The sequence below is a fragment of the Amblyomma americanum genome, chromosome 2, assembly GCF_052857255.1.
Source record: "Amblyomma americanum isolate KBUSLIRL-KWMA chromosome 2, ASM5285725v1, whole genome shotgun sequence".
Classification (NCBI taxonomy): domain Eukaryota; kingdom Metazoa; phylum Arthropoda; class Arachnida; order Ixodida; family Ixodidae; genus Amblyomma; species Amblyomma americanum.
The window spans coordinates 32,126,793-32,269,758 of NC_135498.1; the positions used below are offsets into that span (position 1 = coordinate 32,126,793).

The 142,966-nt window shown below is 45.5% G+C and overlaps 6 protein-coding genes across 15 annotated transcripts in view; 5 read left to right on the forward strand and 1 right to left on the reverse strand.

The window, feature by feature from the left end:
* Sarm (sterile alpha and armadillo motif) overlaps positions 1–12,630 on the forward strand; it is a 172,285-nt gene extending 159,655 nt beyond the window's left edge. For all 8 annotated transcript variants that reach the window (XM_077653743.1, XM_077653739.1, XM_077653738.1 and 5 more), the window contains exons 4-11: positions 1–117; positions 238–414; positions 980–1,340; positions 7,992–8,091; positions 8,639–8,828; positions 9,709–9,830; positions 10,744–11,068; positions 11,354–12,630. The exon at positions 1–117 is cut by the window's left edge and continues 1,272 nt beyond it. In XM_077653743.1, coding sequence (XP_077509869.1) covers positions 1–117; positions 238–414; positions 980–1,340; positions 7,992–8,091; positions 8,639–8,828; positions 9,709–9,830; positions 10,744–11,029 — 1,353 coding nt within the window. In that variant the 3' untranslated portion in view covers positions 11,030–11,068; positions 11,354–12,630. The remainder of the gene's footprint in view (positions 118–237; positions 415–979; positions 1,341–7,991; positions 8,092–8,638; positions 8,829–9,708; positions 9,831–10,743; positions 11,069–11,353) is intronic.
* Positions 12,631–13,557: 927 nt separating this feature from the next.
* On the reverse strand, positions 13,558–17,791 carry LOC144120926 (dCTP pyrophosphatase 1-like). Its single transcript, XM_077653745.1, has 4 exons — positions 17,514–17,791; positions 17,243–17,353; positions 16,186–16,220; positions 13,558–13,929 (listed from the first exon to the last, which is right to left on the reverse strand). The coding sequence occupies exons 1-4, from the start codon at positions 17,672–17,674 to the stop codon at positions 13,715–13,717; spliced, it is 522 nt and encodes a 173-aa protein (XP_077509871.1). The 5' UTR covers positions 17,675–17,791; the 3' UTR covers positions 13,558–13,714.
* Positions 17,792–20,578: 2,787 nt separating this feature from the next.
* On the forward strand, positions 20,579–65,691 carry LOC144120927 (snRNA-activating protein complex subunit 1-like). 3 transcript variants are annotated; one of them, XM_077653746.1, is made up of 8 exons: positions 20,581–20,921; positions 20,998–21,028; positions 27,673–27,801; positions 33,953–34,093; positions 37,553–37,660; positions 45,811–45,920; positions 56,984–57,032; positions 64,888–65,691. In XM_077653746.1, exons 1-8 carry the CDS (start codon positions 20,773–20,775, stop codon positions 65,041–65,043), a joined length of 873 nt encoding a protein of 290 aa, XP_077509872.1. In that variant the 5' UTR covers positions 20,581–20,772; the 3' UTR covers positions 65,044–65,691. The 3 variants fall into 3 exon arrangements, with proteins under 3 accessions (XP_077509873.1, XP_077509872.1, XP_077509874.1); XM_077653747.1 differs by lacking the exon at positions 27,673–27,801 and having other exon boundaries at positions 20,579–20,921; XM_077653748.1 differs by lacking the exons at positions 20,581–20,921; positions 20,998–21,028; positions 27,673–27,801 and adding an exon at positions 31,767–33,182.
* Positions 65,692–71,512: 5,821 nt separating this feature from the next.
* ND-23 (NADH dehydrogenase (ubiquinone) 23 kDa subunit) lies at positions 71,513–89,186 on the forward strand. Its single transcript, XM_077653749.1, has 5 exons — positions 71,513–71,609; positions 72,017–72,169; positions 74,097–74,269; positions 78,569–78,697; positions 88,910–89,186. Exons 1-5 carry the CDS (start codon positions 71,525–71,527, stop codon positions 89,039–89,041), a joined length of 672 nt encoding a protein of 223 aa, XP_077509875.1. The 5' UTR covers positions 71,513–71,524; the 3' UTR covers positions 89,042–89,186.
* Positions 89,187–94,041: 4,855 nt separating this feature from the next.
* On the forward strand, positions 94,042–108,163 carry LOC144118442 (mite group 2 allergen-like Ixo r 2). Its single transcript, XM_077651378.1, has 4 exons — positions 94,042–94,444; positions 104,221–104,325; positions 107,542–107,714; positions 107,978–108,163. Exons 1-4 carry the CDS (start codon positions 94,366–94,368, stop codon positions 108,056–108,058), a joined length of 438 nt encoding a protein of 145 aa, XP_077507504.1. The 5' UTR covers positions 94,042–94,365; the 3' UTR covers positions 108,059–108,163.
* Positions 108,164–119,080: 10,917 nt separating this feature from the next.
* Positions 119,081–123,278, forward strand: LOC144118443 (mite group 2 allergen-like Ixo r 2). The gene is made up of 4 exons (XM_077651380.1): positions 119,081–119,239; positions 119,930–120,034; positions 121,861–122,033; positions 122,999–123,278. Exons 2-4 carry the CDS (start codon positions 119,959–119,961, stop codon positions 123,077–123,079), a joined length of 330 nt encoding a protein of 109 aa, XP_077507506.1. The 5' UTR covers positions 119,081–119,239; positions 119,930–119,958; the 3' UTR covers positions 123,080–123,278.
* The last annotated feature ends 19,688 nt before the right edge of the window (positions 123,279–142,966 follow it).

Sequence of the window (142,966 nt, forward strand, 5' to 3'; positions counted from 1 at the left end):
GACTGGCTGCTCCGCTTCGTTCCCGTGCTGGATAGCAACAGGGAAGAGGCCCGCAGCCTGGCTGCCTTCCACTTCGCCATGGAGGCCGGCATCAAGAAACGCCAAGGGAACACGTCGGTAAGTGAGCACTCGAATACGTAGTGCTTTCTTATCGCATGCGTTGTCGTCCCTTGAACCAAGAATATGACGGCAGCGTTTCGAATGCCCTTCAGCAAGCACTGCGTTTCGTCACTGCAGGTGTTCGCAGAGATCGGAGCTTTGGAGGCCTTGCGCAAAGTCGCCAGCTCTCCAAATGCCATCGCGTCCAAGTTCGCGGCCCAAGCGCTACAGCTGATTGGCGAAGAGGTGCCCCACAAGCTGTCCCAGCAGGTTCCTCTCTGGACTGTGGAGGACGTGAAGGAGTGGGTCAAGCAGGTGGGAACACTGATTCGGCATTTACTGTGCATAATCGCATGTGGCCGACTCTTCGGCTTCTGAGTGATAGAGAAGGTAACTTGAAAGCGTTATGCAGATCATAATTATCGCGCCGCTCCTACGATTCATCTTTGATAGTTATCAGATTTAACAGCATATCTGACTGGCAGCTTCGCAATATGTGGATTTAGGGACGCCTGCGGCCTGAGAAGGGCCCTCCCTGTTGGATGCGATTGTGGCGCCCATTTCATTTCTGCGCACCCAATCGATGCGATGAGCAGACTTGTGAATGCAACGGTTTATGTCGTTCAGGCATGTGAACATTGCGTTTCTTAAGTGGCAACAGACAAGACTATCACTGGCTATAAGTTCGGGACAGGTGCCTGCTTGCCATGATTTTGCGCGTCGTGTTTGCATGCTTGTTTCGCGTAGGAGTTAGCCGGCAGTGTAGCGTTCAATTTAAGTCGCTGTCAAAGTTTCCGTCAAGATGTCATGTAGCAGTGCGGAGGTCCCCAGGTATGCGGTGAACATAATTTTCTTGTCTCCGCGCCGTGCCGGATCGCAGATCGGTTTCACCAACTACGCTTCGGAGTTCGTCAACAGTCGAGTGGACGGCGACCTGCTGCTGCAGCTGGATGAGCCCATGTTGAAGGAGGACATAGGCATCAAGAACGGCATCCTGCGGCGCCGGTTCCTACGCGAGCTGTCCCAACTCAAGCGCATGGCCGACTATTCGTCGGTGGACACCACCAACGTGAACCAGATCCTGCAGAGCCTCGGCACCGACTTCAGCCAGTACACGTACCGCATGCTGCAGAGCGGCGTCGACAAGGACTCGCTCAAGCTGCTCAACGACGACCAGCTCTTCAAGGAGTGCGGCATCGACAACTCCATCCACCGGTTACGCATAGGACAGGCCATCCGCTGTGAGTAGCATTCGCCGTTCTGTTCTACCATTGTGAAATGATTGCCTTTTGCGGGACGCCACTGCGCGTGCGCAGAACGCCGTGTGGGCCGTCAGATGGCGCCACGTTCCCGTCAGCTGCGTGCGCGCCTGTCGCGTCAGGACCAATCAGCGCGCATGTTGTAGTACCCCGCGGAAGCGGATCACGATCGCGGATCGCACTATGCTATAACTCTCTATTCAAGCCGCGGATTTCAGACCGCCTGTCGCCGTGGCATGAATGTAAGAAAATTGTGCAGAGCACAGCCACCTTACCCGATTATTGATGCGTAAAAGTAACTCGGAAAACTTTCTTTTATACTCTCCTTACGTGCATGTAATGCCCATCGCCTGACTGGTTTATATTGCATGCCAGGTGAAGTGCCCAACATATGCTTCTTATCGCTAAGTCTCCCGATCTTATCGCCCATCGCAACTTCTATCCGTCGTTGCCGCGTCGAGGGGCATTCGTTTCTTACCATGCATGCGTTGCGGAAAGCCCGACTTGTCATTCTTGGCAAGAGAGCTCCGTGCTTATTCTCTCTCTCTCTCTCTCTGGCGGGCAGCGCCTTCTTTTTCAACGCGGTTTCGAAAACGAGGAAGTCCTCTAAAACGCGGGAGGGAAAGGACAGGTGTGCGACATTGAATTTACTACCGCGTTTCAAGGACAACGGCAGGGAACTAGTCTGCACCGATTCGTCCATTTGTACGCTTGTCGAGCTGCTGAACTGAGCAATCCGAAAGTGCACACTTTAACGAATTTTCGTCTGGCACGCTAAGTTTACTACTTTCTACTTTGTGTCGAAATATTGCTAAGTACTCGAATTATCGTTGCTTTGGCGCCAAGGAGGTCGCGTGCGTAAATTTTCGGTCAGAACTAAGGGCTATCTTAAAGGTAATTATTTCATGACATGTATTAAACCTCCAACTTATTTTTAATACCGAAATTCTCATTTAGGTCTTTCGATAACCGACCTGGTCCTTGTCACTAATAAACTGCTGAACGAATCCATGAAACAAAAATATTTACAGCAGTTCTTTGCTACCCTTTAAGCCTACAAATATAGGTCTGACATTGAAAGGCGTTCGATGGCGGATTACCGCCTGCGTGCCATCTCTTTACCACCTCTCATTGCAGAATAGCACCCTCTTCACAGAACTAGGGCTTTGGTTCAATTAGAGCGACCTGTGCCCGTCCTCATGACAAATTGTCCGCTGGCAACGGGAGAGGAGAGGATGACGTCAGGCCCCTTGGCATTCGCGCCACTGGAGCAGCCGGGTAGACAGGCACCAGCTGTATAGCGCGAAGCAGTTCGCGGCCGACTCGAAAAAGAAACTCGGCTGGTTATAAATAGCAACGCAAGAATAAAAAAAATTAATCTTAGCGCTGAAAAGATAGCACCGGGCCAGCGAGGAAAGCAACCTACCGATTCAATCTGCGTTCTTGGCACTGACGGCCACCTGTGCCGTGCTTGCGTAAGACCACGCGCACGTGGTGACGCTACTTACTGTACGCGAAATCACTCTCGCCAGATATCATTGCAGATAATCGGTGTGCAGTTCTTTATTTATTCATTTTTTACGAAGTTACGAAAGACCGAGTGACATTGAGCCATGCGCTCTGTCTGCTCAGTTCAGTTGTAGCAAGCTGTGTATGACTCACTCTGTTCAGATGCTAGTCTGTGAAGCAAGTGGCTCAGTCTAATGTTAGCAACCGGCAAATGTGCGTCAGTGATGAGCTCTATGCTCATACCTGCCCTAAACGTCGGCAGTGGCAGCTCAGTGACAGGAATACCATTCGTTTCCGTCAAATGGCGACATATACGAACTGACATTGCGTCTAAAGGAGCACAGGTTTATAAATTCTAGAATAGCAGAGCACGCTCACTGGGTTCGTTCACAGCTCTAGTCCGACTTGCGAATCCCCCTATACGGTGCACGTAAACGCATCTAGTTGTCACGCTGTGACGTGTATGCAGTTCGCTCGCTGGACTGGTGTGCTCTGTCGTAGACAGACTGCGCTGAGTTGCTACCCATTTTGCTTCGTCTTGGACTGCTCTCAACACGAAAACTGATTTTTCACACAGCACATGGGCGCGTTTTCCATTCCGCCTCCATCGAAATGTAGGATGGGGATACGACAGCACTGGAATGAGGCCGTTGCGCTGCAGAGAACGCAATTCTCCGGCTGGTAATTCAATTACTTAGCTATAGTCGTTGCTTCGTTATATCCGTTATTTCGTTATAACGAGGTTCTACTGTATACGGTGATGACGCTCGCTTATACCCTCGGTAGCCCGTTGCATGCCGAGATGTCTACAACTCGAACGGAGCCGCTCCCATTGAACGAAAACCCCGGTGACAGAATGCTGCAAACGTTTCTCACTTTATCGTCAAGAACGAGCCTCTGCAGCTCTCGCCCCCGAACTGTCGCTCGCAACACCTCGTTGTGCTCTAGTGTAGAGAGCGGCACGGTATATACACGGGGCGCCTAGTGCGGTAAACAAGGCCGCTCTTGAAAACAGGCGCGGCGTGGCCGCCACCGCCTTGCCAGCCAGCCAAGGAGAAGCAGCAACAGCAGCGACGGTGGCAGCAGCCCGCGCTCCGCACTCTATTTGGACCGAGGTCCGCGGCGGTGGGCCCGCGGGCCTCATTCGAAGTGCGCGGGCTGAGGCCCCGTCCCAGCTGGCTGCCCCGCGGGCTTCCACGAGTGGCGCGGGATTCCCCGGCTAAAAATTGCCACGTGGCGCTTATCTCCGGGGCTAAATTTGGCTCTGGGCCACTGCTCCGTCATGTCTCCGCGCATACCGAGCCCTCGCTCCGGGTCTCTGCGCGAATGGCGCGCGCGCTATTTCGGGATGCGAGTGCGCGGTGCTTACCGATTGGGGCATTTTGCGGAACCGCTGCACTACGGCCAACCTGTGCCTCCTCCCTGCCTGTCCCGCGGTCTGGACTTGCCGTGGCTGCTCCCGCCACGCCAAGGTGCTGCCACGAACATTTTCTCCCGACTGATGATGGCAAGGCCGCATATGTTCGGCGCTGTGACTATGGGGAATTAGTGCTGAAGTTTGCGGTGCCGATTGCAGCGCCATAACACACTGCCTAGCGAGAAGAGCAAGCAGTTTTGGATAGTACTCTTAGTACTTTTCCGCGCCACCTTCAGGCGCTTATTGGCGTGAGCCTCCGCGCTCTGTCGAGGGCGCACGTGCCGTGCGTCAGCTATCTGGGCTACGCCGATAGAAGCTAGGCAATGAATGCTGTCAGCCAAACGCGGGTATCTAATCGCGCAGAATGTGTTCTCGCGCTTGCAGCGGCCCAAGCGGCTGACAAAAGCAGTTTTGAGTCACCGAATGGAACAATTGCAGTGCCACCTTGGCAGCGCAGGTTCCCCATGGCTGGGTAACGGAGGGTGCTGTCAGGATGTTCTTTGATCGCATCAGTTGCAAAACTTGCCGTGTATTCAAAACTAGTCTTGATTTGGGCTTGTTGGTCAGAATGCGCAATATTAAGAAGCAGCGCGAATAGACAAGGACGAACACGAGGCCAGCGCCAGTCCTGTTGTCTTGTATTCGTCCTTGTATAATCTCGCTGCTTCTTATTATTGTGTGTTCAGAAAACGGCACCCAGGCAGGGTTTCAGCGGGCTGGGCTCAATATACTTTCCGCGTTTTTAACGCGATATAGCGTTCAAGATTCCGTTGTCCAGAAACTTCGGTATCGGCGAAGTGAGCGAAAAATCACGAGCATGGCTGTGGCAGGTGGTGCCCAGAGAGCAACCTAGGTGGCAGGTGGGCTACCTAGCTAGTCACGTGAACTTGCGGCGTCATCACAACCTGTCCACCAGATAGTGAGCAAACTGCCCACCGTGGCAAGTGGCAGTTAAATTAATGACTGGTCGCCGCTGGGAGCACCTGCCATCGCAGGGCAGTGGCGCATCGCTTAACTCCTGCACCACTGCGCCAGGAGGGATATGGGACTCCAAGGGATCTGTGTAGAGAATGACCTTCTGCATATGTGAATTAACCCACTACGTTACCGCGTCATACCCTTGAGGCGGAGCTTAAGTGTGCCCTCCAATTTTTTTTCTTGTCCTTGCGTACAGGAGTTGCTGAATACTGAATGAAAAAAAAAAGTCGTTTAGAAGCAAAAGGTCAATTCCGCATGGTAGTCCACAGTATCAAGAACCCTGCATAATAGTAAGACGTTAAGGCTTCCTATACATTTACCCGTTTGTTGTTAAGGAAGATGACTGCTTTTGCGTCGTGATAAAGGCATGAAGTGAGCCACGATCGTGCGTGACAGCTACTCTAGCAATAAAGTTTTAAAAAAATGCGGGACGAGCCTAAACACTCGCGTGTACAGGATACGTGCGCCGATGTAGCGTTGCGCGGCGCATATGTGGTCGGCTGGCGTTCCGCGCACCATTTGAACGAAGAAAGGGTTTGAAACATAAGTGCCGTCAAAATTAACATAAAACCAATGCTCTGGAAGTATAAAGAAAGAATAACTGGGCGACCCTGTTATCTGGGCACAGTTTGCGATGTCTCCGCGGGAGCGCCCGTCGTGCGAGCGGCCTTCGCTGTTTTATGGGCTCGTAAAAGGCGCCTCTAAAGAACGTGCGGGCGGCGTGCACGGGCGTGTTCCCCTCCGTGTACGCAGGTGCAAAACAATGCTTTCTTTCATTTGCGTTTTCCTTTCTCAGTTTAGTTTTTTTTTTTTATTTAACCGAGCGCATTCCTTTTCGGCTACGACACGCGGGGAAGTCCGTTGACTTCGCTCGGGGGGAAAACGAGGCGGAGATAGCGCGTCTGTCTACGCGCCTAACGATGACGTCACCGCCGTGAGAACGTGCCCGAGTCACGTGCGTGGTGGCGCTGAACGCCGCGAGGGGCACGTAGACGCGGCTTAAATTATGCGGTCACCTGTCCCCTCGCCGATGGAAGACCCGACAAGGCGTAAATTAGTCGGGGTTTGCGAAACGTGCATTCCGGCGCCCTGGCGGAAGTACATACGTGAACGGGTCCTTCTCCCGCGGTGAAACCAAGCACGTCTTGCGCTGTCGGGCCGCTACCACCATAGAGTTTCCACCATAGAGTTTCTTACTAACTAGAGGGAAAGCTGGCGCCCCGCCTATCAGAGTTTGCATGGAGCTTCGTCGAGACTACCTGTACCACCATGGGCGCTCTAAGCATCATGGGGCGGAGAGCTACCGACTGCAGAACTACAACATTTGGCCAAAAAATAATGAAAAAACAAACATTGTTCGATAATCAAGAATGTCCTATCATTCAATATCATGTCTATAAATTGCAACAATGAGCAGAAAAACATGTGCATGCAAATTTTGCTCAAAATAAGCAATGGCTTGCTCTCCTATTGGCCAAGCATTGCAGACTACAAAATCAAATATTTTGTGCTTAACAGGCGCACTTTTAAAAAGAAATATGTTCTTGAAAAAAATGTTGTCGCTTCAACAATTTGAAATGTTTTTCCACAGTATTTAGGAAAACAAAAATCTTTTATTGGCGTCGTGTGCTGTTGTGTTCTCGCTACTATAGCATTTGCACACTACTTTTACGCCAAAGTCGTCTGCGCGCGTCGTGCACACGGAATTGAACGTCTCAGTAACGCCACTCTGTGTTCCTGAAAAAAACCTACTGTCCTGCACCAAGTAGCTCATCGCCCCCAAGATGCTTTGCGCGCCCATGGAGGTTCAGGTGCAGCGCCGTCAGCTTTCCCTCTAGTTAATAGTAAGAAACTCTATGGCTACCACCGCGTGATGAGACCGCGGCCAGGATTTATCAGTATGTGGGAGAAGACAGAACTGTTGAAAACGTCAAGAAGCATCGTATACAGCAGACAGGTGCAAATTGTTTACGCGGTTGCACTGATAGCAGTGCTTGTGTTGTTATTTGGTGGTGATAATGGTGTGCCCGATGCCGATGGAAGGGTGCACGTGTGGCGAAGATAACGTAGGTGGGAGCTGTCCGTAGAGAAGTGCGACAAATGACACGCGCATCGCAGCAGTGCACTTGAAGGCCTTATCGCATTCATTACGTTAACTAGAGTGAAATCCCGTGAATCAGAACTCGCTTAATGCGAACCTCCGGTTCATTCGAACTGACGCTGTAGCCGCCGTGGTGGCTCGATGGTTATGGTGCTCGGCTGCTGAACCGAAAAACGCGGGTTCGATCCTGGCCGCGACGGACACATATCGATGGAGACGAAATGCTAGAGACCTGTGTACTGTGCGACGTCAGTGCATGTTGAAGAGCCCAAAGTGGTTGAAATTATCCGGATCTCTCCACTACGGTGTCCTTCATAGCTCGAGTCTCTTTGGGGCATTAAAGTCCATAAACTCAAACCAAACCAAATCGACCTGATGCTTTTAATTCAAGTTCCACAAGTTATCGATTCTCTTCGAGATCGAATTATTTGGTCCACTGCACAAATCACGGGGCACTGTGCAGGAATAATGAAATATCCTGGAATCTCTATAGTGTTGTTGTGCTCAATTTGAAACGCCGCTTGCTTCTGCTGGTCAAATATCTCTTTTTTTTTTTTCCACCTTTTTTTTCTTTCATGGTAATCTGACACTGGGACTGAGGCATGCATTGTTCTGTCTATATTTCCAGGTTTGAACCAGAGCGCGGACGAAGTGGACGAAATCGAACGGAACAAGAGCCTGGACGTGTTTGTCAGCTACCGACGCTCCAACGGATCTCAGCTTGCTAGGTGAGCGTGCGTGCTTTAGGATGAAATGACTAATTGCCCATTGGTATTCTGTTCTGAAAATGCCCCAGTGTTCGCCGACCCAATTGTTTCAGCTGAGAAACCATAAAAAAAAAAGGCTTGCATGATGTCGCGTGTAGTTTAAGACCAGTTGTACAAAGACATGGGCGAGTATGTGGAGGTAAACATAGCAGTGAGCAAATGAGTCCAGTAGGCGGACCATATTATGATGCTCGTGTGGCAAAGCTGGCACAGAACAGGGCTAACTGGAGGTAAATATAATAGCACTTTGTCCTGCAGTGGATGTTTGAGGTCGTGCGGGCAGCTTAAGTCCTCCCCACCTAAAGGCTGTAAACACAAATTTTATTGTATATCACTTTTTGTCTGCTCTTCTGTTCAGTACCTTTCCCTTCTTAGTGGGAAAAGTGATCATGATGGTGTCTATGACAGTAATTTTGGGCCATAATTTTTGCATTCAATTTCGTGGAACCACATATGCCATGTTGAGTGCCTGCGGCTGAACTGTGAATTTTTTTTCCCCCTCCTTTAGTCTCTTGAAGGTCCACCTGCAACTCCGAGGCTTCTCAGTATTCATCGACGTGGAACGCCTGGAGGCGGGGAAATTCGACAACAACCTGCTCAACAGCATACGGCAGGCCAAGCATTTTTTACTCGTCCTCACACCCAATGCCCTCGACCGATGCATGGGTGACACCGATCGCAAGGACTGGGTGCACAGGGTGAGTGGTGCAGTTCTATGTTGTTCATCAGATTCATTGTGTGATCACTTACTTGCAATTCTGCGCAACGAATGCATAAGTTCTGTAATGGTAATTTAACCATATTTTTTTTATTTACCTAAGCACACTAGACTATTATTTTCCTAATAAACCTCAAAACTGGCTTGGACAGTTGACCAAACACCCCCGAAGATTAGAGAACGTGGTCACGATTACAAATTCTACCACTGTACATGTTGCAAGAAGACCCCAGATTCTTGTGCTCTGCCCTTGGCAGTGGTGCCCATTAGGCTAATCGCTTAGCTAGCTACTCATGGCATCGATGCGCGTGCCATGACATCAGTAATAACTGCGTGTTGCATCAGCTGCAACAGCTAGTCGCCTGGGCAGTCTCAATGAGTATACTGTCACAGCCAGGGTGGTGGGTAAGACTGTATGTAGTAAATGTGAAAAATTGGAAGGAAAGATACTAGGGAAGACAGGAACTGGGCAGTACAAGATTTCCCACTAGAAATGGCCTAGGACATATCTCTACCTCTTTGAAGATGGTGTCTAGTGAGGGGAGGCTATGGATCATACTTCTGTGGTAACTGTACAACCACACCTGGTCTGGCGTTCGTTGAGAGCTCTGGCTTTGTTTCTTTTTTTTGTTTTTTCAAAGTTAAATTGCCTGTACTACACACACAGGAAACAATTTTTCATTCATGCATGAGCAGCTTTATCCAATATCCTAACAAAATATTGTGTCCAAGTCTTTTCTCTTGGGCTGATAGTGGTCGTGTTATTGTTGTCCATTATACTTTAGCTGTCAAAAGTTTGATGGCTAGCTTAAACGAAACCATGTGATATTAAGCCCAAGTTTTGTTTTTCCCTTGAATAGGAGATCGTGGAAGCTCTCCAGAGCCAGTGCAACATCATTCCAATCCTGGACAACTTTCAGTGGCCAGAGTCAGAAGTGCTCCCTGAAGACATGAGGGCGGTTTGCTACTTCAACGGTGTGCGGTAAGTGCAGACTTCTGCTTCCCTCTTTTTAGGCACCTTCAGATCCTCTAGATATATTGTTCGAATCTGTAGCTTCCATCGATATACTTTTTCATTTTGGTTCCCACAATATATACATCGCGTCTTTAAACCTTTCCTTAAATTACATGCCTCACCCATACAGATACTTACTTCACAACTCTAATGCCACAATACCTAGACAAGTACAGACATAGCGTTATTGAGGGGCTGACTTATAAGGTTTGCTGAACTTCTGCTTTGCCAATTTTTACAAGTGCAACTCAACGTAGACCGAACCTTGTGAAAAGGACAAGCTCGGCTGGGCTCCATGTAATGCGCATAAAGTTGACTGGACCAAAGTGTCAGTTAGAATAAACCGGAAGTTCAAACTGAAAACATTGGACTCTTTTGCTCCATATTGATATTCTGCTATATGCCCTTAAGACTCCATAAACTGTGTCGTGAAGGCAAAGCTTTTCGCCACTATCCATGAGATTGTCATGGGACTATGACTAATGAGGGCACCACCAAGAAGTACAAGAACTATAGGCCTCTGAGGGGTTTAAAACTAGGCCAGGAAATGCAGAGAAAGAGCGGCCACAGCCGGGGCAGGGCTAGTCTTGGGAGGTAACAAGCCGATATCTTGTACTCGGCTTCACGCAGACTGATATATTTCAATGCTGCCTACCCTACCATATTTAGCAAGGCACAAAACCACACTCTGGTTTCCCATAGATGCACAGTGATGGAAGCATGAATGTGCCTCACTGATGCAGATCCTCAGGGCACTTTCCACAACTTGGTGCATAACACCACCTTATTAGGCACTCAGGAGTACCTAACAGGGCAACCTGAAGCCAACGAAGTACTTCATAGAGCGTTTAAGTGTAATCTTGCACTTCTTTTCATGCAGATGGATCCACGACTACCAGGACGCGTGTGTGGACAAGCTGGAACGGTTCATGCGGGGCGAGATGAATGTGCGCAGTGACGGTCCGCTGGGCCGCTATGTGGGCATGGGACCTGGTACGCCGGGCACCCCGAGCACGATGGCAAGCTGCCGGGCAGCGGTCTATCAGCGCAGCGCCAGCAACGACAGCGCCAAGGGCAGCACCTGCTCTGACCGAGAGTCCAGCAACGGCCGGGCGGCCCCCACAGAGCAGCCACAGCCGCAGCTCCCTGCGCAGCCACACTGCTGACCCCGCAGCACCACTGCCCAGAGGGTCCTCCTAAGCATGGTAAGTGGCACTTCGTGAATAGTGCAGTGACTGAGCGAATGTGCCAAGACTCGGCAAAAAGGCGACACTCTGCCCAGAGGCAACTGCAATATGAAATGTTAATCTGTACGCCACCCATGTGCAGTCTGTTGAAATTTTGTAGGCCTCTGTCATTTTATGTTCCCATTGAGCTCCTGGTACTTCTCGAGGCCCCAGAAGCAGATGAAATCTTATTGGATCACTGTGCAGGCTTCCGATACATCACACTGCTTGTCATTAATGACGTGACCTTCACCTGTTTTGCAGGACCCACGCCATAAAACCATGACAGTGCTGTCTGCTACGTCAACTTCCACAATGGATTCCATCACTGAAGCAGGGTTCCGTAGCCAATGCAAAGAGGAGACAAGTGTCCCATCTGGAGAACCTGTGCCTGTCTCTGTTATGAATGGGACAGTCGCTTCACAGGATCTACCGCTAAAACTCCTCAATAATATCAATGCAACAAGCCATGGCGTCTCCCTCATGGTTTCAAGGAAATGGTTCAGAAACCGTATCTTGCGGGAGCAACAATATGGACTTGGACTGTCTCGCTAAGAATGTCATTTGTGAGACACATTTAGGTAGATTAAGTTAAGCAAATGGATTAAGGCAACTTTTCCATGAGAAGTATTCATCACCCATTGTTGCGACTACAATGCAAGTTGTTGCCCCAGGTACGGGTTGCGAAGTGACAGATTTGTGCAATATTGAGGTTTTATGTGTGTCTTGCAGCCTTTGGTGCTGATAGGCTCTGATGCAACGAGTGCTCCTTGAATCTGCTGTTATGACTGTGTTCCAGCTAAGAGAGCCACAGATTGTATTAGAACCAGTAAGATACTACTTAGCGTGCCTGATAATGTTTGAGAGCTGGCACTTGGAGAGAAGGGGTGAACATAAAGTGCCTCGCATAGGCTGTGAAGTGTTAATCTAAGTCGTTGTATGTAACTGTATGCTATCACAAGAAGCCAGACTTTTTTCAGCATTGGAAATAGAAAGCTGCAGTTTTAATGCTGGCTTTTGGAACTGGATAATGGCTGTGTTCTCTGTCCAGTGCACCTTGTTACGCTCTCAGTTTAACCAAGTGCTTGCAATGAGCTCTGTTCTTCACTAGGTTCTGTTGCCCCAGGATGCATAGAACAGGCTCAGTGAGAGTATGTGAGAAAGAAGGTTGTGGCTGTTCTGTTTGGAGCTAGGCACTGTCACTATTTTTCTTGGTAATGTTCCCACACGGTGCTACAGGAGGAAAACGAGACACCCGATATTTGTTGATGTTTGATAGTCATTGTAAATTATTTCTCCCGCGGTGCTGGCACCTAGGGATATTTAGTATTTTTAAGTCACCTGTTTGTGTTGCGTTATCTTTATTATTTTTTCGTCTTCCATCTCCTTTACACCCTACTCAAGTGCTTGCCTACTACATTATTTGAGCACTGTCGAGAAAAAAAAAAAGAAACAAATACCATTTCATTGTTGTACATATTGCAGAATGTGTTCTCAGATGCCGCTATGTAAAAGTTGAATAAACTGTTTTATATCGTAAATATACTTTGTAGTGTTATGTTCTGTTTTTACCATGCCTACACTGAATTTCAAGCCGCCTTGTTGTGTATTCAACCTGGTTGATATAGAGTTTATTTTGGCTTATTTTGGCTCTAGAACTATATGCAAAAGACAAAGCCTTCTTTTAAGTAGGGCACTATGCAACCCAAGCAAATGCAAAGAAAATAGAAACATTTCTTGCAGACATTAAGCAGAGGAATGACGTTTGGATACAACTTTCATAGATGTAATCTGTCAGCTGTTATAATCCAGTAAGTGGCTACTATTCCTTGGTACTGCACTGCTTTGCCTTGGAATGCAAGTTTCCATAAGGCTTAAATGTGGAAATACTTGCATGCACACACAGATGCAGGTAAACTGAGTGCACACTACTACTAGTCGAATCCTATTTACAGCCATCCAACAAGCTAGGAGGCATGCAACGATGCACCCTCTGGAGAAATAAGTTATGAGGTTCTTCCTGAAAATGCCGAACCTTGCTGTGTAGACAAAGCAGTGCCATATTTCTAGTTTTTGAAAGGACAGTTGTAACGAAGCAGCAGGTTCAGATTACTTCTTCCCAGAGGTTTAACATTTCAGGCCAATCGAATAGGCCTATGTGGTTGAAACAAATTGGCACCCCTCCAGTGTAGTGTCACTTCAGCGCAAAAAAGCTTCAGAAAGGAAAATTCTTTAAAAAGTTTGCACAAGCTGTAATAGTCATTGCCTGGTCTCTGAACAATACACACAATTTAAAATCCATCACAATGCAAAAAAGTTATCTGAAATGTGCTAAAGAGAATATTTGCATTCAATTACAACTGCAGTTTCTTTGTTCCATAGAAAAGATGGCTAGAGCTGGCTGCATATAGTAGCACAAATACCTTTATCAGTTGCAAGTCATTTCTGTGGGAGAAGAGTTTCAAATGTGGCAAAGCAAAGTTTTTTTAATGACGACTTACAGCACCTGTGGTAAATAGGTATCTGAGGTATCTACTTTAATTACATAAGATTTCATAGCACTGCTGTGAAACTGTTTGCACTTGTATTCTGAAGTTAGGCCACAGAAGAACCTATTGGGAAGCTTTATACCAACTGCTGACTGTCACCATCACTGTAGGCAGTGTACTTGTCGCTCTTTCCATATACTTTCGATGCTGGGTACTTCTGCCTATTGAGCTCGATCTTGCGAAGCACTGCTGCAGGCAGGTCAACTTGACAGCGGTCAGCCAGACGAATGAGGTAAACCAAGACATCACTCAATTCTTCACCTAAGTGGGTTCTTTCCTCTGGTGTCCAGTCTGCAATATACAAAGAAAATGCGCTCGCTAATCTGCACTGAGCGTCAGATGGTGTTGACATTCATTTTTAAAATGCTCTGAAGCCATGCAAAACAATCCCAGTTAACACGCTTAAAAAACAAAACAAGCACGCAAAACCTGAGAAGTCTCGGCGAACTCCCCTTTCAGGAAATTGCTCAGCCTTCTCTTAGCATGATGTCAGATGTCATAAATGACTAATACCCCTGTCACACGGGACTTCTTCTCGGCCTTTGCCGTAAAGTTGTCTTATTGCACTAAAGGAGGAAAACCGAAAAGGAGCAGCGACGCTGCTACACGGCAAATCCAAAGGAGCTAGAACGCGGCCTCCGTGAATGCCAAAAGTCACCGCTGTGTGTGCAGCGGCGCTAGTAACATTATGAAATTAAAGCAGACGGTAGCACTTCAGCTAAGAGTGTTTTCGTTTATGTTGGAAAAAGTAGCTATCACGATAATAAACTAGCGTTCTGATGGTGAGAAACGGATATTTTGAAACAAAGTTTTTTTTTTTTCATCGTTCTTGGTCCGACCACGGTAGGCGCACTTTTCCGTTCGGCTCCTCGTCGTGTTCGAGAAGCGTGCTTTGTTGCTTGTGTCTTTGTGCACACAAGCAAACTCAAAACATGCACACAGCAAAGAGCAAACGAAGAAAAAACAGCAAAGCGAGATGCGCAAGCACGTGTGTGTCGATGCGGCTGCTGAAAAGCGTTCAAGTCCTTTCTTAGCAGTGTGGATGTCTTTAGTCATAGCCTTCTCTACGGTTAAGTGCACTGTAATGCAAAATTAACCATTAAATAAGATAAATTAGATATTTTTTTACGGTTTCAAAACTAAAAATTGCGTCAATTTTTTATTCTTTGAGCTCGCTAGCTGGCGCTGCCGTCTGGGTTGCTCCTTTAAGCAACTTTAAGGCCGCTGACGGCCGCCTTTATTGCTACGGACCTTTATCACAAAGGTCTCGACGCTTTGCCATGTAGATGCGCATCACGCGCCTTTGGGGCAAAGGACCTTAATTTCTAAGGCCTTACAAGTGCCCGTGTGACAGGGGTATTAAAGCTACTTGCCTTTCAAGGTCAGTTTAAAGTGGAATCAGAAACTAGCCCATCGGAGCCAGACTAACATAACCATAAAGTAGATGTTTCTAGCTGTCCCAGTTTTTGCCGCTTGTCATGATATACAATGTGTAATTAGAGATACATGTAAATGATGTATGCAATAACGTGAAAATGCATATAAATTGTTACAGTTTCTGTGAAATTTAAATGATTCATACCCAGCATGTAAGACAGTGAAGCATTGTACACGCTGCTATTAAAACAACCAAGCCAAGTATTTTCCATTGGTAATATGTCAAGGAAGCTATGATGACTTGAGTCGAACCAAGCAAAACACATACTGTGACAATGACACAACAAAGGTGATAAGAAAAGGCAGTATAAAACAGCATGTGCAAGCGACACCACAAGGCAGCCTGTAAACAGACCAGCAAGCTCTCAGACGTTTAACACAGAACAATATTTGTTGCATGAATTCATTATTGGCTCAAATGAACGTTCACAGATGACATTAGTCCTCCGTACAAATAAACTGCTCATAATAAGTGTTTGTCAATACATATGGACATAAAAAGAGCCATAGCCAGAACTGCCAAACCAATCCAATCTAACCCTATCCAACTCAACCTTTTTTAAACATATGACATATCTAAAGGGAATGTCTATCTGTTGTCACAACTGGCGTCACCACATACCTACTAGTGAAAAATGATCCATATTATGCGAATGCCTACAGCAGGTAAACTGAAATGGTTCCATCTGTTAGAAAACAGGCTTTTACAGCATACTTTCTCCATGATAAAAAGTATCAGGATGGGCTAGGGATGTTTTTATCAAGACTTACTATAGATAATACCGTATGTTTGTTTACTTGAAGCTGGGCAGGCAGGCAGGTATGATCATAAAATACCTTACTGGCCACCCATTAAGAGGTAACCCTGTGAAATATCAGTGCAAAAAAGTGTATGGTAATGGTGTGGCTAGTTGGTGGGGGATCACAGCAAGGTTTACACAGCGCAAGAGGACGAAGACAAAAGTGCTTACCCTGGGTCTCTCTCTTGTGCCTTGGTCCTCCCACACTGTCTAACCCTCACAGTTTAAAAGCTGTAGCAGTAGGCTGTAGAAGTTTCTATACCTTCCTTCAGCCGTTGTGCAACAGTTCGCGTTCGGCTAATATGCTTACCTGGAAGGCCATCTTTGACTTCACCTTTCCACTGGCTAAACGGAAAGCAAACACACCATTGTTTAATATGCAGAACAGGCAGTAGAACTCTTAAGGTGCTAACAGCTGTTTTATAAGTTCCATGGCAACTTTTCCATTGAAGGAAGCACTGTCCAGTAAACAGACTTGCACTCAAATGACTGCTTGTAACACAAAACTACAGCATTTCATTCATCTTTGCATCAGCCACACCATTCAAGGGCTTGTGAAAATTCTCTGTTATGCTGAGATGCGGCACTGCTCTAACCTATTCTCCAGATTGTTTCAAATGATTGCCTCAGGAACTTTTTCTTAAAGCATCGACACAAACGTCTTGACACATACACATCACATCAAACAGATCAAATATAGCAAACAGACCACAATTCACATACAAACAGTCAACTCTTAAGCTCAAAGAGGACCAAAAATATGTTCAAATTATGTCAATTTTGAATTAAGAAAGCCCTTTTACTATGCTGTGTTGACAGGACAACAGCAAGAGTTTGAGTTTTCAGATTAAGGACTTATTAAGACTGGATTTTCAGATTAAAGAAATTTGAATCATTGAGAGTCCTCTGCATGAAGCTAAAAGACATTAAGCCATTGTTGCAAAAAATAGCTGGATGATTAAAAAGGAGATATACAATTAAAACCCATGGATACATAAGAACAAATTTCAGTAATCAGGTGCGGGTCAGCTTAGTCACACCTAAAGTCCAGCATAAAAGGTTTAGGGTCAGGCACCACTTTTTTGAAGGCTATTCAAATTCATATTGCACTTTGACTACTGCCGCATATGTTGCCATCTGAAGTAAATATTTCATGGCTGTGTGGTGTGGCAGGGCAAGGGGGCGCAAATTCTTTAGGCTCTAGCTAGCTGTGTTCCCTTTTTCTACCGAACAATTTCATTCAAGTGAAAAAATAAAAAATGCGGCTCACAGATAGCAGTTTCTGCAACCCATTATTTCATCCTGTTGTGTTTTTGTAATACGCCACTAGTGTCACAAGTAACAAGTAAAAACATTCAGACACCTACAAGCATTCGGAGACTTCCCCTACTTCAGCGACCATAGCAAGAAGGATGTTCCTTGGCGTGTGGTATTGTTCCCAGTTTCTCTCTTCAGCAAAATCGGCTTGGATCTGGCGTCTGGTTGGGATAAAAAAAAAAACGAAGAAGAAGAAAGAAGGAGACAAAAATCTCAATCGAGTCATTTGGCGATTCACTGACGGCACAAGCCTACAAGCATGTAAAAAGAAAAAAGAAAATGAATGAAAGCTGAGGTTAAGTTGAAGTATGTGGTACTAACAGTGTCTCCAGGCTTAAGTTGGAGCTGAACTTAAACTTGTCGGGCTGTGAGGGTGATGTGTCCTCAGCTGCAGTTCCGTTGCTATGAGCACTTTGAGACATTTTGCGCGTTATGTTTCTACTTAAGGCAAAACTTCTCAGCAGTACTAAGCGAGCACTCATTAATATCTCGGGACAGACTATTCACGTGAACCGCTAGAAAGCGACTGGCAAGAAGATAAGCACGAACTCAAGCATGTGCGAATTGTTTTGAACGATTTTGAAACAATCAGCGCTCAAAAGGTTGATGATGATACTAAAAACTCTCAAGACTTATAAAGCAATAAAAATACTGATCAATGCTATAAAAACAAAATTGTAACTTTGCAATAAATTGTGGGATTTTTGTTTTGTAGATATTGACTATAAATATTTCAAATTCAATCAAAACGCAGCCAATGCCTCCTGAAGAACATGCCTGAAGCGTCTCCTCGATTTCAATGGGCCCCGAGATCGCCTCGAATTTGCGCAGACTGGCCACGAGGAGGCGCTAAAAGATGAGCCTTAATTTCGGTTTCAATGGCTGGGAGACTGTGATGCGCGGCTCCCGATTATGCTGTTTCATCCTTTTTTTTCAGGCTTTGAGCAACAACTTTTATTTTGTTAATGACAAAAAACGTGTTTTTGAATGTCTAAGAGTGCAGCAAACGCTTAAGAAGTCTGAGCTGACTTCCACATAATACTGAGAATCATTAGTTTCGATTTCGAAATTTGAAAGCGTGCTGTGCACGCCGTTCTATCATGCCGTTAGGACTTTTTGTCTGCCGCATAATCAGTAACTTTTGGATGGTTTGCAACAAAAGGAACATGTTCGAAACATCCATATTGCAACAAGTGCTTGAAGTGGCTAGAAAGGCCGCAAAATAAGTATTTACACTGCATGATGGATGTTTGTATATGTACTGATGCCAATAGCAAGAAATCAATATATAATTCGGACAAGCAAAAAGGGAAAATAATCCATGAGATTGAATAAGGACAGGAGGAAGCCCGGAATTACCTGAGCTCTCAACTTTAGACAGGTGACCCGTAGGAAAGGAGGGCTGCATGGCGCTCAATGGATGGAAGCCGGAGACGTCGTGGTAACCTATCTGGGGAGTCGCTGGCCCGCAGGGGGCACATCCCTCATATCTATAATGTCCTTAGAACTTTGCGAAGCGCGCATTTGTTACAATCTTGCTGCGCATCATTGAGGGAGATGTTTCGAAAGGGGTGAAGCAGGTCTTGAAATACCCAGCCTGCGCTGTTTCTGGTCATTTTTCCGACGAGCTTTCACCGAACGGTACCTCCTTGAATTACGTTGACAAATTTCAAATAAACCCATGCCCCTCTTCTCTATTCTTTCCGAAAGAAACACAACTCACTAGGTTTCTGTTTTGTGCACACGCGCACAGTGACTTTGGGAGTAACACAGCAAGCCTGACTGGCCGGATTTCTCCAAATGGCAAGCGCGTGCGTTGATGAAATGACAACTGGAACAAGGGGAGTACAGACATGGCGAGCGACTTGTGAATATTTAAAGAAAAATGCGCTTGAAGACACACACGCGTTCGCACTTACAAGGAAAAATGGCATGCGCCGGTGCGATGAAGGCTGCGGAAATCGTTTTTCATATACGTACGTACTGCAGTTTCAAGAATTTTCGGAAAAGAGCTTGTTGTACCTCTTCGCAACTGCGTTCTTGTCTGTTATGTCAAGTGCATGGTTTGTTAGCAACGGTTTGATTAACTTCTTGCAGATAATATGCAGTAGTGCTTCCCTGTGGCCACTATCCTTGTTATCACAGATCAGGGCAGGAAAACCCGCGATTTTATTCACACTATAGTTGTAGAGCAAGCATGTGTCCAGTGGCCTTTGAAGATGCGTTCGGTCTTTGAGCATGATATCGACGAACTTCTTGAGGCCATGTAACACTCTTCAGAGCGCTGACGTCGGGTAAAAGAGTCCACTCCTGTCTTGGTGGGCATGCAGTCAAACTGTCTACAATAGCATTTCCTTGGCTGGCAAGCTACAAACTGCAGAATAATTTGATGTTGTGTTTGACTGCCAGTTCTTTCTTCTAATTACCTTGAGCAGTCTTTCCCGGAGTTTTAAGTCGGCAGGAATTTCATGGAACGAATCGCCGGGCTTCTTGATTCGCTGACTGGACATGCAAAACGGAACGCAATGGCATTGCATTTTCGCTCGCTACTCCCTCCACCAACTGCAGTCATCGACGCGTCACTTGTTAAATGGGAACACTAAACACACCACACAAATAATATAAGAAACAGCGCACCAGAAGGCACACTTTTTGCTGCAACGGCAGCCACAAGAAAATTCTGTGCTGTCTGCGTGTCGTCTGCTAGGATGGATGAATGGGTACGGCTGAACCCTTAAAATCGGGCGGTGGCTCAAGCCACCTAGCCATGCCTTGTGAAATTTTACTCCTGTCTTGCTTTTAGCCACCAATCGTATAACCTTCGCTTGGTTACTTCTAACCTCTTAAAATCCATTTTCCCTTCACTATCCCTAAACCCCAATGCCTTGGATAAGTCAGCCCCGCTGCTTTCGACTGTAGGGTGAAGCCCTTTACAGAAAAGTATCAAGTGTTCAGCCGTTTCCTCCTCCTCTCCGCACGCAACGCACAACGTGTCTATCTCGTGGTACCTGACTCTATACGTCTTAGTCCGCAAAACTCCAGTCCTGGCCTCAAACAACAAAGAGCTTCCCCTGCAATTATCATAGATATTTTCTTTGACAATTTCCTGTTTAAAGGTCCGGTATGTTCCCAGTCCCGATTTCGTCAGCATCCCTGTTTTCCGTAGAGCTCTCTCCGTTTCTTAACCGATAATTGCTGATTTGCCCCATTACTGCTGTCCAGATATTTGCTTGTCAATTTTCTAGTTCGCTTTCTCGATTTCGTGTCAACATTCTTTATACACAGGTGTCTGAAAACTTTCCTAGCCCACTGCTTTTCCACCATTTTTCTCAATCGTTCCTCAAATGCTAGAGGATCATTTGACAGCGCCGCCATACGGCGGATGCGCGCTCTACGGCGGGCAGAAAAACCCCCGACGCTTCAGGCATGTTCTTCAGGAGGCATTGTCAAGAATTGTCAAGGCGGATTTATTGAATTGTCCCTAGCCCTGGCTGTGCTTTCAGCGCGTTTCTGCTGGACCTTCGAATGTTCATTTTAACACAGAAGGCGACGCAGACGTAGGATCTGAGGTTCCGCAAGTATGGCAGAAATAATGTCTGGCATCAAATACGCTGCTGGTTTTCAGACTGATATGACCCGACTTTTAGAGAAATTCATGGCAACAAAAAGTACCCGTTTCACGGAATTCTCCAAACTTTGGAGCGAGATGGAATTCTCACTGATTTTCTGGTAAGTTTGCATTTTCGGCGACAGACAAGTTTCCTAGAGAAGGCAATTTCTTTTAACGCTTTTTTTTTTATTTCAGCGGAAGGAAAGATCCTCGCGAAAACAGACTGGTGAGTACTTGACATGCATGTCCTCGTGCACTGTGCGCGTGCTTTGTTCGCTCCTGTCGTAGCGTACTCCTGCAATGCCTTTTCAGTTTCACACGTCGCTCAGGCGATGACCCGAAGACGTCCTTATCCGAACTTGGGTTTGCTTGTTCTTGTGGTTCTCATAGCAGGCTGGTTGATTGCGAGCACCAACAATTGTCGAACATCCTACAAACGAGCCAGTAAACGTCAGACATAACTGCACCAGCGAACGCACAAGACACCAGGAGAAGAACACAGGACAACGCTACATATGTGTTTTTTTTAGTGTGAGCAGCCGTCGGACGTTGGGTCCGTGCTGCCTTGGAGAGCACGGCAGTTTCCGGACGAAGTTTCCGGACGAAGGAAGGAAAGTACTGCTTTGAGCATTGGTCCCATGAGGTTCACCAAGGAAATCTTAGAAGCAGAGCAAAAAGACGATGAGTCATTGAAGGCGTGCTGGGTGAAAGTAGGGAAGGTGTTCCATGGCAAGCATGGCACTTCACACTCGTATTCTGTTAATAAGGGTTTTCCTTACCACCTCTATCATCTCGCCTGTGGCAGAGAGGTTCGACAGGTAGTACTTCCCAAGTCTTGCCGATCACAGGTGCTAAGGCTTGCCCACGACAGCCTGTTGGTGGGGCATCAGGGCATTAAGAAGACTACAGATCGAGTTCTGGAAGAGTTCTACTGGCCGGGAGTGCAGGTGGATATTAAGAGGTGTGCCAGGTTGTGCGACTCCTGTTGATGGACGTGCCCGGAAGGCAAAGTAGGTAAAGCTCCGTTGGGACGCATGCCTCGTATCGACACTCCATTTGATCGGGTCACTGTCGACATTGGCGGTCCGCTGTTGCCCACATCGGTGAAAGGGAATACATATATTCTCACTCTCGTCGATTTTGCCACGTGGTATCTTGACTCCGTGGCTCTGCGAAAGATAGATTCAGCAAATGTGGCAGAAGGTTTGGTCGAGATGTTTTCACGAATAGGTTTTCCGAGAGAGATCCTCTGTGATCAGGGCTTTTGTTTCACCTCCGAGATGATGAGAGAGCTCAATGATCTCTTGGCGGTGAAACATCTCAGCATGACCCCTTACCATCCAATGTGCAATGGGATGGTGGAGAAATTTAACGGCATACTCAAGCAGATGCTACGGAAGCTCAGTCAGGAGTAGCCCAATACTTGGGATCATTATATCGCTCCGCTTCTGTTCGCATACAGAAAGGTACTGCTGGCGAGTCTGGGGTTTTCCCCATTTGAGGTGATATTTGGACGTCACGTGCGAGAACCGCTCACAGTCCTCAGAAAGCTCTGGACAAGGGAGGAGCTGGGAGAAAACACGAAGATGACATATGGCTACGTTCTCGATCTAAGAGAACATGTCAAGCAAACTGTGCGAGCGGCACATCAAAATTTGTTGCGTGCCCAACATTCTCAGAAGAGATATTATGGTAGGAGCAGCAAGAAGCGGCAGTTAGGTGTTGGAGATCGTGCTCTCATTCTTTTGCCGAGTAGCCACAATAAACTCCTGATGCAGCGGAAAGGTCCATTCGTGGTTTCTGGCAAAAAGGACGACGTGGATTATTGGATCGATTTGGGCCACACTAAGAAGTTGTTCCACATCAATACGCTCAAACGGTACGAAGAGCGTGCGTCCCAAGAGACCGTGCAGGCGTCATCTTTTGTCGTACTTGAAGGAGGTGACAGGCTCGGAAAACGGTGTTGACTGCATGAGTCGTTTGTAAATTACCGGAGGGTTATGCCCAACATACAGTGCTGCTGTCCGGTGTTCGCAGTTGTTACCTGTGCAAATAAAGCCTGGTAATGTTTGTACGTTAGTTTTTTTCCGTCGTTCTCCGGTTATGCGTTGTTCAGTGTGTACATATTCACCTTTATGGTACAGACGTGTTTAAAGTTTGCGTCTGATGTTTTGTATGGTTTTTATTTCCCTTTTTTTTCTAGATGTATAATGTTTGACCTTATGTTTCCTCTGTGCGCGTTTCCATGTGCCTCCATGTGTCACTGTGTAAAATGCCTTCGGTGACTTCGGCAGCGTTTACCACATGAACAAAAGTGTTGTGTGCACCAACGGCTGGTTTTTCTATGTGAAAAATTTTTTCGGAGGGGGCCCATATGTGAGGTGCACAAAAGATCGTCGGAGGATTTGTGAAAGTGGTGCATCCACAGTGGTGCGTTGGACAGCGGAGCGCTGCGCGTGTGCGCGTGCGAGAGGTGTGTGCAAGGCGACAGCGACAAAGAGCGGGGTGAGCACGAGGAGCGGAGAGCTGACATGTAAAAAAATCTAGGTGTTAAGGGTGACAGCGCGGCGGAGTTCGTGTCATTCAAGCGTGGAGGTAGCAGCCGTCGGACGTTGGGTCCGTGCTGCCATGCCCCCCCTTGGATCACCGACGCAAGCCTACTGCGTTCCTTGCAAGCGTGGAGGTGGCAGTCGATGGACTGAGGGTCCGTGCTGCTTAAAGGCACCCTTGCATAGCCTGCTTTAAGCATCTGGCATTTCGTGGCACCGTCGACGGGACCTGGCTACGTTTGTCCTGCTGCTGCCAAGTTCTTAGGGTTCTTGACGGGAGACCGCTGGTGTCTCCCTTTGTTCCTCTCCGCTCCTAATACTACCTGGCTCCCTTCCGTCACTTCCTTCGACGCAGCGCAGAGACGCGTTGCACAACAACCACCCGCGTCCACCCTGTCTGCAAGGCATCCCCGCTCCACCTGGGACGCTTCACCTGGGAGGCTCAGTACCTAATGAACTCTTTCCTTTTATTCTGTAGTGTTGTATGCGTGTTGTGTGTGTTGCTTGGTGTTTACCTTTCTTATTGGCCCCTTTTCCTTTAAATTATAAATACGGCTTCATTTTGTTTTGCTTGATCTCTTTGTTCTCTTGTTCAATCCTGCACGCGATGGCATGCCCCTTCGGAAAGTCAGGGACGCGCTACCAATTCGCGACACTGATACGCATGCGTCTTCTGGTGACCTAGGTTGGCCTTTTCTCGATTAAACTTCAGTTGTTAGTCCAGCGTTGTCCTGTGTTCTTCTCCTGGTGTCTCATGCTTTCGCTGGTTATGTTATGTCTGAAATACACCAACTAGCCCACATGGTTACCCTGTTATAGTAAACGTCGGTACAGGCACGCTTAGGGTATGAGGCACAACTAAAGGAAAAGTTTTCAAATCAGCAATTTTGGTTTTATGTTACCTCATGAAGCATGACTCCATAGAGTGTCGGGATTCTGACCGACTCCCGTAGTCCGCACCAGAGCGCCAGCAATGCGGGACTCCCATGGATAAGTATTAGGTAGCGTCTGTTCTGCCGGCAACCGCAAGAAAATTTCCGTTCTCTGATTAGCTACAGGAAACCAAGCGAAACTTTGCCATGAAAACTGATTTTCGTGCTTTCACAGTCTTTCAGGGAAGAAAGTGCTCCTGGCATTACGTGCTGTACTGCAGTTATAAATTTTTATCAATAGAAACTTGATTGTGTCTTGGGCCGCGAGCCCCTGCAAGCAGCAACACAAACCAAATAATGCCCAGGAGTCGTGGCGTGGCATTTCAGCGCATTGAACATCGAAGTGAGTTCAGTTTACTGGGAGCCGCTGCGGTGGCTGAGTGGTTATGGCGCTCGGCTGCTGAACCGAAAGACGTGGGATCGATCCCGGCCGCGGCGGTTGAATTTCGATGGAGGCGAAATTCTAGAGGCCCGTGTACTGTGCGATGTCAGTGCACGTTAAAGAACCCCAGGTGTCGGAAATTTCTGGAGCCCTTCAATGCGGCGTCCCTCATAGCCTGAGTCACGTTGGGACATTAAAACCCCGATAAACCAGTCAGTTTACCGGAATGGAGAAAATAAAGAACAAAAGTACTAAACGAGGAAGAGTAACAATATGAATTGTTAGAGGGCTCAGTTTGTGAGCTCAAGACATGTATCCACGCTCGACATGGCTGACCACTACATAGCTTAGCTGAACTTTATGTTGCACCTAGTGCAAACTGTTGTTCATTGTGACCGTTTTCAGCGATGTCGAGGTGCACGGATCTTTTAAGCTTAGCGCGCGGGAAGTTGTTAATAGCCAAGAATGGCCACAAGAAATAACAGCGGGACTACTTTAAGCTGCTGTTGATTGCTGGCAAGGGTTGGGTCTTTTTGGTGCTCACCAGCAGTAGTGAAATTGAACTGTGCTGGGAGAATCGTGGCTATGAAAAGAGCGTGAAAATCGTTCTCACGAAGATCTAAGTAGCTGATCAGGGGAGAGTGCTGAAAGAATTGCAGCCAGGAAATTCTCCTGGCTGCTGGTAGAATAGATACTGCCTAAATTTTAACTTTGGTCACTGACCTGGCTCATGAAGCTACATCCCAAAGTATTTAGTTTGTTTCCAGTGGCTGCCATCTCGTGTTGGAGTGCCTGTTAACACGGCTGCAGATCTTCTTGTCCAAGAAATTGTGTCTTGTCCAAGAAATTGTGTCTTATCAAACTTCAGTGCTTGCACCGAAGGACAAGAGCTTCGCAAAACAGCTAGAGGTGCACCAACTTTCTTCTCTTCGGCCGCCTCTGCACCTCTCTTGCTTTACACGAGGAATGTTGTGCATAAACTTCACCTGTGTGTCTGTACACAAACTTCACCTGTGCACCGGTATGGCTGTGCAAGATTTGCTATACCACCTCATCTATGTGTGCCGACCGTGCTGTTGTAGGTGCTTTAAGCCATTTCTTTTTAGTATGTCCATGTATTTGTGACCAGCGTGAGACACTCCTGTGCAACCTGAGATGACTATACACTCCATTGGATAAAGCCTTTTGCATCATCTGCTCTGAAGGCTCACGAACTGATTGGCAAACAGGGATTTCTAGTGGATACTGGCATTATGGGATGGTGGTAGAGATGTATTCTCTCAGTTAAGTTACTCGGGTGGAGTGGTTGCCAACAGACCATTGTAATGGTGATCCCACCTGCACATAAACACCACCACTACCACAATGTTTCCTCCCTGTGTGGAGTACAGGCTAACCAAAATATATTTTTCAGTTATTTATTTCCAAGAACTACATGAAAATTGCTAGTAATGTTGACAGTGGTTATGAACCATTGAAATGCGGAAATAAAGTTTTGGCATTTATGCAGGTTTATGTATGAGGCATAACCTAATGTTATGAATAGTGAGGATTTAGCCTTCGGAAAACTAAGCGAACTAAAAGAAAAATTATGTGGGTTACTTCAGTACACCTTTTCCAACAATGCTGTAATGTCAAGAATTTAGTAGCAATTTGATTTCTTAATTTATCGCATGCACCTGTATGTGAGAAATTGGTGCACAAAAATTGGTGGGAGTGCATTATCTCTGCCTGAAGGGTATGACACAGTAGCATTGATGGTACAAGAAGTACAGGTTTAAGCAAAAGGAATGTGTGTATTTTGGTATCACAATGGAGAATTTGGGTGTAAAGCAAGCAGTATATTAGATGTTAAACCATCTCCTATGGGCATAGTACAACATGTCAAAAAACATGCCCGAAAAAAGAGTGGATGGCTTTGTTATTCCAAAAGGCACACATCATCCCCTGAGCACAGAGGTGCAAACTGTATATGGTTTTACTGCGTTCGCTGTTTTTCATCTATTCCTATTGTACAACAACACTGCATTTTCTGAAAAATAAAATGAAGCAAACGAAGTGAAAAAAAAAATTGAAACATACAACAGGCATGATTGAAATTGTGAAACTCTCATCTTGTTGTTTTCTGCCTTGTTATGTGATGGCATCACCAACAAGCCGCACTGCATGCTCTGGCCATTGCTTGAGCATTGTAAGTCCTGCCGTGCACAGCAGTATACTTGGCTGCCTTCATGCTTGTAAGCCGGAGTCTGAGGAACAGTTTTTTACCTTGACTTATAAGGATACAAAGTTAATGAAGTCCCTTTTAGAATGTGGTTGGCATACTGCACAGATCAGCATCAGTGACAAAAAAAAAGTGTTTGCATAGATCAAGGGTGTGGTATACGTTTGTACCTTTAGAAACTCCATATAGGCTAGAAGGCACCAAAAAAAAAAAAGCAGAATGAGCTGCTCACAATGAGAACATACTAAAGCTTTGTGTTTGGAATGGCAATTTTAACATCCCGAAAATGCACCAGGAAGGTCTTCTGGTGTGCGCCTTAATTAGTATGTTCAAAAGACTAGATGAGTCTGCAGAATGGTACCAACCCTAGGCTTGCTGAGGATGAGTTCATGATGTATGTGGTAGAGATGCAAACGTTGGTAAATAGAGCACGTTATTCCATTCTAAGTGTAGTTACGCCTTCCCTACTAGAAATGAAGAAATATTGTTTGTCCATGAGAAAGCGAACAAACTTCAACTATAATCATGCATTACGATAACAGGCAATTTCAATTAGGCTGTGCTTGAAAATTGTTAGAACGCATTAGCATGCTCAGTTTACTTTTGTGTGCACCTGTACATAATAGCTTTAGATGTGCACTGTGGATGTGATGGGGGCTAACATGATTGCTTCTAACATTGTTTCACAGGTGCTCATTTCTCATTGTCTTGCTTTGTGGCTTGATGCATCCCACTTTTTTAATTGTGTTTCTGTGCCTAACTGTTTCTGTGCTTCTTATGCAGTTTTTTGAGGAGATAACGAGGTCCATATTGAAGTTGTGGAATCCTGTCTCTGATTACCAAGAAAAGGTTTTTGCACAGTACATGCTGTACGCAGTGTACGTCATGCAACCGCACACCCCCAAAATTAAGGTTGGTTGCTATACTGGCTCATTGTTGCGCTGCTAGCCCATTATAAGTTTCACACCAGAAAATGTCTGTATCGAGGGTAAGATTCTCTGCGGTATACGAAGGACATCATGTATATAGAATAGACCGATGCTGCCGTTTATATATAGGAGTATTTGGATATTCAGTCATTGTCATGTATAGTTTCAGTGAGAATGTTCTGTATAAGGCTTTCCTGACTTCCATAAAAAGAACCCACAAATGTGTCATACATATACTGTATTACTTGAATAATGATTGCAGAATATACCCGGTGCTCTAATCCGATAGAACACTGGAGCAAAGTTGCACGTACCACTGGAAAAATGCCCTCCAACCAATTGTATTTACATAGTTTCCTGACATCATGGTTAAGTGTCCACCGCTATGCTTATACCCCTGCCACACGGCATTCCTCAAAGGCTTTTCCAGCAAAGGCACCTCTTTTCACCAAAGGACCGAAAGTTCAAAGGAGCAGCGACGCAGCTACACAGTACTGCTCAAAGGTGAAGCAGTTGTTGAGGCTTATCACCCGCTGCCTTGCTTGAGGTGGCTGAAGTGAGTATCTTAAAATTAAAATGGGGAATTCTGTCATTGGGTGAGCTCTGACAATTTTTTATTCTAATTGCTTCTTTAAAGCAACCGCTGCAGCTACGCTCATCAGCAGCAGCAGATTTTGTTTATTGCCTAGGCCACCAGGGGCACTCGGTGTTGCTGCAACACTTACTGTCTTGACATCTGGGCATAAAATATAAACACCCATATAAATAGTGTAAGGTGGGGTTTATTCTGAGAATCTTCCTAACGGGAGCAGGGCCAACAGCGGGTCAGCTAGCCCAGCCGAGAGCTTGGGCCAGGCGATGACCATGCAGCTCGCGCATATGCTCGTCGTCTTCTTTACAATAGCAAAGCCGGACACACTTTTTGTATTTTTTAAAGATCTTTTCAAACATTGTTGGAAGTATTTCTTTGGATGATGTTTTTGCCATTCACTCAACCAAGGCTGGAATGAGATGCAAAGCTGCCATCACTTTTGTGCACATTGTGTGTTGGATGCAGTTTTCTCTGCATGTTAAGCAGCATTGATCGCAATAGTGTCTGGTCCACCTTGTTGCTGCCATCAGGAGACTGTGGACATTCACTGAGTGATGTTCATGCCTTTCACCAGTGATTCAGGTTGGCGCACACCGAAGAACAGTTGTGAACGCCTTTTGGAGATGTTTTGTGTGCTACATGTGAACTTTTAGATGTGGTAAACTGCACCAGTCGTTGGTTGCACAGTGTCTTTGGAACTAATTCCGAAGGCGGGCGCACCATGAGCAGGTGTGGAGTGCTCATGGATGGAGTTCCTTCTTCATTCTCCTTCAATACAATTGGTTGGTGTACCTTCTTAGAAAGGGCACCTGCTACTTTTGTCATGATTTGTGCCTTACTGTAGGTACAGTAACAGGGTGCCTAGTGACCTTGGAAGCCTGGAATTGTCAGGGAAGTTTTATGCAGCTGGAGAAATTGGGGAATTGTCAGGGATAACATCAGAAAATTTGGCCAAGTCAAGGAAAACTACTGAAATTAACATGATGATCTGCAGTGAACTGTATCAGTACAGCAAGTGCTCAGCGCACGGTTGTGCACATTGGCATGACCTTTTTGCTTCATGCAGTTATAAGGCATGACGTGTTCACCAGGATTGATTTTATGTCTTTTTTTCTTGTCCACGAAGCAAGCACTGTTTATAATAGCTTATGCTGATTGCTGCACTCCTTACTAGGGTCGTCCTGGTGCTGATCAAGATCAGTTGCATACAAAACTATTTTCCATGTAAAAAGTCGGAACCAGTAGTGAACAGAATTAGTTTTCACTTTTCCATTCTTAATGAACATCATATGCTAAGGAGTAAAATAAGGTAGCCATCCTGAATAAAGGGACACTGAGGAAAGCTCTATTCAATTTTTGGTTCTTAATAAAAATCAATTCCATAGCTCATTCTTGCTATGATGATGCTATTTCTGGCAGAAAAATATTCATTGATTGCTGAGACAATTGGAACATTTTTTTTTCCCCGGCTCAGTTCAGATTTGTCACCAAAGAGGTCCCTGTGATCACCATTTGAAAGGAAATGGCGAGGTAGCCAAGCCTTAGGGGTCCGCACGCTAAAAACTACAGTGTCCACTCACGTTATGAACCCATTGTCTTTCCAGAAAAGTTGACATCAATCTTGGGCGAAGGTTCAATATACGGGGGGAAAATGTTTCAACAGATTTTTTTTTTTGCGAGAGTTGTTTTATTTATGCCTGCCCCTTCCACCCATCCATCCATCTGACAAAAGCACGTGGTTAGCCGTGTTCGTACGTTGTTTGCTTGGGACAGTGTTTGGTGTATCACTGCATGATCCGACGATTTTTTGATAGTCGCTGGCGCCGGCCAGTTGCTGTGAGATAAAGGAAGCATGCAGAACACCAACCCTGAAGGTCAGGCAAACGTTTTTTACGGGTGGTTTGGTTGAAGAAACTGGCAGGACAGTTGCAAGTGTGTAATGCGAATATTGAAGCGTTCGCTGTGGTGTGAGATGGGTTAGCTGGCCAAACCACTTAAAGGTCTTAAGATCCTTTTTCCTCCATAGCATTTCAGTGATGCTCGAGCACTCGCTGACTCTCTAAGCGTATGCTGGCGTAGCTGGGCGAACAGCAGCCTGCCAGGCAAGCCATTGCCGCTGGTACCCGTGTGAAGAGTGCACAGTGTCATGGTGCTCTGCCAAATTCACCAAGCGCGCCACTCTTACAGGAGCTCTCGCCAAAAGATAAGCACGCCGTGGTGTTATCGGCATGTTGCTGAGGTCGGCACTGCGGATGGTGTAAAAATTAGGAACACGTTAAGGAAAGCTAACTCTAAAAAATAAACAAAAAATGAGTGGCTAGGCTAAAGTGTGTTAGGTGTGCTCACTTCGATTTTCACTTCAGTTTTCACTTCAGTTTGGGTTCGAGGCTCGGTTTTCAAGGTCAAGCAGGCTTCAGACAGAGGTGGGCGAAATCGGTGACTGGGGGCTTTAGCTAGTTCACTATAACTGGAAGGGACATAAGCTCCGCCTTAAGTGCATGATGCTGTAGCGTTAATGTGGCAATACCCATATACGCAGAATTGGTCATTCTTTACATTCATAGATTGCTGGGACCTCATATCACTCCTGGCAGTGTGATGCAATGGTTAAGCTGTGCCACTGCCCTGTGATGGCAGCTGCCGCCACCGGTGGGGCTTGCAAGACCCCGCTTGTTCTTCCCGAGCAACCTCTTGTGACCAGTCAATTGAACTGCCACGATGGGCAGTTGGCTTACAATCGGATGGGTTGGTTGTGATGACGTTCACATGACCTAGGTGGCCCACCTAGGTTGTTTCAAGGTCAAGGAGGTTTTAGACAAAGACTGATGAAATTGCTGAGTACTAAAAGTAAATTCTCAAAGACAAAATTGTGAAGTGGATTGAGTATGCAAGTGGGTCCATTACGCGAGTAAGTTCGGTACCTTGACGCATTGCAGCTTGCTTGCAAAAACGGCCAGCGGCGGTGACACTTATGTTTAATATACAATGCTTTCTAGCTTACAAAAACCTGTTTTCAATGTAATTAGTGTCTTTGCTAGGCATGTGTGAACAGTGGTTTTTTGGTTTGAAACAAATAGTAATTTCCTTCAAATAATTTCCAAGTGAATATTTCAAAAACTGCTGACACACAAAAAAAGCTGAGCGCCACAACAGGCATTTTCAAAATAATGTATTTTTTTTTAACACACAAGGCTCTTGCATTGTAAAAAGAATGCATTGATGCTTTATTACGCTTATTGAATGTGTACATGTATCAAAATCAACATTTGAGCTAGTTGGTATAGCATAATGGAAAAAATATAAAGCGCACTCAGGACAACAGCCCAGGAAGACCAAACAACACAAGTGCTTACTCGGAACTTGGTGTTTATTCAAAAAATGCAGAAAAAGAGAGCCTTTGCTTGATCAAACCAAACTCTTGTTTCGACACCCTAATCAGCTAACTAGAGAGGTTTCAGATGCCTATCACATCCGTAAGAATGAGCATACTTGTGTTGCCGACCCCATGGTGGTTCTGCATGAAAAGGAGTTTTCTTATCTTGACACGCCTGCGTGAAGGCTTTTTTGTTTGCGGTTTTTCTCTTTTTCTGCGTTTTTTGAATAAACGCCCAATTGTGAGTAAGCGCTTGTGTTGTTTGGTCTTCCTTGTTCGTTGTTCTGAGTGCGCTTTATATTTTTTCTTGTACGTGTACCTGTGGGGTGTGAGACTTTGTGAGGCCTTCAGCTGTTGTTTTTAGTTGCAATTGCATCATTGCGCTACTGTTTTTAAGCAGTGACTCCATGACACCTGCTAGACATATGGATGGATGGAAGACAGGACTATCCCCTTTGAAATGGGGTGGGTGGCTGTAGCCACCATGCCTGGCTTTTTCTCTTTATATTTCTTTAACGGTGATATAAATTGTTCTATAGCTTCAACATTTTCTTTAATATATTTTTAATCTTGCACTTCAAACCTTATGTCGCCTCTGCTTTTGAGCCACCAATTTTCCAGTCGCTTTTTGCTAGCTTCCAGTGCAGATTCATTCACATGACAATTGATATCTTTAAACCCTAGGACCCCAGAGAGTGTGACTGTGCCCGCATGGACATCCAAACGAATACCATCAAATTCAAGTATAAAGTGTTCAACTGTTTCTACAGATTTATCACATGCTGCACATGTGTCATCGTCTTGGTTATATTTCTTTTTATAGCTGCGCATTCCCTTATCTAGCTTCAAAGAGCAGGGCACCGCCTCTTGTTGGTGTGTCTTATACAACGGTGCTGCTTATATATGGAAAAAGCGATTGCCACTGCATTCCATCTTATGCTATGCCTGCTGAAGAGTAAATGGATGCATAAAAGAACCACAAATGGAGCTACTTTTATATTATCTTATTGGTAGAATTACAATCTTGCTACAACTGGACTGAATGTGGTGGCGGCGCTGCCACTCCATACAGTTCAGCCATATTTTCAATAGTTTCGATTTCGATGTCACATCTGCTTGGCTTTGCACGCGTCATACGTTGTCCTTGTGTAGCGTAATGCTACCTGTGAGGCGAAGGAGCAATATACTAAATTCGCGTGGCGTGCCAGTGAACATTCGCTGAAGCATGGGAATTTCGCAGCATGGATGTTAGTTCGACATGAGCGACAAAATTATATGGGACTGACACAATGCTGCAGGAGTGCTCTGGTCGATGAGGCCAACAAAAAGGGCAGACGATGTGAAGGAGGCATGCAGGCCAGAGTTCGAGAGTGATCTGCGCATGGCAGCTGCCACTAGCGTATGTTGTCGTTGCTTTTTGTTTGGCGTTTTTATAACGTTTGGCAAATGAGCAGGTGTGTCTTTCATACCGATACGACTTACTGCCATTTACAGGGATGTGTGACTTATAGGTTAAAAACATGGTAGTAGTCCTCAGTGTCCCTTTAATGAGCTGGAAGGTAAAAAGCAGCAGTTGCTTCGTAAGTGACAGCTTGAAGTTGGTCTTTCAGGAAAAAGTAAGCTCTGTAAAACAGTAAATCTTTTCAATTCAGCATTTACAGTTGCATAAATAGTGTACAGTTTTAGTAAATAGGTTTCTTGCTGTCAATGGTTCATCCAATCTCATCTCTTGCCGTCAACCAGTAAGTTTTTCTCCCTCTTTTGTGATCAGTGTATTTTGCCTGAAGTGGTCAGGAAAAACATTAAAAAGTTTGGTACCTCCAAAAAAGCTCGCTAGGTTCTCAGAGTGAAGCTGAAAAAAATTTTTCTTGCAATCATTCTTGCATTGTTTGCTTGTATTTTGCCTCTTTTTGCTTTTTTTATCTGTTGTTTGCTTGATCACTTTATTTGTCCAGTTGCTGTTCCTATTTGTGCACATGTATATTTTTTGCTAGTCTGGGTAGATTTCTGAGATCACCCAGTAGCAACGGATTTTCGATTTTTTTTTTTTTGTTCGCAAAGGGTAGGCCTTTGTTAGTTGCCGAGTAAGTGGCTAAAACCTGTGCTGCGATTTGCAACCAAACAAAGGAAGTGCATGCGGGAGTAACTGTTGGGTACAAAATGTTCTAGATCAGACTGCAACAGTCGGACTTGAAGCATATAGAAGAGCTACAGCAGCTTGCAACCAAGTACCAGCACCTGGATGTTTGCTATTGCATCCACAGAATGCACCTGGAGGACTGCTTTCATTTTGTTGCCTCCTTGAAACAGGTTTGTGGAATTCGTTGTTGCAGCTTTCATAGTAAGCGCGGGTCCCTCCAGTGTGGAAGGGAATAACCAATGTGCACAAAAAGACAAATGTTTTTGGTTATTGCTTTACTGAAGTTGAAAATGCCGTTTAGTTATAATACGCCAGGAGGAAAACTAGTTTGGAAACAAGAAAAAGTGTGCTTGTCACACAAAATTGTGGTATAATCACTGAATGTTCATATTCATATTGGAGCGACCTGTCCAACACAAGCACTCGGAGTGGATTTTTTAATTTTCATGTGGATGTGACCATGAAAATGTAGCTGCCTTTTTGCACCATCTTTTAGTGACGTCGCCATGCTGACTCAGTGATTATGGTGCTCGGCTGCTGAGCCAAAAGATGTGGGTTTGATCCCAGCTGCGGCAGCTCAGCTTCGATGGAGGCGAACTTCTGGAGGCCCGTTTACTGGGCGATGTCAGTGCACATTAAAGAACCCCGGGTGGTTAGATTTTTCAGTGCCCTTTATTTTACTGCAGCGTCCCTCATAGTCCGAGTCACATTGAGACGTTAAGACCCTATAAACCAAACCATAAACCATCTTTTAATGATGTGTGCGTTGACATTTTAAAACACTGGCCTGATGTGGGGTCCGTCGTATCTTATTGGAGAAAAGTGACGATAGTAATAAAAAGACTTCTGTGATATGAACTTTTTTAATTAATCTCGGTGACTCTTTTGACGCCTGAGTATTCAGACAAAATCTGAAGGACTGAACTAACTAGCTAGTCATTTTGGCACTGTGAGACAGTGGTACTGACAAATGCCGCATGTCGTCCTATGGCAATACTCTCAAGCCCACTTATAACGAACCTGTAGTGACCCGCGTGGCTGGCATTGCGTGTGATGCCAGAAAGGACGAAGTGTTCCCAGCACGCGCCGGAAAGAACGCTCGGGACCTTGGCCAGGGCCGGACGCCCCCGCTGCCGCTTCGCTGCTGCCTCCTCTCCTGCAGCCCTCAATAAATGTGGCCACGGTTGCCTTCCTGGGCGACCTTCACATTGTGGTGACCCATCGAGCCCACCTTCTCCCGCAGCTGCATTCCTGGATGGCGGGCTGGCAGGACCCACCCTTCGACCCGCTGCTTCCGGCATTCCGACCTCGGGGCGTCGGAGGTTGGTTCGCTCAGTTCGAAGCTGCGCTGTACCTGAACGGCATCACCATCCAGTTGTTCAAACACGCAGTTCTCTGTGATATTCTTCCGTCCGACCTGCTGCGCTGACTCGCCTACCTCGCAATGTGGAGGTCGCCCAGGAAGGTGACCGCGGCCACATTTATTGAGGACTGCCGGAGAGGAGGCAGCAGCGGAGCAATGTCAGCGGCGTCCGGCCCTGGCCAAGGTCCCGAGCGTTCTTTCCAGTGTGTGCTGAGGACACTTCGTCCTTTTCGGCATCACGTGCACTGCCAGCCGCGCGGGTCACTACAAACCTGACGGTGAACCGAACAGTGTTCATTGTACCCCAAGTTCATAGTAAATGGACTTACCATATTACAGCCAAGAAAACTAAGTGACAAAAGTGGCATTTATTTCTTGAAAAAGTGAGTTTTGTGCACCTTCTTCAAAGCTGACCCTACCTCGGTGCTTTCCAGGCTCTGCAAAGTCATGTTCTCCTCACCAAGACCTTTGCTAATAACAGTCTGCTTTAGGAACTCATTATAACAAATAACTAATTGCATGTGAAGTGTTCACGGTAGCTGGCGGCATTTTGGCTACCTTATTACTGGCGGTCGGGGAATGCTGATGCTTTGCATAGAATAGCTTCGTTTGTGCTCGTGTCTGTGATTTTGGTGTCCGCTTCAACAAAGCCATCTTATGAGATATCCGACTAGTTGGGCATCAAAGTCGCGTTGAAGGAAATTCATGTGCGTCTGATCTCTTGGGCTTTTGACGGTGTCATCTGTCATTCCTGGCCTCATGCAGCGACAGAGGTAGCGTAGTGTACGTTGCCACAGAGTGTATCAGCAGATGCACTGTTTTTTGTCTGTGCGCTGTCTGCACACAGCAGTAAAGGTCGACAGCCAACTGGGTAGGAGTCTCATATCATGTGACCAGCTGTTCTAGCAAGGCACTCCAACTTTTCAAATTGCTCCTGTTGATAGATCCCTGACCGTGCGCAGTGTAGATTTGCTTTTAATTAAAATTTTTTTTTATTAAAGCTCTCACAGCTGTTAAATCTTCAGGGAACATGTCTTTTTGTGTGCTGACTCTAAATGTGTTATTTAATTTCAGGTACTACAATTTGTTGAGTACTTTCCTTGAGTATTTTGTGAAGACGTTTTAAGAAAATTTGCTGAAATGTATGTATGTAACGGGCTCTTGTGACATAAAGGAATGCAATAGGAGTAAAATTGTCTTTCTGCCTATCATAAAAGTTGAGTTATAGGGTGTCGAAGTTGCCGTTTCAAAAATGCAAAGAAAAGTTTGTATCTGAAGTGGCAGCTTCAATACCCTATAACTCAAGTTTTATGATAGGCAGGATGATAATTTTACCCTTATTGCATATCCTGATGTCAAGGAATCCAATGGCATGTAGTTTAGCAAGTTCTCTCTGCAGAAAACTTTCTTGAAAGCTCTTCACAAAAAACTTGCATAACAGGATAAGGGGTCTAAGAATTGTTTTACATGAAATTCAGTGACATATTTATAATTGGCATGCAAAAATACAAGTTCCCTGAAGATCTCATAATTGTGTCTACCTCAGTAAAAAATTTTTTTCAGGACCAAGCTCTCCCCTTAAATAGCTTTCACTTGTCCAATTATCACTGGCACAACTGCGAAATGCAAACAAGATAAGAGTGCATGCTAGACTGACTTGCCTGGTTGAAAGATGAATGAGGTCGGAAGTAAGTGTGAGTGGCATAAATAATCGCACACATGCTTACTAATGTGTGCCTTTGCATGCCAGTGTGAATAGTTCTGCTACTGAACGTGAGGTCACAGCACCTAGTTTTGGCATTGCCAGTCACATTTTGAGTCCGGAGTACAAAAATGCCTGTGTGCAGTGCGCTTTCTATGCATGCTGAAGTAAGTCAGTAGGTCAGAATTTATCTGGACTCGACATGACATTCCTCATAACCTACATCCTACACAAAAAATTGACAGTGGTTTAGCTCTGGTTAAACCTGGTGTGACGCGATAGCTACAGCTGGCAGAGTGGAACTTGGTCACGTGACCAACCACATGATCAGCCACGGCGGCGCGCTGCCGGCAGCTGCTCCGCATTACGTGACAGTGTGGCGGCGCAGCCACAGGGTGGTGCCGCCACCACAGGGTTGTGCGCCACCACGCTGAAGGCTTGAAATGCTACCGTAATGTAGCTGTCGCTACAAGACGACGGTATCGATAACTTCTCAAGAGCTTATTTGCTGTGTTTGCTGTTCTGCTTACAGTGTTCTTAACCAACTTTTATGGTGTATTGCAGAGGACTCCCCTCAATTCCACTGATAAAGAGGAGGATGATGACTCTGCCCTATTGAAGCATGAAGTGTTTTCAAATGTGGGTCGGACGTGTAAAGGTGGTTCGCTCCAGGTATGCAACAGAGTGTGATAAAAGCTTTTTCACAGTATGGGACGAATAACTGACTGCTGTACTAGAGTGCCAAGTCTGAAAGCAGAAACTTGTGAGCAGTGTGTGTGCATGTCAGTAGCCTTACTAGGTGGTTAAGGACAGCACCGGATGCAGCACAAGTGGAGGGGTGCGTGAGCAGTGACTGTGGTGGGGATGATGTGGTTCTTGAAGAACTTCATTAACACGGAATGAGCTCACAGTTTCAATTCTGAAACTCTCAGCGTTTTATGACTAGTTTTTTGGGAGTGCTCACTCTCTCTAAATACCTAGGCTATGAAGACACCTCCAGGCGACAAGCGCCAGATTTGAGAAGAGGCCAACCATTGGGCAACATTGGACTTTGTTATGTTCATATTTCAGTGGGATTTTATCTTCTGACAACCTTTCACTAGAGCTGCAATTATTCCAGGCGATATGGCTCTCATTGGCATCAAAAATGGGGGTGGAGCTCTATTTGAAGCATACCAATATCTTGGCTTCTACAGTCAAGTGCCATGGAAATATCAGTGTTATAACCGATAATTGTAACATATTTACTCACGTAATGAACTCACTGACATAATGAACCCGCCTCCCACTTTTTTCGGTCAGAATTTACTTTTTTTTTTTTCAGCCTTTAGCCATTTGTAGCTGGTTCCTCAGTTTTGGCGCCGTCCGCAGCGCAGACCTTGGCAGCGCGTCAAGCAAGCAGCATGTCCGGGCACTTTCAGTCAATCCAACTCAATGCCATAGCCACAATGCACATTGTAACTGCTGTGTTAATCTCATTCGTTCCAGGCCAGTGCCTGTTATAAATGGGCACAGCTGTCTGGTGTTGCTGCGTTTGCACTTTTCCATTCATTTCAGTTGTGTAACACGTTGACCCCGGCAGTCTGCCATTTGCTTAAAAAATGGAGTTGTATACATCGTGCAGGGTTAGTGCTGGCTTTGTGTTCACTACAGGCAGAAATGTCGACGATGCTTCAGCCAGCTTAGGGGCCGATCAAAACTGGCCTGGCCGAGTCTGATTAATTGCTTTTGAGCAAGGCAAGCACAAGTGTGCTAGAAAGCGTGACTGAACTGGCTGACATAAATGAAAAACAGATTCATTTTGATGTAGAGGAGATGTAATAAAGCTTTTAAGCTTAGTGAAGAAATGTGAAGAGCCACACATCAGCACATCAGCACATTTGAGCTACTGTGCTCAAATTTATAGGCAGTGTATGTATGGGCTGTACAACTAAACATCGAACGACTTATTTAACAAAGGTGTCTCCTCTTCAATTATACAGCGTAAAACTTAGAACTGAAGACATCTCACCTAGGCCGGACAATGTGCCAAGAATTACAATCTTAATGGTGTAGTGCCTTTTTGCATTGCACGGAAACTTTTCTTGTGTTGTTTGCCAACCTAAGAGATTTGGAAACTAAAAAGCTACATGCTCCAGCGTGCTAAACCACCGCTTAATTGCTCCAGAGTGCTCGTTGCTATCATCTCGTTGCTATCATCATTACCAAACCGACAGAAATTAAACAGCAATGGACACGCCGGTGCTTGTTGGCAGAAATGAACGGCCCCGACTTTTCGGATGAGTGTGCTGCTGCAGTTTTGCCACTTCTCTGTTCCCAACTGGCTGATGTGGTGTGTTGCACATCACCACCTCGAACTTTCGTTTATGCGGGACTGCTTTTTAAAAACTCTTCGCTGTTGAGAGGGGACAAATGCATTGAACTCTATGGAAGTTTGCCAGGGGCGCTAGAATTTTTCTTTGCCGCGAGAATTTCGTTCTTGAGGGGTTCAACTGTGTACGAAAATCGTATTATCCAAAAACAGGCTCCAAAAGATCGCGAATAATACATACTCGGCACGGAACTTGCTTTTATTTTAAAGTACTTTGAAATAATCCGTGACTTTGCGCTGTGTTTTTTGTTTTTCGATGTCCTGCACCAAGATTTTTTGGAACTCATAGAAACGAGTAGCAGTTTCATCACTGCACTCCGCACGTGCGACAAAGCCACGAAGCACGTCCAAAGCTTCGAGTGCACCTTCAGTAGTTAATGTCCGACGATCACCACTGTAATCTCTGGCGTCTTGGTTGTCATCGTCGTCGTTGCTCTCCTCTTCAGTGGTAACATCTGCTATGTCTTGGGCAGTGAATAATTCGCATGTCGCCAGTTGGTCATTCGCCGATACAAACTTTTCCGGAGACACGTCGACGTTGAGGTCACCCCAGTCCGGGATGTCAATCTCTGCGCCGTCATCTTCATTTTCCACCATATTGCTAGAAGCACGAAAAAAGCCGCAGTTCTTTAAGCAGTTGGCGAAGGTTTCTGGTTTGATGCGATCCCATGGCATCGCCGGAAAGTGGATGGTATTAAGAAGCTCTGCCTTCAATCTGGCATCTTTGTGGTCTATCTTGGCCAGAATGCATCAGATCAACAAGCTCCTGAAGTGAAATTTGACATCTTTTAGGATGCCTACTTCTAGGGGCTGCAAGTGATTGGTGCAGTTGGGTGGCAGGAAGGTTACCTTCACGTTTTGCAGCCACGAAGTATCAACAGGGTGCGCGGCACAATTGTCGTGAAAGAGAGGAATTTTACGGTTCTTGGCACGCATCCTGGCATGTAAAAGAATGAGGAACTCTGAAAAAGTCTCGGGTCATCCATGCCTTCCTATCTGCTTTGTAAACGACAGGAAGGCGTGGGTTACGCGAGAAGCAGCGCGGCTTCCAGAACTCTCTAATGAGCTTAATGCTTTTGATTCCCGTCAGCGTTGCAGCACAACAATACGGTGGCGCTTTCTTTGCTTTTTTCTTTCCTCCTTGACATGTCTCACCTTTCATGCTGAGAGTTTTCTCGGGATGAAGGTTGTTGACCAATCTAGCTTCATCTGTGTTGAATACATCCCTTGGCTGGTACTGCGAAATCACTGCCGGCAGAGTTGAAAGCCAGTTGGAAACCTGATCTCGGTTGGCAGACTTCGCTTCGCCATTAACGATCTTATACAACAGGCCATGCTATGTTTTGAAACGGTGGAGCCACTTGCCCGAAGCTTTGAAATCGTCGATGACCAATGAGAGCCCAGTCTCCTCTGCTTTCTCGCAAACAGCAGCCCTGTCCACGTTCACGTCCTTTGCCCTTACTTCTCTGAAGCATGCCAGTAGGATCTCTTCCATCTTCCCATGCTAGGCGCCCCTTGTTTGTTACACGCCGATGCCAAAGATTTGTATGTTCGTCCAAATTTCCTCTCACTTAACGACGATAGTGTTCAATGTGAAGACAGGCAAGCAAAGTTCACTTGCCCAGTCCATGCGTTTCTTCTGCGGATTTTCGTCGACTTTTGAAAGGATGTCGAGTTTTTCTTTCAGCAATAACGCTTTTCACTTCCTAGACGTGGTGAAACGCACGGTTGAAACGCGTCACCAAACCAGAAGAACCGACAAGCATGAACAAGTGTAAGGAAAAACCAAATATGGCAACGAGAAATGGCAAGCACAAAGCCGACAAAGCCTACACCGCATCGTCAACGCATACGCCAATCACTGCTTCTTGGTCGTGGATTTTAATGCGGCTACTATGTCCTAGGATAGATAGCGCTAAAAAGTTTGGTGTGCAAGCCTGCAAACACTACTCCCAGAGGCCGCCACACTGCTGCGGGCGCTGTGCTGGGGCACGGCCGGACTCTAACATACAAAGCGCGCGTCGCTGCCTCTTCAGTCCGACTGTACCTGGGGTTTCGATTGACGCTATGTTTTGAGTAGCGGTTCTCTTGTGTTGGGGGTGTGAGGGGGGGGTCAGAGCTTGTTTGCAAAAAATTGGCTCTTGTGTCATCATCATCATTGAAGCAAATCTATCCAAGGTCATGGGAAACGTTGATAATCAGCCACGAGTGCTTCGAGAGCTATGACTATTGCAGCTACTGTCGGATCCCGCTAGGACTCCTTCACTGCCCCTTGGCACGAAAATCGAAACCACGTGAGATTTTCAGACGTTTCCGCGATCGCATTATCCAAACCCATGTGAAAATATAATTGTGTTAGCCGTACGAAAATGCATTACCTCTATAGGACGCCGGCTGGGAATGAAAAAAGTGTTATGCCGAAAAAGCATTAAGCGGAATCGTGCCAACGAGATTTCACTGTATTGTTTCTCTCTCTAAATTTAGCGTACTCGGCCTTCTTTGTGCGGGCCTTTGCTCTCTCTAGTACACCCCAGCTTTCCATGGTCAAAATAAATTTACTATGTGAAAATTGGCAGCCAGGCATGTGGCACCATCTGTTGTGTGTTTAAAGTGATGTTGATGAACCGCCATCTTAGGAAGCGAATGGGTATAAGAGTTTAAGTAGCCTTTTTGATGCCTGATTTGGCTCGAGGGATGCTGAGGACGAGGCCCACGCTTCGATGTGGAAGTAACGCTCCTTAAGGCTTGTGTTAAGAACAGACTTTTATATGTACATTATATACATATTTACAGATGTAAGAGAGTGCCGAGGCGCGTCTGAACAACAGTAGGGAAGGACACGTACAGAGCCCACACATCGCATACCACACGAGTCCACCCGCGTGCCTTTTATATCGGCGGCCAAATCCCATAAATTTCTATGGAGTCCCTAAGCTGGCAGGCTGGCCATGTGCACAACACGTGATGGAATCTTCCATTGTGCGCTCCGATGGCTAGTTCACATTGAAGTACGTTTGACGTGGCACATTAAGTGACGAATGCTGTGACGCCAACGAGCGCTCACTGCGTTGTGTGAACGGCTCGAACGGCGCATGGCGTCTCATTCTGCCTCGCAGGTCCGGTCATAACATGCCTTACTATAATTTCCAAACCAGTTATGGATATTTTTTCACTTAGCCAAACTGCATATCATGTATGTGCTGTAAACAGATTCCACATTATTTTTGTACCTGTGAGATTTAATCATGTGTTAGTTGTTTTCACCTCAACGTTGCAGTAGCCTTGTTAACATGAGCCCAACGGTAGAGAACAGAGTCTGGTCGCACCAGATATCTGGCTGACTCAGCCAGACTCGGCCGCATTTATGGGAACCTGTTCCTATCTGGCCGAAATCGCCGCTACACCTATACTCCATTTCATACATCAGGAGCAACATTGTCAAAGCTAGAGTACTTGTTTGCACTGCCTGCATCTGCGACCAAAAAGTAGTGCATTCCTTGCGGTGAGCGAAACATAGTAAATGCTTTGCCTGCAGGCTTACCTCATGACACATTTGTCAAGAGCTTGATTAAATGTGCTCTTATTGCTGACAACACGCTGTCGCTTTCTCGTGCCTTAGACCACTTGGCCACAGAACAAGTGCGGAGTGACGCGCCTCCCTTTATTTTTCCGTGCGGACTACTTCTGTACCTTTCACAGCATTGCACCTGATGTATGAAACGGAGTATAGCAAAGAGCGAGGAAGCCATGCACAGACACCAGAGAAAAAGGAGGTGGCATGCCCAGATGAACAGTTCTCTGCTCTTTGTGCAGCACCAGCCGATCAGAGAGGAGGCACTGGCTCGACGTGGTAGCGTATAGACCAACAGTGATCTGTGAGGTATCAAGATGCGGCGGCACAGCTGTTGCCGCCTGGAACGACTGGGGGAAAACTTGGGGGGAGTAGTCTTAGCGCCCATAGGTATATATGCAAGCAAAAGCTTTCAAAGCAGTTTTCCGATTTTGCAGTGCACCTATGATGTTGCCCCTTCGCGAAGAACAACCATGTGCATCCTTGAACAGGTTCTGATAACATGAAGCTTCATTTTGAAGGTGATGTATCTTTAAAACATCACGTTCAGCACGTGTTGAGGGTGATTCCTGGCTGGGAGTATGAACGGAAACATGGCTCTTTGAAACATGTAAGCAAAACTTTCAGAAATATTTTTCTCTTTTCACAGAGTACTCATGAAGGCGGCTGTTAACAGTTGGCGAGCACTTTGAAGAAGAATGCGACAGAGTATGCTATGTCATTTTGAAGCAATCTTTGTAAAACTCCCATGATAAATGTGTGTTGTGAAACTGGACATACCCCAAAAGGTGCTCTATCCGCTGGGTGTTTCCCTGAATCGCGCAAGCTTTTCATGCAGTCCGCTATGCTGCCGCAGGAGCTGCATTTGCTCTCTAATACAGTAGTTAAAACTAGATAGCCTAGACAGCATTGCCTGGAAAAGCAGTTCTAAAACACCATGGCAAGCGCTCGAAGGAGAACAACGCGCACTGTAGCAGACAGCGTCGCAAGACACACTGACCTACTCTGGCTCCAGTGTCCGCCAACACCACCTATGTGTGTAATCACGGTGTTTGTTGCCAGCTGCTGTGCGTGGTTCGTTTATTGTGCTGTTTGAGGACTATCTTAAGTGTGAACCTATCTAGGGTTTCTAATTTGAGCGGCAATACTTAAGAGGAAACGTAGCCCACGAGGCAGCTTGTCGGACTACACGAGAAGCTTGCACGATTCGGGTATACACCCAGTGGATAAGCGCCTTTTGGGGATGTCCGGCTTCACAACACACACTTACTTATCATGTCATTTTACAAAGACCGCTTTGAAATGACGTTGCATACTTTGTCACACTCTTCTTCAAAGCACTCACCAACCATTAACAAACAGCCGCCTACATGAGTACTCAGTGAAACGAGAGAAATATTTCTGAAAGTTTTGCTTATGTGGGGCTGCGCTACTGTTCTGTACCCCAAGCCGGGAGTCATTTCCATGCGTAGGTGTTTTAAATAAACATGGCCTTCGAAATAACGTTCCATACTTTCAGAACCTGTTCTAGGATGAATTTCGTTCTTCACGAAAGGACGACATCATAAGTACTCTGAGAAATCAGAAAACCACTTTGAAAACTTTTGCTTCCACATAGTCTTATGGGTGCTAAGCCTACTTTTCACGTAAAACCCTAGTCGGAACCGCCTGCAGCGAACTCCCCGGCTTTGTAAACAACGGTGTTGGTCTATACATGCTCCTTCCAAACGTGTCGTGCAGAGTCAATCTAACTCCCGCAGTTGCGCTGACCCAGCCTAATCCGACGGTCGCTTAGCCGAACCCCCTAATGTATGCATGAGCCCGACAGCTGGTTTTCAGCCCGACAGGTATACTCGGCCCAGTTTTGTTTGGTTCATGTAAACGCCCGGACTGTAATACCTGTTTGCAGCTGCGGAAGGAACCCAAGAGATGTGGGTTCGATCCCGGCTGTGGCAGTCGAATTTTTATGGAGGTGAAATTCTAGAGTCCCATGTACTCTGCGATGTCAGTGCACATTAAAGAACCCCAGGTGGTCAAAATTTCCGGGGCCCTTCACTAAGGCCTCCCTCATAGCCTGAGTCGCTTTGTCGCTTTGGGTCATTAAACCCTCACGAACTATTAACAATGCAATACTTGTGTCACTAGAAGATTGAATGTTATTCGAATCAAATGGCATTCGATGCATTGAATGTTATTAGGTCTCTATCGGTGCTACACAGTAAAAAATGTAATTTGCAAATAATAGCTATGACGATGTGTGAATGAAAATTTAGTGCAATTAAGAGACAGCAGTGTGCATAGAAGGTGTTTGAAATTGTTGTGTAGTATTTTTTAAGTGGGCAGAAACATTTCTGCACAGCATTACATGTGTCAGGTGGCCATGCTACAGCATTTCAGCCATCAAAAGCCAAGTGAAGTATGAAGTCAACCACAAGTCTTATACACGTAAACGAACATTACGGCTGACACTGCGGAGCACAGAGATGTGCGGAGCGTGTAGTCGACGTCCGAAAGGTGAAGTGCTCGAATAACCTTTAAGTATTTCCGAGCTAAACTGTAGTGGAAAGCCAACCAACAAAAACTCGGAGCCCGAAATGGTCGAAGGTTGCGGCCAGAACCAGGTTTGAGGCTCATTGCAAACGTCATTCGAACCTAATGACATTAAACGTTACTGTCTAGCAGCTGATTAATGGCCCTGCATGCTAATGCCAATCATCTGAATGACATTAAATTTACTAATGTGACAGTGGTATAATTTTTTCACTATCACTTGGCAAGTTGAAAAAAGAAGTGTGAAACACCAGCGAAAAATAGCATATTTCTGTACTTGGCTGTTCATATAGTTTCAGTAACTGCATTCCGCTACTATCTTCTGTACAGCAACTGGCGGTGATGCACAAGGAGTATGTGTCGATGAAGCATACAGCTCAGTCTTCTGATGGGGGAGATCGTGCCGTGGTGCAAGAGAACATTGCTGAAGAACTTATCAAGTGAGTTCGGCATTTGTTCATGTCAGGAAGTTCATAAATGGATTTGCATTTATTCTGTGAGAATGTGTAGTGTCTGATCACTTGAAGCCATCTTTCACAAGTTAAAGGTTTATCAGTTTAGTTCTTGATAAGCAGTCATACATTTTAAAGATTATTTGGGGGAGTTGGGCAGAGTAGAGACTGATAATGTCTAAGCTCAATTTCCAGTGGCGTCTGGCAGTTTTCAGCAGCGGCCTTGTCTGTTTGTACGATTAACTGGGTCAAATTATGATGTCCATCTTATCTGTTACTGCTTGGAAACGAGAAATATGATGTGGCATCCTGCTTCGTACCTTATGGGTCAAACTCAATATATTTAAATAGGCATTGATAAATCGCGCTTGAGGGAGGTGGTATCAGGGGTGTCACAGGGAAATATTTTGGGGCCTGTTCTTTTCCTGTTTTACATTAGCAAACATAGTACAAATAAATACAACTTGCAAATTGGGCATTGGATTCGCACAGAATGCGTTGTCTGCCAGAGGAGGCTGCGCAGGGCGCAGTTTGTTAGCTACGCAGGTGATTGCTCTGCATTTTTTGCAGGAAAAAATCTGCTGCAGATTACTGTCGAGGCAGATGCGTTTTGTGTTGTTTCTTGCGTTTGGAACATTGGCCAAGGTGCATGGATCCATTATGCTTGGCCCATACAACGTTCTGATTGAAAAATTTGTTAAAACACCTGACATGTCCTGGAACCAGCACATTCAATCATTATTGGTTAAGTTAAGCAAAACAGTGGGCATAATGAATTGGCACCGAAAGACTCTGCTGGCGACGGTTAGGAGATTGTTTTATGATGCCCATTTCAATTCTTTCTTGTGCTACCCTGTGCTGGTTTGGGCTAATACTACAGCCGAGAACCTACACAAACTCGCTGTACAGCTCCGGCTGCGAGCAGCTGCCGCGGAGGCTAAGCACATGCACAGGAGCTTCCGGGTGCCGCCCATAGATTGTGCCCGAGGCCGCGAGTCATCATCATCGTCATTGACAACTTTTTTTCTCCGTCGCAAACTCTCGCTGTCCATATCGGCATCAGTATCACCAGCTCCAGCTTACTGTGGCTGTCAAAGGCATGGGAGTTGTGGTAGCATGTTGGTTCACCGTAGTTGTTGCTTCCGTGTGCTACCGCCAAGCGTTGCAATTTTAGCACGATGGGCAAGCACTGTAATAGCTACATGGCTGGGAGTTTGCTCTCGAACATGGCAAGCGTGCGGCGTGCAGGAAATTCGACGTGGCCCAGAGGTGTGTCCGACGATGGTGCAACCAAAAGGATGCATTGAGGAACACAAGCTGCAAAAAGTGGGCTTTCCGAAGCAAGCCGTTCAAGTTTTCCAAACTGGAAGAAGAGCTGCTGTGCTATGTGATGGAAGTGTGAACAACGGCTGTGCTTTGACGGCGGACTTGCTGTGAGACTTATTGTGGGATGAGCGTGCACCAGAGCACAGCACCAGCTCGGAGTCGGAGGACTCCGTGAGTGAAGACTGGACGTAGAATAAATGGGCCACACCCTGAAATCGGTCCTTGAATCTTGAAAAAAAAAAAACGGCCCTTACACGCATTTATACGGTAGTTTAGTTTTTGGCATCATTCCACGACCCACTCGGCATAGGCAGACATACCTGCCAACTCTCCCGATACAATTGGGAGAGTAGGCAAGCATTGGGAGACTCCAGATTTTTCACTGCACCTTCCGATTGTACGATCACTAGCTTAAATCTCCTGCGCCGTCATGGTGCTCTCAAAGCCCAAAAAGAAATATTTGCAGAAGTTTTTGAGATCATATACTTCTGACTTTCCCTATTTTGTGACATCAAGAAAAGGCGAATGTTTTGCATTTTGCACGTGTGGATGCGACGTCTGTGTGTGTCACGGCGGCAAAGGTGACTTGAAACATCACGTTTCCACAGCGAAGCATGTGAGCAACGTTTGCGCTACCGAGCAGCAAGGGCACATAGCAAACTTTATGCAAAAGGGCTGCGACAAAAGTGTGATATGTGCGGAGTGCCTTTTTGGAGGGTTCCTAATCGAACATAACCTGCCGCTAAGTGTCAGCGACCATGTTGGGCCTTTTTTACGAAAAATGTTTCCGCGGTGTGCGGAAGCAAAGCGGTACGGATGGCATGCAAACGCTCAAAGGCAACTACAATCATGTTCGAAATGGCCTCAGAGGTGCAGAGCACGATGTTAAACGCCCTTAAACACCGTGCTTTTGCTGTTGCTGTGGGCGGTAGCATTGACAGTGCTGCACAGATCTACGCGATTGCGGTGACCTACTACGTCGAAGAATGCTCAAAGATCAAAAGTAGGCTTATGAGCCTTCAAGAACTTCATGGGGAGGCAACTGGACAAAAAATAGGTAACCTTGTGTTGGATGCATTGAAAAAAGTTGACGTGCTCGTATCCAACTGCATTGTGTTTTGCACCGACAATGCAAACGTTATGTTAGAAAAAAAAAAAACGGCATCGCCGTAGTCTTAAAGGAAGCTCAAGAAAACTTAGTTGTTGTTGGCTGCCCGTGTCATCTGAATAATCTGGCTGCTTAGAAAGGAGCCGCATGCTTGCCAGCGAAGTTCGACACCGTCAGAACTACTATGATGAATTTTTGAAGCTCGCAAAATCTGCCACCGCAAAAATCTTTGCGAAAGGATTCTTCTGGAACTACATGAAACATTAATGCTGCCTACCCCCCTCCGCCTTTTTCATGTTCTGAATAAAATCTCATTTTTGATCTTGCTGGGTTGGCAGGTATGGGCAGGACACCTAGTGGGTTGATTTTTAGGCCTTTTCCAGTCCTCAGGTTCTTTGGGAGCCTCTCGTTGATGTTCCTATAACCAGCCTTCACCGTGCAGATTTTCCGCTGGTCCAAGGGTTCGAACACCTATATATCATTTGGCAGCAGGAAACGGAAGTTTAGTGATGCTGGAACTGGCACTGCAGCTGTGGGCAGTGAAGTTTTCTATGAGGATGCTGACATTGCGATCTTGGCCTACCAGATCGTCGTTCCAAGACTTATGCCACTTGGCATAAATTTGCAGTTCAGCCACGCTTTTTGTTGGGACCTGTTGGTCACCGGAACTGAAAGAGTGTTCTGCAAGCATTGCAGAGACTCGCTTTTTCCAGAAAAGATCACGAGTGGTTGAAGCTTCATCGATCTTTGCATGTTGGGGATAAGACTGATAATTTAGCATTGAGAATTTTTTCACTTTGGGACTTGTTGTCACGACATGCCAGTGTCTTGTTCGAAAGCACCTGCCAAAATAAAAGTTTTGTCTGTGTTGAAAACATCACTGGGTTGGTACGTTGCTGTGATGTCGCCTGAAGTTCAGTCCACTTGTTTACAGTGTCGTCGTCCATTGCATGGCTCCCATGAGTTGCCTTGCCAATGATTTTGTGGTGCTCTTTAAAGTGCTGCAGCCAACTGGAGCCACCGTGACTATTTGGTTTATTCAGAACAAAAGCAAAGTCGTTTGCTTTGTGCTCAATCATGGGGTCGGTAACGGAAAGGTTTCCCGATTGAATGTCGAGGAAACATTTCGGCACAGCTGTCTCAACATGTTTGTACGCAGCTGTGCGTACACGTCTGGCACCGCGAGCGCTGGGTCTCTTCTCTGCTCTAGCCCAAATGTCAACCATGTTCTTCAAAATGGTGCTAAGCTTGTTTCTCGGAATCTTTTAAGCTGCGCCGACTTATGATTTCTTCTCGCCTTGTTTAATTCACTTGATAATATTCAGTTTCATGGCAAAGGGGAGGCTGTAGTGTTTCGCGGCTGCCATCGTGCACACATGAAAACCATATGAAATTGCCGATGGCAGGACGACAGTGTACTACCGGCGGCAAAATAAGTCTGGGCATGCGACAGGCGGCTAGAATCAGATAAAACTGCATCGCCGCACCGTCTGACGTTGCACCTCTGGGGTCGAAACATTGCAGCGTGCATGCGCGTCCTTTCATGCTCGCAGCCATATCTTCTTTCTCGCTTGCAGCGGATTGTCTGATTACATCCACCTTTTGCCTTTGGGCGTCACTTTCTTCATTCACTACGTCACGCCGCAATTCGGCGGCCGCCCACCGAACTGCGAGGGTCATGATGCAGTTTTATCTGATTGGTTCTGGCCGCCTGTTGCATGCCTGGACTTATTTTGCCACCGGTTATATGTGCAAACTGCATGACAACATGGGCACAATTAGCACAATGCACTAAGAAATGCACATTCTGGTCGGCGCACCATTGGTCGGTGAACTCACTAGGGCTCGCTCAGGCTCACATTAAGATCATGATCTGAGTGGTGAGTGAGTCGGGACTCTCATTAAGATCATAATCTAAGTCGTGAGTTCGAGCTCACATTCAGATCGTGATTTGAGTCATGAGTGAGTCCGGGCTCAGCCTCAAATCATGGTCTATGTTTTCGTGACGACGGCGTGCGCTTCATTTTTTTTTCCTTTCTGCTGGCAGTGGAGGGGAAGAATGGTTGCCATGACCAAGCACGCCTGAAGGCGAGGCAGCTTGGTGAAGAGGATTCTGCGGAAGCGAGGAAGGCGGCGCTTTGTCTTTACCCCGTTGGTAGTTTATGCAGGTGCGGTAATGAGCCGCGCTGGATTTGTCAGAAGCTTTGGCAGTTTAACCATGTCCCTGCGCGAGGGGCGGGAATTCTTTGTCACGCGTCTCGGTCAGCTCTGGGGCGTGCCACTCAGGCACTTTGGTGAGTCCATGTGTTTCTCGAGTCGAAATGAGTGAGTGAGCCCAAATGAGTCATGAGGTGAGATGAGTGAGTGAGCCCAAATGAGTCGGTAAGTCCAGATGATTCGAAATGAGCGAGCGAGTCCAAATAAGTAATGAGTCGAAGTGAATGAGTGAGCCCAAATGAGTTGAATAAGTTAACGGTGTGAAGGAGACACTCTAGAGCTCCATCCGCTCGAGCGCTGGTGGCACAAGCCGAAGCCAAGTAGTTTTTCCAGTCACTGGGTTGTTACTGCTGTCAACAACCTCACCCGATATGCTTATCTTCCTTCCGGCTCTGCTTCAAAAATCACCCATTTCTTCTCGCGCCATGCTTCTCCGACATAGAGTGAGTCGAAGTGAGTCGTGAGTTGGAGTGAGTCCGCACTGTGGGAGTCCGAATTTGAGTGGGCGCTCGTTATTTTGCTGAGGTATGCGGCTCATGCGACATAGCACTGTAGCACCCGCAGGTCCTTGTGAGAAAGGAAACCTGTGTATATGTGCTGAAGGAAAGCCAGCTTCAGGTCCTGAGTTGACAATTGTTCTCCGTAGTTCGATCGAGCCTGCGGTAAAGCTAACCCCAGGTGAAGTGTTGAGGGAAAGCCAGCCTTTGAGTTACCCGGTGTTGCCCAAAGTTCAATGTATCGCAGTGATGGAAATTCTGCACCAATTGCATCAAACTGTGCCATTGCATTAAACCTGCTACATGCTGCTACTAATTGGTGATTTTCGGTGAAATTGCGCCAGAGTACAATTCCAGCTACCAAGAGCTATGGCAAATGTGAAAAGGCTGAGGCTACCACTTAATGTGCAGAGGCATGACTGGTTCTGTCTCCCGATGTTTGACGAGAAGGATGGCCGGAGAAATTCAACACCGTCCTGTTTTGCTTCTAGCCTTTTGCACTTCTGGTTCAGTGGCACAGCTAACAGTGTCCCTAATAAACATGGCGAATGCACACGCAAAGAAACAATTACTTTCAAGAGGCTAAAGTAGGGCAAAATTTGTGGCCTGTTAGAGTTATTGGGCTTTTGTACAGCACCGTCATGTGTCCAGTAAGGTTAGTGTGCAACCACGAGAAAGGCTTCAGACGCGCTCCAGGTGATACTGTATTTACTCAATTCTAGGCCGACCCCCGAAATTCATTAAGTCAGAAAATAAAAAAAGTTTACTCGAATGTAAGCCGAATGAAAGAAAGGCATTGTCTAGGACATGCATTTTATTAAGCTTGCGACGCTTGTCGCAGCACGTCAAATGCTCACTCATTGTCTTCGTCAATATCGCGGACATCGCTGTCCTCTTTGTCGCTGGCTTCCTCCCACAGCACACTGTCTTCACTTCCATCCACCGCGTTCGAGACGCTGCACCTGTGGAAGGCCTGCACAATCAGTTTGGCTGGAATTTCCTCCCATGCCGCGGCAACCCAGTTCACCACTTGGCTTGATGCGCCCAGTTGGTGTGAGCTGATGGTCCTGAAGTGTCAGCCAGTCGTTGTAGTGCTTCCACAGCCTATATTTAAAGGGCTTGTTGATTGCAACGTTGAGTGGTCGTAGCTGGCTCGTTATTCCTGCAGGTATCACCGCAATGTCTGTACTGCTTTTCGAAAGCACTGACCTTACGGCATCTGTCAAGTGGCTGCGGTAGGAGTCGAGAACTAGGAGTGACTCTTTGAAGAACCGGGCCCCGGCACGATGTTTCCAAACAGTCTTCACCCAACCTTTGACTAGGGCATTCTCTTGTGCATGCACAGTGACATTTTTTACTGAAAACTGGATGGAAGCGTTTTCCGCTTAAAAATGAGATAGGGCGGCAGTTTTCGCCCATCGGCTATACAACATAACTTCATCGTAAGACGTTGCTTCTCATACCCAGCAGTTCTTGCTTTCATTGGTTTTGCGCCCTTCTCATTGACTGTGTACGCCACAGGCATGTCGAAATACACTGTGGTCTGATCGGGTTTACTAATTTGGCTCAGACTGTACTGCTTCTCCAGCTGCTGCTTGATCATAAAGCATTGAAATGCCACCAGCTTCTCCTCAAAATCAGGTGGTAGGTTTTGGCGTACGGAAGTCCGCTATCGCAGGCTGAACCTGAAGCGCCTCATGAAACGAGTGACTCAGCCCCTGCTGGCTTTAAATTGGGTCCGTGGGACGCCTCTGATGTTAGCGACCTCCTTCGCCTTTGCCTGTATTATCTCTGTTGTCACGGGCATCCCACCTTCCCTTTGCTTCCTGATAAAGTTGGCAACATCTTTTTCCACCTCGTGGTGTCGCCTGCTCTTGGATCCAATGAAGGCCATTCGCTTTGCAGCGCAGTTGAAGAGCTCATTCCACTGCTTCCGCCACCAGTGCACATTCTTCTCGACCACGCCGAAAACTACTTTCCACTCAAAAGCCGCGGTGTAATGGCATTGCTTGGTAAGCCCCATTGTGCCGCATACACGGGCGTTTCTCTAAGTCACGTGGCGACAAACACAAGCAAGTACGGGATGGCGAGACCTTTGTTCACAATGTTCGAACAAGCCAGCGCCCACAAGCAAAATGGAGCCTGCAAACCTGCAAGCTGTGGCCGCGAGATGCCGTTACGTGTCTAGCGGTTGCGGGCAAACCACATCCTTGAAACTAAGCCGACCCCCGACGTAAATACGGTATCTTGATTCCACGGACCTCATTCAAGCTCTAAGGTGCCTCGAACGATGCATTGAGGCACCCTATCTTGCTCGCTCTCGCAGTGCCATCGACATCCGAGCTTCCGGTTTGTGCTTACCGTAAAACCACGTTAATTCGAACTTTAAGCATAGAAATTTGGCTTGTATATATAAGAGCTGTAATTAAATTAAGCGACTTCCATTGATGGGGTGGCATTCTTCGTAGATTGGCATGTTTTACGACACTCTCTGTGCATAATCTCGAGCTTGTGTCATTGCTGGACATTGCCCGCCACACCAGCTTGAATAATAGTTTTGACATGAGCAAGTCTGAACAGAGTCTCTTGACTCACACAGCAAAGTTCATGGGAAGCACACGGGAACATTAAACCTATCAGCAGAGGACATTAGTTGTGCTCCTTGAGAGAGGACTGCACATTTGTAATAAAATTCTCAGTCACAAGAGGCGCGGCCGTAGTACACTGCAAGAAACCTGTGCTATGCCGTAAATGGCTATGGCGTGGTCGTTCTTCTGCAGCAGCGTCATAACAAGGGGTGTGCAAATAGTAATTTTTCTGAACTGAATCGAATACAAATTGTGTAACTTTGCTGCCTTATCGAATACAGATAGTTAACAAAAAAACCGAATCGAATATTTTTACGAACATTTGCCATGTGTGGAATATTAAACGAGCAATCATGCAAAACAGCAAAGAGCTGTACTCAGTTTCACACTTGGCGTGCAATATTATGAAAGCTGCGCAAGTAGTGTACCCGCAAAAACATATCACTTCAGCACGAATCGCGCATACTTCTCGAAACCTTGGTGAATGTTTTCTCAAAAACACTGAGCGGTATAAACAGCATGCTCGGCATGGCAAATAATAGACGAGGCAGTCAGGTGTTCATTTATCGAGTTTTGACAGGAGCGCAAACCGGCTGGATGCCCTTTGGGCAGGCATCTATGGTAGAAACAAGGAACTAACTTTTGCCAAGATGATTCTCTTTTTTGCACGGCGGGGTTTTTGCTCAACAAGCCAAGTAATGCTCTCGCATTAAATCTCTACAAAGGTCATAGTGTGCGATGTATACTGTTTATTCGAACCCCAATTCACACTTCTTGCTGGCCAAAATGTGCTGACTGCAAATATAAGATGCATACCGTCTCCCGCCCCGCCCCATGTTTATATAGTTCCCCTCAAGATGGCATGAGGGCGCGTGCACAGCTAAAGGCAATAAATGCGCAACGATACAATCTCGAAGCTAGCAGTCAGAGGCAAATAAAGACAGGCGATAAAACGGCGCCCTCGCGTGCGGCCCAGCTGACTAGCAGTAAACCGAACAGCAAACGGTTCGGTAGTTGCAGATTCCGGCATGGATGCAACTGTTCGTCCGGGAAAGCGACCGCTAGCACGAGCGAAGTGGATCAAAGGCACACAGTTTGTCCTCTCACCACTGGTACCTTTCGCAGCCGTGCACTCTTGCTTAGCCTTTTTTGAGCGCACCCGCATGCATGCTGGTAGTCCGGCGCAACAGGCAGCATAAAATGTGAGAGTAAGTTTTTTTTTTTATCAAGCCGAGTTATAAATTAAGTGTGCACAAATTACGCAAGTAAATACGGTAAGTTTGACTGTCACAAGTGAGGTCCTCTTTTAGGAGACCTGTAGGAATGTGCCTTTCTTCACTGTTTTTTCTTTTCCGCCCTCTAACAGCCCGCAAAGGCTTGCAGTATTGTAAATAAAAAAATAGGTTGGGACGCCATACCAGTGAGGTTACTATCATTAGATAAAAATATCTCATTCCAAAATGTTTCGTTCGATATGCAGCTCCTTTTTATTATTCGTATTTGAATATGATTATGTTCGACTCGATTTGCAATGTGTTTTACCATCTTTTTTTTTCTGAGATATTTGATTTGCTGTAACCTATCTCTCTTCTGTTTTGTTATTGAATGAAGTAAACTCTACTACTTGCTATCTGAATTGGATTTGCAGACAAGCTATTGATACGTGCACCTCTACTGTTAATCCTTATTTTTAACATCCTTACCTGAGAGGGGCATCGATAGAAGGCATTATGTCCTGACATAAAACGCGTCTGTGTTACTCGGGGAATTTCACAAGAGAGAGAGAGAGAGAAAAACTTTATTTGGTCCATTAAGGGTTTAGTGTTCGGCCTTCGTCTTCACCGCTGCAGACTTTTGACCTTCAAAGCAGGGTTGGGCCCCTAGTCCAGGGCTCCACTGAGTCGCGCTGCTTCGCTTGCGTGCTGCACCATTGCCCTTTGGGCGGCGAGCTCGCAGCTGGTGAGCCGGCTCTCCCACTGCTTCGCACTCGGGGTTTTGTGTTGGTGGAACGTGTAGTTTCGCTTACACTCCCAGGCTATATGGTAAAGCGTGGGGGTTGCCCCGCACCACGGGCATGTGTTCCTATACTGTGTAGGGTACATCTTCCTAAGTATGTGTAGGTTAAAGAATGTTCCCGTTTGCAGCCTCCGCCAACTAGCTGCTTCTTGTTGTGTTAGGCCCTTATGTGGCGGGGAGTATCTAATTCTCCTGCCTCTGTGATAGTTTAGGTATTCTGAAAATCCGATCACCACGGTGAAGTGCTGTCCCAGGGCGTATGGCCGCTCGGCTCGGTACGTGATCTCTCGAGCCAAGCTGTCTGCCCTTTCGTTTCCTTCTATCCCCGTGTGTGCCGGAATCCAGATTAATTTGTGGGTTGCTGTTTCACAAAAACACTCGGGAAAAACCTGGAAAGCTCAGGGAATTTGGAAATGTCACCTTGGTAGACAACGTGAAGACGAGTGCTTTGTCGTCATGTCAGCAGAAATTGAATTGGAAATACTTGTGTAAGACTGGATATTATTGTGTTCACATGACAATGACCTTGTGGGGGCAGTATCAAAGGTGACCAATGGGTTGTTTTCCATACAGCAGTTATAGCTGAAAGTGTGAACTTGCTTTTCATGAATGTTACTGTTCCACAGAAGCTCCCCATTGTTTTGCCGTTCATCCAAAGCACTTCTAATATGCCAGCATTGGGCATCTGTTGCTTGCATTCGTTTCGAAAGGCCTTCACATCAGTGCCCTGCAATACAAACCCCCTCTCCTAGTCAGTTTTATTTACTCCTGCGGGGCAGTAGCCATGGCACGCTGTGTAACTGCAGATTTCTAGACATTATCCATCACTGAGGCTCATTTTTTGCTGCTCCTAAACTTTAAGAAGTGCATAGCTACTCTACAATAAGTCTGCTCACTTTCACAGTGGAGACTTGCATGCCTCTTTTATGTTTTTATGGTTGAAGCAGGTGGGGTGTGAAATGATTGGAAATGCATAAATATGCTGACATTTTAGCAGAAAGTGAACACCTCAAAGGTTTCACATCTGCCCCGATTGTGACCTCTTAGGATGGCATGTTCTTTCAACCTAAAAAGTTCAACTAGATTTGGAAGCATGGCTTACTGGGTGATTGCCTAAGGATTTAAAGGCACACTAAAGAGCTAATTCACAGGCTGCATACGCAAATGTGGTGGTGCTACTAAGTTCAGAAAATGTGCATTATTGGTGCATGCAGGTTACCTGTGGGCTCTTTGCGATTTTTTACTGCTTGTGGGGCACTTCAGTGAGTGTATGCAATAAAAAAATTTTTTCTTGTGCAGGGAAATGGCCAAGCTACTAGCAAAGCACAGAGGGAAGCGTCAAGAATTGGTAATGAGCTTACATTCTTTATTGTCTTCCTTTTGAAATGTCTTTGCCATGAAGCAAGTGGTGAGAAAATCACCAGGAAGAGTGCATCTGTGGTTGTGTTCATGTTCTTGTAGCATACGTAGTAGTGAGGAGCCTGCATAGCTGCGCATATACAGTTGCATTGCTCTTAGAAATGGTGATATCAATCGAAGAGTGAAGCCATTGTGATAGTGCAGGTGGTGGTGTGCTGGCGTCTTTGTAACGAAGAGAGGTGGGTTTTGGAAGCAGGGTGCTCCTACTTAGTGCGCCTCTTGATTTACGAGCCTCAGGCTGCCTGCTACCAATTTGACTGTTCTTTTCATGTAGACATTTGTGCCATGGTCACGTGAGCTGTTTGGGAACAGCTGCATGTAGATTCACCAGAAGCTGGGACTTCCACAGTGGTACCATCATATGTTTACTGCACTATACAGGTTCGATCCTGGCCGCGGTGGTTGAATTTCGATGGAGGCGAAGTTCTAGAGGCCCGTGTACTGTGCATTGTCAGTGCACGTTAAAGAACCCCAGGTGGTCGAAAATTCCGGAGACCTTCACTACGGTGTCCCTCATAGCCTTAGTCACTTTGCCATGTTAAACCCCCATAAACCAAACCATTTTGATACAGGAATTTGAACTGACTTACCAGCGTGTCAAGCTAAATTTGAGCATTTAGTATACCGTATAAATGCATATAAGGCCCGCACCCGAACTTTGCCTGACCAACGTGGGAATAGCCTTCCAAGTGCACCCGCCGTAACCTCCACAATCAGCTCCGGCTGCGAGCAACTGCCGCAGAGACCAAGTATGTGCACAGGATCTTCCAGGTGCCACCCACGGATAGCGCCCGAGGCCGCGGGTAATCATCATCATCATCAACTCCCGCTATCCATATTAGCATCAGTATCACCAGCTCCTGCCTTTTGTGACTGTTAAAGGCAAGGGAGTTGTGGTAGACACCGTTAGTTAGTTAGTTCACCGTAGTTGTGGCTTTCGTGTGCTGCTGCTGAGCGTTGCAATTTTAGCACCATTGGCAAGCACCTTCCTTAATAGCTACATGGCTGGGAGTTTGCTCTCAAACACAGCAAGCGTGTGGCAGGCAGGAAATTCGGCATGGCCAAGAAGTGCGTCCGATGATGGTGCAACCAAAACGATGCATTGAAGAGCACAAGGTTTAAAAAAGTGTGCTATTCGAGGCAAGCCGTGCAAGTTTCCCGAAGAAGAGCGCCTCTGCTTTGTTATGGAAGTATAGTGTAATGTAAGTGCAAAATAACGGCTCCGCATTGACAGCGTAGCCGACTTCGAGCTGATGCTGTGCTCTGTTGCATGCTCATCGGAGTCTCAAGACTCCGCGAGTGACAGTTGAACATAGAATAAATGCCGCTCATTTCCTGATTGGTGGGCTTTTACTTTAAATTTTTTTTTTTCACACATCGCGTGTATGGGCCGCACCCCTAAAATTTGCCCTTGAATCTGGAAGAAAGTGTGCGGTCCTCACACTAGTTTATACGATAATAATGTTTTAGAATTAGCTGATGAGGGGTGTTGGTAAAGCAAGGTGATGTATATTACATGCCACAGAATTTATAGGTGATACATGAGATAATTCGCCTGGGCCCATATTTCAAGTTTGGTCATTTTCAGGAATGCATGATTGGCCGAAACGTCACGGGCGGATGTAACATTTCGGATGCATTGAAAAGTGCCAAAGAAACCGGACGGTGACGTCATATGCATAACGTACCATCCCATAGCGGGTGCTTAAAGGGACACTGAGGAGAACTCTATCATTTTTTTTTTGTTAGCAAAATCTGATAGTTCGGCATTTCATGGCTTTGTTGCCGCTTGTCTGGGCGCGAAAGATGCATTTATTTCAAAGAAATTTGGATTCGAAGATAAAATAGTTTTTCCCGCCGCTCTGATTCAAACTCGGGGAACTCTTATGACGCCACGGCAACTCTTATGACATTTAAGAACGGAGTGACGTGATACGTGACGTAAACGCAGACTCCGTGATTTCTGACGGCTAGCGGTACAATGCGCAACCTTCCTTTGCCAGCCTCAGAGATTCGTGGCTTCCATGAAGTAAGGAAAATTCCTCCAAGGTGGCGCCTCTTGTCCTAGGAAGTCATCACGCTTGTACTTGCGAGATTGGCCTGTGGCGGCGACACCTGTATTTTGGTTCTTGCTATTTTCTACATTACAAGAGCTTTGTTTTCAGTAAGAGTGGCGTTTTTGTGATCAGGAGCTGCTATTCTATCGATACAAGCCAACTTCAATTTCTCCTCAGTGTCCCTTTAAGGACCTCAGTGAGATAAGTACTGCAGCGATGGCCTAGTGGTTTGAGCATCCGCCTCTCATGCGGGAGGTGCGGGGTTCGATCCCCAGTGCCGCCGAGTACCCACCGGTCTTACAATTGGTACAAGCCTTCCCCTAGTCTGGTGCTCTTATTTCGAGTGAAATGCTTGGGAAATGGGTCTTTGACCCCACCTTGAGTGAAAGAAAATGCCTTGTGCCATGGCGCTCTTTGGCCACAGATGCCCTTGCGCCATAAAAACCTATCATCATTATCATCGCTGAGATAAGTAGCCAACATGGCTGCACTCTGCGGCTGAGCCTCTCGTTTTGGAATGAACTTGTCAGTGTAACTGCGTTTTTCTGCACGTCAGCTGGCTATAAATTACGCACAATGCTTTTGTTTTGTCTTATCTTGCCTATACAAACTTCATGAGAGATAAATTTGCAGTTTTTTTTTTCTCGTTTGACTGCCGGCTTTTAGGCCTAACCAGAAACACTGGCTTTTTGCAAAAATGGTTCACTTTATGGAAACTTATGGCGCCTTCATCATTGGAGTTATCGTTGTGTCCGCATTTGCATACATTGAATGAAATGACAGTGTTATGTCCCGCAAAATGCTTGTGTTTGCTGTGCGCATACATGCATTTGCTATTCTAGAACTCTCTGTTAGCTGTTGGGGTGTCCCGCATCATTACCGTGTGCAGTGTCTGGCAGCACGAACCCGCTCATCATCATGATGATCAGTCACCAGCGATACCATAATGCACTGATGTGTTTAACATGTTCAAGGTGGTTTTTCAGCTGCACGGTTCTCGATGGCCGCAGTGCGGTGGCTTTGCATTCAGCTTGGAGGTTAGCTCACAACTTAGGGGTTGAGCTCACAAGCCGTAGTTCAGTTGGTAGAGCACTGGATGCGAAATTCGGAGCTTGTGGGTTCAGTTCCCACTGGCGGCATTTTGTTGTTTTTTTCTTTTGCTTTCTAATCAGTTATCTTTAGAATAATTACTTTATTACTCTTGCATTGATCATCACCACAAATTAAAAAAAAACAGCCCCTATGCTACTTGGTTTTGGTGACTGTGGGCTTCCGTCATGTTTGTCATAACGAGCCCCTCTTTTCCCTTCTCTTGTCTGCTCAGTAGGTAACGAAGGCCTCGGTTCTGGCAGTCTTGATGCCATAGGTAGCATAAGAGGGTTGTCGCACAGCTTCCAGCCCCGCCGTTCGATCACATTCCTTCGTGGCACTTGCTGTAATACAGGATGTACTACATCCGCCGCTATGGATGAGGGTGGCGCTGGTGAACACTCAAGGTTTGGTTATACTGCACATGAATACCCCCAAAAGCAGGAGATTGGACAGCTGTCTCTGTAGCTCAGTTGGTAGAGCACGGGACGCAAAATTCGGTGTTCGGTTCCCACCGGCGGCATGTGGTTGTTTTTTCATCTGCTTTCCAATCAATTATCTTTAAAATAATTACTTTATTAATCTTGCATTGATGAACACGACAAATTAGAAAAAAACAGTCCCTATGCTCCTTGTTTTCGGTGACTGTTGGCTTCCGTCAGTCAGGTTATGGTTTAGGTGTCACTGGGCATGCAAGCACTTCGTGCCATGCAAAGAAAAAAATCGGAGGGGCCGCTTAAACTCCGCCTTAAGGGTACGACACGATAGCGTGATGGATTAACTCTCATATATGCAGAGTCATTCTTTCCTTAACATTCATAGATTTCTGGGAGTCCTTGTACACCTCCTAGTGGTGCTACGGTTAAGCGATGCGCCACTGCCCTGCGATGGCAAGTGCTTCCTTGTGCTATCCAGGTTGCTCTTCATGAGCGACCAGTCATTAATTTAACTGCCACCTGCCACGGTGGGCAGTTTGCTTACTATCCGGTGGGCAGGTCGTGGCCACAAGGTCACGTGACCTAGATGGCCCACCTGCCTCCTAGGTTGCTCTCTGGGCACCACCTGCCAGAGTCACGCTCATGAGATTTTTCATGCACAGCGCTGACGCCGAATTTTCTGCGTAACGGGGTCCTTTAATGCTATCGCGTTGAACCACAGCAAGTGGTTTTAAAGACCATCCCGTTTTAATGCGACAGCATTAGAAGCCTCATCACGGAAGAAACATGGCATGGTCAGTCATAAAATTTGCTGATTGGTCCGAGACAATGACGACGTCCCAGGGTCATGTGAGATGGGAGGGCGGTGATTCGTCGACGGAGTGTGCGATGTCATGAGACCAGGTGACAGGGCCGAGGTGGCAGGGGACATGGCTGGGTGCTGATTGGTCGCTGGAGTGTGTGACGTCATGAGACCACGTGACATGGCCGAGTTTGCAGATGCGCTGGCAATCGGCAGCTGCACTTTGTTGTGTGCAGATGGGACTAGACAGTTTCGCATGTGTCACGGATCTCTCCGGAGAACACTCGGACCGAAAGAATGGACTAGGCGACAGGTGTACCCACACAAACACACATTTAATACACCCTACGTGACACACACACTAGAACATAAAACTAACAAAACTAACAAACACAAAACACGGACTATAAATACACACGACTCGGGCACACTGCTACCAGCGTCTACTACTAGCGTTCTACTGTTAGCGGTCGGCGTTCATGCTCACGGTTGGTTCGGTGTGGCTGCGGCGTTGTATAGATCCAGTGGCCGGCATCAGGGCGGCATTCGACGAGCTTGGGTTGGCGTCGCTGGCTGCGTCGTATAAGCTCCAGGTCCGAGCGCCCGTGGAGGTGATGCCGGTGTTGTTGGCGTTGGGGGCACCACCCGGATGGGTGGCAACAGCGCTAAAGACACCCCTGGCCGTAGCAGGCGGTAGCGTCCTTCGTTGACTCCCCGGAATGGGCTCAGGCATGGCAGGAAGTCCATGATGTGATGCCATAGAACGCGAGCTCACCGGCTACTGGGAGCAGTAGCCGGCGTCGCTCTCTTCCAGCCAATGTGTCCCTGACCCGCCGGAGCCTCCGCTTCTCTGCTGTTCTCCCCCGTGCCTCGCTCTCACTCGCCCTTTTATAGCCTTCGCATTAGAACACTAATCCTTGTCCGTCGTCTTCTTCTCTCCTCCACCAAGTATCTCTCTCCACCTCACCGAATGCTTCTTTTTCATCTCCTTTATTCTTGGGTTAATCCAAGTTGTCTTCTATTATTCTTGGGTTAATCCACGATGTCTTCTTCACACCTCTTTCCTTTAAAATTTAATTTAGGCTCCTTAATATATGTGACAAAGGCCCCCCCTCTCATGAGTTTTTCCATGAAAAACTGCTCATGTCATCCTAATTTTCAAGCCATCCAGCCAACCGACTATCTTCTGTCAATTTGCCTTGAAAATTTTGAAATTTGGTCATTTAATAACTCCTATTCCAATGCGCCGGTTCCTGTAATTTTTTTCTAGTCAGCATCTCTGTGACATAAAAAATTCGCCTGAAGTATAGCCGGCTTCCCTTCAAGCAGTGTTTTACAGCCCCTTTAAGTGACCCGACCAAGCATTCCATAGCGCTGTGTGGCATTGATTTTTGTCGCCCCACTACATTGTAGTGCAAGGAAAGAGGAGGCTACAACATCTACATAAAGACAGCCAGGACCATTGCATGCAAGGATTTTCCCAGTTTTGGTCAGTTGTAAATTGTTAGGTGGATATATATATCATGGTATGTGACAAGTGATTAGGTGATTAGGCTTATTTTGAATTTTGAACACAGCAGCAGGTTTTGTGGGTCATAAATGTTGTATATGGGCCTTAAAGGGGCCCCGAAGTACATAATCAGCGCATTGTTTTGCCTGTTGGTTGCATAGAATGAGTTATAGCGATGCTATTAGCATCAGTCAAACCACGTATACTCCAGTTTTTAATATTTTAATTAGCTCGCAAAACAAATTCATGACGCTGACGGTGTCACCATACAGTGGCAGTTTTTAGCAGTGGATATGACATCCCTGGCTGGGAGCTTGGACAAACAGTAAATATACTGCAAATTGTGCTTATTGATAGAGGTACGTTTTGTCAAGTTTTTGCGTATTATATTACATCAAGAAAACAACGTTGTTTGCCTTAGATAAAAGCGCTGTAAAGAAAGTAAAACAAAAATATACCACCAGAGGCTCTGGCTATTTTTTTGCTTCGAAGGACTTTGCGCCTCTCTGTATACATCCGATGACCTAGCTCACTGCACTTATGGCTACTCTCTCTATGTATCTGAGAACAACTTTGCAAAATCGACCTGATCGAGCCGTTGCACTCTACAAGCGTTCGTTTTGGTCCCAATGAAGGATGCAAAGAAAAAAGCCATTCGTTTCACATTGTCGGCTTGTGGAGGATTACCGGGCAGCGGTGCCAGATGGCGCCATGTTCCCGTCAACAGCGCGCGTGCCTTGCTCGCCGTGACCAATCAGTGTGTTCCTAGTAGCGGCCATGCTGTGCGGTAAGCAGTAGCGGTACGCGCTATCCTAAAAGTATCTAGTGTCTTGCGGAGGACGTCGTTCCATCACAGTATCTCGCGCTTGAGTTGGGATCCAAAAGTCGGGGGAACGTCACTGATCAGTGCTCCCTTCTGCGCTGTCGACGTGACGATGAAGCATCGCTTGGTCAACGGGGCATTGAAGTGGTTGTTGCAACCATGAAAATGTCGCTACCAGCCTTGGCAAGAACGAGTTGCAGCGATTAGGCAACCATGGTGTGCAAACTTCCGCGTCGTTCTCAGATAGGCTGCTTTGAGAGTGAAATAGGAATGGGAAGCCCCGCAAAAATCAAGTTTAGGGCAGAATTTTGTTTGCTTGTATTTTGAAATTTCTTCATTGATTAACTCCCGTTCGTGTGCATCGATTCCTGCAATTATTTTTGAGTCAGTATCTGTGTGACAAAGAATCCATCTGAAGTATAGCCAAAATCCGTTCAAGCAGTGTATCGCAGCCCCTTTAACAAACATTGGGTGCACATCTTTCTTGACAAAGGGAGAGGGGCTGCAGAAAAGTTAAAAGCCCACAGCAACTGAGAGCTGACTGTAGGTGCTTTGTGAAATTTCTAGGTATATTTTTAGGCGGCATAAGAAATTTTTTAAAACTTTTTTTTTCTAATTTACTTATTACCAGTTTACTGTTAGTGTTATACTCTTTCACACCTTTCCTTTTTTTTTCATTTATATTACCAGTTTACTATTAATTTGATTATGGAATTTAACGTACAGGGCTATGAGGGACGCTGTAGTGGAGGACTGTGGATAATTTACACCACCTGGGGTTCTTTAATGTGCACTGATATCGGACAGTACTCGGGCCTTCAGCGTTTTGCCTGCATTGAAATGCAACCGCCGCAGTCGGGATCGAACCCACATATTTCGGGTTAGCAGCTGAGCGCAATAACCACTGAGCCACAGTTTACTATTAGAGCTCGTGTGTTCTTTCTCAGCGTATTTCAGGTACATGTAACTTTCAACCTCAACCACTTGCAGTGTTTCATTGTGTTTGTTTTCTAGGCAGCTTGTTCTAACTGGTGCATTCAGCTTTGCACATGCATTCTTTCCCAAGGCTGCAGGCGAGATTGACGACAGCAGCGAGGAGAGTCCCAGCTCGGAAGAGGAAACAGACATAGCCTCAAGACGGAAGACACTGCGCCAGCAGCAATTTAGTTCAACGTCCACGACACGCAAGAGAAAACGATTTGAACAACTGTTGGGAGATTAAGGCATGCCAGATTCTGTGGGAGCCACCTGCAACAACAATGCAGGGGAACCTTAACTAAAGCTAGCACAACAAAAGTGCCATGAAGAAAGAGTAACGATAGGGCTAACATTTGCCCTGAAATCTGATGTAAAGTTTTAGCACTTTTAAACCAGAAGAGACCGTCAGCATTAAATTAAGCATGAGCAGAAGTATTGAAAACTGAACACAAGCACTCAAAAGTATTACATGCTCCAGAAGGAAAACAGGCTGGATTGATGAACACTTCCATGAAACTGTCTTCATGCCATCAAATGAAAATTAAGTGATGTAGTATTCATTTTCCTTCGGCTAAAATGTTTTTGTTTTGCTGTTTTCATTTTCTTGTTTGCATCTTATTTGACACTTGACTGTGCAGGGTTCAACATGTATTGGGTTCTTTCATTAAAAGTGAACTGCAAGCAGCAGTGCTTCTAGTCATTTCTGTTACTGTGTTTCACATAGTAGATATCTGTACTCCTTGAAGAAAAGAGTTCTTTGAATTGTCTAAAAATGTTCTATTAATCATTGTTCAATCGTTCATCAGTGAAGGAGTATGCTTAACTGTGTATAGTGTGTTGTAGTTAAGGTTACTGTGTATTGACTGCATTAAAGAAGTACACCACTTTTGAACTGTTGTGTGAACAACCAGATGTTGGGCTTTTTGGGGGCTGGTTACTAGCCACATTAAAAAAAATTTAATCCTTCAGCACTTGCTTCAAATGATCCAAAACCTTAGATTGCCAATAGAATTGGTGTGGGTGGTTTCTACCCGCCAGTGAAACTGTATAAGCTGAGTACGAACGTTCTAAACAGCACTATGATCCCTTTCTACTGTGCACAGAACGTGTGGTGTACAGCATACCATTATCAAGTGGAAAGAAATGGCCATATAGCCTAGGCAGATGCCCGAACAAGGGTTTGTGGAAGCATCATGACTACATGTGCAGAAAACTGACAGACCATCTTAATGTGCACTGCCAGTACTGTGGTTGTGCGCCTAGATTTTGGCGACATGCGTGTGATTGCAAAGCACGGGGACCAGTTTGCGAGGCTTTTGCATGCAATAGAACAAGTGGTAAATGCCTGAGTCAACCATCAGTGAGCAACTGCATTGGTATAGGATAGGTCCTCCTCGGAAGTTGTGTGACTGCGCAACGCTACGCTTACGGGGTTCAGACTGAGTGGCCTTTATTGGTTCTCTAACGTAAGTTTTTTTTTCTGTATAAAATATTGTATATGTGTGCAGGTTAATTACCCAAAATTACTAAACTAATAAGGCTTTCAATTTTTGGCCTTGGGATGTATGATAATCATAACATTGCGATTTGAACGTCAACATTGAAAAGGAGCTCAATTTTCAAATTTATGCATCTGCATGATGGGCTGCACGTTGACGTCATATATAGCAGTTTACGGAGACTAAAAGGCTTGAAATTGAGGACAGCGCAGTGAGCTTTGGAATGGAATATGGTGGGTATTTAAAGGGACACTGAGGAGAAATTGAAGTTGGTTTGAATCGTTAGAATATCAGCTCCTGATCACACAAACGCCACTCTTACTGAAAACAAAGCTCTTGTAAAGTAGAAAATAGCAAGAACCAAAATACAGGTATCACCGCCACAGGCCAATCTCGCAAGTACAAGCTTGATGGGAATTTTCCTTACTCCATGGAGGCCACAAATCTCTGAGGCTGACAAAGGAAGTTTGCGCGGTTGAATATTAAGTAAGAAAACCGATGCTTGGTGGCGCCACAAGCGGCCAGGAGAGTTTGGGTTTTTTATGGTGCTTCGCGTCTGTGAGCTTTGTGTGCCCCGTGGTTTTGTTTTTGACGCGCCTTGATTTACAAGCACCGAACAGTAGAGGAAATGCAAGTGTCGCTTCAAGTGCTAGTTAACCTTTGAAGGAGCCTGTTAAGGCTGGTCAGATGATCGCCATGGTCGATGAAAAACTGTGTAGGCACGATGGTTGGTGGTCGTACAAGGCAGTTAGCAGTATAAAGACACTTGTGTCTTCGTTCGCTTGCCCAGCGAAACGTTCCCGGCTGTGCCAGTCAACTTCGAACTACTTAACGTAAATCGTGTATTAGAGATGGGAGACAAGATACAAGGCAGTTAAGTAATAAAAATTAATATGGATTAGCTCAGATAATCCAGGATATACAAAGCGAAAGATGCCGGCGTTCACTTTGTTCATTGGCGTGGGCATTGACAATGTTCTAGATGGCGATGGCTTTGAGCAAAGGAAGGGCGCACAACTGGCTCCCTGGATATGAGGACACCTCGTTCGTGCTTTGATACATGTGGCAGTGGTGAAAGAGAGATGTGGCCTGAATGCATTAGCACTGACAGCGTTGTGGCTGACATGCGGCAATGCAGCAATAGCTAAGGGCACAGCGTTCATTTGGTGATCAATCTCGCGATCAACCATTAACTGCATGCCACCTCCCAGGGTATCAGGGAGGGCCCGCTGCATATCCAGTGTGCGGAACGCAGTCAAAGCAAGCTTTTGCAGTTTGACACCAAGCCACGCACATGAAAGCGAGATTGGGGTCTCCACTGACCCACGGAGCCGGTTGTGCGCCTTTCCTTTCGTGAAAATGGACTGCCTTTGCAAAGTTGTCAACGCCAATGCACTCTATGAAGGCCGTTGGCTCACTTGTTTTTTTTATGTTTTTTAATTAGGAAAGGAAATGGCATAGTAAAATAACCGTCTCGCATATCTCGGTGGACGCGCTGTAAAGGAAGGGATAAAGGAGGGAGTTACAGAAGAGAGAGAGAGAACTGAAAATGGAAAGTTGGATTTTGAGGAAGGGCGCTGTGCAGCGGTGGAACACCTGTGGCTCTGGAACACCTGTGGCTCCGTGCTACTAGTGGGGCATGCACAGTAGTGACTAGGAAGCGAGAGAGAGAAATGTTTATGGCCTAGCTCTGTTACGCCAGGATATATGTAGCGACAGCGCGGCGACTTCTGCAACTTCTGCATCGGAAGAGTGCATTCACTAGATGCGCCTTTATTCATGGCGAAGGTTTGAGCCGTCGTGGCGGAGTGGGAGCGTCTCCGCTTCAAATGCCAAATGTCCTGGTTCGATTCCGAGCCTCGCCACAGGTTTTTTTTTATTGTTCAGTGAGTGTGCGGGGGGGTTTCAGTGGCTCGCATAGATACCGCCACCATTAGTGGTATTTAATTCCCCTTTCCTTTCGTCGTCATCAAGTTTCCTTCATGTACCGCTTCCTTTATTCCTTCCCTGGATGCGTGGTGTTGGTGTTCACCGACAGCCAGGGACTATACTTGAAGAAATTTCTTTCCCTCCCGGGGCTTCCTCGACCAATGTTCGCCGGCTTGCGCCGTAAATGATCCGCCGTCAATGCTTATTTATGTGCCTCCTATTTCTGCAAACAAAACGACTCCCCCAACGCGATCTTGGGTCAGCGCCGACACGGGCCTGTCTTAGTGCTATCTGTTGGCGGCGAAATGTTAATGACGCGGCGTGATGAGTGGCACGTGTTGTTTGTGAGAAAGTGGAGGCATCGCATAAGGGCTATTTACCCGTGTTTGAGTGCTTTCGCAAGGCTCTTCCATATAACTAGGCCATGAATGTGTTACTTCTGCCATTCGTGCCTTCAGAACGCGTGCGGAAAACGAACCCATCATCATCATAAAAACTTCGCTTTCATAACAGAGACAGAGATAGAAAAAAAACGCGACTGGCTTTTCCAAGTAATAAAGCCGGTCGTGAAAAAAATTAATAGCACGAAGGAATTCGAGGCGCTCAGGCCCATGCGTTCCCACACGACCCCACTTCACACCAGTATTTATGTTCTTAAGGTTCGTAATGCTATAGCGGACCGGCTGGTGACGATGTTCTGCATGGCCGGGTCCTGCGAGCGCAGCAGTCTCCAAGGCCTCGAGGCATTCTAGGCCCCGCGGAGGAGGGTCCGTAGGGTAGTTGGAGAGGATGTGGAGGTAAGAGGCGAAGAGTTCTGGGCATAGGGTGCAGGCAGTAGTGTTGAAGGAAGCATGATAGTGGATAGGGTAATGGGTGAGGGAAGAGCGTGGGCCTGTAGTATGCTACGGGCGAGCCCAGTATGTTATAGCAGGGAAATGGACTCGGCCTCTCGGAAAATTTAGAATCGCAATTTTAGAGCCAGTCAAAATGTGCCGGGCTTATGTGTGTGTGATTCAATGCTTGCAATGGCAGCTTCATCTGCAGCCTCTAGGGAGACGTCTGGGGGAAAAGGTAGTGTGAGGAGGGCGGATGAGGAGGAGTCTAGTACGGCTGCAGTCGTCTCATCACCCATGCAAGCAGCGTCCATCCATACGGCGTACACTTTGGAGCAGTAATCTCGGACGAATGCCTTTTCATGTGCTCTCCGGTTGCTCGCAGTGGGACGGGGGGCATATTTATAGGCTGTGGCTTGATGACCAGCTCTCGGCAAAGGAGTTGAGGGATTAGTAGGAGGGTTGGGTTGTTAGCCGCTATTCTGATACCGAGGGAGTCCAGGATATACCGGCCTGTGGAGGTTTGTATGAGTCAGATGTATTGGGCCTTTCGGTGGGCCGCCACGAATTCCCCCGATTCTATTGTGGATGCCCTGGCCAAGTAATCTGTCTGGGTGTTTACGGGAAGGTGAAGTGCGACTTTCCACAAGGTATCCAAGGCGTTTATGTCTTGTTTGAGTGGTTGTGGTTATAGGGTATACAGTCACACGGCTGAGGACAAATACATTGATTAGGCAACAGAGGTCCTTCATGCCGCTATATATGGTGGCCCGAAACTCTTCGGATGAGGTGCGATATTGCACCTGCAACCTGTTTGAGTTTTTTTTTTAGGGTGGTGTTGTTTTTACCATCTCTCCGGCTGTGTAGGCCCAATACACGGAGGCTGTCAACCATATTCAATGGTGATAGGGGAGCGGCGGTTTTTGGGGCGTATGAGGTGGTGTTCGGATTTCTACGAGGAGCAAGAGAGTGCGATGCTCCGTGCGTAATTTTGAGTGAGGGTGGCTGCTTCCTGTGGGATGTTCTGTAAGCCGCCGTCGATGCCTTGAATGGTCCACAGCGTGATCTCGCCGGCATATAGGGTGTGCTTAAAGTGGGAAATGGTTGCCAGTTCTCGGGCGAGGGGGATTAGGGTGATGTTAAACACGAAGGGGGAGAGGACGGACCCTTGAGGGGCGTGGATACTCTGAAGAGTGTAGGAGGGGGAAGAGAGAGGGCTACAGTGTACCTCAGCCTTGCAGTTAGTGAGGAATGCTTGAATGGGTAGATGTATGTGCGCGCACCCACATTCAACGAGGATGGGGAAGTCATGACCGCCTGATGTTCACTGCGATCAAAAGCTTTTGAGAGATCCAAATCTAAGACCGTCTTTGTGTGATCCGGAAGAAGTGGGTCGAAAACATCGTGTGTGAGTTGCTTCATGGCGTCTTAAGCGGGTATATGGGGGCGGAATCCCACCATACTGTGAGGGTATAGATTGTCGTCCGCTATGTGTGTACCTATGTGTGTACCTCGCTAACACAACACCGGATCGTGAGCGTTATGGGCCCTATAAACACTTGGGTGCAGTGGGGGTCCTGAGCGGACGAAGGGGCGAATTCGCTAGTCAAAATAATGTTTTTTCGCTCTCTGTCTCACTAGAAGAGCTTCCCAAGGCATGAGGTAAGCGAAATCGGGCGAGGGTTTTGGAGTGCTAGTGAAAGGACAGATACCACGCACGCTCTCGTGCGTGCTTCCAAATCGAGTGAGGGCGTGTCCAGCCCCCGAAACTCTCAAGCGCCGAATTGAAGGGTATAGGTACCCCATATTTGCTTGCATGTTTTCTTCTTTGTGGTGATTGCATCACGTACCCAGCATACAACTGCTGAGGCGCGCATCAATCCGCCCGGTTGCGATGTTCAATAGTACTGGTAAGGTAATCCATAACAGCGCGACAGACTGGACAGAGAAGAGAGGACACAACACAGAGCGCTGTCCCGTCTGTCGCGCTGTTATGGATTATCGTGAGCACCAACTCGCCCAACAAATGGTATTGTCGGACTGGTAAGGTGTTGGCTAGTCGTTGCGCTCTGCCAGCACTTTATCAAAGACAACACGCGTAGTTGCGCCTGTTTCACTGTCAAGCGTGCCCATTGCCTTGTTCTATTGCTGGTCGGGCGAAGAGGCGACCGTTGAGGTACTGATCCCATGTACGTTCGGGAAGGAAACCGGGTACTCTGCGCTCTTACCACTGAGCCACTGCGGTGGCCGCCTTAGTGGAGGGCTCCATTTTAATTTTGACCGCCTATGTTATTTAACATCCAAGAACATGCAATCAGCGCTCAAAAGGCTGTTAATGATATTAAAAACTCTCAAGGCTTATAAACCAATAAAATACTGATCAGTGCTATAAAAAAATTGTAACTTTGTATTTTATTATGCGATTTTTGTTTTGCAAATATTGCCCATAAATATTTTAAAGTCGATGAAAACGCAGCTCGCAAAAGCCACACTGGGCGTCCGCATGATATCCAACATGGCCTCCCTCTGCAGCCGAAAAGTTTCTCTAGGTATGGAAAGCTTGCTTTTTTGATCCCTGTAGTTTATATTTTTCGTTTAGCTCCTGTAGAACGAAATTCCCATGAAGTTGTGCCCGTGCACGCCGTGTAACTTGTTCCAGTGTGCTCAATTTGTCGTCTGGCGGACTGTCGCTTGGTCGACCTTGCCGTGCACCCGGTATGCTTTCAGTTTCCGTAAGCAGTGTATCCACAGGTTTCTGATCGTGTAATTAAAAAAAAAGCTGGCACATAAGCCTTCGGGGATTATACTGTTTTGTTAATTAGTGTAGTCAGTGTTTCAAAGCTGAAAAGCCCTCGGCGAAGGCAGCCAAGCTGTATGCTTTTGCAAGCAGTCCGTGAAAGTTGTAGTCGGGGTACGTTGAATTACCCGTATACTTGTGTTATTTTGAACGAAACAGTGACCAGTGCTGTTTGGAGATGTTCAAGGCCGCTGTCTACTACGAGTGCCCAGTTATGTTACAAGCAAGTCCACCCTCCCGAGCCTGGCACCAGCCTTAAGGAGAATGTGGATACGACATCGCAAGTTGTCTTTGCTACGGAGTTGTTTAAAGGTAGGTTTCTTAACTACTCGCAGTCCGTGCTCTTGAATTCCGCATCCAGAACATGTCATTTGTTTTCTGAACAATGTTTGCACGTTTTAAACATAGTGTTTAGTGACCCGGTTGTTACGCAGTTCTTACTTTGCTTGCATTCACTTGGAAAAATTTGCTTTTATAACCGAGTAGAGCTGATTTCAGACTAATAAGAAAATATTGAACGATATATTCAGTGCCATCATCGCACGTTTTACTGACAGCCTGCTACTGTCGTACGTTTGACCAATTATTACAGTAATGCCTTCGTGATCCAAGTTTTCCGGAAACACGAAGAATATTCGTGTCATCCAGAATTGTTTTCAAGAAAAAATAAATGCAAGCCGTTAATACCGAAGTAACTACCTTCATTAGTGTTTAGTTTATTTCTGTAGGTTTATTAAACAAAGAAAAAGTTGACGATGCCGCGATCTCACCAATTCTTCGGTTTTGTCGAGTCGATCGTTTCTGCTTGCTTTAAAAGGCATGCTAATAATACCGTTCTCATTTTAGGACCCCGGTGCACAATGCTGAGGGTGTCCAATCTTCTGGCCAACACATGCATCACCGTTTTAATTGCCACTGCCACTGTGCCTTTGAAAGCTTGGTTGATGGCATTGATGGTCATCTTAAATGTGCAAGTAGCTAGGCCTCTGGTAACGAAGTAGCAAGCCAGTTCTGCAAATTTGGATTTCTTCAGTTAAGTTTTCTTTTGAGACTGCCACTGGGCGCTTAAGAATTCCCGCTTATGGAGAGAAGATTGAGATGATGGATATGGGCAGGAGATAGTTATGCAACATCATAATGCGGTCACAGTGATGCACGAGAGGTTATGGTGTGTGGTACCTGGTTAAGCTGAATGATTGCCAGTTCTTACCATCAAACATTGCCTGAAATTTTCTTTGCTTCGTCCCAGAACGTTGTGCATTGTGCATGATACATACTGTCCACAACTTCTGAACAGTTTGCATCATTCCAAAATTTTAATCAGTTCTGATCACATCAGCATGATTCTGCTATGTCACTGTTTGTTAATGTTCATTTTTTATTAATTCTTTTCATTATTATTTTTGTCAGTATTCAGGGCTTTTTATTTATCTTCTACTCTGCTTTCTTTTTAAGTTGCCTTTTGAGGGAAAATATAACTGTAAAAATGGTAACTGTGAAGCTTCCGGTGGCTCGATTACTGTATCTGGTCTAAGAATACTACATTCCGATACAACTCAAGAATACAGTGGCAAATTTCCCCTTAAAGGGAGGCCTACAGCCAATGCCGTTGACTGACTTTCATGATGTTGTGTTCAATCTTCTTTTCCTGCTAGTGTGACACCGCAGTGGTAAGTGCTTGGGGATTAAACGCGGATTAACCACGATCGCATGACGATTGGTCGACACCATTGGCTGGAGAGCCTGCTTTGAGGGGCATTTGCAAATGTGCCACTGAGGTGTATCCAACTGTAGTAAAATTCAAATGTGTTGAAGATATCAACATGTTTTGCCTTGTATAAGCAGCCATGATACAAAAGTTTATGGCAGTGATAATGTAAGCCGTGCTCGCTGAAGCCTTTAAGAATTAGTCGCTGTAACATGTGTTGAATTGCTGAAGGAGCACCCATCAGAAGCACAATGTGACAACAAAATATTTTTGCTCATATTAATACAGGGGCAATTTTTACAGTGCTTAGTGGCCGTGCAAACGAGGCAGTGTTGTAGAGGTGCATGTCATGGGAAAGCGGAGTGGAGTCGAGTGGAAGGAAATGGTGAAAATCCTTCCTTAATTCCTCCAATCCTGTTGAACGTCTAAGAAAAATCTGCTCACTAGGTGCCCTTCAGTCTGCATTGTTTCTTGCAATACAAGGTGATACCTTTTGGGGCTCTTTTAGAACCTCCTTGTCTGCAAATGCAGGGCTGGCTGTGGTAACTGGCAATTTATTCAAGGAGCCTGCAACCATCAACTACCCGTTTGAAAAAGGTCCGCTGAGTCCTCGTTTCCGGGGGGAGCATGCCTTACGTCGCTACCCATCGGGCGAGGAGCGCTGCATTGCCTGCAAGCTGTGCGAGGCCATCTGCCCAGCACAGGTGAGACTGCAGGCCATTTGATCGGCGGTAGCAACATTTCGTCAGCTATCTTTGTTGACTGACACACACACACACACACACTTTGGTATTGCATGCGAGTTCCATCATTTTGGGCTGCCTTTGGAGCTATGTAGGATGTTGTATCATACAACAGCGCTCTGCTTTCCTGAAAGCAAGCATAGAGTCACTGAAATACACAATTATGGAGATTTTTTCTTTTTCTTTTTGTAGGACTCAGTTCCTGGTCGTTGACTAATGCACTTAGGTACAGGTGGCTTATGGTACCCTAAAAGCCAACAATATAGTAAGCAACCATTCAGTTAAGTTTAAAAATAAATGACTATCATTTCATTTAACATCAGTAATATTCACCCTTTAACAATTAACCTTCTTTAATGCACAAGTTCTGTGAATGTCTCACGTACGTACAGTTCGTAAAATTTTACTCAGAATGTCTCTAGGAATTTAATGACGTCACTTTCAAGCCGTTTCAACGACTGTTTTGTTGAAAAGAAGCATGCGCAGTTGTACCATTGACTTCGTAAAAAGGCCTCAAATGTGGTACACATCCATACATTACTCTTTTGGACATGCAAGGCAATTTGCATTATAACTGAAAATTGCTTCAAACACTATTGTGAGACTCAGAGGCTCAACAGCTTTTCGAAATTCTTTTGCCCGCCAAGGTGGGAGTTAAGCTTTGAGCTTCGTTCTTCGGGCTCTACAAAAGGTGCCCCACCGTCTGAGACAGTATAACAGATGAGATCAAGCAGCAGTTGACTTCGGGGAAAGTAAACTGAAGCTTTATACAGGAATTTACATATTTACAACAGATTAGGCAGCGAGCACAATTACATGGATTGTCTAAGGCAAAATTTTCTCTCCTTGGAATTTCTGAAGATGCAAGGGATCTAAATCTAGCTCAGAACAACTTTCCAGGCTCCGGGGCCCAGTTTTAAAGACCTAGGAGCCTGGCCCACATTTTGCATCACCCAATCACAACAAACTAACACATGATGGTTGGTTTACAATCCGCATGGCATGCGCTTCCAGTTTCCACAAGGTTCAAAACTCTCTCCCTAAAATACACAGTACGAAAAAAAGCAACAAAATTGCTTAAAATAAATGGCATTCTGGAAATAGACCCTCAAAAATGATTGGCCCACTAGGTTACATGCCACGTTTCATACTTCCACAGTATTACTCAGACTGTCTCCCCTACAAAGTAAAAATGAAAACAAAGGAAAGGACATCAAAAACACTCCCACATGTCGCGGGCTTCTTGAAACCTCCTGACCCTGGCAGCTCCCAGCATTAGTGCAATTATCGGTCTCAACTGAGCCGCTACTGCCGCGAGTAACAAACGGAAGTGCTGAACCTCGTTCCTAACTCCTTGACTACTCGTCTCCATGACGACTATTGACAGGCGTCCCCCAAAATCCGGGAAGTGGCACAAACTCTGCCGTTGCTGCCCTTGAACTTACGATGGCATCCCTTTTGTCCAGCTGCGTTTCGTTATGACAGCTCGTTTCCCGAGAGCTGTTGGCATACAACATCCTCTGGCACTGGAGCCATCACCGAGCCTGCTAGCCGCGTCCATGCTGGTGTCATTGGCTCATTGGCTGATGTGATAGGGCAGCACACGATCATCATATGTTTATGCACTGTGCTTGTGTGCAAACACCTCACTGACTTTACCGGCTCAATCAGATAATGCCTCCATTAGTCCGTTGTGAAATTTGTAACTTGTGTGCGTTTAGTGAGGCTAATATTGTAGCAGACATCCAACAATCACTTTACCAGTACGAGATCAGATTTTAGTTGTTCAGTGTGTAGTGAGTAATTTTTATGCCGAGTACTACTCTATCCTTGTGGAGCCTTGGCTTCATCGCATATGCGGAAGTAAATTTGATGTCTTGATTGGTGGACCATGCATGTGCGGTTTACTCAGGTGGCATTTTCAGCATGGAGGCAGAAGTGTGACAGTTTTGTAGCATTTCAGGAACTCTTGTTTTGTAAACTGTAAGTGTGGAATGTATGGACAGAAGTTCCAATCCAGAGGCTCATATTTTCAGGTGCTCATTAAACATAGCGGTAAAGTCTGGTGACCTTACCAGCAGGCATCATTTAATTGCTTTGCTGCCCTAGTCCAATAAAGCAGTTGTTTTCAAACTAGTGGCACGGTTGGTGCTGTTTCTGGCTTTTCCTTCTATACTGTCTGACTGCTTTTTTGCACACTACCTTCAAATGGACCTGATTTCCATCCGCTCTACTACACAGTGTAGCTCCTTCTTTGTGGTAATGCACGCAACATTTGCCAAGTATCATTTTCATTTTTGTTAGCACACACAGCTTTATTGCATGTCATTGGTAGCAGTAAACTTTGGTGGCATTGTGTAACTCGGACCTGAATTCACTGGGTGCACATCTGAGGATCAGCTCGTGATCAGCCATTGTTGAGAGAAGGTTGGTTCTCGCACCATCTGCAGTTGTGGTCCTTTAGCTCCACTTAATCTACTCAAGTCCTATTTATGCTTCTTTTGACCATCGTGTTTATTATATTTGATGACATTGTGTTGAGAAATTGTATGGGATTGAATTGCATCTGTCTGATAGCGTCGTGACTAAAAATGACAAGGGTTATTATTATTAGTGTGCTAAGCGGATTTAAAAAAAGGCTGTTGTGTGAAAGCTGGATCATTAATGTGCTAAAAACCTACTGTTGTCATATATTGTGCTGTAGCAGCAGCTGCATGCACATTGATGGCTGTTAGCCACATGCATACAGTACAGCATAAGCATAGAATGAAAGCCCCAAAATCTCTTATAGCGGTGATTTTTCTTTTATGCTAGTGACATTGTACACCAGTGTCATTTTATTTGTTCTGTAGCCATCTGAATACCACGCAGAATTACAGTGGCACCAAACGCTACTATACAACAGTGTCTACGATGGTGGTTATCTTTAGCTGATGATTCACTGCCATTTCAGGTGAAGCTCTGCTTGTGGGCTGACTACAGCCTTTTACAATTTGTTGCTTTAATAGGATACCTTGCCTCTTTAAGAAGATTCTTTTGTTTAGAATTGAATTGGCCTGTTGCTGTAGGAAGCAAAGAAGAAAATGGCAGAGCACAACACAAAACTAGAAAGCATCTTGTCGTGCCTTCTCGAATAACAATCATAGCGATGAGCATAGTGCCTTTTCATTTGGGCTGTACCCCAGCGCCACTCCTGCCTTAGTGGTGAGACTTCAGTCTCTCTCACTCATCATTATCATCATCACCATCACTCCTCCGGTGCCCTGGGTACAGGGTCATCCATTCTTAGTGCGAACACCCGAAGTGCATGGCCGTGCTCTTTGGAGGGCCACTGTGTACGACGTGGCTGCTCATTGCAGCAAAGTGGCGCAGGAGAATATGGACCTGGACGTGGTGCTTCTCATCATCTTCCACTTCGAATCGTTGTGCGACCGTGTCGGGCGCAGTGTCCTTCCAATGAGCATAGGCATGCACTCACATGTTCGAGCTAAAAGTGGATGACCCTATGCATGTGAGCTCTGCTCTTCTTGTAACGATTCCTTGATTCCCCCGAATTAATCAGTATGTCATGCCATAGAATAGTGCATACATTTGACATGCTCGGACTGGGTGTCTGAATTATCCAGTTTTCTGAATTGACGGGCATCAAATTATTAGTGAGGTTTTATTGTATATCAAGGTCTTTCTTCGTATTTGAGTACGAGCTTGTTTCCTTTCTTACTTTTTTCTATTTTGTCTGACTGTAAAAATTTTTTGGATGTGAATAAGCGCCAATGCCTAGAAGGAGCACTTCATTGTTTTTGTTATTTTTTACAGCTTTGCTGCTGGCTGTTTAGCCTCCTCGTTTTTTTTACTTCTTTTGATGCATTTAGTCTGTATGCACAAAGCACCTCCTTGTTGCCTAATTTTTTGTGCTGCAGCCACTTTGGGAGTGGTCAGACAAATATATTTTGCAACTGCAGTCACTTGCATTGCTGGGATACTGGAGTTGTCATTTATTTGGCTCCTAGTGGGACAGCCAAAATGTTAAACTGCAACTTAACTCAATTGTATATGATATCTTTTGTAGTTTGTATTGTGCGGTGCTCCTTCTGATGATAGCATCCAGAAATATGCAGCCAAGATGTGCTTAATGGTTGTACTATTAATGCACTGTGTTTTGATGCAGTTTTTTTTTTGTGTTCTGGTTTATTACTTGTACTTTCAAAATATGTACAAAATGGTTGGTGTTTAATAGCACGCTTTTTGTTTTTCTTTAAGGCCATCACCATCGAGGCAGAGGAGCGTGAAGACGGAAGTCGACGTACTACTCGTTATGATATCGACATGACCAAGTGCATCTATTGCGGTTTTTGCCAGGAAGCTTGTCCTGTTGATGCCATTGTTGAAGTAAGTGCACCCCTTCTATGCAAGACTTCTTTCGCACTTTGGCTTAAAGGGGCCATGACAGCCTATTTTCACTCGTACCCTGCTTATCGCAATTAATTCTGTAACCAAATCAAATCAAATCAAATTCATTTATTTCACCACATATATACATGGTAGGAGCTCTTGGGCAAAAAGCTGCTCGGGGCAGCTTCACGACGCCCAAGAGACCATAACAAGGTAGAGCTGTGCAGATACATGATTTCAATATGGCAAGAAAACAATATTATGTGCAATGTTATATACAAGGAAAACACAGCTTTTGTATACAATACAAAAATTGACTCTGTATAGAAGTGAGCATATCGCATGTTCACAAGCCAACTATTGTAGGCGACGTAATTTGTATTTGCATCAGTATTTGATAAAGAAACACAATGTGATCAAAAGCTGGACAGACATTTAGGTTTTTACAATGAATTTAGAAATTGTTCCCGCTAGTCGTTTCTTGTGTGCTTAGCGTTAAATTTAAACTTCTTTAACAGTGAGGGGAGGTTATGTTTCAATGATTGGTTCTTATAATTTGTTCGGAAACGGGGAACGTGCCAGTTTTCTGTGTTTCGTGTGGATACGACTGGTTCGTGGGGTTGTAGTGAAGCGGCGACAATTAAAAAGTCATGAAATGAATTCGTCAAAGAGAAGTATGTGCGCAAAATTCGGGAATCGAATAATGAAAGGACAGGAATGATCTTATAGGTTGCGAAAAGGGGGCCATATGTGCTAACCGTTCATGATTCCCGATGTATCATATAATTCTTTTTTAGATTGTAAAATTTTTTTGTTTATTTGTGTTGGTCGCGGTGCTCCAGACAAGATTACAATAGTTGATATGTGAAGCAAATAAGGCATGGTATATTTGGAGGTTAACGCGTGTTGGAAGGAAAGTGCGACAACGCGAGACGACTCCAGCTACAGCGGAGATTTTTTTACATATGTTAGCAACGTGCAAATCCCAGGTTAATGTGCTGCTGAATGTCACTCCAAGTATTTTAAGTGATTCTACGATATCAATGTTCTGTGCTTCGTAGGTTATGACATGATTTAATTGAAACGTCTTATTTTTTGCTCTGAATACCATTATTTTAGTTTTTCTCGGATTTATTTTCAATCCATTGGATTGCAACCATGAGGATAAGTTAATAAGAAAGTCTTCACATTGCCTAATTAACACTTCTGTATCCGGACCAGCCATAAGTATAGAACAGTCATTGGCGTATATGACAAATTTTGCTGACCTACTGATAAGGACAATGTCATTAATAAAAATATTAAATAAGGGAGGTCCTAAGAGTCCTTGTGGTACACCCTTACTAACTGGCAGAAAACTTGATTGGTGTTTCTCCATACATACCATTTGTGTTCTGTTCATTAAGTACGACTTCATTAGTTCAAGAGGTGTTCCGCGAATTCCATACCGGGATAGCTTAGTTAGGAGGATGTTGTGGTTTAGGCAGTCAAATGCTTTTGTGAAATATACAAAGAGGCCAAGTGTAAAGTAGTTTTTCTCAGTATTTTCCAGAACAAATTCCTTAATTGTCAGTAGTGCAGTTTCGGTAGATCTTCCGGCTCTAAAGCCATGTAATTCTTTGTAGAAAATATTTCTGGCTTTAAAATACTTTAAAAGACGAGCAAACATAATTTTTTCTGCTCCTTTCGAAAAAACTGAAATAATGCTTATTGATCTGTAATTAGTTGGGGTGTTTCTGTCACCACCTTTGTATATGACAGAAACTCGATCGCTTCTTTTCATCGGGAAAAATTCCAGTTTCAAAAGTTAAATTAAAAATATGCACAAGTACAGGCAGAAGCAAATCTAAAACATCTTTTATGGGCTTGATTTGTAAGTTGTCGCAGTCGAAAGCAGCAGAGTTATTTAGCTGACTGGATGCTGTGTACACTTCCGTTAGGTCAGTTGGTTTGAGGAAAAAGCTGTCAATTGTGTTGAAGGCTATATCCTGTTTCTGTGTCGCGGAGGGTATTGTTTGGCCTATACTGATGAAGTGTTGGTTAAAATAATCAGCGAGCAACTGGCCAGTGTATTCTTGCCCGTCAACACATTAAATTAAAATTCCCCCAAGTTTCAGTTGATTCTCTGTGGTAAATATTTTAAAACGAATTTTTTCCATTTCTTCTGCAAACTGCTTGTTGATCTGGCAAACTCTGATCACTGACGTCACAGGGGCATACCCAACCCATGTCGTCTGCTGCGCGCTGTCAAGGTGCTTGCATGCATACCGTAGACAGCGGTCGCTCGAAAAGTTTTCTTTTTTTAGCTTATCGAAATAAAATGCATTTTCCGTGTTTTCTTTACGGAAGTCGTCAGCATAGTATGCGAGATGAGTGATCCTTGGTAAAACGGATTTGCTCGTGGTGCCTGTTTTGTGATTGTTGAGGAAACAGAAATAGATGGAACCCTGCTTTATTATTTATGCTCAGGAACGCGTTATTTTTATGTTATCAGTGTAATCTCTTTTGCGCAGTCAACTGCTCCCGTATGTGAAAAGAAGCACAGGCCGTGCATGCCTTCGCCAATGTGCGCCGTGAAAGCCGCGGCGTTTTGTAGTTGGCTACCAATTTCTTGTCCGCTATTCATCGGCTCGATAATTAAAGTAAAATTATCACAAGGTGGCATTAGAGTAACCTTGAAGCATGAAAGGAGGAGGGAAAAGTCCCGAATGAGATGACTTCCCTGCTGCATGTGTGGATTTGTAAGTCGAACATACCTCCCCTTCGGCTCGTAGAACCCTTTTGCAGGAACCAAGCCACTTGCAAAACCCTACGCGACTCGAATGCTTGAACTGCCTGCACCGATAAATAGTCGCTGCCGTATAAATGAGTGCTTGAAAATAATAGTACATCATGTAGCGTTCACTGTGCGTCCGCATTGTGGCCCAGGAATGCGACGACTATGACAACTGCAGCCCCGCGTTGCGGTTGTTTACATAGCTGTGCGCAAGCAGTACTGCTCGTTTGCTTGGCATAAAATGCAAGGTGGGCTCTCCTTATCTTAAATATTACGTAGTATTGCTCACAAACTGTAGTTTTATCATTTACACACTATGATAACTGCAATAATTAAGCGCCGCTGATGCTATATCGCCTGCTTGGGAAACGTTTCGCTTAGGACAGGCGCTTCCCGCTTAATTGTATCTGCTTCCTCTTATGTCAGCAATATTTGATACTAAATCTCTTTAGCTAAAAATACATTCGGAAATTGCTTGAATTAATGAAAACAACCAGATTTGTTGTCCACAGTCGACGCCGACGGCTGCTGCCGGCTGCCTTCAGCACATGTTGTGGAGACTGGGTCACATGTCGACACTTCTCCCTTATTGTACTCGCGCCCTGTGATGTAGGCAGTCGCCGCTTTGAGGGCACTGTAGCTAAAACTACACTCAACAGCTATTTTCAGGCGCTAAAACTTGCGAATTCGTTCTTCGCAATTGCCGAAATCACACACACGAATCCTACATACTCGCGTCCACCATCAACCGAAATTCAAGAATCTGGCAAGAGTTCCCCGCTGATTAGTAAGAAAGTGTGAAGATATGAAATTCAGCAGCTCGTTTCGCTTTTTTCGATACGGATAAGGTACACAAGCGCAGACTTTCGTGTCGTCTATTCACCGGGCGTGAAGCTTTCGCTCGGCCGCTCAAGCCCAGGCGATGGCGGCGAGTGACGAGCGGCACCGTCATGCAGCGTTTTCTGCCCATATCGCTCAATTGCCTTGCCGTTAGGTTCTTTGCACAGGAACTGAATGAAAGCACATCTTCGCTGCTGCACGCACATCCCGTATGTTGCCCTGACTAGCATGATCAGGTCCAATAAGTTTTAAAGTTATTAAGTTTATAGAAACGACTGCCGATCACCGTCGCATCTGCCTAGTGTGGCCGGACCCCACCTATACCGAACAGTAACTGCCTTACTGTTATTAACGCTTTTGCGGCACCAGTCACTCATATATGAGGGATGACTGCTACTTCGATCGCCTGCGAAAGTCCAGGGCAGTCAAATTTCGGAAACTGAATCATAAGCTCTTGTATTAGTTACTGAAGCACAAAACTGCAATATGAAGAGCGACCATGTCATGGCTCCTTTAAAGGGGCCCCGAAACACATTTTCAGTGCATTGTTTTGACTGTTGGTTGCATAGAATGAGTTATAGTGATGCTATTAGCATCGGTCGTACCACGTATACTGCGGTTTTTAATATTTTAATTAGCTCGTAAAAACAAATTCGTGGCGCTGACGGTGTCACCATACAGTGGCCGTTTTTAGCAGCGGATATGACATCACTTAGTGGGAGCTTGATGATTAGACAAAGAGTAAATATACTGCAAATTGTGTTAATAACTAGAGATACGTTTCGTCAAGTTTTTGTTTTACATTACATTAACAAAACCAACTTGTTTGCCCTAGAGAAAAGCACTGAAAAGCAAGTAAAACAAAAATACACCACCAGAGGCTCTGGCTACTTTTTGCATCGAAGGACTTTGCGCCTCTCTTTAAACATCCTACGACCTAGCACCCAGCACTTATGGCTACTCTCTATGTATCTGAGAGCGGCTTTGCGGAATCGATCCGATCGAGCTATTGAACTCCATAAGCATTCGTTTCGGTCCCAAGGAAGGATGCGTTCGTTTCACATTTAGCAGGGAGTGCGCATCGTCAGCCTGTGCAGGATCACCGGGCGGCGGTGCCAGATGGCGCCACGCTCCCGTCAACAGCGCACGCTCCTTGCTCGCCGTGACCAACCAGCATGTTAGGAGCGACGGGTGATGGTTGGCAGTAAGCGGTAGCGGTACGCGCTATGCTAATTGTGTCTGATATCTTGCGCAGGCTGTCATACCATCGCAGTATCTCGCGCTCGAGTTCGGGTCTATGAGTAAGGGAACGTCACTGATCAGTGTTCTCTTCTGCGCCATTGACGTGACTGTGAAGCATCGCTGGGTCAGCTGGGCGTTCACATGGTTGTTGTAAGCATGCAAACGGCGCTGCCAGCCTTGGCATGAACGAGTTACAGAGAACAGGCAACCATGGAGTGCAAACTTTCGCCACGTGTTCAGATAGGCTGCTTTGCTTGGTCGCACTAAGTGTTGTCATTGGGAGAGTGAAATGGGAATGGGAAGCTGCGCGAAAATCGAGTTGAGGGCAGCATTTTGTTTGCTTGTATTTTGAAATTTCTTCATTGAATAACTCCCGTTCCTATGCATCGATTCTCGTAATTCTTTTTGAGTCAGCATCTGTGTGACATAAAGAATCCATCTGAAGTGTAACCGGTATCCGTTAAAGCGGTGTTTCGCAGCCCCTTTAAGCTGCCTGCTTTAGTCAGGCGTTTTGAAATTTGAAACATTACCTTGCTTTTCTGAGGTACCGCCAGAGGTTCAACTCTGTTGCTACTTTCTTGTCTAAGTTTTTTATGTTATGAGAATATGCGGTAGGACCATATATTTGACTGTTATTCCTTAGTGATGCTTTTTCATTCAAACTTGTAAGTATTTTAAACCCGTGCACATGTCCCATTACAGCTGTGTGTGTTTCAGAGGTTCAAAATACTATCTGTGGTTTTAACGCCTAACTTAATAAATCATTATGCCTGCTGGCACAGGCTGCTTTTAGCAAATGCTTTGTGCAACGAAACGACAGCAACATTTTAGTTTGCATGGCTCCTCCATATTGGTGTCAGGAGCTTCAGTGAACTGAGGGATGTGGCTCTAGATAATCTACGTACAGTCGTGCCGTGCCTTGGACACTGTTTCCCGTGCAGAAATGTCCATGAAGCAAGTTTTCTGTAATGGCGATTCGTGATGAAACACATAATAAAACTGAGAAAAAACACTTTATAATTAAGGTCTGCTTCGGAACCTAGTGGTGTACAGGGAAGTGCAAATTATACAAAATTTTAGGAGCATTTATTGTTAAAATAATGTGGTTTGTGAGGCATGTGATGGTGTCTCTCATGGTGGTGCCATGAGATGTGTCCTGCTAAGACTGTTCATATCCCACGAACTACTTAGCACATGTTTGAACTTAGTCGGCTGAAAATTGCTGAATGCGAGTTTTAACGTAGCTTAAGCTACAGAATTAGTTTTTTTGAAAGTCATTCATTCAATATGACAAATTTACGTCGACCAGGCTCCTTGACGTTGCAAAACATGACAACATAAAAAGAAGCCATTACTTAGTCATTTGCACATTCACACCATCGTGCACTGGTGTACTCCACTCGCATTACAAGAATGCAGACATTTGATGGCAGAAGTCAGTATTTTGTACTCACCACTGTCCATACTAATGCAACAAATATACATGGGCCCCAGTAGGCTGTCTACATTGTAACCCACTTCATTGGCTAGGCGGTACATTTCTATATTAAACCTCTAGCAGACTTGGACGAGCCTGCCTCATTATAGGCACACTCTCATTTCTGACTCTTGACGAGTCCAGCTTGTTATGTGGTTTCTGGCACTGTGTGTCTGATACAAGGTGAGTAGGGCTTGTCTGAAGCATGTTTTTGGTTTTCCGACAAATGGCAGCAAAGGTACTGAATGATCATTAAAAAAATGTGTTCGTTAAGGGGCTAAAGAATTATAGATACATTGAAAAAATTTGGTCCCCAGAAAAATTGCCCATAATTTGAGTCATTCGTAGCAACAAGGGTCATATTAACAGAGCACTACTGTATAACCTTGTGCCAATAAATTTACCTGAATATAATAATAATATAATATTTAATCCCTAGTGTTCTCAACAAACGTACACAGGCTATAGAAATTATGAAATGTGTGTCCCAGAAATCTTTAAAAAAAAAAAAATGCTAAAGCGTATCTTCTTAGTTGTCCGAATGATCAAAACATTGTGCATACAGAAAGTTTTTTAGGTTCCTGTTGCTGTTATCTGTGTGAACTTTTATATCATATTATTTTTCAGTGTATTAATGTGTCTTTGCAAAAGTGTGCACTTAGTTCTTTTCCTTGTATAACAATCAGTTCTGTACATATCGATATGTAATCAGCTCTGTATACAGGGTGTCCTAGCTTACTTTAGCCAGAGTTTTAAAATATGCCGAGGCACTCTAAGATGACGCGACCATATGCATGCTGCTGGCTATTGTATGTAGTAAGTCACACTATTTTCTGTATTGTGCTTAATTGCATAATTAGTCGAGATTAATTAACCAACTTCGCAGGCAACGAAGATAGGCAAAAAAGTCCAATGAGAAAGTTGTAGAACGGTCTGCGAAACACCCAATTAAACAGTTTTTAACTTTACATCTATTATGTATCGGCTTTTTTTTTGCTCTCTGCAGATGCCCGTGATATACAAAAATACCACGTGACATGCCTGCTTGCACACTGTGATTGCAGTGCTCTCTAATGTTCCATGTAGGAATGAACAGATCATTTAGCCCGATGTGCAGTCGCTTAAAATGTGACAGGGCAGCGACGCAGCAGCTGGCTGTGCGATACAGGCCAGCCGCAACGTTTTCCAGCGGTATGCTTCTCTTGTGGCGCTTGATAGCGACAAGCAGACACAGTCCTTATCGCTTGCGCTCACGTAAATCTCACAGCCAGCGCCTGCGTCGCAGCCCTGTCACCATTTTAAGTAGCAGCACACCGGGCTAAATTATCTGTTCGTTCCTACACGGAATCATTGAGAGCACTGCAATCACGGTGCGCAAGCAGGCATGTCACGTGGTATTTTTGTATTTCGCGGGCATCTGCAGAGAGCGAAAGAAAGCCGATACGTAATAGATGGAAAGTTAGAAACTGTTTAATTGGATGTTTCACGAACTGTTCTACAATTTTCTCATCGGACTTTTTCGCCTATCTTCATTGCTTGCGAAGTTGGTTAATTAATTTCGACTAATTATGCAATTAAGCACAATACAAAAAATAGTCTGAGTTGCTCCATACAATAGCCAGAAACATGCATTCGGTCGCGTCGTCTTAGAATGGCATGGCATATTTTTAAACCTTGGCTTAAGTTAGCTGGGACACCCTGTATATAGATATGTATGATGTCTTTGTTTTTTTGCTGTATGCTAGCAGCGTTTCGGGTGCATAGGCCCCATCAGGCAGAGCACATCTGCCTTTTGCCCCTGTATCCTAGACCTTGTCAACTGAATAAATATCTATCTATCTAAATGGGTGTGCCTAAGTGGGCTTATATGACTCGGGCAAATCCAGGTGCTGTTTAATCCTTTCAGGCACTATTTTTGGTGAACTAGCACTAAAGCTTCCACTGAAGCACTTAGCCATTTTCTTTGCAGTTGCTCTTTGTGGGTAGGTTGTGATGACATCACAAGGCCACGTGACCTTGCTGGCACACCTGCCACTTATGTCGTTTCTCGGATGATTTTAGTGCGCTGTTTCTAGATCTTCTAGCTGCCAGTTTGTCAGATGTTTGTCCATTCCCTCGGCGACCTTGAAGAGCTGGGTGGCAGGTGGACCACTTAGGTCACGGGACCTTGTGATGTCACACAACCTGCCTACCGGATATCGAGCAAACTTCCCATTGAGGCAGTTCAATTAATGATTAGTCATGAGAGGAGCAACCTGGGTCATGTGTCAAGCCCCACAGTGTGCGAAAGCCTTCTGTGTGAAAACAGTGCGAAAGATAATCATGGAACAGTCAGTTGAGGAGCACTTTTCATGAGGCTGTTATGATAGCGGGTACTTTCCATGGTGTGCCTTCAGCTGTTTGCACTCCATATTAAGAAAGATGGCTTCTCAGATAAAACCTCTTCTCGAAGCACATACTTATGGTACAAAAATCATCAAAAATTTATTTTAGCCAAAAACAAAGCTCCTTATGTGCATGTTTTTTTATCTTCCATCAAAGCTCAAATTCTCTTTTCTCAAAGCATTATATACCAGTATCACATGGATACCGCCCCTGATTTTCTGCGGTGGAAAATTTAAAATTCCTTGAATTCATAACAAAAAAATTTTCAGTATTCTTTTGGAAACATAACACACATAAAATGAATATACTAATTCATTTCCTGGCATGCCTCACATGCTACAAACGTATGTACATTAATATCAAAGTTGGCTGTTGCAATTAAGCCTGTAGTAATCCTTGGTGTTCCGATCACTTGAGAATGGTGCATGCTTGACACAGCACTGCGAGTGTGACTGTACAGTCTTTCTGATGATGTCCTAGTGCATAATCACACATCTGCTGTGATGACCATGCCAGCTAGCATGACGCAGCCCAACAAAATTTGGCACCCGGCTGTCACTTGCTTTTTTCCAGAACAACTCAGCACTGCATAAAAAAGAAGCCTCCAAAATAAATGTTGAGCATTATTCAAAACTAGAAATGTTTTGCCACTGTCACGGCTCCTTCCTGTAGATGAGTGTCAATGTGGCTGAGCTGCTGCATTTACTTCGCACGCTTGCTTGACTGCATGCACATGCTGCATGCACATGCCAGCTGCACAGAATGCACTGCAGATGCTGGATTTGTTGAATCCAGTGCTTGCAGCTGCCCAATAGCTGGCACAATGCATCCTCCAGCCTCATCCTTCCGAGAAGAAGTCTGATGCTTACGTTGTCATCAACATTATCAGCCGCAACGGCAAGCAGCCTTTCTTGACACTGAAACATCTGCGCCGCCTTGTGATGGAGGGCCCTCGATCTGTTCTACTCAGGTCGCAGCAGTCAGCAGCCCTCAAGGTGTGCAGCCTACAGCTGCGGCAGCCTGTGACTCACAGTGCTTGTGCCATTGCCTGTCGTGCTTGCTACGGAATGCATTTCTCTACTTCTTATTCTTTTATGCCCCCGCTTATCCCTCTACCCCAATGCAGGGTAGCCAACCGGAACATTTACTGGTTAACCTCCCTGCCTTTCCTCTACCACTTCTCTCTCTCTTGCTTGACTGGATTGGGGAACAAGCATGTTGAAGGCTTAAAGCATCAGCAGGTTTTCATTTGTTACCAGATTCTAGGTTTCAAGAGAGTTCGGGTGATTAAATTAATCTCACTGTGAAATAGTAAGGAATAACCTTTATAAACTGAAAAGCAATACTGAACAGTGACCGTTGGAACAACCCGTGCAATAGGGGTACATTCTGGCACCAGCTTGTTGTGCACTTACAGGGCAAGAGCTGAGGCTGAATATGATTACTGCCTTTATGCACTTCTACAGACTGATATTTTGAATTCATGCAGGGCCCCAACTTTGAATACAGCACGGAGACGCATGAGGAACTCCTGTTCAACAAGGAGAAGCTGCTAAACAATGGTGATAAGTGGGAGCCAGAAATTGCCGCCAACATTCAGGCGGACTACCTGTACCGGTAGGGAGTACCAGTCCTGCTTCAGCCAAGGTTGCTGCTTCTACCGCTGCCTCATGGACTGCTGAGGACTCGCTCCTTTCAAACCTCCCCCCCTTTCGCTGTAGGCAATGTACATAAGTGGAGGCCTATTAAAAGGCTGGGCTACCCTCTCTGTGTCTGTCAGTTACTGCTGCAGCACTTCCTTTGCTGCATGGTGATCACAGTTTTAGTTTTTCTAAAGTGATTGAATTGTTGGGATGTTCAATGCTTTCTGTAGTTGTTACCAATTTATGAACTCCAAGGGGGTTGCAATTTGGTTCATGAAATCAAAGGACTAAGAATTTGCTTATTATCTCATTTTTACTCGAACGTTGTCTCTTAACCCCAGTGTTATGCATGCCTCATATATTACAAGGGTACTTGTTGTCTTCTCACCTTTCTCGTAGTAATGAGCAAACTTGCTGTAGGACATTGGTTATGCCATGTCTAGCCTTTAGCATCAGATCTTCAGAGCAAGCTCACTGTTGAGAATTTCGCGACGATAGCCTTGTATGCGAATTTCGTCAGTCAACAGCATCGGCTGTTGTTGGCATAGTACACAATATAACTGAAAACTCGCATATCCAGCTGCCTTCTCATGATAATGTTGTTATGTTTGACTGGGAAGTTGGCGTTCCGACAAGTCTGCCCTGTCATTCATGTGATTGGCTTGTGCCTTGTTTTGTGCCTTGTCTGAGGTAATACTCTCATGTTTTTACTCCAGAAGAAGTTGGATTTATAAAGTGAAAGCTTTAATCGCCTAGTCGAGCGAGTTTCGCCATGTGTGACAGTTTGACCTTGAAGTGAAGGAGTGTTACCACATGACTTACTGCAGCTGCAGCCTCGCTCCGCCGCCGCTGCACCGACCGCTGCCTCGCCAGCTGTGTCCATGTGACTTACCACGTGACTCACCGATCGCTTGAAGGGGAGATGGCGCCACTCTCTCTGCCGCTTCACAGTTTCTCGCTATAGCTGGGCCAGTGCTTCAGTTAAGCCGTTGTGCGATGGAAGGAGGGAGTGAAGACGCTGGTCCATCTGTGCCTAAGTTGTCTGCGCAGTCCCAGTGGCGAAAGCACCAAGCTGCATCAGAGCATCGTGCTTTCGCTTGCATGATCGGGCCTAGCTGAGCTAAGCCGCAGCAATTTTTTTTCACACCCTAGTTATGTCATTGTTCGCATTGGTGCAGCCCCTCAACTGTGAGAAATTGTAAGAATGCAGGAAAATTTCATTCCTTCGCACATTCTGGAGAATTGACATTAAGAGTGTTTAATACTCAAAACTTCGTCAGCTCATCTTGATGAAGGCATAATTGACGAAAGGCTGCCAGTTCTTATCGATATCGTTGTTGACTTGATATGGTTCTGTGCACCCCAGTGTAAAGCAACGGCCGTGGTGGCTTGAGATAGCGACACACAATTGGAGAGGCTGAAAGAAAAGTTATTCTGTTGTCAGTAAGAACAACGGTGATAATGTAATTGGTGCCTAGCGTGCATTCCACCACCACCACATGTGTCGCTGTTAGGTCACTTTTTCAGCAGCTCTGCACTAGGCTGGCAGTAGAATTTTTTATTGAGTTTCACGTCTGAGAGTACAGCCATTGTAGCCTGGCAAACCGTGGCTGCTGGGAATTAATGATTGATAGAGGTTGTGTGGCCTGTTGACATCATCACCATCTGCCCAGGCAACAAAGAATAAAGAGCACGAAAAAGTGGCGAGAAAATCAGGTTGGAACCAGTTCTTGGCTTCAGCTAGTGAAGTATGCCTGTCGTCTTCTGCTTGCATAAACTGTGACACACAAACACCAAAGTAGCAACAATGGGGATCTCTAATGTTGTTGCATTCCAATCTTAAGGTGTATTAAGTGTCCTCTAGTTTTTTTCATTTTTCATATTTCACTGCAGCCGCCGCGGTGGCTCAATGGTTATGGCGCTCGGCTGCTGTCCCGAAAGACGTGGATTCGATCCCGGCCACGGCGGTCGAATTTCATTGCAGGCGAAATTCTAGAGGCTCGTGTACTGTGCGATGTCAGCGCGTGTTTAAGAATCCCAGGTGTCCGAAATTTCCGGAGCCCTTCACTATGGTGTCCTTCATAGCCTGAGCCGCTGTAGGATATTAAACCCGCATAAACCAAAAAACCATCAAATTTCACAGGCTTTCTGCTAGCTGCAAAAAAAAAGAGTAAATAGCATGATTAAGTTTGCTGAAGGTGGCACTTAGGATACTGGAAAACTTCTAGATGGAATCTTTGCCTCGGAATCATAACTTTAGAAGTTAACTAATGTAATTTAATTAGGGTGGAAAATGACTCCACTTTGTGAAGTGGTTTGAGCATACTTTTACGTGCATCATCCACAATTATACTGACACATTTCTAAAATTTGGCCAAATTATGCAGGGTGCCCAATTCACTCCAATGCCAATATACAACCAGAGACGCCTACTATATAATCTGCGAAGCGTAAGGCCGACTGCTCAGTCTCCCACTGTTGATGCAGAAAGACTAACATCCACATTTATCATGTAATATGCTACTTTGCATCTGCAAAAGGAATTTTTTAGTTTAATTTTTCTTCTGCTGAGCAAGACTTACAAAAAACAGCTGTTCTATATTAAACATACTTGCACTTACCGCTGGCTTTGTGGCTAGATTAGCTGAGCGACTGATCTCAAGGAAGTGTGCAGTTCCAGGTCTTGTTCCAAGTGTATTCTTCAGCTACATTACAGTGCCACACAATGAATTGGCACAGTATCTGTCTCGCATCTTGGCAGACACCTTAATGGCGCTGTAAGGGAAAGGATAAAGGAGGGATGGGAGAAGAAAGGAAGGAAGAGGTGCTGTGGTGGAGGGCTCTGGAATAATTTCGACCACCTGGGGATCTTCAGTGTGCACTGACATTGCACTGCACACAGGTGCCTTTGCATTTCGCTTCCATCGAAACGCAGCCGCCGCGGTCGGGTTCGAACCCGGGTACCCACGTATTAGTAGCCAGTCGCCCTAACCACTGAGCCACCACGGCTGTTTGTTGTCATATCTGGCACTGGTTATATCAATGGATCCTTCAATAGAAGTTCAAAGTATTTGAGATCCGAATGAGTGTACTTGTGGGGTATTTGACGACAACATTCATTGAATGTTTCTTAGGACAGTGAATTCCATGTAGCATTCTCATTGATGAAATATTTTTCCGCAGCATTGTTTTTGTCAAGTTGTAGTAGTACAACTTAGTTGGAGGCTGGAGCTAGGGCATTATGCAAATGAGCACCTGTTTCATTATGGCCTGTTTACTGTCTGCATAGTCTAAGTAAATCCAAGCGCTCCAGAAGTAGGAGCGCGAGGTTGTGCTAAATAGCAGTCAGTGTCAACATTACACGTGTATAGAATTGGTTTTCGTCAGCTGTTTAACAGCCGAGTCAAAAGGAGGAATATATGTGCCGCTGCCAGATGCATGTGTCTCCTGGTACTTTGCTGCCATTACATCGCTGGCATCCTCTCACTCAGAGAGGCGAAAAGCGACTCGCGAAAAACTGGGCAGAGGAAAGGGTTGCTATGATGATACAGGCAATTAAGATTGCAATCACAGGAACGATACAAAAAAAAAACTTAAGAATCCTGAGCCACATGAAGAGTGGAATGCGATAACATAGATTTCACATTTGCTGAAGTTTCTGTTGCAAGTTTGCTTGCGTATTTGCATCAGTTACTTCGCAATTTATGGTCCATCAACCACCATATTCAGACTGGCAGCTAAACTAGCAGGTTCAAGCTATGCTGTTACGATGCAGACATTTACATATATCACATTTTTTAACGATTTTTTATTTCGATTCTCCATCCAGGTTTCTCGCAACCCGGTGAGCAGGTTGATATGACATCAAAAGGTTTCGTGACGACCTCACTCGACCAATCTTGAGAATTCCATTCCCAAGAATCTTGGGAACGGGTTCTGTCGACAGACCAGGACGCGCCGCTGCAATGGCTCTGTGGTTATGGCGCTTGGCTGCTGGCCCGAATTGCGAGGGTTGGATCCCGGTCGCGGCGGTCAAATTTCGATGGAGGCGAAATTCTAAAGGCCCGCGTACTGTGCGATGTCAGTGCGCGTTAAGAACCCCAGATGGTCGAAATTTCCGGAGCCCTTCACTACGGCGTCCCTCATAGCCTGAGTCGCTTTGGGACGTTAAACCCCCATAAACCAAACCAAACCGAACCGTTTCAGCGTTTTAGCTGTGCTGTGAAATCGAATAATTTTCAAGCGAGATATTTGGTTTTGACGGCACGTGTTATACATGCGCGCATAATAATGCCACTTTTCATCGGAGCCGGCGTTCTCGGCGCCGTGCCGCTAATGTGTTCGCGTCGTCTTCACACGCTGCCAAGTTCGCCCGGCCGGCCATCGCGCCTGGTGCTTTCCGCGAAACACAGGTGCGTTTGTCTGTGACGTCATACCAGCTGTGCCCCAGCTCTGGGTGGCCCATGTGGAACCCCCGGAAGGGTTTCGTAATAAATCTCTCGCTGTAAAAACTGCAAGTGCACACTTCGAGAACATTCATTGCTGAATGAGGTGAGTCGGTGTTGTAATGAACCTTTGTGTCGTGACAAAACTGCTCGGGAGGCAAAAAACAAAAACTAAGAAAAACGTACTCGGTGCACTGATTGGCCTATTGTAAAAAATAAGTCGCCCAATAGACAGCTGCTATACATCGTTAGCAGCCGTCGCGCATGCTGGCGAACTTTCAGTCATGCGTAGTCAACGCTCATGCTAAACTGCGACTCATCGGTAGCTGATAATGTGAAGGCGATTTTCTCAGAAACGCTGTCGACTTACGCTTATCGAATGCACTGACCAGGCGTGTGTACACGTGCCACAGACGATGTGATGTTCCTGCTTTATCTCTTTGCTACTACGCGGAACTCACCTAAACGGGGCCAGGCTGCTTATAGCGCTATCAGTAAATCCGAGTGCTACTTTCTTTCAGCCGAAAAAAAAAAAAAGGCGTAGACTACGTGTTATGCCGCCCTCTTTCCCCGTGTGCAGTGGCCGTCGCATGCAGCATGCAAGGCGCACACTACAACTACAAGCAGGTCTTTTGTAGTTTCGAAGAGGCAACCGCGTCCAGATGTCAGCGCTTGATGTCCTTCAACCAGGCACCGATTTGGAAAATGGACGATTATAGGTTCGAAACAGGGTTTCATGAGCAAGGTTTCGCAAGGTTCCTGGAAGCATAGACAAGAAAGATTCGTCCGCTAGGCAATAGCGGAGAGCCTGGGAAGGCGTGCAAGAAATTGCATTTCGTGAGGCGCTGCTGTCGATCATGATTCGGACCTTGGCATTGTTCCTCGCATTCAGCCTTGCCCGTGGCCAGGTGGGCAACTACAAGTACGAGGACTGCGGTAAGCGAAACGCTGCAAGCCAGCACTTTATTAGGACCTCATTAACGACTTGTATAACTTGTGTACAGGAGCCGACCTGAACGTTGCGGCTCTATAGTGAGCCCGCAGGATTGGTGAACGGATACTTTTTTACTGTTTGCGTCTATACTGCTTATTGCAAGCGATCTCAGCCGTATTGCGGCAGCCTGTGCGGATTACAGGGTGTGAACTTGGCTTGCGGGCTTTACACTTGTTTATATCTAAATCATCCGCTTATAGCGATCACCCGCTTAGTAGCAAGGCTGCTTATACAGGTAGCAATCCACTTATTAGCAAGGCCACGGAAGTGCTGGGTTAATTCGGTCCCCAAAGCCCCCGAGAACCCACTAGTTTTCTTAATGGGTAGAGGCCTTCCTTCGTTTAGTTCCCGGGGATATAGGCTCGAGAGGCGGCCTAGAGTGGCTTTAAGCAGAGTCATGGGACACATCTGTCATGGTTGTCGCCGGGTGCCTACTAATAAAATAGGTACGAGCGAACCCCAAGGCCTGGCGCTCGGCCTTTCGTGTGGAGTTGCAACGCTCGGAATCCTCTCAAGCCTGTGCACAGGAGGCCCACAAGTCTGAGCACCCGGCTTTGTCCATGATGGGAGGGCCGAAGTGTCACCAGTGGGAACCCACCCGCGTAAATGGGTGCAGATGTCCTCCGGCCAGGTGCTCGGCCACTTAGGAGGCTCCATCTGAAACGGGGTGGGAGGAGGGAGCACTGCTTCGTTTGAACGACTTTCTGAGACCCGCCGCGGTGGCTCAGTGGTTAGGAGTACCCGGGTTCGAACCCGACCGCGGCGGCTGTGTTTTTATGGAGGAAAAACGCTAAGGTGCCCGTGTGCTGTGCGATGTCAGTGCACGTTAAAGATCTCCAAGTGGTCGAAATTATTCCGGAGCCCTCCACTACGGCATCTATTTCTTCCTTTCTTCTTTCACTCCCTTCATGCCCTCCCTTACGGCGCGGTTCAGGTGTCCAACGATATATATGAGACAGATACTGCGCCATTTCCTTTCCCCCAGAACCAATTATTATTATTATTACTCTGTACCTGTTCTCGGTAGGCGCTCGCGCGATAACCTTCAAATCGTGCTAAACTGTATACATGATTTCCCCCGGCCTGGTGCTTGGACCTTTTCCTGAGGCAGGTGTTCTACCTCGGGGACACAGAATAAAAGCTTTGCAACTTTTTAGTCGTATATATGTTTTTCCACAGTCTATAGTCTTGTTCCGAAGTTAGCGCACTGCTATGTTAACTTCAGGGATGCCACACTGCTCGGCGGACTATAAAAGTGTCGTCTTTGCGCCGTTTATAGCGCACGCTTTACGCAGCGAGCGGTGCTTACGCAAGATTACTGCGCACGCCCAATTAAGACTGCCTATTATTCGGCCATCTCTTCGTGCGTGCGCACTGAAGGCGACGAGACCACTACCTCGGGAGACGAGGCATTCACGGCTGTCGCTATAGAAGGGAACAGAAAAGCGCTCACCATGCCGAGGAATGAAGACGCTTGCACGGATGTAGCTAAACGCACGTCAAAGGAGGGATGATCGTTTTCATAGGCGGCTGTTGAATTAATCAGGATGGAAGTTGTTTTGCGTAAGGAAAGTAAAATTAGTGACTGCAAGAAAGTGATCTTATTTAGGTCTTAAATATTTTGCCTAGAGTTGTCGGAAATCGCACGTTTCGAAAATATTTCGAATTTCAGTGCGTCCAGCTTCGTAGCGAAAACCGATATCGGTGCGCCGTGAACTGCACCATTGAAAGCGATTAAAGTGGATAGAAGGTGATATTTTATCATGCACTTCCTGCAGTGCCATTGATACGTTATTTTCAATTCATGCAGTGACATTTTTTTACCTAAAATTTTGCAAGAGTCACGTAGTCGACAATGTCATACACAGCGTAACTTAAAAGATGTCAATTTGTTTGCTTTTAGCACTGCAAATTCAGTTGCAGGTTATCGAAATTCGGTACAGAGCTGTAGCTTTGTAAATTGTAAGTTTAAAATTTTACACCTCTGAGATAAGTTGCTATTTTTAAATCGCATTCAATATTGGGCTTCTTACAATCGCTCGATCTTTAGTACTTAATATAACTGTAACAAATTTTTGCCAAAATCAGTGCACGAGTTGCCTCCTGTGAGTATTTCTGTGCAGACCATGCATGTATGTCTAAATGTACATAGGAAAGCCAGAGCTGTGCACAAGTTCCCGTGAGCGGGTAAGGCTTTTAGATGTCTTTTTACTTTTATCTATGGATATCTCGATGTAAACTTAGAGATCACTGCAGAGACTGCATTGGAGAAATGCGAAAGTATTGCGTTTGCCGCGGCGTTGCTGACTCCAAGTCGACGCCTTTCAACACCTGCCTAGATCCGACCGCCACTCTTCGATCTTCGATGCTACCACTCGACGATGTGAACATTTTGTTGCTGTACTCTGATTGGTTGTAGGCATGACCTCATCAGACGTACGGATGACGTCACACGGGCGCACTAATTAACACGTAATAAACCGATTAAGTGACATTAATTGCCGTAATTAATACAACCAATAGGCGGTATTAATTGTGCGTATTAATCACGATTGTTAATTGTGACTAAATTAGGCTCATTAATTAGTGACTAATGTTATTGCCCTGTTACTAATGACTCTGACTCGATATCGTTTAATCATCGCATTTCTATACTTCACTACACCACTCTTCAGATCATGAGTGGTGACGTCACATCCGGCGACACATTTTGCGGACACTTCCGGTCCCGACTTGGCCTAGTAATGCTTTCGCATTAATAATGCGAAAATCTTATGTGAGCCGCGCTATTATTGACTAAGCACGCGCGTATAGTGTGTAACTGATTTTATCACTGCTAAGCTCAACTGCGACAGAACGAAAGAAATAAATGAAAAGAATCCAGCAAGTGATATGCGGGACTGAACGCAATTGGGCTGTCGGGCTATCGCGCAGGCTTGAGCATACAAAGGGGCACTTACGCTATCGCGTAACCTGTACGGAAGCTACAGCTGTGCACTGGTATCGCCGCTCATTGTTCGCCGTAAAACGACCGTGAAGCGATAGACCGTGAAATTTACTGCTCATTCCTCGGCAGCGGTCAACGCCTTGCGGTCGCTAAAATGCAGCGCGATAGCTCTTATACGACACGTTTGTATGGCGCATGATAATTGACGTTGAGGAGAGGATAAGCGCAATAACTGTGTCTCGTTTCTCAGCGGGCATCGAGCCTTGAGGGCGGAGGGGGGCGTCGGAATAATTTCGACCACCTGGGGATCTTTAACGTCGTCACAACCAAAGATTTTGAGGAAACATGGGCCGCAGTGTAACGCAAGAAAACGAGATGGAGGATCGGAGCATGGTGCTATCATGAGGCAGCCGGAGGCGCACAAGAATACCACAACCAATATCTACTTGTACTCAGCGACGCAGTTAAGCAGGAGCTTTCTCAGTCCAGTTGAAAAAAAAAATAGTCACAGATAACGGCCCTTTTCTTGCATCGTTATTTCTTTGGAGACACATCCTTTTTCTGGAGGCAGCACGCAAGCTTCCATGATTTTTGAAACGGCCTTCTCCCTCTTTCCCGGGTTCGAACCCGACCGCGGCGGCTGCGTTTTTATAGAGGCAAAACGCTAAGGCGCCCGTGTGCTGTGCGATGTCAGTGCACGTTAAAGATCCCCAGGTGGTCGAAATTATTCCGGAGCCCTCCACTACGGCACCTCTTTCTTCTTTCAGTCTCTCCTTTATCCCTTCCCTTACGGCGCGGTTCAGGTGTCCAACGATATATGAGAGATACTGCGCCATTTCCTTTCCCCAAAAACCAATTATTATTATTATTATAATTATTATTACTTCTCCGTCTTTTACAACTGCTAACTTGACCTGCGTGACGCTCTATCAAGCTTTCGTTTTAGAAACCTCAAAATTTTGTAGCGCTCTCAGTTAACCGTATGATGCCCGACATATCGCCTGTGGTGGTGTAACAATGCGAATAACTTTCATTTCTGCTCGCACAACCACATGGATTTTTAACATAATCGCAGAAACGGCCTTTTCCTGCAAATTTAGCTAAGGGAAGTCAGAATGCCAGCTGCCATAAATGAGGTGGCGTACTGAATGCTAAATTTATGAAAAAGCCAGCCCTAAGCAGTCTAACACTTAAGCGGTCATAATGCTGCATATTTGCAGGCGGTGCAGCCATTTTTGAATTTTTCTCTCAGTTCATAATCTGACTGCAATAAATTTTTGGCAGAATCAGTGCACGGGTTACCTTCTAAAACAGCGATGCGCCAAATTTCCGTGCCTTCATATCTGCCCACAGATCTATCGCCTTAAGATACTCAATACCCGTGAAAATTTTTTAAAAATTTGATCAAGGTCGGTCATAATTTTATTAGCAAATCTCCAAGCCTTTTATATTCCTGTTATGAACGTTTCATTAAGGATTAAATACTGGAAGTTCGCAACTTATATAGCACGCGTTTCCAGTTTATGTGCGCTTAATTATTATCAGAATCCTGGCTCCAACCTTGCTCGTACGCTATTGCTTAAACGGTTCCAGTACTGCCTCTCCTGATGCCCACGCCTGTCGGAGAGAAATCAGGGACGGGAGGTGTTGTTACAGCCGGCCTATAATAGCCCATCAAGGTTTGGGTTCCCATAGCAAAGCATCGTAAACTTTCGATAAGTTAGAGCTGTTAAGACTTGTTGCTCGTACCCGCTAGGCCACAACATCATTGAAAATTTTTGCACGCATGACCTATTTAGCCATTTCGCCTGTGCATTCAATAAGCCCGAGAAATTGTAACAATGAACTTGCACCATAATAATAATAATAATAATAATAATTGGTTTTTGGGAGGAAAGGAAATGGCGCAGTATCTGTCTCATATATCGTTGGACACCTGAACCGCGCCGTAAGGGAAGGGTAAAGGAGGGAGTGAAAGAAGAAAGGAAGAGAGAGGTGCTGTAGTGGAGGGCTCCGGAATAATTTCGACCATCTGGGGATCTTTAACGTGCACTGACATCGCACAGCACACGGGCGCCTTAGCGTTTTTCCTCCATAAAAACGCAGCCGCCACGGTCGGGTTCGAACCCGGGAACTCTGGATCAGTAGTCTAGCGCCCTAACCACTGAGCCACCGCGGCGGGGGTGCACCATGTGTCTGAATTCAGCTCCGGTATGTTTGAAATTGCAAGCACAAGGCCACCTTTCAATCGGGTGCCGTAGTTTGAGAACGAGAATACTCTAATTACAGACGTGCTGTTCACCGCGCCTTATGGCCAGCGCGGCACCAATCGATGTGAAAGCGCGATACGGCGGTTTTCCCCGCTGTCCTTTGCCTGTAAAAGAAGCTGCACCTGCCGGTACCGCTGTTATCTCTCGATATAGCTTCCGCATATTGTTTCTATTTTCTGTATAAGTTTCGAATAGGTTTCGCTTAGTTGCGCAATGAGGAGCAAGCTGGAAACGAAAAGAGAGTTGACATCAGGTGCCGGAATACGCCGCTGATTTCTACGTGATTCGGTCCTAGGCTGAGGCGGTGTCGCCCAACTGGACGCGAAATGAGAAACATATCCCTTTGCCGAGATTTTTCGGAGTACTCCGGTATTAACGACAGGGTAGCAGTTGTAATTAGGCTCAATAGGAGGTACAAGCTGAAAGTGGTGCAGGCTTACGCGCCTACATTCAGCCATGATGGCCAGACCGTTGAAAGCTTCGATGAAGACGTGGAATCGGCAATGAATAAAGTAAAATCACACTGCACTGTTCTGATGGGCGACTTCAATGCGAAAGTGGGCAAGAAGCAGGCTGGCGACCACCTGGTAGGCGACTATGGGATATGTTCTAGAGATAGCAGGGGAGAGTTGTTAGTCGAATTCGCAGATTGAAATAATTTACGGATCATGAATACCTTCTTCCGAAAACGAGAGACCAGGAAGTGGACCTCGAAGAGCCCCAATGGTGATACTAAAAATGAAATCGACTTCATACTATGCGCTCAACCTGGCATCGTTCAGGATGTGGCCGTCCTTGGAAAGGTCCGCTGTAGCGACCACAAAATGGCAAGGTCTCGAATGAGCTTAGACTTGAAGAGGGAACGGAAGAAGCTAGTGAAGAGAAAGTCGTAAGCGGTAAGAGGGAAAGTACAGGAATTCAGGATATCGCTGCAGAACAGATATTCGACTTTAACTGAGGAAGACAATCTTGATGTTCATACATTGAACGGTAACCTGACAGCTATCATTACGGAGTGCGCAGTAGAAGTATGCGGTAGGATGGTTCGATTGGATACCGGCGAGCTATCTCAGGAGACAAAATATATGATTAAAAAACGCCAAATCATGAGGGCGTCTAACCCTACAAGCAGGATAGAACTAGCAGAGCTATCGAAGTTAATAAATAAGCGCAAGGCAGCCGACATAAGGAAGTTTAATATGGAGAGAATCGAGCATGCTATAAAGAACGGAGGTAGCCTAAGAGCAGTGAAGAGGAAACTAGGCATCGGTAAAAACCACATGTATGCGCTAAGAGACAAGGAGGGCAATGTCATTAGCAATATGGATAAGATAGTTAAAGTACCCAACGAGTCCTACACAAATCTGTACAGTATTCAATTTAATCAGAAATTAATGAGAGAGACAGCTAGCACACAGCAATGCGTCATCCCGCCAGTAACGAAAGAGGAAGTAAAGAAAGCCTTAGGAGCAATGGCAAGGGGAAAAGCAGCAGATCTGTTAAAGGACGGAGGGGACATCGTGCTAGAAAAAACTAGCCACCCTGTATACGCTATGCCTTATGACCTCGGCCGTACCAGACGCTTGGAAGAACGCTAACATTATCTTCATTAGAAAGGAGACGCCATGAACTTGAAAAATTACAGGCCGATCAGTTTTCTATCTGTTGCCTACAAGGTATTTACTAAGTAATCGCTGATAGAGTCAAGCAGGCTTTCGTAAAGGATACTCCAAAATAGGTTATATTCACATTATCAATCAGGTGATTGAGAAACACGCAGAATATAACCGATCCCTATATATAGCCTTTATTGATTGCGAAAAAGCATTTGCCCCAATAAAAACCTCAGCATTCAAGCAGGCATTGCGGGATCAGTGCGTGGAAGAGCCTTATGTGAAAATACTGCAAGATGTTTATAACAACTGCACAGCTACCATAGTCCTCCATACATTCAGCAATAAAATTCTAATAGGGAAGGGCGTCAGGCAAGGAGACGCGATCTCGCCAATGCTTTTCACTGCCAGTTTACAGGAGGTATTCCGAGGCCTGAATTGGAAACAGTTGGGAATAAGAGTAAATGGATAATACCTAAATAATCTGCGATTCTCTGATGACATTGCCTTGCTGAGTCACTCAGGAGGTGAACTGCAAATCATGATCAGTGAGTTAGGCAGAGCAGAACGCTGGGTCTGAAAATTAACATGCAGGAAACCAAAGTAATGTTCGACAGTCTAGCAAGGGAACAGCAGTTCACAATTGGCAGCGAGGGGATGTAAGTGGTAAAGGAAAATGTCTACTTAGGGCACGTAGTGACAGCTGATTCGGATCATGAGAGGGAAATAACTAGAAGGTTAAGAATGGGGTGGAGCGCATATGGCAGGTTCTCTCAGGTCATGAATGGCAGTTTACCGATATCCACAAGAAAAAAGTGACAACAGCTGATCTTAGTGGTACTGACCTGCGGGGCACAAACATGGATGCTAACGAAAAGCGTTCAGCTTAAGTTAAGGGCAATGCAGCGAACTATCGAAAGAAGAATGATAGGAGTAACGTTGAGACCGGAAGCGGGCAGAGTGGGTGAGGGAACAAACGCGGATTAATGACATCCTAGTCGAAATCAAGAGGAAGAAATGAGCTTGGGCAAGGAATATAATGCGAAGGCAAGATAACCGCTGGTCCTTAAGGGTAACGGAGTGAACTCCAAGAGAAAGTAAGCGTAGCAAGGGGCGGCAGAAGGTTAGGTGGGCGGATGAGATTAAGAATTTATCAGTCAAAGCGTGGATGCAGCTTGCAAAGGAGAGGGTTAATTGGATAGACATGGGAGGGGCCTTTGCCCTGCAGTGGGTGTAGTCAGGCTGATGATGGTGATGATGATGAAACGGAAGTCCTCGATCTTACGGCGAACCTCACAGCCATAGCGCAGCTTTGGCACTTAGAAATAAGGCTTTAATTTGGAGTGAATGGTTGCGAACCCTGTATACATCCTATGCCACAGATAGCTAATATTATCAACTTTGCACCCCCTTCCCCCTCCATGAAAAACGAAATAAAGCTGCTTAAAGATACTTCAGAAGATGAATATTTAATGACCTCCATCTGTGCGTTTGTTGCATCAACTTCCAGCTAGCGTAGAATGTACAAATATTTTGATAAATGGTTTGTCAGTTGCAGTAACGTTTCACGATACATGAGAACGTTATGCTAATATTTAGAAGTTAGAAACAACGTTTGTTGTATTGGTAATGATAGTTTAACGTTCAAACTAAACATTATGCTAATGTCATGTTCCAAATGGTCTTATAATGTTCAGGTCATAAGTATAAAACATTGAACATTATTAATGTTATTCTGTCCATATAATAACTACAAAATATTACTAATATATCTCGGGCATTGTGCCACCAGTACTTTTCCACTGTTTGTGCATTAGCGATGTTTTTCAACTTGTAAAACATTGAAGTTACATATCTCAGGTGGTCCCTGCCATAAAGTATATGCTCAGCCTTAAAATTTCATTAGAAAAATTTGCATATTACCCTTTGTACTTAAAGGGGCACCCTCCACGGGTGTATATAAGTTTAATGCAATGGTATTTGTAAGAAGATGAGCTTCATGTGTTAGTCGTGCTGCACTGTAGCGCTCAAGCGTCGCCCTTGTTCTCTTAGCAGAGAGTTGTTAAAAGTTGTCTACTTTCACAATTGGCGGATATCAGAGGGTTTTTTTTTTCGAAATGAGCATTATTGACCTAAACAAGAACTCAGAAAAACTCTGAAAGTTTATTATCCACATAAACCATAGGGCTATCCAAACTATTTTATGATATGCTAATTTGTTCAATATCGATCAGCATATAAATTTTGGAATTGGCTCTTCTAAGTGTGGAACTCTGAATCTGACCCAGTTTTCTTCCGGAAAGTTTATTTATACAGTAGTAATTGAAGCTCTGTTTAAAACACAGAGACATCAAAGTAGCAAGAATGGGTATCTTTAATACTATCGCATTCCAGTATTAAGGTGCCCCTAGTTTATTTTATTTGAAAAATGGCTTGCCCGCTTGTTTTCTGTACCGTTACAAGGTAACTTTCGTTATAGTCTTCCTAAACGAAAGATGTGTGGACTTGCTGGCCATCAATGTAATTTGACCGTTTCGGTCTCTGTATTTGGCTCACTTTGAAAGAAAAAAGTAATCTGGACTTGCTGGGTTACTTAGACATTGTTACGAAAGTTGCATATATACTACTTAAATCATAAAAAAATGGTTGTTTGTAAAGTTTCAGAAACGCTAAAGAAAGGAGATTAAGAACAACGTTTTGACGTTTGTCCAAAGCAAAAAAGTAACATTGTTATAACGTCTCGGTTCTACCAGGATGGCGTACTCAGCAAACCTGATGTGTTGCCCAGCACCATTAAACAGGGTGTTGACGACCGATTTAATGAGGTTGTCATTATGCATGTGCTCGTTCCTCTGCGATAACACTGTTCGACTTATTTTCTCTCGCAGGTAGCGCGGCAAAGATTTTGTCTATTAATGTGGAACCTTGCGACAGCGACCCCTGCGTCTTCAGACGAGGACAAGATACGAAGATCCACTTTTCCGTGATTGCTGGCAAGTGTGCTCGTATTCTATAATAGGAACGAACATGGCAAGCTGTGGCTCCCGGATATTTCACTCGGCAGTGACGAGAACCAGGCCTTCAAATGGGGGCACATGACGCCCTGCATAGCCAGCTCTATAATTAATGGGCGACCTTGAGGCATTCCAAGAAATTCGACACCCCTCAGCGAGGCATACACTCCCATTGGAATATGAATGACCAGCACTCTCGGCCACACATTAATTGTGTACAGACCCTTCTTGATAAGAAGGCTACATCGTCGAGGGTCTTGAGCATGGCAGAAATACACCAGCATGGTAGCGGTTAATCGCACACAATGGAGCCGGAGCGGCATCATGGGAACAAGCGACTATAGATAACGATCGCCCCTGGATGCCAAGCTGCAAGCGATAAAGCCTGGCACCTGCGGTGATAAAAGAACAAAACCGATTGAAAAAGCGAACACAATGGGATTCGACCGTTATGAAACGTTGCGGTCACACTGAGCGTGGTCTCTGCGTGACGTGGGCCTTATTTGTGCACGTCCCTTTGAGTACAGTCTTACGCCAAGCTGATGGAATTTGATGCTGCTTCAGCAGGGAGACGGGGTCATGGGGTCTATACCGGCTGCAGTGGTTCATGCAGCGCTTACAACGTTCGGCTACTGAGCACGAAATTGTGACATCACAATCTGGCCGTGATCGCCGTATTTCTGTGCAGGTTAAAAGTAGATACACGCCTGTGATCTGTGTGCGTTGCCAGTTCGCGTTAACAACTGCACGTTAAAATGATCTGCAGGATCACACTACGGCTTCTCTGAAAGGCCACGCACAACTCCAGGACGTTAAAGCACCCAGCCACATGTCACGTAATATCAAATACAATGTTCTTGTGCCTATTGTTTACAGCAGCACGATGTCACGGAGCGTTGCGCCTGAAACTATTTATAGTCGGCTACTACTACTCAAGGACGAAGTGGGAAATACTCTTCAAATGATGATGGTGATGATGATGATGATGGATTTTAATGGCTCAGGGGCAGCTTTGGCTAAAGAGTGCTTCGGCAAAAGGCACTCTTGTCTGCTCAAGGTGGAGTAAGACTCATTTCCCAAGCATTTTAAACCAGATCTATTAAATAGTGTGCGCTAACAGGACGAACACAGGAAACTTGGAGACAGAGGAAAGAAGAGGAAAGAAGAAGTTTCCTGTGTTCGTCCTGTTAGCGCACGCTATTTAATAGAAATGTACTGACTAGCCCGTCAAAAAAAATTTAACCCAGATAAGCCGACCACCAGGCTAGGGTGAAGCTTGCGCCAACTATATCACCGGTGGGTAACCGGCGGTATGGGGATCGAACGCCACAGCTTCCGCATGCGAGGCGGATGCTCAACCCACAAGGCCACCGCTGCGGATGCTCCTCAAGGGAGACCCTCCATCAAATGGCGTCGACACATTGTCATGCACTACCAGCCCCCTGCGATGTCACGCACCAGGTTGTTCAGGGGGATTAATTAACCACGACATCATGAGTACCGCACGGCACCATTGGTTGGAGGGCCTCCTTTAAGAGGCATTTGTCGCTTTGTTTTTGAGTAGTGTGCGACTAAAAGTTTGGATAATCTTGCAGACGAGTGGAAAATCTTCTGCTAGGGTCTTTCACATTAGCGCGTCTTACAGATGAAAAAGTATGATCCTTCAGTTGCGCTCCTCTATTTGCCTTCAGGATTGTGCTTTCTGTTCCTTACGGCACATTTTCAATACGAAGGCGGGCACTGAAATAGTTTGGGATGGCGTGGGTTTCAACAGCAAACTTCCGAATTCGTGTGCGTTGTCTTGCTGCACGTTACACCCAAAGCAGATGCCCCCTTTTATACTCTTGGCGCTGTTCCTTTTTCTTTTTTATTCTTCTGCGAAAGCTAGCAGGCTAAACAAGGTTCTCGTTTGGCTGATCTTTGCTTTATCTCCTCTCCTCTTTTGCTGCGAAAGAGCTTTCAGCCCCCCCCCCCCCCCCCCTTCCTCCTTCTTTCAACGAATTCCTCTAGGTGGCGTTGCTTCTTCTCCCGCACCACTCTTTCACCTTTTTCGCTCTGCGCTGTAACCTTGGCTGCATTATTGCGTAATGCATTCGCTGTACTTCATAGGCGGTTATATGGCTATAAGGGCACACAACATACATAAAACAAGATAAAGCTTTACTCGCAGTCGCAACACAATCGCCATGTTCTCGCCACTTATCTCTCAAGCAGTGCGGCGTAGTGATAGTTCTCAAGCAATCAGCTATTGAAATCGCAGAAAAAAACAATGCTATGAAGGCTCTCAACACGAGGCCGCACTTTACCGCAGATTCGCGTGTACTGACTGCAGTTTTCTGCGTTTTCAGTAAAGTAGAGGCTGTGACAACAGGCAGGTTTAAACCTTCGATCGTAATGCCTTCTGTGACAAACAGCAATACGGAAACCTGAAGAAGCTGGTACACACATGTAATGGGTTCGATCGACAGTCCAGGACGCGCCGCCGCAGTGGCTCAGTGGTTATGGCGCTCGGCTGCTGGCCCGAATGGTGCGGGTTCGATCCCGGCCGCGGTGGTCAAACTTCGATGGAGGAAAAATTCTAGAGCCCTGTGTACTGTGCGATGCACCCCAAGTGGTCGAAATTTCCACAGCCCCTCACGCGTCCCTCATAGCCTGGGTGGCTTTGGGGAATTAAACTCTCATAAACTAAACGAAACCAAACCAGACCGGGAAGAATTTTTCTTCAGTTACGAAGTTCCCGTGAAAGCTGTAAAGCTTTCCTTTTTAGCCGTGTGGCTGCAATTGGGTGCATGCTAAAAAGGTATTGTTCCCCCATTTTACATCCCAAAGGCTGTTGAAGTGGAAATAAAACAAAACGACAGAAAAGAAGCGGACGGAACTAGCGCTGATTTTTGACCGGATCTAGCGCTGCTGATTACGACGCTTTTAATGGCTCCAGGGTAGCTTTTTCTACCCTCTGAATTTCTAGTTTCTGCATTCCTTTACCTCTTTTTTTTTTCTTGATAGCTCTTTAATGTGGCTTGTCCCATAGCCTGCAGCGTTTCTTCGTCACATTAAGCGTTAATTAATCAATGTAATGTAAGTTTGCCAACACTCCTATATGGGCTGTGGCAGTGTGTAACGCCTATGAAAAGTGGACATCTCTTTCGCACTTGACGGCGTGTTCTTAAGTGAATTGTCCGGTGGGCTGTGCAGACCAGGACAGCGAACGGTTGCGGCTGGAGCCCACAATGCAGCTGTTTGGCCTGACGGTGCCTGTGCCGGGTATCGAACGAGACCTGTGCAAGGGGGTCTACCCTTGTCCCATCGTCAAGGGTCGCCAGTACCGGGGCACCATGACGGTGCGCGTGCCCATCTACGCACCGCCGGTAGGAAGCGCGCATGTCTTATTTCTCTAGTGATGGCTGTGCCCCCTGGACTTCTTTCGGGCTTTGTTCCGTCGCCACCTCCTGGCGAAGTTTGTCGCGAAGAGAACTGCCCATTAACCTTGCAGTGGTCACCCATGACCCATGTATATATATTCTATCGCCGATTGGTCTCTCTTATGCACACTTTTCAGTTTGTTTCTCAAGCGACGCTGTTGATGATTTTGATGTTTACGCCTACAACTCTTTTTCCCCCTTTTCTGCAGTTAGAGGTCAAGGTACAAATGAAGATGATCGGCGACAAGGGAGTCAGCATTTGCACAAGGGCCTCCATGCTGATGCAGTGAACGGGCGTTATTGTTCTCCTCTTCGTGGAGAACCAAATATGGCGGGGCTGCATCTACAGTATTCGTACAAAAGCACTTCCGTTAACTTTTGTCAATAAAATTCAACGTTCGCACATTTTGAATTGAAGACGAGAAGCCGGTTCGTCTTAATGAGCACATCCATGCACAAGGTGCTGACACAAACAACGTGTTTCGTCCCCCCCCCCCCCCCTCCCTCCAGCCACTTCACCCACAAATAATTAAAAAATAGGAGCACACTGGAAATTCTAAAGTGTGCTCGGCGAAAGCCTGTGGCAATCCATTCGTTCATAGACCTTCCGCCGTTTGGTGTTGGGGGAATCCGCTTTCCTGCGCTTTTCCGAACCGCTTGGTGCGGAATCACTGGGCTACTTGGGAGCCATCCGACTCACTCACGTAACTGCAACGACACGTCTGCCGAAGGAGCCATAGAGTAACATCCTGCATGTTACTCTATGGAGGAGCGTCGTCGCAACGCGTACTCGCTCTGCCTGCCGGTGCAGGTGACGTCACTGTTGCTATGCGCAGCTGCGTATGCGCTTCGGCGCCACCACCTCTTGCCGAGGGGCGAGGAGGGTGTGCGCCGGTGCGGGGGATAGTCACAGCTGGCACTGTTCCAGGCTTTGGATCTAACGGACGGACGGTCACCGCGGTCATGAGCCATTAAAGGCTTTCGCCTTAAAACTGCACTGCACAGCACTACATGGCTATGTGTACGAAAACGCTGAACCATTAATCTGCAGCTGCAGTAAATTTGCAGCATACTGTAGCACATGGAAAAATGTATTAGACCTCCTAGAGTGCTATATCTTCTCCGTGGCACACGTATGCTTGGTCTCTAGCGTGGCAGAGCTTCATCATTACGTGGCACGAAAGCGCTCTTTTTTTTCTTAAGGTAACGGGTCCTAAACACACATTGTGAGCATCTCGTTTTTGCATACGTTTGTCAAATAACTGTGTTCTCGTGCTTCTCATCCTTTTCACCTTCATGTGGAGTAGCGTGATGTGTGAACAACCAGACTGACATCTTTAGTAAGCATTAAGATTACGCATTAAAGAGGGCTTCCTTTTCCACCTCCTATGTGATTTGCTCTATAAAGCCTAAGTGGTGTTACAGCCTATGCCGTGTTACAGTGAAGCCTATGCCGTGCTGCAAAGGCTTCGTGACTGCAACCTTTGCTCTTTGCCGACGGAAAGATTTTGTACGTTTTGTAATCAACCTGTATTTCACGAAATGCCATCTGGCCGCACGCATTATTAGTCAATCAAATTGGGATCGACTGATGTGTTGCTGCGCCCTGAATGGTTGGAGCACAAGACGTGAAATAGAGAAAATGCTTTGGGCTGCCACGATACCTTCAAATGTGTGCGTTTTTCGTTTCGTGGCGGTGCAGTATCTACCCGGCAGCATCGGCCATGTGCATGGCCGAAGTCATCTAACCCTAATGGAGCGATGAAATTTAGCATGGGCCACCTTGCTTTGTTCTCAGCTACTTAAAACTGTCAGTGCACGTTAAAGAACTCCAGGTGGTCGAAATTTCCGGAGCCCTTCACTACGGCGTCTCTCATAGCCTGAGTCGCTTTGGGGTGTTAAACCCTCATAAACCATAAACTTAAAACTGCACCAAGTCTTTCAAAGTGAAGTTTACATAAAGCTTGCAAGCAGGTCTTTTTCGTACCTTGCAGCAATGTGCCGTAACGTCGAGTTCTGTGCTGTTTCATTCCGCGATCGCACACCGCAGCGTGGAACGTGAATATCGTCTATGTGGTATAGGAATGTGTCGGAGTGACAAAGCAGTAGTCTCTCCTCAGCAGTCTGATCCTCAGTAGTCGAACTGACTGCATGCGTGGTGTAGGCGATATCCGGGAAAAGTGTACAGCCCTTACAAGCATTGTCCGTTGTCGCCTGCCACGTTCGCTCAGTGGTTAGGGCGCCCGGCCACTGAGCCTGAGTACCCAGGTTCGAACCCGACCGCGGCGACCGCGTTTCGGTGGAGGTCAAACGTAAATCACACCCGTGCGCTGTGCGATATCAGTGCACGTTAAAGATCCCGAGGGGCTCGAAATTAATCGGGAGCCCTCCACCACGGCACCTCTTTCTCTCTTTCTTCTTTCACTTCCACCTTCCTCCCTTTCCTTACGGTGCAGTTCGTGTGTCCCCCGAGACAGTTGCTGCGGTTACAGTTGCTGCGGTTCTCCTTTATTAAAAAAAATTCTTTCACGAGGCGTAAGCACGTTGCTCGCCGCAGCGTGGTGTGGCCAGCTATAACCTTTCAGGCCCAGTGATTCCGAATGGAATCACCAAATTTAGAGGGCACCGGTGTTGAATTTGGCGAGAAAGTCCTGCTGTTTTTGCAGTATTTCCGACACTTAACAATTCATCTACATATTTTAGCGGTCTTTAACATGACTGCCGTATGCTAGTACGTAGGAGAGGGATGCAGAAACTGCGTACGCTTTGCTGTCGCCATCGCCTGGTGCCACGTCCTCCGTTGCACCGCGTAGAAGAAAGAACATCATTTTTGTTTTTCTCTAATCACTTGGAAGGGTTCAAGCAAGCTCCACGTTACGTATTCAAAATAAATTCTTTTGGCTGAACACATTTACAAGCGCTAGAAGACTTCGCAAATAACCATTCCACATGAAATATTCATTGGGACCTGAATGCCCTATTGTAGAATAAGCAGCACGGCCGTATTGGAGATGCTTGTGACTGCTTGTGTCGTGTAAATGTTGCCTTTTTCGTAGTCTATACGTAGCAATACACGTTTTTTTTTTTAAGAAGCGTGCATTCAGCGCAAGCACTTTTCATACGGAAAGGACGAAGTTTCAGTAGCGGCCCACAAGACGTGTTGAGGTGTCGATTCATCGGATGATGAAGAAACAGCATTCATCGCAAGTAGATCAGCAACAACAACAACTCAATGGCAAAGCATAACACAAAAGAATTGAACGTCTATAGAATATCGTCCATTCCAGCAAACTGAAAACTACAGGACGATGCAGAACCGAATGGGAGCGCAACTTCACCGAAGGTTGAAAGCAGTACAGCTTTAAACATCTGAAAAAAAAATATGGCTGTGGTTTAGCTCTGTTTAAACCTGGATGGAGTGACGCGATAGCTACATCCAGCCGAATAGAACTCGCTCAGTCGATTTGCAGTCAGTCTTTCGCCGCTCCGTGTCGCTGGGCGTTCCTTCTTCATCTTGGTCCCTGGACGTGGATTCACTCTCTCCTCCCCCTCTCCCCTTGTCCATCCCCCCCCCCCCCTCACTCGGTTTCGCCGGCGCGCCGTGCCACCGGCAGTTGCTCCGCCCCACGTGACCAACCACGTGACCAGCCATGGCGCCGTCACGGAGCTCAAGGGAGGCCACGCAGCTCAAGGGGTGCCACGCTGAAGGCTCGAAATGCTAGCGTAATGTAGCTATCGCTACAAAACCGACCAACTCGTCCAACAGTTCGAGATGTGCAACCAAAAAGGTCAGCGCAGAAAAATCCGTATTGTGGATTCAGCACGATACTGCGCAACAAGGGAGAAGTCATGAATATGATTCTCCACTGAAAGGAGCGTTCTCACCGCACGAATCCTTCAAACGCTTCTACATGGACATAACCTTCGAGGTGTTCGCATTAAAAGTCTTTAGTTTGTGCAGTTAGTAAATGCTGTGAGCTCGAGGCTGGAAATCTGGGTATTGGCAGCGTGATGGCTCTGTCTCTTACACGGCATGTCTCAAAAGAACCAGTGCTTGTCTTCAACCAACTTACTGTCTCGACAATACCATTTGTTGGGCTCTGTGTTGTGTCCTCTATTCTCTGTCCCGTCTTTCGCGCTGTTATGGATTATCGTGATTACTGTCTCGCTTACATAGGACCGCACACAGGCCCGCACACTATGAGAAAATAACAGAGGTACAAGCTGTGTGTCATGTCATTCTCACGTATTGTTGGTAAGAACTGTGTCATCCTCTACTCCAACAGGGACTAGCGATCGAAGTTTGAAAGAAGTTGATATTTGAAGTTTCAAATAAATCACAAAAACTAAGCACTTCGCACTGCCTTTGTCCCGATGATTCCATTGGGACGGAGAAAAACCTTGATTTTATGATGTTATAGAATTATCCTTCTCCTACGGCACCTTTTCCTTCCTTTCTTCTTTCACTCCCTCCTTTACCCCTTCCCTTACGGCGCGGTTCAGGTGTCCAACGATATATGAGACAGATACTGCGCCATTTCCTTTCCCCCAAAACCAATTATTATTATTATTATTATTATTATTATTATTATTATTATTATTATTATTATTATTATTATTATTATTATTATTATTATTATTATTATTATTATTATTACGTATGATAGTTTCTGGATATCAATTTTTTTCTCTTGACGCCCGGCTGGGAAATCAAATGTGGATTTAAGGAGAATAGAAACCTAGATGCGGATTTAACGAGAATCGTTACCCGCCACGGTGGCTCAGTGGTTCGGGCGCTCGGCTACTGATCCAGAGTACCCGGGTTCGAACCCGACCGCGGCGACCGCGTTTCGATGGAGGCGAAACGCAAAGGCGCCCGTGTGCTGTGCGATGTCGGTGCACGTTAAAGATCCCCAGGTGGTCGAAATTATTCCGAAGACCTCCACTACGACACCTCTTTCTTCTTTCTCTCCCTCCTTTATCCCTTCCCTTACGGCACGGTTCAGGTGTCAGCCGAGATGTGAGACAGATACCGCGCGATTTCCTTTCCCCAACAACCAATTTTAAATTTTTTTGTCAAAGAGAATGAAGGGCGGGGAGCTGTCCCGAGAAAAAAAAATTATGGCAAAACCATGCACACTGATTCCATTTTTCGGCAAAAAGGGATAAAAAGGTAACCTGTCATACCACCGCTCTCTATTTCTCTAATTTCTGCTCCTGTGTCCGCAAGCTTTAGCAGCGGTAGTGATGAAAGAACACAGTTTCTAAAGCAAGCCCCGGCTAAAACTGAGCAAACAATGGTTTGCGCAATGAAACATCTCGTAGCGCACTGGTCCTAAAGCGAAAAGCACGTGAAGATGAATAGCAACAAACACCAAGGGCCCAGCGATGTTCACTCGGAGAATGGAACATCAAAAGGAGAATCTGAGGGCAAAATTTTGCGAATAGAGAACTTTTATAGAGTTTCAGGGGATATTAAGTGCCGGAACTGTCCCACTTTTGCCAAACTGACAGAGTTTGAAAGCTTCTGCAGAAAAAAAAATGACCTTCAATAAAATTTTTGGGTCTCTTTGAGGAAATTTTCGGTAATGTAATGAATGATCATTGAAAATCATTGCTTATATTTGAAAAACATCCACCCCCTACTGGGCGGTTGGTTCGACTACTGCTGTCGTCGCTTATACACCGGCTTTCTTAAATGCGTAGTATCCCTCCGGCCTATAGTGGTTAACTCGGAATGTAGCCTGCATCTTAAGGTCCTGTCATTGTGTGATACAAGTGTCATTGGACCAGCGGCAAAGGCTCTTGGTCTAAATCGTTTTATACACATTTCTTGAAGAACACTGCAAGTATTCAGCGGGTGTTCGGGTGACGAAAATTTTAGCGCACAGAGAGACCGGGACGTGAGAGAGGCAGGACACAGCTCTATTTAGCGCTGTGTCCTGCCTCTCCCACGTCCCGTCTAATTGTATACCTACGTTTTCGTCAATATGAGCAACCAGCTAGCCGCCTAAACACTCATGGCGTTTGAATCTTCACCTGTATTCTCAATTTTTCTATGGCGCCTAAACATAAGTATGTACTATTATTGATCTCTTTCTTCTGTCAGCCTTCACGTTCTAATATGTGCGTGAAAGAACCTATCTATACTACTTGGCGCTCTACAAACAAATAATGCACTGGCACAGCCGGCACTTATGGCCAAATATCAAGCATTCTTGAGGCCTTACTGCTAGGTGGTTGTTCTTGGAGAAGATAACATACGGATTTTGACAGTGTGTAGAACCTTGCTTGGTATTAATGTTATTACTGAGAACCTAGCCAGAACTCAGAGTTAACTTTGCACGATGCTTCCCACGAAAAACGAAAATTAATCATTTATCCTTACGGAACCAAGGGATGACGTCGATGACATGATTTTTTTGTGGCTTCAATTTTTTGTGTAAGGCGGCCTTGGACCCTGAACAGAGAGAGCCTTTTGATAAGGCCTTTGATTACGAGCACAAGAATGTTTCCTCAGCGAGTGATCAGGTGGTGCTTGGCTTACAAAGTCTCCCGAGGGTAAATTGCCTTAAAGAATAATACACGGAAGTGATAAACAGTTAGGTATTGATGAGAATTTGGTGGCATCAAAGTTACAAATTCCACCAAAGGCAAGTTGCCTTAGAGAATAATACGCGGAAGTGATAAGCACGTATGTATTGATGAGAATTTGTTGCCATCAAAGTTTGCAATCGCGCTGTTATCAGAGATATGGTCTTAGCCTTTTGTGCTTTGCACACAAGTCATCCAGAAAAAGAACTAAGGAAGCAGTGGTTATCACTTGGAGGGGGAGGTTACACAAAGGGTTGGCTTATTGTTCTCCTACAGCTTGTGTAAATGATTATCTCGCTTACAAAACACTAATTCTTCACTCTTATGTTCTTCTGCTATGGAATTTTTGTGGGGACACAAATTTTGACATCCTTAAGATGACTGTCATGGTGGCCATTTTTCTTGAATTTTGCAAGTTGAAATGGAGTCTATAAGCATGCTCTCGAAAGCAGGCCTTGACGTACAAGCGGAAGAGAGAGATGGAAATCACTGTATTAAGCATATATTTAGTGCTTAAAATCTCCATGGCTTGGGGCACCATCACAAATTAGCGCTGCACTTTTTCATGCTAACATCAGTAGTTTCAAAAGAAATGGCACTAAACTGGACTATATGTTTTCTTGGTCACAAGTTTCGTATTTTGGCTGTCATAGAGACGAAATTGAAATGCTTAGTTTTCCAGGCTATAAATCAGGAATGAGCTTACAGAAGAAATCGAAGAGGGGCTGGAGCTTCACTCAAATTTAGAGTGGGACTTGGTAAGAAAGGCTTACCTGTATTTTCTGTTGCCTGCAGCCATTATGAGTCTATTGATGCGATATCTCTTGGGACACTGCCACAGTTCATCGCCCAGTTTCTGGTGATTTTAATGAACTTCTCAAGTTTGTAAGGAATGCTATTGAACATGCTTTATTTTTTTATGCACCTGCTTCCTTCAGTGGAAAGTTTAATAGTGATTTATTACCATAGAGTCCTGTATTCCGTCGTCTTTGTGATTCCATTGCATCCTTAGGTTGTTCCAACGTTATTACTGCACCAACCAGGGTAACACCATACACTGAGAACTTGCTTGACTCGTGCATAACTTTTCATGATAAGCTCGATGTTATTTTAGGTATTCTAACATTACTGTTCAGCGATCATTTAGTCATAGCTTGCTTTTTTTCCTTTCTGATTTCCCAAAAGCAGCTGAGAGTGATCCCTCCCTTGTAATAAAGGTTTCATTCATTCATTCATTCATTCCACGTGCGTAAAGGAAAAAAAAAGGTCAACTCGGCACACATCAGTCTTCCATCGGAACTTTGCTTCTGAGACGTCATCTTCGCGCTATGTTCGAGGCTGTAAGCTAGGGCGACGTTCATACAGAAAAACATTGGAATTTATCCTATGACTAATTGCTAAGATTAAGGACAGTTATCACAAAGCATATGCTTTGGTGCCGGTCGGAAAAATCAAGATATCACAAAAGTCCTGGGTAACAAATTAATTATAAAAACTAAACTTTTTATAGATTTATTTGCCTGAAAAACATGGCGCTGCTAGTCGAATATAAACAAAATCAGGAACAGGCTCAGTTCAGATCTTAAGAAAGCACGGTTGTAGTATTACATGCATGAGTTCGTAACAATATCGAATAATCCTATGATATGGACCTGCGTTGGCGACTTTATACGAAAATGCAAAAACAGGATCCCTTGAGCCCTTATAATTAATAGTCCGAAGTATAGGGATGTTTGTTTCTCTGACAAATTTAACACTTACTCTGCAAACTTAGGAGCTGTATTACAACTACTTGTAGGCAACGGTGAACTAGATAAATAAATATTTGCTGGTGCGGTTGACTCATTATTCTTGTCCCCATGCAGCGAACTTGGAAGTATTTTCCTGTCTTAAAATATTGGCGGAAATTCTTCAAGCGGCGACCATTAGATAAAACATTAGATAAAAATGCGGCTCCTGGGGAACGATGTTGTCAAGGCTGCACTAATTATATTTGTTGCTGATTCGATAAGTTTTATTCTGAGGCATATAAGTAACAGTTCATAAGCTACAAGCATCTTTGCAGCCAATACAGAAATTACACAGGTGGTCGCATTACATAAGGGTGGTCATTGGACGACGTTAAAAATTACAGACCAATTTCAGTGTCGCCTATAGTTTCGAAAGTATTAGAAAAAGTTACAAAATGCGAATAAGCGGTTTTTTAACTGAGGGACAGTTCCTCGTGAAGCAACGATATGGTTTTCATGCTAAACACTCGACTGATATAGGGTCTTCTAAATATTAAAGACAAGTTAACTGATAATTTTAAAAATGTTCAATGCACGTTAGATCTGTTCCTTGATTTTAGAGAAGCCTTCGATTCTATTAACAAATCGTGAGACAATGGGACACATACGCCCCACTTCGTTCCCCATACAAAAGGACTCGTGAGCGGCAGTGGGACGCGGCAGTCCCACTTATGTTGTGCTCCCACCTATCTTAAGGTTTCAATCACTTGTTTTAAAATGGTTTCAGCCGCGTCCACTAGTTGAGGAGTCTAGTCGAGGCCTTGAGACTTAGTTTTCTTTCGGGCGCGTTGCAAGTTTTGGGCTATATTCGACCTGAGAGAAAACAAACAATATGAAAATGCCCGGTGAGTGATTTTTTTCTTGTTCACAGAGAGGAACAACTGTAGCAACTGTAGATCACAACGTGCACTTGTTCCGAAGATTTTAGATGACAAGTAATAAGAGGAAGGCGCTTTTTTTTACCATACTGCAAATAGTTGGATATTTAACGACTGAATGCTAAGGGATAATTCTCAAACATCTTATGTATATTTTGATCTTGGGCGCCAAATCATCAATACCCAAACATTCAGAATCGCTAGCAGCAAGAAGCCCTTCCGAATGAATTGAAAGTAAAAAAAAAATGTCCAAAAATTGTTGGCGTCTCGGGTGAAATTCAGCTCATCGGCAAAGAACACAACCCTGTGAAAGCCCAACAAAGGCGTAGACGTCGTTGGTTTCCAAGACGGGAGAAGTAGTACGAAAAAGCTCAACAACAAGCGAACAAGTACGAACAATTTCGTGAAATGATTAGAAGAAACTAACTCTTGGAGGAGGCCCATGTATACCAATAGGACAGATACATCCGAATTTTTTTTAATTCTCATTTAGTGCCAACGGCAGAAGTACGTCCCACATTTTTCCACTTAACTGTACGAACTAAAACTGTGAAATTTGTTGAGGACCATTTTTGTGCACTTCATCTGCTCGTGCAATGAGCAATTTTTTATCACTTTTGCGAAAAATATATGCAATCTCACAAATAGTTAGACACGAAATTTTATTCAACAAACTTCCTTTTTATGACAACCGTGGCGTTACTCTTAATTGATCCACAGCGATTTCATTGATATATTCCAATTTACTGACCTTGCTGAGCACCTGTCTAATTTTAGAGCTTATTGCAAATGGTGCCCCACAATGTGCAATTTTAGGTGCCTTGTGTTTTTTACAGTTTATATTAGTATACTTTCCGTACACTGCATGCACCTGTCACTATCTGTACGCTGATTATATGAGCTAATTGTTTTGGGGGAAACAATTTTCCGCTCTCGAAATCACCGGGAGCAACTGATTAAACTAAATATTGTCTCTGTTCGGATTATGGCTGGGGTCCCATGCTTTTGCGGTCACTGGCCATTTTTCCCAATGTTTGCGCGATAGCTGCAGTCTTTCCGCTTATCATAGAAAAATAGATTTCAACTAATAGAAAGTCGTGTTTACGTTTCAATGGTATGCGTACGTTGCTAACAGATATAATTGTTGGTACGAGTGCAATGAACAAAAAACGTAGTGCACAAAACAACACTTTTGATCTACTTTCCTGCTTGCGTTAACTTTTTGGAAAAAACTGCGTCTAAAGAAAGGCGGCTCCTGCCGCGTTTAAATCAAATGTTATGAAACAGTTATAAAACATGTATGTTATAAAACATATATGTCATATGTTATAAAACAAATAGCGTTTAAAATAATTGTTATAAAACAAACTTATGATAAACGTATGAAAAATAGCAAAAATTATTGAGACCAGAACATCAAGTTCTCACTGAAAACTGCACGCTCTTGCAATAGATTACAGTCGGATTTTGATAACGTCTGGAACCTTGTTTGGTATTAAAGAAAGTTATCACTAGAGCCTAGCTAGCACTCAGAGTTCCACTTTCACCAAGCATCTGAAAAATGCACATTTCACCCTTACTTGTAACAAGGAGTGGTGTCGGAAACACGCTTTTTTTCATGGCGTTCATTTGGCGCGTAAGGCCACCTTGGACTCTGAACAGAGACTTGAATACATGCATAAAAAAATTTTCTCACAACGTGATGAGGTGGGGCTTCATTTTCATCTACTTAGAATAAACAGCCTTGGAGAACAATACGCGGATGTGATAAGCAGTCACGTACGGATGCAACTTTGATCTTAGCAATCACGCTGTTATCAGGGGTCCTGAGCATGGCAGGCAGGTCATCGATCAAATAAACTAAGAAAACACTTCTTATCAACCTGCAGCGTGAGTTTACACTAAGAGTTTACATGTTACACATGTTTATTGGACATTTTCCCAGTCTTGCCGCATGTCGTCGCTTAGAGAAAGGGAATAGGGACGAGCCATGTGACTGTGGGCACCATCTTCCTCAACTGCACTATTTAAGACCATGCCTGCAGCTGCACCGCAAGTCACAGCTCTGCCCAACGGCATCATACCGACTGCATTAGAGTAGGGACTGCTGCTCCCGGTACCTGGTAGCTATGATTCGCTACGTTGTTCTTTTAGTCCTGGTAGGCTTGGCGTCTGCTCAGCGAAAAAAATGTCTCTTTTCGGGACTGCGGTAAGCATTTAGCTGGTCTACTATTTGTTTTGTTTATGACTAAGGTATGGGTTGCTGAAGCCTATAACTGCATTTTCACCGCCAGCAATGCTAGTTTGAGCTTCGTATTTAGGAAAAGAAGAACCTTGTACAAATACAGGTTTAATTAGGAACATCACAGCGTTGTCATGAACGTAAAATTTGGGGCCCAATATATCAGCTCCTGATTTCCTACCCTTAATTTATTAGCATTTAATAACTCGAAATACGTATTACTGTAATACGTGAGCGGGGGAAAATTTACTGAGCTTTTCTCTTCTGAGGGGTAACTGTAACTTGTCACTGGTAGTACAGCGGCCTGTCATGGTTTTTTTGTTTTGTTGTAAGAAATGCAGAAACGTGGTGATAATAGCAGAGGATTTCTCTTTCTCTTGCCTCACTCATAAAGAAATAAACAGTGCTCAGCGAGGTGTGTTGCTACCATGTAAGTGAAAGCATATTACAAAGTTTCAAAGCAAACTATGTCCATGTGTAAAGCATGATCGTCATCTTCACCATCATCAGATGATTTTGGTAGCCTACAAGTGGTATGTTACTGTACATATTGGCTTTCTAAACTGCTACCGGTGTGGATTAGTCCAGCTTCTGTTACTGAATTTACTTTTAGGATCCAACGCATTTGACACCACGTTTTCTACATTCTACTTTCAGGGAGCAAGGCTAAAGTTGTTTCGGTCCAAATGGAACCATGCGACTCCGACCCTTGCGTTCTCAGGAAAGGCAAGACAAGCAGGGTGCACTTTTCTATCATATCTGGTAAGTTTGTCCATGGAAATGCATTTATTGACAAACTTCAATTGCCACGGACATATTTTCCTTATTCGTTACGAAAGAAGACACTACATAAATTAAAGGAAAGCCGGAATTAGACTGCTATGAGCTTTCTTCATACCGAGTGCTTTTTATGTGTTAGTTGCAAAGAGAATAAGAGGGGTGATGAGAAACAAATACCTGTTTTTATGTGCCGAACTAAATGGCCTCGTTAGCAGAGTGCGTTCAGCGTAGCAAAGCTGATAATGGCATAAGCGTAGAAGTACGCCTGTAAATCTCGTAAGCAGGAAGCCGCGCGTGAACGTGACGAGTGTAAAATATATTTTATTACAGACGAAAGAATGGCTAGCTGTATATCCGTGTATGAACTATATCAGCAGCTAGACAAAAGCATACCGTAAATCTTTCAAAACGTAGGCTATGTTCACGTCAACTTCCATGCTCTTTTGTGTTGGAACTTAACGCAGAGACACCGTGCACAAATTTCCGGCACTGAAACATATCAAAGCGAAAACGAATTCAAGGTAATTTCAATATCATTGGTATCTTTCTTGATAACCTTAGATGCGCATGATAGCCATAGGTGCTTATGCGCCGCTGAATTCCCAAATCTTTCCTCTCTTATGACTGCATCCACACTGCCCAGAACTTAAGCGACGAAAGACGACGTGTGTAAATACTGCTGTTTTGCTGGGCTAAATAAGTAGCGCACATAATTGTCTATTACTGAACTCCAGGCTTTGCGAGACTTCATGGAAAAGTGAGAAAAAAGAAGGAAGAAATTTTTTTAATTCATCATAGCATTAAAAAAAACGTACAAAGCTCGAGCAAGAGCCAGAGTCCGCTAGCTGGCGCACTGAAGCTCCTCCTTTGTTGCACGCTGTCTCAACAAGACCATTTTCTTGCCTTTTCTCTTTACGTCAGCATAATTACACGATGAAAGACGATACGCAGGCTTAGCTTAGAAATATTCACTTTGTAAACACCACGCTTGTCAGGCCGACAACCGGGAAGACCTCTCTGTTTCCATTAAAGCCCCCCCCCTCCTCCTCCTCCTCCTCCTCCTCTCTAAACACGAAAGGAGTAAGAAGGGAGACCTCTCCTGCTCCATTAAAGTCCCTCCTCCTCCTCCTCCTCCTCCTCCTCCTCCTCCTCCTCCTCCTCCTCCTCCTCCTCCTCCTCCTCCACTCTAAACACGAAATGAGTAAAAAGGGAGCAAGCTGTTCTCTAGCGCACTGGCTTTAAAGGGCAAAGTGCGCTGCAAAAACCCCGGGGTTGATTTACATCACTAAATATACGGAATATGCGAAGTTCCAATAGTTACGAAGACTTTAACCGAGGTTTCAATCTCCTCTATTTGCTAAACTCAGGGCCTCCGGTGGTGCGTTTAAAAGCCTCCTCCCATTGCTAACTGCATCAAGTTACTATGCCACGAGGAAGCATTCCGTATGTTTAGTGGTCGAAATCTATACCGGAACTTGTGCAGCAAACCCTGCTCCTAAAAGAGAGTGCGGTAGAGAACAGTTCAGTGACTTTTTACTCCAATATCGAGTTATTCGTTGTTTAAAGTGCAGCTCTGAAATGAATGGCGGGCAGTTGTCGGAGTAAGTTAAGCGCCAGATAAGCAGAGCTCTCTAAGTACCGTTTTTTAACTGATTTCAAAACACAGATAACATTATTTCTGGTCACAAGAAGATTGTTCCGCATTAGTGTGTCGCTTGGCGGTCTCCAGTGAAGCATTTGTGCGTCGGCTACACTCAAACTGCTGCGAGGTTCTCTTGCTAAAATCCTCCGCGGTGCCCCCAATGCAGACCAAGACACCAAAACTGCGTGGCTGAGCGGCAAGTTCAAACTGTGGATCATACCAGTCAAGATCCCCGGCCTGTCACAGGACATGTGCAAGAATATCGTGCAGTGTCCCATCGCCAAAGGCGAGAGGTACGGCGGCTCCATGCGGGTGACGATCCCCTCCTATGCGCCCTCCGTAAGTTGGTACACGCTTCATGCATGCCTCTGCGAGTTTTAGGTGATTAGGAGCTTGATTTAAAATTTAAAATGGGCCGATGTGCTCCGTCTCGGTTTGTACACAGCAGGAGATGATTGTGAAAATGTGAACGGGATCATTTATTACAACCGCCAGATTCATCGCTTATGACGCGCGCGAGTCTTTTCCTCACGATGTTCGTGACGCAGTCATTCAGTCACGCAGTGGCCTTCGGCTGCGCAGCCCGGTATTAGTTTTTCATTTCTCGCTGTTTTGAACTAGTCTTATTTTTAATAATAAGTAAACAAATTTTAAAGAAGCGAAGACGCTCGTATGAATATATTGCCGTCATCAAATAAGTATTGAAAACACTACCAGGTGACCTTTTCTTCGAGACGTGTTCTGCATAGAGTAACCCAAACTATTTCGAAATGCTTCGATAGTGAACGTCCATAGCGACCAGCGCAAAAACAAAAACAAGAAACTATACCATCAGACTGAAGGATTAAATGATAACGAAGTCATGGGGGTACCTCTTCCTTATTTTCCAACTAAAACCGTTACCCGAAAAATACACAAAAGGGAGGAGGTAATGGCCCGGGGTCAGAACCAATGTAGCAAGCAGCAGACAGGCGATGTTTGCAGGGTGCTGCCTTCGCCGACTCCGGTCTAAACAAAAACATCCAGTAACTGTTATAGTTTTAATCTTTGTGTGTTTTTTGAACATTCGGAGAAACAGAAAGAGAGCAGGAGAGTGTAGCCTGAGAAGTAATACGAGGAAAAAAATGCATAGCGTCATCGCACCGCACACGTAAACAACGCGCACGTGACGCCTGTTGAATCAATGCGTGCTTGACTGGTTGTCGCAAATGCGTGAACAAGGCATATAGCGCTGTCATAGACTGCTTCCTTGTTGAGATTCCTGAGGCAATGACCGCGTTTTTTGTCTCAACTGTTTCTTACAGATGAAGACCAATGTTGAGCTGAAGATATCTGGTGACAAAGGATCCAGCGTGTGCATCAAGGCCGATGTCCTCATTCGATAAACGTGAAAATGCGGCTTCCTCAGGCCGCAATTCAAAAATTTCAAGACGTAAAGAAAAGAGCTAGCAGTAAGAAGGCTTAAATATGCGCACTGGCCCTTTGATATTGCGCTACCTTTATGCTGTCATTTCGGACACCGATGTCAACAGTTTTCACAAAAAAAAAATGTCGTTTAGACAATAAACGTTTTCTGTGCGTAGACTTTATTTTGTTTCAACAGCAGACGCGCCGAAAGGTACATTCTTAATCGAAAACTTAAAGAAAGAAGGAAGTAGAAGTGAAATGAATTAGGTAAAAAGCTTATTTCTGCAAATATGTCTACCAAGCAAAACTCCACCGGGTTCTGCCCCTGTGTCTGCTATCGAAAAAACAATCAAACAGGAAAACAAGTCTGCGATGACGTTCCGCCCACATTCATGACCGGCACAAAGAATTCCTCCGGGACAGAAAAAAAGTACTCTGTTGCTGAAGTCCTTGTTACTTAAACTAGAAACAATCAAAAGACAAAATTATGAGGCCGAGCATTTTGATGCATCTCGTTTGTTTAATACAGCCGAACATTTAAGGATGATTTCGTTTGCTGTTGCGATTTTTGAGCGAAGTAACTACAGAATGCCGTGGGGCCATCGCCCATTGTTACTGACTGCTTTTTTTTTTAACGCGATAGCATTAGGAATGCCATGAAGGCGAAAACTGTCTGGTGTCGGCGACGTCAGCGTCTGTTTGAAGCCACTACATGCTAACCACTGCAGATGACGGGTGGTGTTAAAGAGAATTTTCTTGTCTACACCTGACACCTACCAACCGTCCCCCACTCCCCCTCTCCACTTATGGGGAAGAGGAGGGAGACGTCGTAATAATAACGACTCAGCAAAAATGATAGCTTAGTAGTTTATGGGGGATTTAACGTCCCAAAGCGACTCAGGCTACGAGGAACGCCGTAGTGAAGGGCTCCGGAAATTTTGACCACCTGGGGTTCTTTAACGTGCACTGGCACCGCGCAGTACACGGGCCTCTAGAATTAGCAAAAATGAATACAAGAAACCTTTACGGTCAGAAATAGAATAAAAATAGAAACAAAACTGGAATAAAATCAGAATTAGAATAGATTTATGAGTTAAAGACATTGGAAGCAGAATTCGGATAGAATGAGAACTAGAACAGAGTGGCGAGTGAAAGAAAAAATCCATCGCATTTCCTAGCCATCAATACAATTGATCGCTCCTGAATTTCTTAAAGTTGTATCCTGGTATAACTACTATAAATGATAATAATTGTGTCAACACTGTTCAAATTTCGAGTTGTTGATCAATTCGCTCTCGCCTTGCCATATGGTAGTCGTCCCGTTTAGCTAAGTTGGTAGAGCGACTGCCTAGGTGAGGCTGCGGCCCAGGGTTTGAACCTCGGACCAGTGCGAATTTTTCTTCAATTGCGAAGTTTCTCTAAAAGCTGTATAGGTTTTCCTTGTAGCTGTATGGGTTCCCTTGGGTAGATGCTAATGAGTAATTACTCCCTTACTGTAAGTGGTATCCCAACCAAACACGCCTCCTTGAGTTATTGTCTCTTACAGTCCAAGCGAAATGTACTGGTATATAGCAAAGAATGCAATACGTCCGTGTCTGAATTTCAAAGAATCTGACTCTTTGCAGGCACGGCACAAAGTGATGACTGCTACTGCTCTTCCGATGGAGGTCATCAGAAGTCGATCATTAACATGGTTACTTACATGCTTGACTCAGAGACTTGCTGCGGGCTAGGGACACTTTTGGGCACACAGAGTCGCCCTCGCCATTTTGAGTTGTAAACTACAACTGCCGCGTCCTCCCGTTGCAAAATGTCTATGTTGCACAGGTGCGCTTGTACCGTAAGGTTAACGTGTGTGTCCGGGAATACGGGCGCTTAAAGAAATGTGAAGCTTTTAATCACTTGTGCCATCCAGATGGGACTTGGAGTGCATAGTAGAGTGCATAGTAGCGTGTGGCACACTATCCTTCTATCTTATGGCGAATTCCGCTAGTCGATCCGAATCACGTTCGCCAATTCCACTGATCGTTTTGGTGCGAGTCGCTCCGCGGCGGAGCGCTCTCGCTTCACTGAGAGTATTGCATAGTATTGCATCGTACTTATAGGGTAAGCCTAACTTCATCCACCGAGAAGCGGCCGGAACTCCGAGGGAGTGATGCCGTCGCCTCCGGAATGGCCAAGCCGGGTTTGCTTGTTTTACAGCAATGGCTGTTAGGCGCCCGTCCCTAGCTTGTGCGTCGCTGTCGGCATAACCGGTGGGTGCGTTACCATGGCTACCATGGCAAGCCGGGTCTGGTTATCATCCCGCATGACGCCACGTAGGATGTGTTAAGGCCTTTATTAATGCTGTGCGTCTGTTTGTGTCTCGTCGTCTGATGTCACATTATGTCAAGCCAACCTGGGTCGCATAAGCCTGCGGGTGGCTCTGCTTGGGGCAGCCGCCTGCCAAAACAAAATGCGTGCACGGCTATCGCTGAATCTCGCGCTACATAGTCGTAACCGTCCTGTGAATGTTTAGCTCGGTTTGAGACATCGCCGGTGTGCCCCGGGCGTTTGCTTACATTCTGACGGCGTGGTCGAAACGGAGAGTGACGCTTCTCGCCCTAAATAATTCAGAAAGCGGTTGAAGGCGTCCAGAGACCAGAGCCAGTGACAATGACGAAAAGCTATTTACGAAACAAATCTTTCTCGAATTGCCTCGGCGCCGCCGCGAAGGTTCAGTGGTTATGGCGCTCGGCTGCTGTCCCGAAAGACGCTGGTTCGATCCCGGCCGCGGCGGTCGAATTTCGATGGAGGCGAAATTCTAGAGGCCCGTGTACTGTGCAATGTCAGTGCACGTTAAAGAACCTCAGGTGATCGATATTTCCGGAGACCTTCACTGCGGCGTCCCTCGTAGCCTGAGACGCTTAGGGACGTTAAACCGCATAACCCCAACCCGAACCCGAATTGCCTCGCGAAGGGTCGAAAACATCGCCGGCACGTGCCTTCTTCTGACGAAGCGGAAAGGACATATACGCAGGGCATGCCCTCATTCCCGGTGTCCAACCGTGGTTGTCATTGACCATTTGGCGTGACAAAATGCGGCGCATGTTACACCCGAATTGCAAGATACCACTGAACTGTGTCGCCATCGCTGGTCATCGTCACACTAGTCAAGCGAAAATGGGGAGACCGACGCTAGTCCCAACTTCCGGAACCGGTCGGTCATGCGAGCTTCCGTCGTGCTCATTGCCGAAGCATGCTCGAGTTTCACTCGTCGGTCGGGATTGGGTCGTCCGGTGGCAGATTCGGTCGCCCTGGAGCGGATTCAGCACCCAAATCCGAATCGACCAGTTGAAAGGAGAAAGATCGAGAATACTGGGAGTTTTTCAGTATTATTCTAACGGCAACTGTTCAAAAATTTTTTTTGATATTTATAGCTCCAAGCTTTTACTGATTATCACCAGACCGTTGACAGCATGTTGTAAGTGCTGCGACGCGGATGGAAGGCAGTAGGCCGCCTTTGGAAGATGCAAGCCCAGGTTGGATGCAGGGCACTGCTAGCCACAACCTTCAAGCGCGGCATCACTTCAGGAAAATAGTGTATTTCATGATAAGTATGTCGTTGCTTCCGATATATGGGTAGTGTTCGTGGGGTGTACACTTCATTCTTGGTTTCAGAGTCTGTACAAACTGGTTTCCCTAATAGTATTTGGATTTGTGGGTGTGGGTTTCATTCGTATCTTCGGAGCCTGCAATATCTTGTAGTCACAAATGTGTTCTGATTTGTATAATTCTTGGCTTTAATCTGCATATGAATCCTGTCTACCAAATGTCGAGTGTATTTGGATGTGAGTGTCCATTCGCGCGCGTGTGTGGACGTGTGTGCGTCATTTTTTATGCACGGATGATGAAATAACTTTTGCACCCGTCAAGGAATCAGAGGCAATGAAGACTTAAGCCTTGACCGCCGTCATCTTCTTCCCTTTTCAGTATGCACGGCATTTTTTTTTACTATGCGATCGTTAGATTTGTGCACCAGGCCCTTAAGCCTGAGTGAAGCGCCAATAGAAACCCTAATCGTCTTAACCTTATATAATTATTTTATCTGGAAAATGCGGCCGTCAAGGAATTCCAGGATTTACCGCACTCTACACTCACTTTGAGTCGACACCACCAATTAGCATGGCTGTATTAGGTCCAGGCTTCAGGGGTTCACAAGCCCTCGATCATCACCACGCCACTCATTTTGCGAACAGGCGCCTACAGCAAAGCTTTAGAGCTCAATCCTTCGTTTCTTTACGAATGAGCGAAGGGGAACTTGCGAGTTTTAGTGCGGTAGCACTACTAGGCACATTTTCTGATTTTGTGCATAGACACTTGTCTGAAGCCTGTTATGCGGCAGGTGGCCCGGGTTCTGGCCAACCTGCCTGCCAGATGTGTACACCTGGCAGGCCTTCACCTGGGTGAAGAGTGAAGGCCTGGGTGAGGGTGAAGGCCTTGAGGGTAAAGTTCTTTGTGGTAAAGGGCATCAATGGTCTTTATAGTAAATGCCTTCCAGATAAAGGCCCCGGATAGAAGGCTTTAGGCCAAACGCCTTTATGGTAAAGGCATTTAAGTCAAATGCCTTTTCCACGTAAGGACCATAAGTACCCGTCGTAGCAAGTGCTATGCACTCTATTCCACGCTTAGCCATACTAAACCGTCCTTTTTTATTTATAGCCAGTGCCCTACATTCTGTTAATGCTATGCAAAAACTACGTTCTTTTACTAGCTAAATAGATTGTTATTCTCTTGGTCTTGAGACATAAAGGGTGCATCGTACTCCGCCTCGGGGAGGTGGAACATGCAAAACTGCGCCATCTGTAGTCGTGTGAATGAGGTGAGCCAGGGAGTGCGGACGTTTAGTAAGGAATATGAAGGAAATGGCGATGAGGTACAGCTATCTCTGCCACCTGTTCGTAATAGGGGGTGGCGAAGAGTCAGGCTAGCTTCCTGCAGTTTTTCGTCTAGAACGCAGCAAGCAGAAGGGGGTTTAAAGAGTTAAAAAATTAACAGAAGATTACGATAGTCGATAACGAGAAATTTGAGTGCACCTCTTCACATGCCACCTGCCACCGCTGACAGGTGGCTTGCCAGGCTGCTTGCCGCACTCCGGGATCTTACCGTGGCGTTTCGCTCTGCTGCTTGGACAAACGGTTGCACCGACAACGCCGACGACGATGCGGAATGCAGGAACGGCCCTTAAGGGTTCCGCTCTAAAAGCACTATATATGGTTCTTCGTTCTGCCGCAAATAACACACGGGCTAGGATAATCGGCCAAGACCTGGGATCATAATCTTCAGTGAGAACCGAAATCGCAGCTATATATATATATATATATAGTTGACAGTATTACAGCGATAGCTGTTAGGCGCCCGTCCCTGGCGTGCGCATCATCATCGTCTGGCGTCGTCGCCGTCCATGTTTACCATGGTTACCGTTCATGGTTACCATGGCAACCCGGGTACGTTTATCATCCCGCATGACACAACGCAGAATGTGTTAAGGCCTTTATTAGTGCTGTGTGTCTATTTGTGTCTCGTCCTCTGATGTCCCCTTATGTCATGGTCAACCTGGGTCACATAAGCCTACGTGTGGCTCTGTTTGGAACAACCGCCTGCCAAAACTAAATGCCTACACAGCTATCGCTGAACCTCGCGCTACATAGTCGTAACCGTCATGTGATTTTTTTTTAGTGCGTTAGCACTTATAGTGGCCATTACCGGCATATAGCCGTTGTGTGTTTGCATGTCGCTTTGTCTGTTCGTTTGTCTGTTGCCTTCCAAGGCTGGCAGAGAGTTTTGGTTAAACTGAAGCAAAAAACTAATCCTCCGATTTGGGAGACTACTGCCGAAACAATAACGAAGGTCACGTGTATCCAGTACATACCCGGCATATCACAATGGCTCAGAAAGAAAGCAACGAAACACAACGTGCAGACGATGTTCTAGCCTGATTACGAGGTCGGGGGAGTGTGCGCGGCAGTAAAAAAGAGGATGGATAAGCTTTCTTCCTAAGAAGACAATGGCGTTTGCTCAGTCAAGCATGCCACTGAATTCAGTGCTTCTTGCAGGAAAGGAGTGGTGCGCAAAGTGCTTTTGTCCTACGGAAAGATCAGTGAAGGCCAGGCGGGAAGGTGTATAAATAAATGTGCGGCTATAAGAGCACCGAAATTCGCTGGACGAAAAAAGATGGGTTTGTTCAGATCTCGTGATAAACTGCTGGGAGAGCAAGAAACGCGAGAATCGCACGTGCACGCCGGACTTGGATAGCACCACGATTGCGTACGATTACGGCAACCAGATCTGTAGGGAAATCTTTGACGCGTATTGCATCGCCAAGACAGTGGACAGGTGAATGGCCAAACCTTCTCTGGCTTTACAAACAAGGGAGGTTGTGTGTCTGGACGGGTGCCTTTCGTTTCCAAAGTAACAGTTTCGTAAAATTTTTTGTTTGTTTAACATGTATTCGTGAGCTTTTTCTGCATATATCCTGTGTTTTCCAATAAACAAGCAGTTGTCTGTCAGCGCCCGTGTTATCTATTCTTTTACGATAGGCGTAATTGGGCAGCCAGTCGTAATCAGACCACGCCGCCGCGGTGGATGAGTGGTTACGGCGCTCGGCTGCTGGCCCGAAAGACGCGGGTTCGATCCCGGCCGCGGCGGTCGAATTTCGATGGAGGCGAAATTCTAGAGGCCCGTGTACTGTGCGATGTCAGTGCACATTAAAGAACCCCAGGTGTCGAAAGTTCCGAAGACCTTCACTACGGCGTCCCTCATAGCCTGAGTCGCTTTGGAACGTTAAACACCCATAAACCATAAACCAAACCGTAATCAGACCGATGAAAGGTAGATTCTAAAGACATGAAAGCCTGAAGACGGCAATGAGCCTCCATTTCTACGCGTGTTGTGCTTGTGCTTTGTAAGCCAGAGAGAAACGGGCAGCGACTCGAAAACACGTGCCGAAACTTCGCCTTTCCGAAAACTGCTCGCGCTTTCATATGGCGTAAAAAGTGCACCATGGAACTCTACGTCCCGAAGTTAATTTTTGTCCATTTACTGCAAACTTCGGAATATAAGGAAAGAATACCGCGCGATAGTCAAGTTCGTTATAAGTGGGCTTCAACAGACCTTAAAGGGGCTCTGAAATACCTTATGAGCAGAGCACAAAAACTCGCTAGATCACTCCATTGTGTTGTCATGAACACCTCTGCCAAATAATACACCTTTACACGCAGCAGAGGACCCACAATCACGCGGGAAAGTTTGCGAGCCCTTTCCGACGACTTTTTCATGCTCGCCCCTTCCTTCGTTGCACGCTCCAGAGTATTCCGGTTAAGAGATGGCTATTAGTACGATTATTTCAGAGGTCATGGAGCTACCAACCAGTAAAGCGCGTGGGTCAGGGAGCTCCGCCCCCTAGGCAATCCTCCCGCACGTCGGCATGGGGCCGGTGGAGGAACGCCGGCCTTTGAGGCTGTAAAATGTGACAAGAGTGAAGAGAAAGCGCGAAGACGCTGAAATCCAAATTTTCACAGACAACTCAGGTTCTATAAAGTGCATTAAAAAAATTCGTGCTGAGGGGTCTTCCTGGGGCGGCGTCCATTACCAGCATACCGCAACTTTTTTTGGAGTCCCTTAAACCTGTTTAACCTTTTGAAACAGCAGCGACAGCTAAGGCTATGCCATTCTGGATATCCAATGCACGGCGCCGCCCAATCCGAAAACGGTAAGTTTGGAGCTGTTTGGTGCAATATTACTTATTTTTGTCAGGATGAAGTAGCTTATTTGGTTGGGCGCAGTTTTGTAGAGCCGTGCTGTCACTGTTGTATTTTTTTATTCATGGCTTTCATTTTGCTTATCACACAGCATTAGGCCCTCAGCAAAGCATTCTGGTAGAGGACATTTGATTACGAATTTCCGGAAGTTAGCACGTGATCATGTCAGGCTTTGTTTACTATGCCCATTCTCGGCAAATGACTTTTGTGCATAGAAGTGAGAAGCAGTTACACTCATGCAATTAACGTTGCTGGCATCAAGGTTTCCAATCCCTAACAGCTGCGCAATGGAGATACGCGTAAATATGCTAACTGGACACCTTCTTCACTTTTATCTGATGACATAGATTGTACAGGGAAGGTGAAGGTGGATGTTTCATGCGAGGATGGGCACCTACCTCCGCACCCGCTGTGTTTATGCTCATGTCTGTCGCAGTACAACAAAGAAGTAAGGCACTGTCCGTGGCATCATGCTAACTTTAGTGCTGAGAATCACTGCTCTCATTCTCTGCCCTCTATGATTCACTCTGTCATCCTTTTGCTCTTGGTAAGCTCGGCGCCTGCTCAACGAAAAGAAGTCTCGTTTTGGGTCGGCGGTAAACACGTAGCAGTTTTAAGTTGTGGTTATGGCCAGAGTCTGGGAGCCGCAAAAGCGCAGCACTTCATTTTACGGCGCCCGCCGCGGTGGCTCTGTGGTTAGGGCGCTCGACTACTGATCTGGAGTTCCCGGGTTCAAACCCGACCGCGGCGGCTGCGTTTTTATGGAGGAAAAACGCTAAGGCGCCCGTGTGCTGTACGATGTCAGTGCACGTTAAAGATCCCCAGGTGGTCGAAATTATTCCGGAGCCCTCCACTACGGCACCTGATTCTTCCTTTCTTCTTTCACTCCCTCCTTTATTCCTTCCCTTACGGCGCGGTTCAGGTGTCCAACGATATATGAGACAGATACTGCGCCATTTCCTTTCCAGAAAAACCAATTATTATTATTCATTTTACGGCACTCCACATGAATTGCAGCTTCCATTAGTTTGAGACAATGCGCAGGCTGCAACTTTTTTATCAAAATACAACGTCATCACAACAATCATTGTTTGATTCATACAAAAAAAATGCGCTTGTTAATCTCGCATCTGAATTATAAATTTTAAATTAGAATAACACGTTTCCGCGGTCGTAAGTACCACACATGTCAAGTTAAGTGAACAAGTATTCTAGATAGCGACTTTGTTCCCGGCATATTGTGCATTGAAATGAAGGCAACGAAAGGAAATACCTAGTGAAAGTATGGGGTGCATATCGTTTTGGCGTACATGCTCGAACATAACATTAAAGGCGTGTCTTGAGGCCAAAAGCGCGTGAATCAAGAGGGCCACCAAAGAACCTTGACTCTACTGCTCTATCATTGTTTTCATTATCACCGCCGTGCGAAGGATGCCACCACGGTTGCGGGGAGGTGGTGCTTGCTCTGATTTGAACGCATTGTTCCCACTTAGATAGCAACGCAAGACACAAGTTTTAGTAGGCTTTCGCCAAGCACATGGCACAATTCAGCAATGAGCGATTGTGATGCAACGACCTTAGAGGATTGATTAAGTACGCAGTTACGTACAGAACAGCCGTGGTATTTTTAAAACGAGAGAACTTCCGCGAAGTCTGCTGCGAAAGGGAGACATCTATTTAAATTTTATTTTTATTTACACGACTGTAAAGCCTCTCGAGCTGACACAGAGTGGGAATCAACGCTATAAACCATCAGATGGGTAACAGAAAAACAGAAAGGAGCAGATTCCAAATTACATTACATATATTTCCAGCTTCTTCACAAAATTCCCTGCTGAAGTAGTATCAATAAATATTTCATGACGAAGGTTGCGTAACCATACTAGTTTTACTAAAGATTTTCTAGAATCTTATACTTCAGTAAATTCCTGCCAGAGGAGGTAGAATAAAAGAACATTCTTGTTTGGGGCATCAAACAAGCCAGCCATGTTAGCCCCAGAAGGAGCGAGAATTTGGTAAAACCAAGCAATAACCGTCTGCAAAGCAGTCACTTTAACGTAGCATGGCGGTTCACACGTCCCGTATGTAAGCGTTCTGCCGTACTGAAATCTTACTATTCATCTGCCTTTACTCAATAAAACGCCTTGAATATCCTTGCCTTTCCACGCTATTTATTTTTCCATATCTTCCAAATATTCAAAATCGAAATCTTCAAATTGCATCACTGAAACGCCGGCTTTTACATATTGCAAGTGCTTTACGCATTCGCAAAAAAACCTCTCGGGTGACTGATCAACAAAGCAAGACTAGGATCACCTTTTACGATACAAGAAGGTGACTTAAGAAGAAAGATCAGTGTGTCACTGTGAACCTGTAGGTGACCAAAATTAATTAGAATTTCTTTTGCTTCAACCCTACGCTGGGCTCTCGTTCCAGATCAAGAGAGCAAAACTGCGTGGTTGAGAGGCAAGTTCAAAGCATGGTTTCTGTGGATGACAATCCCGGGCTTGAAACAGGACTTGTGCAAGAACATCTTTAACTGCCCCATTACCAAGGACGAAAAGGCCTCAGTCGCTATACAAATCAGCATCTCCTCCTATGTGGCCCCCGTAAGTTTTTTTCTGCGCTTAATCATGCCTCTGCTAGCTTGTACTGAGCAAAACTTTGGTTCTAAATCTGTTGTTGCGCTCCGTTTCGCTTTGCGTTCGTTGGGAGGTAAATACTAAATTGTGCACATGTGATGAAGCGGGGTTCGACGGTGGCTTTGATTAGAGAGCCGTCTATTCTCATTCAGAAGCGCTGTTTAGATTTTGACACAAAGCCATTAAAGATGGAACAAAAAACTTTGCTCTGGCACTGCAAGCGTGCGAAAAGACCTGCAAAATTAAAAAAAAAACGTTACTGACGCTTGCTTCTTCCACCATCGCTTTAACTTCAGTACGCTCCAGCGGAAGCAAAATGCGCGCCTGAATTTTCGTTTTCTTTTTCAGGCTGTAACTAAGGTTAGCATGTGAGTGACAACTTCACAGACTAAAAACGGCAGGCGCACGTCAAAGTGAGAGCGTGAGGTAGGAGAGTGCGTCTGTTTTTTTCAAAGTGCAGGCAAACGATGAACTTTGCTCACCTTGAGCCTTAACAGCAATTGCTCCCCTCCCTCTCTGCCACTCTCCTAGTTCAATTTCGAAGCAAGAATTAAATTCAAGGAGGGGCTCTGGACAGAGTCCTGTTGAGTACCTGAACTGTAGTCGTGCTAAATGCCTCTTTGAATTATCATTTTCTACCTAAAACTATGCCTCAAGATAAAAAAACAAAACAAAACTATGCACTCAAGATCAAAATTACCTGACGTGTGTTTAAATATCAGCTAAGCAATATTTACGGCTGAGATTCCGCCAATGCATTTGTTTTGGCCTGGCTCAGCCCACCTTCTTCGGTTACCGCTGTGCTTACAATTCAAGCGCAAATATCTGGCTTAGCAAAGAGGCCATTAGTCTGTGTTGTACCCACGTGGAACTTACGTACTGGATACCCACACAGTTTACTTTCAGACCTTGCTTGCCTGCCCATTCACTGGCATGACGCAGCCCGTTGCTGTGCAGTAGGCTCGTTCGGACTAGGTGAAGAGAGATGGGAAGGGATGACTTCGTGATCCCCAGGCATGTTCGGATGATGGAGCGATATGTGGTCTCGACCCTCTTCTTCCGGGTGGGGCTGAGGGTGACCAGACGCAAGGCATAAGCAGCAGGTTGGTGGCAGCTGCATTATAGAACTTGAGAGTTCATTTGAGGATGCAGCCTTTCCCGCCAGCAAGTATCTGGAGTACGGCCCACTCTACACGATGGAGAGATGGAAGAAAGGCCCTTCTCCACCGGGGTCCAGTTCAGCCTGTGGTCAATCACGAGACGAGGGTTCTTCTCCTTGGTCCTGGAGGGAAGACTCGTCCCACTCAGATGCAGGGTGGTGACCCGTGATCTGTTTCCTCTGGAATGGATGAGGAGGGACACTGTCTTGATTGCCGATACAATGAGCGCTATAGAGGCCAGGAAGGAATAAACCGCATGGCGGGCTTTCTGCAGTGACTTCCTTGCTGTTTTGAGACTCCTCGCTGGGTCACGGACCCACGGGGCTACCCCAAGCAGCACAGGTCATCGGCCCAATATTGCAACCGGATGGTCCTATCCTGGTCCTTTGTAGGGCCACCTTTGCCAATGCAATTCCAATGTTGGGCCAATTACTTGTGCTGCTTGGGACATCGTCGGCGTCGATTGAGCACTGTACCTAGAGGCGGGTGCTCAGGATGGCATCTGGGAGACGGGTCAGTACCCCAAGCAGCACAGGTCATCGGCCCAATATTGCAACCGGATGGTCCTATCCTGGTCCTTTGTAGGGCCACCTTTGCCAATACAATTCCAATGTTGGGCCAATTACTTGTGCTGCTTGGGACATCGTCGGCGTCGATTGAGCACTGTACCTAGAGGCGGGTGCTCAGGATGGCATCTGGGAGACGGGTCAGGCCTAGGTTAAACAAGAAGCTGCTCAAAACAGCAATGCGAGGCGCCTACCATGAATGGTCCGGGAGTGCTGAGGGTGTTTCCGATGCGGACCCTCAAGGTGCGTCTGCTGAGGTGATGAACTGACGCAGACAGCCGTCCACACCAAAAGGGTTGAGTTCCTTTTGCATACGGTAGCGCGAGGGAGGATGTCGAAGGCAGTCTGGACGTCCAGCAGCACAAGAAATTCGCCCACCAGCCAACCTTTGTAACAGTAAGAGAATATATACATATATTATGAGATGATAACCGCGGAGGATGCAATATAGATAAGCTAAGCTTATTTCGGCTTTTATCAGTACGCATTAAGAGCTTAACAGCGCTTTGAACATCTCATCTCTTTTTCTGTATCTTTTGAAGCGGGTTTCATGTGATCTACTTTGCACGAACCTTTTAGGCATTTTTTTTATCTTACAGGGAAAATGCGCGTTATATATAAATATGAATTTTAAACTTACTGGTAAAATTGTCATATGCCGCATTGGTAACGATCATGTCGAATACATCACCTCGGTGCGCGTTTGCACCTGCTTGTCTGAAAGCATCAATGCCTGCTTGTGTAGCGCTTCAGTAACAGCGAGCGTGAGGCGCTAAATTTTAAACCCGTGCATGCACTTCAAGTGCAGTTTGGAAACGATCGCCGAGATTGTTATGAGAGGTCGAATAGTTGCTCCGATGTTGCAGTAACCCTGGACGGTATACTGATATAACTTTCACACAGACCCTCGCTGAAATAAGAATGCGAAAATCGTTAGATGCACTACTGTCATCCAGTACGTTCACTTAAAATCTCCTCTGTTAATTACATCACATCCGTTCATGATCACCCCATTTTAAAAATTGTCAATCCCAAATATAGCATTTGGAATACGATCGCCAGGAGTGCGGTAACAAGCGGACAAAATTACGGGACAAAGATTCACCGAAATTGCTTCATAATCATCATCATAATTCATGACCATCATCATCATAATCAATCAAAATTCGCAAGCTACATCTTTTCTTTTTACCGAAAAAGAAACGCCATCTACCACAACGCATTGTTATATTCATAAAAAAAACACTTTAAAATCTGGCATCGAAATTGCATCATGGAAATTTGAATACCGCGTTTCTGTGATCAAAAAAGCGTCACAAATATCAAGTTTAAGAAAAAATACTCTAGGTCAACGACTTTGATCGTGACGTATTGCGCATTAAAATGAAGACAACGAAAGTGTCTGGTGAATGTGCGGGTACAAACGGTTTTTGTAGTACGTGACTGATCATCTGACGGAGCGCGTGACTTGACGCCAAAAAGCATGTGACAGTACATAGAGAGACTAAAAGACCTTGATCCTACTGATCCATTATTGTATTCGTTATCAACGCTCTGCGCAGAATGCGACGATGGTTCTGGGAAGGTGTTACTTGTTCTGATTTCAACGTATTGTTCCCATTTCGATACCATCGCACGACACAGGACTCAATAGGCTCTCAGCAAGCACTTGGTACAATAGAGCAAAGAACGTCTGCGATGCAATGGCTTTAAAGAGATGGGCACGTGAGCATTGATGCGCAGAACAGCTGTGGTATTTTTAAACGGCAAGAACAACTGTGAAGTCTGCGTGTCACGAAGATGCGGCACTGCCGTCTGAAGGCTGTAAAAATAAAATACCGACTTTTATTTTGTTTTATTTAAATTACCTAAACAATCTTCTGGCAGTTACAGAGTGAGAATGAACGCAATAAACCAGAGCATTAACAGAAAAAAACACGGAGGGGCAGATTGCAAATTACACACTATAAATTCCCGTCTTCGCAAAGTTTCCTGTTGGTGTAGTAAGTGTATGTATTGTAAAGCGCCAGAAAATTACAGAATCTGCTAACACAAAATAATAACTGCTTGCACAGCAGTCCCATAACGTGCCAAGGCAATTTACACACCCTCTCTATTAGTGTTCTGTCGTCATTAATTCTTATTTTTTCATTTTATTTAGTCTTTAACTGCTTCAATACATTCGCCTTATCGCCGTATATATATATATTTTTTTCTCTGCGGACTTCCTGCGTTAAAAACCGCCGCGGTAGCTCAGTTAGCTATGCTGCTCGGCTGCTGACCCGTAATATGGTGGTTTGATCTTGACCGCGACGGCTGCGTTTCGATGGAGAAGAAATGCTAGTGGCCCGTGTACTGTGCGATGTCAGTGCGCGTTAAAGAACACCAGGTGATCGAAATTACCCGAGCTGCTTTCGCACGTTAAAGCCCATAAAACCTAAAACCTAAACCTCCATTAAAATTCCTAACGGAGGTGTAGTTTAATTAATCAACATCCTCAAATTATCGAGTGACCTCGGTCCGGACAACATTTTCTCGAAAATTATCATTGCAAGCAAAATTTTACAATAATTTTTGCCTAGTCGAATCCAGCAGGTACATCCCGAATGGCTGAAAACCAAGTTGTTCTACTCCTATGTTCAAGGCAGGCTACCATTCCAATTCCTCCAATTATCACCCTATCTCCCTAACGTTTATGGCTTGCAAGTTATTGGAACATGTAATATATTCACAAATCATATCTGACGTAAAGGATACTATTTTTTCAATAGCCAGCATGGTTTTCGCTCAGGCTATCATGCGAAAAAGCTTTTAGAGCCTTCAACTGACCTTCACATGAACCTTGATTCTTCATTTCAAACAGATGTCATCTATTTGAATTTCCAAAAGCTTTCGACCGCGTAGTTGCATCACAGATTCATGAGTAAACTCGCTGTTCTTAGTTAACCGCGACGCATCTATCATGTACTCGCTGTTTTCCAAGAGGCCGATCCCAATACACTGTACTTGACAGTGATCGTTGCACCACAACCCAAGTAATCTCCGGAGTGGCTCGGTCACTGTCCCCCTTGCTCTTTCTTGCATGCATAAGCTAGCTTCTATTCGGAATACAATGGTCAATTACCCGCCATTAATTGATCATTGAATAACATGAACCAACTAGCCCAGCAATGTGTTCTAGAGAATTAGTTCCGAGATTCCATCATCCATTCGCGCTTTTGCAGACAGCTGCTTTTTTTACCACCACATGTTTTCTAACGACGATCAGTCTTTGCTCAATACGGTTTGCCAATTTTAATCATAAAAAATTATTATGTAGATTACGATTATAGATTTTTATGGCGCAAGGGCATCTGTGGCCAAAAAGCGCCGTGGCGCAAGGCATTTTCGATTACTCGTGGTGTGGTCAAAGACCAATTTTCCATGCATTTCACCCCTGATAAGCCGAGCACCAGGCCAGGAGAAAGCTTGCGCCCATTGTATCACCGGTGGGTAACCGGGGGCACTGGGGATCGAACCACGCACCTCCCGCTTGTGAGGCGGATGCTCAAACGACTAGGCCACCGCTGCGGTCCTTAATAACAAAAATGGTACTCTGCCTAGATGCAGAGACTGAAAGTTGTGAAGTGTGTCTTGCATGCAAGTTTCACACGCAAGTAGTTTGCTCAGTGAAGTTGAGCGAAGAATCTTTGGTGAGTAAATAAATACGAGGCACAGTACATTGGGAAATGGGAAGAGAATATAATAATTACAAGAGAAGCCATTAAAAGCAAGGAGAAGCCCTAATGCTCACACATTGTCATCGCAAATTGATAATGAGGCGCGCCCGTAATTTTCTTGCACTTTCTAACTAAGTACAATTCATGTAAAAAATGGCTACACTGCCCTTCTGGAAACCACTAATGGGTAATAAAGGATAGAGATGATGATCATAACGATGTGCGGCGAAGCAAATGGCATTTTTCAACATATACTGCGTCTATCAACGTGTGCAAAGCAGTGTTCCTGGCCCTCTACAAAGGCATTTTTCTATAAGCTACACACCAAGAAAAAGAGTATTTTTGTGTCTACGGTAAATTGCCGCCTTTGTGATGCTCACGAAACAATTGAGCATTGTTTCATCAGTTGCAAAGATGCGATACTCTCCTCAGATATCTTGCAGCGGAGACGGAAAAAAAAAAAACTTAATTGAACGCCGCTTTCTGTACGATATCTCATTGCACTGCCTTTTGTTGATAAGTCTTTCGACATGTCCTTTCTAATTGGATTATACAGCTTCTGAAAGAAACGCATCTTGGACCACCATTGTGAATCTGTAGTTTTTGAAAAAGACCACTTTAGTAGAATGATTGTACACCTATACAAAAGAAGTGTATGCCCAAACCGAGTTCGAATCAGAGTGGCACTCACTCTTAGTTCTGTGCTTTGTTATTTAGATGTGTCTTATTATGACGTATTCTTTATGTGCACTGCATTTCCTATTTTTGGCGTTTGGTGCGTCGCTTGGGTGTGTCTTGTTATGCATCGTGTTGATTTACCACTGTTTCCCTAACTTTTGTACACAGGTCATGTACCTAAAACATTGCATCACAGCAGTAAATACCATGTTAAAAAAAAGTGGCGACAGCATGGCTCTCGTCCAGTGGCCACGAAACTGATCTGTTCTCCCGCCACAAGCTCGAAACCAAAGTAACCAAAGCGCGACGCAGTCGCGGCCATAATTGTTTTATTTCTGCAGATCTAGCTGGCTTGAGACGCTCAGACAACAGACCACGAAAAAAAAACTAAATAAAATAAAAAGCCACGCCAGGAAAATAACGCTCATAACTGGATCCCTCGGTCAGTGGACACCTCAAACAAGTTCTGAGCTACGTGGTGGCAGTGACAGAGAGATGTGCGCTACTTGCGTTGACAAGGTTATGACAGAAAAACGCCACTGGAGCAATATGCCGTACCCGCCGCGTTGGCTCAGTGGTTAGCGTGCTCGGCTACTGATCCGGAGTACCTGTATGCGTACCTGACCGCGGCGGCCGCGTTTCGATGGAGGCGAAACGCTAAGACGCCCGTGTGCTGTGCGATGTCAGTGCACGTTAAAGATCCCCAGGTGGTCGATATTATTCCGGAGCCCTCCACTACGGCACCTCTTTCTTCCTTTCTTCTTTCACTCCTTCCTTTATCCCTTCCCTTACGGCGCGGTTCAGGTGTCCACCGATATGTGAGAAAGATACTGCGCCATTTCCTTTCCCCAAAATTCTCCAAATTTTTCAATAGGCCGCCGGCGTTCATTGGCGTCGGCGATAGCAACGTTGACTCCGTTGATTTCGAGGGAAGAAAAGGCGCATAATTAGCTACCTGGCTCAGTCGACACCACAATCGCGCTTTCAGGTGCGTGGCAGTGGCGTTCACCTGCAAAACACTGCTTTCGCACTTTATTTCGCGCTTAGTAATGCTCAACATCCAGCAACGCTTTTCTTCTTTTTTGTGCTAAAGTACTACTTCACGAGGTTCAAAAAAAAAAATTGGCGGCGTGTAATTCATCTAAACCTCGTTCTACAGAGCTGCTGCTGTTGCTGATATAAAGAAAGAAAAGGAAAATGCACGGGCCTGCCTGCTGGCTCAAGCCGAGCCACGCTGGCTGGCGCGTGCTGAAAGTAGGAGAGTTAAAGGATAGGAGAGCAAAGATAGAAAGAAAAGGCGCGCGCTAATATGCCCCGGGCCGATCCCGGGGCAAAGGATCGCCCGTGCAAAGGAGGAGTATAATACAAATCATTATGATTTCCTTTCCCAATCGGGCAGTAAACGAGCCTTGTTTAGTTTCATGAGGCGCAACAAGGTGATTCCTCCGACTGCCAACATTGAATCCCTCGTTCAGTCCCCTGCTGACATCGCAAAGGCCTTAGAAGATATTGCGTGTGGCCTAGAGCTTCGCTTTACATCTGCTTTACCTTCTCCTACTATATTCACATGCACCTCAAGTGATTTCACTGAGGTCTCTATGCCTGAGCTGTCGCAAATTGTTCTGCGCTTATCCCCAGCGGCTCCTGGCCCCGATAAGGTCACTTCATCTATGATCAAAATTTTGTTCAATGAATCTCCTGCAGACCTGTTGGCTCTAATTAACCATTCTATTAAAGGTCCTTGGATACCGCATGAGTGGCGTCTTGCTGAAATAGTTCCATTGCTTAAAAAGCAAGGGGAGGGCTTAACTTTCGACAATATACGCCCTATTTCGTTAACATCGAACCTAGTGAAATTTGTGGAAAGGGTCCTTCTCGGCCGTGTCATGTCATTCATTTCAGAAAATGCTGTATTGAATCCATGTCAAATTGGTTTCAGGCCGGGTTGTTCAATTTGGTGTGCTCATACTGATCTTGAGAGTCGTATTAAATTAGCTCGCAATAGAAAACAGTTTGCTGCGCTTGTCACCTTGGATATCAGTAAAGCATACGACAGCGTGGAGCACTCGACTCTATTACTAAGATTACAGGAACTCAACTTCCCAAGCTATTTTGTAGCCTGGATTTCTGTCTTTTTAGAAAATAGAGAATTTTACTGCTGCCAAAATGGTATTTCCTCAAGGAGATTTCCACAGACAAGAGGTGTTCCGCAAGGATCAGTTCTCTCCCCTGTTCTTTTTAACATTTTTCTAAGCTCAATTCCATGCATTCAAAATGTGAAAACTTATGTGTACGCCGACGATATTGCATTTTTTGCATCAGCAGGTGACATTCACACTCTTTATCGCACCCTGCAAAATTACCTCAATGTTCTTGACAACTGGCTAGGAAGAATTCATCTGTCCCTTAATGTGAAGAAATGCGCATTGTTAGTATTTCCAGTTTCTGTTCCTGTAAACATCTGCCTGGTCTATAGAAATAACATAATACCTCAAGTTCAGACGGTGAAGTATCTCGGTGTAATATACGACTCTACTCTCTCCTGGCGGCCACACATTGAGCAAGTTTCTGCAAAAGGAGTTCGGGCCATTGGCATCCTGCGCAGGCTTTGTAGTGCTAGGTCAGGCATGAGAAGGCATACGCTTCTGATGATTTATAAAATGTACGTCCGCCCAATTTTGGAGTTTGGGTGTGTTTTATTCTCAGGAGCTCCTGCCTATAAACTTCGCCCTCTTGTGCTTTTGGAGCGTGAGGCGTTGCGCCTTTGTCTGGGGCTTCCAAAATATGTCGCCAATGCTGTTCTGCACCTTGAGGCGCGAATGCCTTCGTTATCAGCTAGGTTTCGCCTTTTAACAGTTCAAACATTTTTAAAATTGTGCGACTCCCCTCTTCACGCTTCCAGTATAATATTTCTTAGTCAACCTTCCGCCTTTTTTAGTGCTGCCTGGTCTCGATTTCATACCCCGCAGATATGTTACGTGCAGTCCCTCCTTGATCGCATAAATATCCATTTCACTGATGTCCGCCAAATATATAACAACTCCTCATCTGTCCAGATTGAATTCGATGACATTTTCCCATCGAATGCAAAGCTGCAGCCCTTCCCGCTTCTTCAGGGTCTATTGCAGGACCACCTAAGGTCCTTTCCCTCTCATGTTCTTATTGCTACCGATGCCTCGCAGGATCGCGAAAAGGCAGGTGTGGGAATTTTTTCACCTTCACTGGATTGGTCTTTTTCTCTCCGTCTTCCTGACTTCACTCCAATTTTTCTGGCTGAATTATTAGCAGTAATCTTAGCCTT

Coding starts and splice junctions, on each gene's coding strand:
- LOC144120926 (XM_077653745.1), bottom strand. CDS start 17,674: ATGAGTGCTCGCTTAGTACTGCTGAGAAGTTTTGCCTTAAGTAGAAAC. Junction 17,354..17,513: donor AACTTAAGCCTGGAGACACT/GTTAGTACCACA, acceptor TATCCCAACCAG/ACGCCAGATCCAAGCCGATT. Junction 16,221..17,242: donor GGGGAAGTCTCCGAATGCTT/GTAGGTGTCTGA, acceptor CTTTCCGTTTAG/CCAGTGGAAAGGTGAAGTCA.
- LOC144120927 (XM_077653746.1), top strand. CDS start 20,773: ATGGCAGAAATAATGTCTGGCATCAAATACGCTGCTGGTTTTCAGACT. Junction 21,029..27,672: donor ATCCTCGCGAAAACAGACTG/GTGAGTACTTGA, acceptor CTTCTTATGCAG/TTTTTTGAGGAGATAACGAG. Junction 34,094..37,552: donor TTGTTGCCTCCTTGAAACAG/GTTTGTGGAATT, acceptor GGTGTATTGCAG/AGGACTCCCCTCAATTCCAC.
- ND-23 (XM_077653749.1), top strand. CDS start 71,525: ATGAAAACGCAGCTCGCAAAAGCCACACTGGGCGTCCGCATGATATCC. Junction 71,610..72,016: donor CAGCCGAAAAGTTTCTCTAG/GTATGGAAAGCT, acceptor TGAACGAAACAG/TGACCAGTGCTGTTTGGAGA. Junction 72,170..74,096: donor TGCTACGGAGTTGTTTAAAG/GTAGGTTTCTTA, acceptor CTGCAAATGCAG/GGCTGGCTGTGGTAACTGGC.
- LOC144118442 (XM_077651378.1), top strand. CDS start 94,366: ATGATTCGGACCTTGGCATTGTTCCTCGCATTCAGCCTTGCCCGTGGC. Junction 104,326..107,541: donor CCACTTTTCCGTGATTGCTG/GCAAGTGTGCTC, acceptor TGGGCTGTGCAG/ACCAGGACAGCGAACGGTTG. Junction 107,715..107,977: donor TGCCCATCTACGCACCGCCG/GTAGGAAGCGCG, acceptor CCTTTTCTGCAG/TTAGAGGTCAAGGTACAAAT.
- LOC144118443 (XM_077651380.1), top strand. CDS start 119,959: ATGGAACCATGCGACTCCGACCCTTGCGTTCTCAGGAAAGGCAAGACA. Junction 120,035..121,860: donor GCACTTTTCTATCATATCTG/GTAAGTTTGTCC, acceptor CCCCCAATGCAG/ACCAAGACACCAAAACTGCG. Junction 122,034..122,998: donor TCCCCTCCTATGCGCCCTCC/GTAAGTTGGTAC, acceptor TGTTTCTTACAG/ATGAAGACCAATGTTGAGCT.